Genomic DNA, 135,016 nt, shown 5'->3' with positions numbered 1-135,016 from the left:
GGAAGGGGCGCCGGCCTTGCCGCTGTGACCTGCACGGGGACCATGCCCTTTGCCCCTGCGCTCCAGGCCCTGCGGGCTGCGTGGGGGTGAGAGCTCCCCGGGAGAGGTGATCCAGGAACTGGGGATGGGAGTGAGTGGGGGAGGGTGGAGGAGGGGCAGCCAGGCGCGGTCACACCCCCATGTGGCCCCTTGGAGATCCCCGCTCTCGCCCCCACGGTTCCCGGGATGGGCAGAACCGCTCCTGCTGGCTCCGACCAATCAAAGACACGCGCGGCGGGGGCGGGAGGAGCGTTAACCCTTTGGTCCCGGGTTCCCCAAAGCCCGGCAGACCAAGCCTCCCACCGGGCCTTTGGGATGAGCCCTGAAAGTCCCCCAACACTGCGGGGCTGCAGCTGGCACCCAGCAGGCGCTTGATAAATGACCTTCTGCGAAGGGAAACCGCACTCCAGGGTGGGGAGCGAGGTGGCCGCTTCGCACCTCCCAGGCGGCAATCTCACCTCCCCAAAATGGGGCTCTTCCGGTTGCCACGGTTCCGAGCCCAGCACCCCGCCTCTCCTCCTGCCTCCCTGCACTTCTTTCCCACACACGACCCTGGGGACTCAGGCTCTGGTCCCCTGGACGATTCTGTGCTTCCTTCCCTAACTGCCACTCCACACTTGTGGCCACAGGTCTTAAAACTCAGATCGCAGCCTGAGCAAGAGCAAGACCCCGTCTCTACTAAAAAATAGAAAGAAATTAATTGGCCAACTAAAAATATATAGAAAAAATGAGCCGGGCGTGGTGGCGCATGCCTGTAGTCCCAGCTACTCGGGAGGCTGAGGCAGCAGGATCTCTTGAGCCCAGGAGTTTGAGGTTGGTGTCACCTATGGTGATGCCACTGCACGATAGCCTGGGCAACAGAGGGAGACCCTGCCTCAAAACAAAACAAAACAAACAAACTCAGATCCTGACCCTCCACTGCTCTAAAATTTCCCATGGCTCCCTATGTCCTGAGCTTAAGTCCTCAGTTTGGCCCCCAAGCCCTGCACATTTGTCTCCCTTCCTTACTGGTGCCGTCCCCCAGCCCCACTCTGCTTTGGCCCCACAGGGCTGCTCCTTGTTCCTTATACACTTTGCCTTTGAACTTGCCTGGAGCTCCCTTCCTCCAACCCTTCCCAGCCAGTCACTTCCTCAGAGAGGCCTTCCCAGATCTGTCCTCTTCCTTCCCAATCTCCAATGGCTGTTGGCATCCTCTGAAATCACCTTGTTTGTTTATTTATTCATCTGGCCTGTCATGTGTCCTCTGTCTGTCCGTCTGCCCAGATGTGTAAAGGTTAAGGGCTCAGAGTCTAGAGCCAGGCTGAGCTACTTTGCGGTCTAGGACCCTGGGCAAGTGACACTCCCTCTGAGCCTTAGGGGCCTCCTCACCAAAATGGAGGTCACAACCGCACCCAATCGCAGGGCTGTTGTTGAGGGTGAAGAGAGCGGTTTAGAAGAGCCAGGGCATACAGTGAGAGCTCAATCAATGTTAGTGCAGGTACTAGTGGCCCACCACTGTATCCCCGAGAAGGAGTTAGGAGGGCACTCTCAGGTCAGGCTGCATTGCCACCACCCCAAGCCCAGCACCACCCTGAGCCCCCCACCCACGCCTACTCCCACCCCCACCCAGGCAAAGCCAGGTCCCTTCCCAGGTGCAGGGCACCCCTGTGCTCTGCGCTCCTGCCGCAGCCTGCAAAAGCCCGCCCGCCTGAAGCATGCCTGGGCTGGCGCACCTGCCCGGCCGGTTCTCTTGCCAGGGCTCTTGCCCACAGGGGCCGCCCTGCCAGGTGCCCACTCTCGCTGAGCCAGCTCTGCCCCTCCAAGAGGGGAAAATGCCTCCCGTGGTCCCCTCAGACCCCCAAACTCATTCAAAGAGTTAGGGGCCTACCGCAGGGCTTACCATTCATTCCCACCCTTTCCACCCTACTTTGCACAGTCCTGGGACTTAAACCATGGCCCTGGGGAGGTGTGAATTGACGGTCCCACGCCCAGACGGCAGAGCAGTCAGGGTTGGGGGCATCTCAAACTGGAGGCCTGGGGGCCAACTCCAGCGCACTCCCACAGGGCTTGTTTGTTCAGTTCTATGAGTTTCTGCTTCCAGCAGCTGCATGAGCTGCACAGAAACAGGCAGTGCAGCCAGTCCATTTGTGTCTTGTGTGAGTACGCGATAACGATTCTGAAACTAGTTCCTGCCAGAGCTGAACAAATAAATACATATGTTGTAGATCTGCGCGGCCAAGGCTCACACTGTCGGAGAACGAAGTTACAAATAAGGAGTGTGGCGCTGAACTGGGGTTATCAGTGTGAACTCATGTTTATTTTAATAGATAAGAAAATAAATATGGATATGTGTATACACACGAGTTAGCATGCACACACTGGGCTGTGTTTTCTGAGGGCCCGGAAGCAATGACACCCCAATAATGATGATTACCCCGAGCAACTGGATCTTGGTCTCTATGTACCATTTTCCTATAGGGGCCAAGCTCGGTGGCTCATGCCTGTAATCCTAGCACTTTGGGAGGCCAAGGTACGAGGATCACTTGAAGCCAGGGGTTGGAGACCAGCCTGGGCAATGTAAGGAGACCCCATCTCTACAAAAAAAATTAAAAATTAGCCAAGCATGGTGGTACGTGTCTGTGATCCCAGCTACTTGGGAGGCTGAGGCAGGAGGATCACTTGAGCCCAGGAGTTCGAGGCTGCAGTGAGCTATGATCATGCCACTGCACTCCAGCCTCTATTTTATTTTTCAAATTGTGGTGCTGTTCCCATAATATAAAATTAACCACTTTCAAGGGACAATTCAGTGGCATTCAGTACATCTACAATGCGTGCAATCACCATTTAGTTCTAAAATATTTTCATCACTCCCCAAAATCCCCCATACCCATTAAGCAGCTGTTTCCCATTTCCCCTCACCTGGCCCCAGGTGACCACCAATCTGTGCCCTGTCTCTGCAGATTCACCTATGCTGGACATCTCATATAAAGGGAATCATACACCATGTGACATTTTGTGTCTGGTTTCTCTCACTCCGAGTCATGTTTCTGACATTCTTCTATGTTCTAGCATGATTCAGGACTTCACTTTTGTTTGTTTGTTCGTTTTTGAAACAGGGTCTCACTCTGTCACCAGGGCTGGAGTACAGTGGTGTCATCATAGCTCACAGCAAGCCCAAACTCCTGGGCTCCAGCGATTTTTCTGCCTTGGCCTCCTGAATAGCTGGGACTACAGGTGCTGGGTACCACACCCAGCTAATTTTTTCTATTTTTGGTAGAGATGGGGTCTTGCTCTTGCTCAGGCTGGTCTCGAACTCCAGACCTCAAGTGATCCTCCTGCCTTGGCCTCCCAGAGTGCTAGGATTACATCATTACAGGCCAGGACTTCATTTTTTATTTTAATGGCTGAATAATATTTGATGGTACTTGTATACTTTTTATTAGACGTTCTAAAAGACTCTGGGAAGAGAATTTGAGTTGGGAAGAGAAGGCAGCATGGTGGCAGAGGAACACCTTGTCTCAAGGTTCTGGGTGGCACTGGGGCAGGGCCGCACCTCTCTCCTACCACCTGTTCACCCCCAGGCCTTGCGAATTCTCCAGGGAAAATCTGACTTCACCCACCTGCGAGTCGCATGAAGTATAGCTTGGGTGAAACCCAGGCCAAGGAAGAGAGGTGGCTCCAAACACTGTGGAGGTGGCTGGTGGCCAAGCCCTCCCTTGGGAGGTAGAGAGGGCAGAGACCTAATCACTCCCCACAAGCAGCCCCTCTTGGTGCCCCTTGGCACCCCTTACCTCCCAGCCCTAGATTTGGAACCCTGCAATCGACACTTCCTCTCTCATTTTCTCTCTCTCTCTCTCTCTCTCTCTCTGTCACTCTCTGGACCCTTCATACTTAGACATTCATTTCAGAGGCTAGGTGGGGAGAGAAAGAGAAAGAACACCCAGGCTGAGGGATTTGACCAGCATGTGCAAAGCTCTGGAGGCTGGAAAGAATATATATGTTGAAGAAACTGAAGTCAGTTTAGTTGGCCTTGAACTTGGCTTAGGTTAAGGAAGGAGCAAGGCACAGGAGGGGAGGTTGGGGGTGGGACAAGGGCCATATCTGGTGGGGCCTCGAATGCCAGGCCTCTGGGGTCTGCCCACCTCTTCACTGTGTGGCCATGAACTTGACCTCTCTGATCTCATTCTCCCCACCTGCAAAATAAAGACATGAAAGTCCCCTTCTTTTCTCACAGTGATTTTCTGGCTGGGAATGAAATCATTGGTGTAAAAAGCTCAGCATATTGCCTGGCCCAGAGCTAACCACTTGATAAATGTCAAACATTGTTACTTTTTAAACAGCTTTATTGAGATGTAATTCACATACCATAAAGTTCACACATTCAAAGTACACAATTCTGTGGTTTTCAGTGTATTCACAGAATTGTACAACCATCACCATGATCTAATTTTAGGCCATTTTCATTACCCTCTAATTAAACCCCATACTCACTAGCAATCAATCGTGTTCTCCCCACCCTGAGCCCCTGGAACCACTAATCTGCTTCCGTTTCTATGGATGGATTTGCCTATTCTGGAAATTTCTTAAAAATGGGATTGTACAATATGTGACTTTTGTAACCAGCTTCTTGCACTAAGCACAATGTTTTTGAGGTCCATCCATGTTGTAGCATAAATCAGGACTTCATTCCTTTTTTATGGCTGAATAATATTCCATGGTATGGATGGATACAGCACATTTTGTTTACCCATTTCACCTGCTAATAGACATTTGGGTTCTTTCTACTTTTTGACTAGCTTGGATAATGGTGCTACAGACAGCTGTGTGCACGTGTTGTGTGGATGTGTGTTTTCATTTCTATTGGGTACACACCTAGGCATGGCATTTTTGGCTCACATAATAACTCAATGTTTAACATTTTGAGGAATTGTTTTCCAAAGCAACTATAATATTTTACCTTCCCACCAGCAATGTATAAGGATTACAATTTCTCCACATCTTCAGCAACACTTTTTATTTTTAGACTTTTTTTTTTTTTTTTTTTGGGAGACAGAGTCTCACTGTGTCACCCAGACTGGAGTGCAGTGGCATGATTACTGCTCACTGTAATCTGGAACTCCATCGCAGCCTCCCAAGTAGCTGAGACTACAGGTACACGCCACCACACCCAGCTAATTGTTTTATTTTTCTGTGTTGCCCAGGCTGGTCTTGAACTCTTGGCCTCAAGCAATCCTCCCGCCTTGGTCTCCCAAAGCTCTGAGATTAAAGGCATGAGCCGCCTCACCCATTCTCCTTCCATGTTTTGAAATGTCTTTACTTGCTCCTCACACTTGATCTACATACAGTTTGGCTGGAAATAGGGCTCTGGGTTGAGAATTCCTTTCTGGCAGGGTTTCAGTCCATGCACCCATTGTCTCTTTCCTTCTAGTGTCCTTGAACTTGCTGTTTGTTCTGCCAGGAAGGTATTGCCTTCCTCTCTTTCTCTGGCTAATCCCTACCCATCTTTTACATCCCATGATAGACGTTTCTAGTGTAGACCACTATTCATTGAATGCAAAAGTACCCTTGCAGTGACGTGACTGCGTTGACTAATTCTGGCCACTGAAATGAGAGTGGAGATGACATATACATCACTCTGTATGTCTGTCACTTTTGTGCAAAGATGTCAAAAAACAACATAAAAGCAACATAGATTTGGGGGAGGGGGAAGAAAAATAAAAGCAATTATGTTGCTTTGAGTCAACAGGATTTTACTAAGGCATCATGGCCTTTGCACTGTCGCTAAAGTGGGGGGGAAATGAGATAGGTTTCTGAGACTCCCCTGTGCTGCCATGTGGCAACTGAGACAGTGAGGTCTAGATGCAGCCCCAAGACGGAAGGAGCCTCATCAGCCTGGGCTCCTGCATGACTGTGTGGAACCAAGTCCCTGCCAGTGCGTGCAGGAAATACATTTGATTAAACCTCTGAGCTTTGAACTTGTTACTGCAGCAAACCTTGACCTATTCTGACTAATACAGAGCATGACTTAAATGTGGCTTCGGAAGGCAAGTCCTCCCGGATCACAGCCCACAAACTGGATTACTACCCGTTATTGTAAGCTTCTATTTACATACACGATCATTACTGCCATTGTAACTGTGTAAATATTCACGTAACAAGTTCATCATCTATCTCCTGCAAGCCATTCCCAAAACCCCAAGAAGTGGCAAAAGTATGTGGATTGGTTCATTGCTGTGGCTCCCACCAAACATAGTATCTACCATATAGTAGGTGTTTGGGATACAGTTTTTGATTGAAAGAGGAGTTTTGCATGTATCAGTCAAAAAGGCAGTGATAAGCAGAGCTCATTTCTAGAGCTTTCTTTCACACAACCCAGGGTGTAATGCATGCATGAGAAACAAGACAGGCTGGCCCCAAGGAAGCACAGGAAGTTTGACAAGGAAAGTGATCTATCGTGAGAAAGCGCCCAGCCACATATTTACGTGCCTTGAAGACCGTGCAATTTCTTCCAGCAACTGCTTAGCCTGGGCGGGACTGATTCCAGGGCATGGGAGCTGGGCGGAGATGCACGGAAACATTTTGGGAATTGCTGAGAGGGCCACGATAAATTTTATGTGCAGACACCATAATACAGTCACCAAGAGAAAACCCCAACTTACTGAATTCTGTAATGTCTCATGTCTTGACCAGGCCGATCTTATATTTCCCACGCTGTCCAAAACAGTAGCCTCTGGCCACGTGGGGCTTTTCAGTGCTTAAAACATGCCCAGTCTGAATTAATAGGTGCCCTCAGCCCGATCCACTGGCGCGCGCCTGCAGTTGTAGCTACTCGGGAGGGAGGTGGAAGCAGGAGTACCGCGTGAGCCCAGGAGTTCAAGTCCAAGTGCAATTTTGAGTTGGTGCCCCAATGTCACCGGACTAATTTGTTTTTTCAACTTTATCAAGGCATACATGACATGCAACAAGCTGCACATACTAAAATGTTCCAGTTTGTGTCCATCTTTGACAATGCTTCGTAAAGTCAGCCTTTTTTATTTTAGTGGCATCTGACGACGACGTTATTTTGCATTGCCCTGATGGTTAATGACGTTGAGAGTCTTTTCTGGTGTTTGCTTGGCATCCGTTTTTCTTCTGTGGTGAACAGTCTGTTCAAACCTTTTGCCTATGTTTTTTTCAGATGGTTTTCCCTATTCTTTTTCTTTTTTTGAGACAGGGTCTCACTCTGTCACCTGGCTAGAGTACAGTGGCATCAAAACTCACAGCAACCTCAAACTTCTGGGCTCAAGTGATCCTCTTGCCTCAGCCTCAGAAGTAGCTGGGACTACAGGTGTGCACCACCACGCCCAGTTAGGTTTTCTACTTTTTGTAGAGACAGGGTCTCACTCTTGCTCAAGCTGGTCTCAAACTCCTGGCTTCTAGCAATCCTCCCGCCTTGGCCACCCAAAGTGCCCAGTTTTATGAGTTTTTAATGAGTGGCAGAACCGGGCATGGTGGCTCACGCCTATAATCCTAGCACTCTGGGAGGCCAAGGCGGGATGATTGCTTGAGGCCAGGAGTTCGACACCTGCCTGGGCAAGCAACATAGCAAGCAAGACTGTGTCCCCATCTCACACACACAAAAAAGCTCTATCCAACTGTTTTGTACATTTGAGGGACCAGAGGTGGCAGCCAGGAGGACAGAGATTGTGATGATGGGTGGGATTAAAGAATGACAGCAAACGACGACAGTAATGATTAACACGGACACAGTGGCTGCTATGTGCTCAGCACTGTTCCAAGCTATTTGCATATTCTTTTCATCCTTTTCCCAAGCACTAGAAGGGGGGCTCTATTACTACCCCATTTGGCAGATGAAGAAACTAAGGCTAAAGGGGTGAGGTCACTTGTCCAAGCCACCTGGCCACAGAGTATGCCTGGGTGGTCACGACTGTGATGCTGCTTTGGGGTACAAGGACAATTAGTGGGGAGACTGTTAGGTGGCGGAGGCTGGAGCTGCCAGGCTGGCCTCCTTGGATCAAGGGCAGGGAAGGAAAAGCTGGCGTGGTGAAATGCAGGATGAGTTCGGGACCGAGCCTGCAGGCCCAGGGGGATGTCCCAGGGAGGAACACCGGTGACAGCTGGACACTGGGCTGGGGACAGAGACCCAGGTAGGATGCTGATTTTGCAGATGAACTCATGGGCAAGGAGGATGGAAGGGGAGGGATCCAGGCCCGTCCCTGGAAGGAGGAACTGGCTGTGTCCATGGAATGTGTGTGTGTGTATGTGTGGGGGGGTCAGCCATGAGATCAAACTGAAGGGTGCCACTTGTGGCCTCCATATCCCTGCTGTCCCTGGTCCCATCTCAACAGTCCCTGAGCCCTGAAACTGGCCTGTGCGTCTCCAGCTCTTGTCCTCTTGTGCGCTGCCCCTCTGGCATCTCCTTTGGCACCTTTTCTTCTTTCATGTGGCCACAGCTGAACTTCCTGGCCCAGCGTCCTCTCCTGTCCCTTGAGCTGTCCTGAGGATCTTCCTGTGCCTCTCACTCGCCACATCCTCAATTCTCCATCCATTCCACCAGTTGTCAAACCTACTGTGGTGTCGAGCACTTCCTGTGTGCTAGCCCACGTGCGGAGCGTTGAGGACACAGCAGTGACCTGGATAGACATAGATCCCCCCACTGTGTGTCCAACCCACAACGTGGTGGGGACACGGGTAATAAACATACACATCTTATGTATAAGATCAGGGCCAGGAACAGTGAGTGGCTCACATTTGTAATCCCAGCCCTTTGGGAGGCTAAGGTGGGAGGATCTCTTGAAGCCAGGAGTTCGAGGCTGCAATGAGGTATAATTGCACCAGCCTGGGCAACAGAGCAAGACTCTGTCTTTAAAAAGATAAATAAATAAAATGTCAGAAAGAGGTGAGGGGAACCATGCGGAGAAGAGCCATCTAGGCATCAGAAGCAGCAAGCGCTAAGGTCCTGCGGTAGGAGTACAGCTGTTGAGTTTGACAAAGGAGGCAGGTGTTGTGGAAGGGGAGAGGAGAAGGGGAAGAAAGAATGTCAGGGAGGCGACTGTACTCTTGTGCTTTCTCCTTCATGGCCCCACCCTTGTCCAAATCCTCATCTGACTTCCTTCAATGGGCTGAGGACAGAGCCCTTGGGCTGGCCACTAGAGGCCACTCTCTCCGTGGCTCACAGGGTCACTACTTTATCATCTCATGGTTGGCTTTAGGTTAAGCCATAACTGTCCTTCAAATGCCACTCTAAGGACTTTACACAGATGAAGCCAGCAGCTCATTCTCCAACATCGTTATGAGTTAGATGCACTTAAAATTTTTTCCTGTAGTCCCAGTTACTCAAAAGGCCGAGGCAGGAGAATCGCTTGAGCCCAGGACTCGAGGATGCAGTGGGCTATGACCAGGCCGCCGCACTCCAGTCTGGGCGACAGAGTGAGACGCTGTTTCTAAAAAAAATTTTTTTTTAACCCAACTAAAGGGAACCAGAAAGTATAGACTGTTTTCTGTTGTTGTTTTGGATTCTTTCCCTGGGTATACTTCTTATCAAGTGTCGCCTATGTTGTTGCCTGGATTACAGCTCTGTTTTGCACATGAGGAAACTGAGGCACAGAGAGGCGTGGCTTGCCCCAATTATGCCAATCAGGCCCCAGGTCAAGGCGGGTTCTAGGGTAGGCAGCCCGCAGAGGGCCGACGTGGTGGCCGGGCGGGCGCGGGCAGGTGCATACTCACACCTGGGCACCTGCCAGGCAGGCGGTCCTCCCCAGGACCTTGGTGGGGGCGGTCCCGGGGGGCGGGGCTTCCCGGCTCTGGAGCTCCCGATAAGGACCTGCAGGGGCCGGCGCACGCCTGGCGGTGCGATAAGGCGGGCGTGGGGGCCCGCGAGTAGGCGGCGGGGGTGGAGATCCCAGCGCTGCGACCCGGGGATCCCGGCGGGGGCCCTGGCTCGGGGCGGGGCCTGGGCGGGGCGTCCGCGCGGGCCACGCCCCCTTCTCCATCCGGGGGCCTGGGCCGCTAAGATGGCGGCGGCGGCGGCGCCGGCGATGGCGGCTCGCGCGGGGCCCGGGATTCCGGGTCCGGGGACCGAGTAGCGCCCTCCTCGGCCCCCGCGCGTCCTGCTCGCGGGGCGCCTTGGGGCGCGGCGGGCGCAGCCCCGACCCGGGCCCTCGGTCCGCCCTCCCGGAGCGCCCATGAACTCGGTGTCGCCCGCCGCCGCGCAGTACCGGAGCGGGAGCCCGGAGGACGCGCGCCGGCCCGAGGCCCGCAGGCCGCGGGGCCCCCGAGGCCCGGACCCCAACGGCCTCGGGCCCTCCGGAGCCAGCGGCCCGGCTCTTGGCTCGCCCGGCGTCGCCCCCGGTGAGCCTGACGAAGTGGACAAGTTCAAAGCCAAGTTCCTGACAGCCTGGAACAACGTCAAGTATGGTGAGGAGGGGGCTTGGAAGTCCTGGGCACGGGGAGGCTCCGAGGAAAACCAGACTCTGTTCCTGCTGACTTTTCCACCGAATGTTCCCTTCCCGTGAGTCACCTGCCCGGCCCAGGGTGGACCTGGGGCAGGTCGAATGGGGAGTGTTTTCAAGCCCCGCCCATCCCCCCTGTGACCTTGGGCAAGATCCTTTGCTTCCAGGCGCCTCCATTTTCCCCCCTCTCTGTAAAATGGGTACAATAATTAGAACTGCCTCAGTTTATGTTGAGTGGATGGTAGACACGCGTGCGGCGCTTGCCAGGGGCCCCACCTCCCTGCTCAGAGGGATAGTCACATATGCCCCAGGGCCACCCCTGAGATAGGAACCAGGATCCTGCCCATTTCACAGATGGGTGAATGGAAGCGCTGTTGCTGTCAAGCAAGTGCTTCATCCCGCTGGGCACGTCTCCTCAGGTTGGGCAGTTAAAAGCCGGACGAGCTTTAGCAAGATCTCCAGCATCCACCTCTGTGGCCGCCGCTACCGGTTCGAGGGCGAGGGTGAGCTGGGGGACAGGACCAGGGTTGGGGGAGGCCCCCTGGGGGTGTGTCGCTCGTGGCAGCTAGGTGACAGTCTGCTCTTGTAGGTGACATCCAGCGTTTCCAGCGGGACTTCGTGTCCCGACTGTGGTTCACGTACCGCAGGGACTTCCCGCCCCTCCCTGGGGGCTGTCTGACCTCAGACTGCGGCTGGGGGTGCATGTTACGCAGCGGGCAGATGATGCTGGCGCAGGGCTTGCTGCTGCATTTCCTGCCCCGAGGTGAGTGGTGCTGGGGGGAAGGGGTGCACTAGGAGTACAGGGCCAACCACACGTCAGCAGTGTTAGAATTATTTGCAAATGGAATTCAAAGTCACATTGGAATTGTGTGTCATTGGAATTGTGTGTCGAGTAATTTGGGGGGGAGAGTGAGAGTTTATAAAATAAGAGTGTCAGGACTGTGCAAATTGTAGTTAACCGTGGGGTTCTGGAACATTAGAGTTGTGTACAATGCATGCATAAATGGGAACTGTCCTGTACACTAGCACCGTCTGACTTTGTACTCCCTCCCTACCAGACTGGACCTGGACCGAGGGCCTGGGTTCCCCTGAGCTGTCAGGCTCGGCGTCTCCCAGCCGGTACCATGGGCCTGCCCGCTGGATGCCCCCACGCCGGGCCCAGGGCAGCCCTGAACTGGAGCAAGAACGCCGGCACCGGCAGATTGTGTCCTGGTTCGCTGACCACCCCCGGGCTCCCTTCGGCCTCCACCAGCTAGTGGAGCTTGGGCAGAGCTCAGGCAAGAAGGCGGGTGACTGGTATGGGCCATCGCTGGTGGCGCACATCCTCAGGTGAGGACCGCTGCAGGGAGCACGGGAGCTGCTGGGTACCCCCAGGAACTCAGGCCTTCCTCCCGCCCCCAGGAAAGCTGTGGAGAGCTGCTCCGAGGTCACCCACCTGGTGGTGTATGTTTCTCAGGACTGCACAGGTAAGCGGCTGGGAACCAAGCTCATGAGGGTCACACTCCGCCTCGTAAGGTCCCGTTCACTCTTACTCTACTAACAGTTCTAGCGTGTCTGAAAGTCTGGTCTCTTCTGCTTCATAGGGCTGTTGTGTTGATTAAATGAGTCAATACAAGTAGGCCAGGCATGGTGGCTCATGCCTGTAATCCCAGCACTGTGGGAGGCCGAGAAGATCGCTTGAGGTTAGGAGTTTGAGACCAGCCTGAGCAAGAGCGAGACCCCGTCTCTACTAAAAATAGAAAAATTAGCCGGGCACGGTGGCGCATGCCTGTAGTCCCGGCTTCTCGGGAGGCTGAGGCAGGAGGATCACTTCAGCCCAGGAGTTGGGGGTTGCTGTGAGCTAGGCTGATGCCACGGCACTCTAGCCTGGGCAACAGAGTGAGACTATGTCTTAAAAAAATAAATAAATAAAAAATAATACAAGTAAAACCCTTACAGCAGTGCTTTCCACATAGTAAGTGCTGACTGAATACAAGCTATTATTATTATTCCTAACTACCCCCAAATTAGTTTAGAAAAGATCTTAATTGATGGGAGTCTCCATGGGTTAATATCAGGAAATCTACAAAACCTGTAAATTTTTATGCACAATTATAGGTGTTTGGGGACGAGGTTCCTTATTCAGAGAACCGTGTCTCCAAAAAGGGTTGATGCCGCTTCTCTGGGAGCGGAAAACGGGCCCAGTTGAAAAACACAGTGCTCATATGAGGAATTTTAGAGACACCAGAAAGACCTTTGCTGACAGTGACAGTGTTGCTTGACAAGAGTTTGCAAGGGCAAGGTTGGGCCCCTGGGGTTGGAGGGCCACACTCTGGGTCTTGCAGGGTAGGCGAGAAGGTGACTTGCCACTGCCCTGTGTCTCCAGTGTACAAGGCAGATGTGGCGCGCCTGGTGGCCAGGCCAGACCCCACAGCCGAGTGGAAGTCTGTGGTCATCCTGGTGCCTGTGAGACTGGGCGGCGAGACTCTCAACCCCGTGTACGTGCCCTGCGTGAAGGTAGGTTCAGCCACATTCCCGGCGCCTCCACCTGGGAGCCCTCCAGGCTTTTTTAGCTTGGCTTAGGGCCGCTGTTCATGCTTCCTTCCTCCCATCACCATTTTAGCCAATAGTAGTTAGGGAGCACCTACTATGTGTCACTCCCTGTCCCAGCTGCCGGGGAGTCAGAGGTGAACAGAGCAGGCAGAAGTTCTGAATGTGCCCAGTAGAAGCGGACTGATGGGCGTTCTGATGGGGGCTGCTAGGCTGTGCGTCTGTAACCGAGCTGGCGTTACAGCTTGGACTGGAAAGGGAAAAAGCTATCAGGATGAAGAGCAGATGGGGGTGGCAGCAGAGCTTAGGAAAGCCCCACTCACGCCAAGATGCAAATGAGGAGCCAGAGAAGTGCTGAGGCTGGAAAGACCCCGATGTGTCTGCACTCAGATAAAGGCCTAAGTTCTCCCACAAGGCTGTGTGCCATTTTTGTCCTTGCCACCTCTTAGACGTCATCTCCTCCTCACTCTCTCTGCTTCAGCCAAGTGGGCCTCCTCCCTGCATTGAGAACACTCCTGCCTCGGGGCCTTTGCACCTGCCGTTCCCACTGCTTGGAACACTCTGTCACCAGAGATGCATGTGGCTCTTTTAGGTCTTCTTTTTGAAACTGACACTAATCCAAAGAAATTCTTCAGATCGCCTCTCAACGGGGGCCTCCTTGATTTGCCTATATAAAATCGCAGAGCCCCTTTCCTTCCTTTATTCTTTTCCATAATGTCATCTCCTTCTGTCACATGAGATAGATAACCCATTTACTCATCTCGTTCCTCGCTCTTTCTCCTGCTAGAATGTCTGCTCCATGAGGGCAGGAATTTTGCCATCTTCATCACTGCCGCCCCCCGGGTCTGAGTTCCTGCATAGCGGGTTACTGGGTTTGCTGGGTTGCCCGAGAGCGCCTGCCTCACTTCCGCCCACTCTGTCCTTGCAGGAGCTCCTGCGTTCGGAGCTGTGCCTGGGCATCATGGGTGGGAAACCGAGGCACTCGCTGTACTTCATTGGCTACCAAGGTAGGTCCCGCCTCACCCCTCCCCAACTCCTCCTCCCTCCCTGCCCCCACTCACGCCTGCCCCCCCTGCAGATGACTTCCTGCTCTACCTGGACCCCCACTACTGCCAGCCCACTGTGGACGTCAGCCAGGCTGACTTCCCCCTAGAGGTGAGCTGGGATGCCAGGGGGGCTGCGGGCGTGGGGAGAGGGAGCCAGGGCCTCTGAGCCGCCCTCGCCTGTCTGCCCCAGTCCTTCCACTGCACCTCGCCCCGCAAGATGGCCTTCGCCAAGATGGACCCGAGCTGTACTGTGGGCTTCTATGCTGGAGGCAGGAAGGAGTTTGAGACTCTCTGCTCAGAGCTGACCAGGGTGAGCAAGAGGAACAGAGGAGGGGGACAAGGGCAAGGGTGGGGGTGAAAGAGGAACACAGGCCTGGAGTCCAGTAGGCGTGGGGGTGCTCCTTCCAGGCTGTGTGTCATGATCTAGAAAATGACTTGAATAATAGCCACTTCCAAGAACATGAGGGAACGCCAAGGCTGACTGTTCAGTCAAGGTTATCTTGGACACAAGCTTCCAAAAGCCTTTCTCTAACTGGTTGGACCAAAAAAGGGGCATGTAACTGAAAACTTGGGGACATTGGTGCCTTGGGAATAGCTGCATCCAGGGGCTCAAGTAGTGGGACCCGTCTGTCTCTTGGCTCTGCTCTCCAATCAGGGCTTTATCCTTGTGGTGGCAAGAGATGGCCTCCGGCACCTCTGGGCACCCACCCTTCCAGTTCATTGAAAAAAGGACTCCAATTTTACAGTAACTATAGCAAAAATCCCAGGGCTGTCATTCATTGGTTGGCTTGGGTCACATGCTTACCACTGAGCCAATCACAGTGACCTGGGGATGGAAGGTGATTGGCTGGCCTGCCTGGGAGAGGTAGGTGCTAAGTATACCTAGCAGGATGATTAACGCAGCATGCTCCCTGTGTTTGGGCCTCCTCCCACCAGGTCCTCAGCTCCTCCTCAGCCACAGAGCGGTACCCCATGTTCACCCTGGCCGAAGGCCACGCTCAGGACCACAGCCTGGATGACCTCTGCTCTCAGCTCTCCCAGCCGACCCTGCGGCTCCCTCGCTCGGGGCGGCTCCTCAAGGCCAAACGCCCGAGCTCCGAGGACTTTGTGTTTTTATAAAAGGAGGGGATGGGGGAAAGATGCATCACTATTTATTTTTTTATTTATGTCATGGTGGGTGTGGGCACTCAAACTCTGGCAGTGGTGGGATTTCCTCTTCTCGGCCCCCAACAAGCCCAGCTGCAACCAGTCGTCTAGGAGACCACCGGGCTGGGGCCATTCAGCCAGGGACAGCGCCTGTGCCCCTGCCTCCCAGCAGCCAGGCCCTCCTGGCAGGGCAGAGAGGGAGGGCGGACCCCTGGCACCCACTCAGGGCCTGACTCAAGTACTGTAGTTTGCACTGGACCGCCCGGGCCCCTGGCTGGTCCAAAGCCCCTGTCGTAGGGGAACTGTGGCTACCGGGGGCTAATAAAGCTGTTTGACTTGAACGTGACTGTGGCTGGACTCAGCATTCTGAGGGGACATGGGGTCCAGGAGGTGTCTCAAGGTGAGGTTTCCAAGTTGCTTGGGTAAGTTTGTGAAGTAGGCCTCAGTTTCCACATCTGTAGGATGGGCTGACTGGCTTGCCCAAGGTAGACGTGAGGTTCTACATGGCAGACGGTCTTCATCGCTAGGAAGGGGATCCGTCCCGGGGCTTGATTTGCAAGGAGGAGCCGGGGGCCCTGGTGCTCAGGAGCCACCCTTGGGCCTCTGCTGCTTCCTCTGCTGCCGGCCCAGCTGGCGGAAGTGCAGCCGTCTGGGGTTGAGCCCGAAGGCCTGCAGTCTCTGGCGGCTGAACTCGCGCCCACTGAGCGTCACCGTGGGGCCCAGCAGCCGTGCCTTCTTGCCCCTCTTCCGCCTTTGGGGGGCTGGCTTCTGGGTGGGTGACACGGGGGCCTCCTCTTCCTGTGCTGGGGGGCTCTCGGGCCGGGGCCGCTTCCCGCAGGCCCCATCAGACACCGGCAGCTGCTCCCGAGGGACAGCCTTGTCTCTCTGTGGCTTCCCTGTGGCCTCTGTGGGCGTCTCTGTCCTAGAGGGAAAAAGTTAGAGCTCAGCCCAGGCTGGTTATGATTAGGGTCCACAGATGAGGAAGGAGGGGCACAGCCACCTGCCTGGGATTCAAACGCGGGTGTAATGCCAAAGCCAGGGTATTTATTTTGGTTTTTTGTTTGTTTTTGCTAATTTTGTTTATTTGGGGGGGTGTTCTTGAGACGGATCTTGGGGTCTCACTCTGTTGCACAGGCTGGAGTGCAGTGGCGCCATCATAGCTCACTGTAACCTCCAACTCCTCAGCTCAAGCGATCCTCCCGCCTCAGCACCAGTAGTTGGGACTACAGGCACATGCCACCATGCCCAGGTACTTTTTCTATTTTTTGTAGAGATAGGGTCTGGCTGTGTTGCCCAGGCTGGTCTCGAACTCCTGGGCTCAAGTGATCCTCCCTGCCTCAGCCTCCCGAAGTGCTGGGATTACAGACATGACCCACTGCGCCCGGCCCAAAGCCAAGACTTCTCTACCGAATCTTAAGGCTGGATTGTGGTGCTGATAATTCTGGTATTTGTGCCTGAACCTACACTCTGCTACTCATGTAAATTAACTCAATTTAGCTTTAAATCAGCTCGTAAGCTTCTGTCACCCTTGCCTTACAGCCTGGGAAACAACAGTCGTAATAACAGCAGAGGCCCAGAGGGTGTTTACTGTGCCTTAATCTCTACCGGAACTAACTCAGCCTCCACAGCCTGGTGAGCAAGAACCATCTTTCCCTCCATCTTATCTTATAGGTGAGCAACAGGCCCAGAGAGGGGCAGGGACTTGCGCAAGGTCACACAGCTATGGCCCAGGTCTCAGAGAGAGGACGCTCTCTCAAGGTCCTATGACAAAGTCACATAACCAGAGGCTGCCAGAGCAAGACTGAACCCCAGCCTGGCGGGCTCCCCCTCCCCCACCAGCGATGCTCACTCTGGGCAGAGGGACTTGAAGATCTGCTGCTTTTTCCAGGAGTTCTGGGCCTTCTGGCTGTACGCCCTCTTGTCCTGCAGCTCCTCCTGCTCCGACCTGCAGGCACCGAGGACACGCCCGTCACCAGGTGCTCCGGGAGGTGCCCGCCCCGTCTCCCGGGGCAGCCAGCCCCGCCCCGTCACCTGTACATGCAGGTCTTCTTCAGGGAGCACCACCGGTTCAGTTCCTTGTCGTCCGCAGCGAGAATCTACATGGGGAGTTGGGAAAGGAGGGTGACTCCCGGGCAGCCGGCCACCGAGCCTAAGTCACCTCGTGGGTCAAAACGGGGTAATGCCAGGACCACCCAGCAGGGCTGTCACCATGGCCAGCGAAAAGTGATTTCTGCGGAGGCCCCTCTGTGTTTTCTGCAGGGGTCGCCAGATGAGGAAACTGAGGCTCAGAGAAGAGATGCTTGTCCGAGGTCATGCGGAGGGAAGTCAGCTGACTTCAGCTTCCGGGTGGAGCCCCGAGGCCCTCGTGTCCTCACCTGTACGCGGCCGTCCCCCAAAGCCTCAGAACCGAGCAGGGTCTCTGCCAGCCACCGTGTTTGTTAAACCAAGCTAAGGCTCACCTTCCCAGGCTCTTACGAGGTGGGCAGCCCCACAGAACCTACTGGAAGGTTGTCAGGAGGACTAAGTGACTGAATGCGATTGGTATTAGCCCAATAAACGTCAGCTGTTTTACTGACTGTTAAAATAGTCACCCTCAGCTGTCATCGCTGAGAGACAGTGGCTGCTCCTGACCTGCCAGGCACCATTCAAAGAGCCACACACGTTTGATTTTGTTTCTGCTTCATGGCCATGAGGTGGGAAATATTGTTTTTTTTGTTTGTTTTAAGAGACAGAGTCTCGCACTGTTGCCCAGGCTGGAGTGCAGTGGCGTGATGACAGCTCACTGCAGCCTAGAACTCCTAGGCTCGTGCCATCCTCCTGCCTCAGCCTCCCGAGTAGCTGCTCTCTGCCTCCTCTTGCATGGAGGGTGCCGCCCAGTGTCCCCTGCCCCCCAGGGCCCCACCTCCTCAGTGGTGAGCCCAAAGTCGCAGGGCACCACAGTGCGGTACTTGAAGCGACAGGGCAGGTCGTCAATGATGTCCTCGTAGTCCAGCCGGTAATACTCATCCAGGTACTCCTCGAACGTCTTGTCCCCTGCACAGGACAGAGCCAGGCTGCTAGGGAGTGCCAGGCCCTGTGAGGACGCCGGGTCACCCACAGCCACCCACCCAGGCCTCACCTGGGTCAAACACCGGCTTTTCCTGCCCCACGGCCGTGGCGAAGGGCGACTTGCGCTTCTTCTTGCCCAGGGAGGGGGCCTCGCGCTTCTTCTTCCGCTGCTGGCTGGGGTCATAGTCAGCGTCCATCTGCCAGGACACGCGGGTCAGATATGGCCAGCCTTCTCGCAGGGCCCCTGGGACCCTCTGAGGTCCCCTGGGATCCCCCAACCCATGGTCCCTACATTGAAGTCGGGGTCCTCGCAGTGCGGCTCCTGCCGGCTCCAGGCTCCATCTTGGTCTGGCCCGTCCCACGTGTCCCAGTTCCAGTCATCTGGTTCCAGAGAGGACAGACAGGCGGGTCAGGGTGGGACCCTGGGCTACAGGCCCAGCCCCCACCTACAGCCCGGTGCCTGGCCGGGCTCACCTTCAAGCCCTTCCTCTTCCTCGAACTGCGGCTTCTCCTCCTCCGCGGCGCCGTAGTACTCGTCCCCGAAGCATTTCTGTGGTCACAGCTGGGAGCTCAGCCCCATGACACCAACTGCACCCCCCCACCCCGTTTTCCATAGGGACAGGGTCTTTCTCTGTCGCCCAGGCTGCAGAGCAGTGGCCCGATCATAGCTCACTGCAGCCTCCAACTCCTGGGCTCAAGCGATCCTCCTGCCTCAGCCTCCCAAGTAGCTGGAACTACAGGCAGCACCACCATGCCTGGCTAATTTTTAAATTTTTTGTACAGATAGGGTTTTGCTATATTATCCAAGCTGGTCTTGAACTCTGGCCTCACGAGATCCTCCCAACTCAGCCTCCCAAAGCACTGGAATTACAGGCGTGAAGCTACCATGCTTGGCTCCAACTAAACTTTCAGATGGAAATCGGCTACATCCCAATCTTTCCTTAGGACAATCCTAAGGTAGATGCTATAAATGGATCCGCTACACAGAAAGAAAGGGGCTCAGAGAGGTCAAGCCACTTCTCTGAGGCCACACAGTCCAGAAATGGCCCGATTCCAGAGCCACGTCTCTGAGGGCTCAGCATCGTGGCTGGGCCAGGGCGAGGGGACGCACCTGCATGAGCTGGTCGTGCCGGGCAGGGTCAAAGTCGTCCTCGAGGTCCCCCTCCTCGAAGCCCAGCGTGTCGTTGCCCGTGACCTTGCGCAGCTTCTCCAGCTTGGCCAAGATCTCCTTCCCCTTCAGGTTCTTCAGCTGCTTCAGCTCCTCCCGCTTCTTCGCTTTCTCCTGCGGGGCGGGCGGCGCGAGGGCGGGTGTGGGCCTTCCTGGCGGGCTGGGGGACCCTCCCTAGCCAGCCCCCCACACTCACCCTCTTCTTCCGCTCCCGGGTCAGCTCCCTCTTCTCCTTCCTGCGCTCGTCCTTGCGGCGCACGGAGGACGCGATGCTGCGCGGGTAGGTCTTGACCTGGGGCAGCAGAGAAGCCGGGAGGGCGCTGAGATGGCGTGGCCCTCCCCACCAGCCTGCACCGGCCCGTCCCCCCGGCCCCGCCACCCACCGAGGCCGAGTCGGGCTCCTCGAAGCGGAAGTTGTACTTGTGCTCAAAGTCCTCCTGCTTCTTCAGGAACAGCTCCCCCTCGTCCGAGGAGTCGTCCACAGCCAGCTGGACGCGGGCGCCCCTGGGGCACGAGACCGGGTGAGGCTGGGGGCAGCCCAGCTAGGTCAGGCGCCCACTCCTGCGTGCCTGGCCACCAGACGCGAGAACTCATCCCATCCTCCAACGAACGCTTTATGGCAGGTGTGTGCTGCCATTCTCCCCATTTTACAGATAGAGAAACTGAGGCATGAAGTCTAACAGCAGGGCCAGGATTTGAACCGGTGCCATCTGGCTCCAGAGCTCACACTCTGTGGCTCTAGGTCACAGGAGACTAACTCTGCTAACGTCTGGGCGAAGAACACAAACACACGAGGCCTTCTGCCTCTGGGCCAGCGCTGGCCGAGAATGGCTGGCCGAGAATGTCGTAAGAAGGGGACATGAGATCCGGGCCCTTGGGGGACATGGTGGCTCACCCTTTCTCCTCCTCCTCTTCCTCCTCCTCGTCCTCCTCCTCGTCATCTCCCTCCTCCTCGTAGCGTTTGTTGAGGATATAATCCCGCAGGAATCGCTCCCCCTCCTCCAGCTCTGGGTCGTTCCAGTATTCCTTGAGATGGGTCTAGGGGGTTGAGGGGGTGACAGGACCCAGGTCACGGGCTGGCGGATGGGGAAGGAGGGCGAGCGGGGACACCAAGTGGACACAGCAGCCTCTGAAGCAGATATGTTATCCCCATTTTAGAGATGTAGAAACTGAGGATGGAGGCGAAGAGGTAGGTTAGTCTGGGAGCAACGACACAGGACAGGACAACTCACCAGTTCCTCCAAGGACTCAGGGTTCTGAAGCTCTTTGTGGCCCTTCAGCCACTCCATGTAGTCGGCTTCCTCCTGCGCCTGGGGGAGGGCCAGCGCTGAGGGTCTGTGGGACCCCCAGCCACCTGCCACCCCCCGCCCCACCAGTCCGGCCAGGCCCCAGCACCCACCTTCTCCTCCCTGGTTTTAGCACGTTTCTGCAGCAGCCCGGAGCCACCCTCCCCAGCGCTGTCCTCATCCTCACTGTCCTCCACGAAGGCCCGGAAGCTGCCCACGCCAGGAAATGAGACTCAGGACAGGCAGGCTGGCCACCGCCCGCTGCCCCCAGATCAACCCTGTTTACTGAGTGCTCCTCCCAACAAGCTCAGACCAATGCTAGGACATTATTAGCTCCATTTAACAGATGAGAAAACTGAGGCATGGAGAAAGCAAGTGACAGAGCCCAGCCTTACCCTTCCTTAAGCTGTTTCTGTTCTTCCACGTAACTCTGAGACGAGGTTTGCTGCAGAAGAGAGAGTGACGTAGGCCTAAGGCCAGCCCGGGGCCCCTCAGCCCCCCACCCAGCCTCCACCCCACCCACCTGGAATCTCTGATCAGAAGTCTCCGAGTCGGAGTTCTCCTCGTCAACATATTTGCTGTGCAGGGAAGGAAGGAATCCTTAGAACACACTGTCCCTGGCTCGCCTGTCCCCATGGGGCTGGGGGATTGTGGGGTCACTGAGGCCCCTGCTTTGAAGGGTTCCCTCAGCTGGGTACGGCGGCTCATGCCTGTAATCCCAGCACTTTGGGAGGCTGAGGCAGGAGGATCATTTGAGGCCAGGAGTGTGAGGTTACCGTGAGCTATGATCATGCCACCGTATGCCAGCCTGGGTGGGCACAGGGGTACACAATAAATAAATAAGGGGTCCCTCAATTCTGTGGAGTCACTGGTTTTTTTCTGCCTCTGCCCCCCAAGCCCCTTGTGCCGGGAAGGCTGGGGGCCGGAGGGTGGGGCGGGCTTTCTCCGTACCCTTCCTTCTCCAGGATGACCTTCCTCTCGTAGTCCTTCAAGTACATGGGCCGCGCTCTCTTCCGGGTCTCCGAGGCTGCTGGCTCCTCCTCGCTCTCTGATGAGGACGCTGTAAGGCCACCGGAAGATACTTGCCATCACCCTCTCGCCTCGCCAGAGATTCTCACGGGCCGGGCCCAGGTCAGACAGAGGTTTCAAACGCCCAATCCGCCAATTCCCAGTGTTCTAACAGGTACCACACTTGCCACCACCCGGTGGCTTGCGATCATTCAGCGAGCAATTCCTGCTCTGAATGGTGCCAAGCACATGGTCCTTTTTTTACTTTTTTGAGACAGGTCTCCTTCTGTCACCCAGGCTGGAACACAGTGGCACAATCACAGCTGACTGCAGCCTCCAACTCCTAGGCTCCAGTGATCCTCCCGTCTCAGCCTCCTAAGTAGGTGGGACTACAGCACCCAGCCACACAGTCCTTATTAACCCCCCCACCAAGTAATAACCTAAGATGCTCCACTAAGCACTTGTCATTGTCACGACAACTCATAAGGCACGAGGGAGGTGAGGCGCAGGGAGGAGTAGCCCCAGACCTGTTCTCTGATAGAAGGTGGCATCTTTCTGATAAATTCGGGGATCCTTCTTCTTCAACAAGGAGAGTGTCCTGTAAAAGTCACGCTCTTGCTGGGGGTCAAATTCCTAGGGCAGGAAAAGGAGTGGGGACAGATTTTAGAAGGGGAGACAGTAAGAGCCCTGGTGGGTGCTGGGGACCAGGGCAGGTGTCTGAAGGGGTGTGGCGATCAGCAACCCCCCTGCAGGAAGGCAGGTGGTCAGACAGCAGGAGGAGGAAGAGCTGTCTTCCTGGGGGTGGGCAGGGGCGGGCCACAGGTTGGTACCGGATATGGCAGAGGAAAGAAGGGGGCAAGACAAGGGACTGTCAAGGGACAGGTGGGTGGGGAGGGCACGTGGAAGACAGTGGGGCAGGGCAGAACATCAGGGCAGATGTGGAAAGAAGTTGGGCGCCCCACGTGGCACAAGGAGGAGTACACGGAAAAGCGGTTAGACTCTCGGGAATGAGGGAGGAGTGGGAGCTCCTGGGGGCTGAGGGTCGCCCCACACAGCAGATGGGCACGTGGATCCGTGGCAGAGGAGGGAACGTAGGGGTTTGGGGCCATCCCTGGGGATCTGGAGGGCGCTGTCAGTCACTCAAGGGATTGGGGGGGCGGGGATCGGACGCTCCCTTGGGGCGCCCGGGGGGTGGGAGTTAGCCGCCCCGGTACATCAGGTCGGGGTGCAGTGGGGGACTTGGACGCCTAGGCACGTCCGGGCCGGGGACAGGGAAGCGCACCACGCGCTCGTCGCTTGAGTCAGACTCGGAGCTGGAGTCGTCGCCGCTGTCCCGGTCCCCGTAGCGATCCTTCACTGTAGGGCACAGACGGGACCCCCCCCAGCCACAGCAGGTCAGCCTGAGGGACCAGATCAACCCCCACTTCCCGACGGCCCTACCCGTGCCGGCGCCCCCGCGCATGCGCCCCGCACTCACGGCGCTGCAGCTCCTCGCGCTCCCGGTAGCGGCCGTACCGCGCGGCGAACGCCGAGTTCACCCGCAGCGGCGACGCAGCGCGCGGCTCCGGCATGGCGGCTCTGCGGCCCACTGCGCAGGCGCGTGGAGGGTGCCCTTGAAATGGGAGGGGCTGAGCCGGGTGCCGCCCACCCCGGGCTTTTAAAGGGGGCAGGGCCAACGCTAGCCCCGCCTCTGACTTTTCCGGGATCCCGTTCGCTTTGCGAAAGCAGTGTCCCCGCCCACGCGTCACGCCCCTGCGGGGAAGGCCGCGGCCACCGCCCACCCGCCCCACCCCTGCAGCTCCTGGCACCCAGCTGACATCTGGGGGCCCTTTCTCCACTCGCGGTTTCCTGCCTCCCTTCCGTTCCGACGGCGCAAACCGCTGCCCCACCCAGCTCACTCACCCTGGCGCCCTGGGAATAGCCACTCTCTCCCCTCCCCCACAGCATCCACGATCCGCGGCCCGCGTGCTCATTCCCACCAACATCCATCCTGGAGGAGCCACTTCCCATCCCAGACTCAAAAATCGGCAGCCACCGCGCTCTGATCAGGCACAAGTCTTAATTTAATGGGTAAAAACATTAAATTATCACACGCAACAACTTTTCCACAAAGCATAATAAATAGAATCTATTTCTTTTAAAACGCTGTACAAGAGACTGGAGAAAAAGCTTCCAACAAAATATGAATGAACTCATGCTACCCTCTTATGGATTTGGAACCACTCCCCCCACCCCCATGCCCGAAGCAGTGCGCACACTTCATTCAGGTCACTCTGAGCACAGCCCCAGGTCGCCAGGTTCCAGGAGCTCTGGAGACAATGACCTTAATATGGGGCTAAGGCTTTAAAAGCTCTGCCCATGGGCCCTGTCTGTGGCCCCAGCAGGCTGGGGCGCATAGGAAACCGAACCGTTTAGGCAGCTGTTGCCTGCAGGAGCCCTTCTCTGTCCAACACACCGAAAGGGGTGAGAAAAACAAACGAGAAACGTCCCCCAAACACACGCACCCCAGAAATCAACACCAATAAAGCCACAAACGGGTGCTCCTCCCCCCTCCGGGAAGAGGAGTGAAAAGAGAAAGTGTTTCTTCTCTCCTCTTCTGATTTTTAACCCAGCAGGGTTCTCTTGCTGGAAAGGGTGGCCCCAGGTCACAGCGGAGCCACCATGTGCCCCTGCAGGATGTCCATGAGGCCCTGAGCCCCCCTCTGCCGCGCCAGCTCCAGGGGTGTCAGCCCCCTGGCGTCCCTGTGATGGAGATCAGATTCAGCTGCCAAAAAGCCGACCACAGCGGCGTGGCCCTCCCGCACCGCGAGATGGATGGGGAGTGCCCCAGTGCCATCGGGTGCGTTGACATCGGCGCCATGCTCCACTAGGACCTTCAGGGTGTCCAAGAATCCAGTACGGGCTGCGTCATGGACTGGACTGGTACCAGAGATGTCCTGGACGTTGGGGCTGGCACCTTGCTTCAGCAGCTCCAGGGCGATGGTGGTGCTGCCAAACATCATGACCTGTGTGGGGGACAGAGGGTCAGGAGGTCCCCAAGGGAAGAGATTTTAAAAAAGGGGGGCTCACTGGAGAGAGAAGAGAAAGGCATCTTCCAGGCACAGTGGCCGCTGGAGAAAGGGTCCTCTTAGAGACTCGAGAAGCCCCAGGGGAAATAAGTCCACAGAAAGCTGTTTGAGATCCCAGAGAACAAGTTCTGAGAATAGGGACCCTAAGAAGCTAGTCACCCCTTTAAGAATAAGATGGGACCCCATCCCAGAGAGTAGCCCCCATGAAAACATTCCAGGAACCTAAGACCCTCATACGAAACCCCGTCCAGGAAATGGGGCCCCCACAGACTGAGAACTACCCCCAAAGAACTCAGCAGCCCCTCAAGGGCAAGATGATTCCCAGGGAATTTGAAACTCCCCTCTGCCTCCTGTATAATGGGGATGTTTGCGCGGGGTACCTGAGCCACACTCAAGACATGGGGTTCCCCTGTAAAATGCCCCCCCAGGGAATAGGGGCCTCATGGAATGTGACAGCATTGCGCCACTGTGGCCCCCACAACATACTAAGAATCCCTACAACCCTAGGAGTGAAGAAACCCCTCCCCCAAATAACTGGATACCTCTCAGAGAACCCCCTAGAAAATGGGGGCCCCAAGGGAGACACGAATCCTTCTTTCCAGAGATTGGATCTCCCCATAGAAGCCGCAAGAAACCTGAGCCGTCCCCATGGAAACGGGATCCAAAAACGCTAAATCCCACCTACCGAATAAGAAGCTCCCCAGGGAAAGTGAATCCCCCACGTGAGAACAAGGAATCGTCCGGAGAAGATGGAAAGCTCTCCCCTCCCCCCACCTCACCTCACCCACCACCCACCTACAAAGGGGGCCCTTGGGGAACATCAGCCCAGAGAAAGGACTGGCCCCCAGGGGGTCACCACCGGAGCCAGGAGACGACAGGGAAGGGGGTCGGGGTCTCGACACTCGCACCGCTCCCCCGCCCCCTCCTGGCCGCGGGCCGGCGGGGCCTCACCTGCAGCGCGGTCTTGCCGAAGCGGTTCAGGGCGTCGGGGTGCACCAGCTCGCGGTGCAGAAGGCGGCGCACCTCCTGCACGTCGCCCCGGGCCGCAGCCCCGCTCAGCCGGTCGCCGGCGCGGACCTCCTCCAGCAGCATGTCGACACCGGCGGCCTGCGAAGCCCCCAGCCCCACCCCGGCCCGGTCAGTGCGGAGGAGACGGCGGGCGCAGGCCCCAGCAGCCCTCCCGGGGCGCGGCCGCGGCGCGTCCGGCCTGCGCTACACTCCCGGCCCGCTCGCCGAGTCCGGGGCTCCGGCGCGACCCCCGCCCTCCCAGCCGGCTCCTCCCCCTGTCAGCCGGCGGCCGGCTAGCTACTGGGAGCCGCGGCCCAGCCCTCGGCCGCCAGCGGGGCCCACCCCGGCGCCCGCCCCTTGGGGGCCGGGTCTCCCCCCAACTCACCCTCCCTCCTCCTCGGCGGGCGGAGTCTGCTCTGAGCCTGCGCCGCAGCGGCCGCCGAGCCAGCCGCCAGGGGGCGGAGCCGGCGCGCCCGCGGCCCCGCCCCGAACGCCGCCGATTTGTTTTCTTACAAACTCGCTACAACGTAGCGGAGCCGCGTTGCCCGGCGCCCGACCCTGCGGCGCCCCGCCCACGCGGCAACCGCAGCCAATGGCCGCGCGTCGCTGGGGAGGTTTGCGCTCGGGCGTGGGCGGTATCGCTCCTGATTGGCCAGGACGAGGCGACCGGTGGACCGCCGGCAATGGCGGGGTTTTTGGTTTTCAAACGCGCTGGGCGGGCGGGAAAGAGGGCCGGTTTAACTGACCTGAGGGACAAAGGTCGGGAGCGGAGTAGCGCGGGCTGCTCCGGGACCGGGGCGCCCCCGGGGGGGTGGGAGGCAGGGCTGGAGCCGCCCGGGCCGGGGTTCCACCGTTGCGCCCCGCGGTGAGCATTCGGCAGCCCTCACCCCGCGCGGCGCCGCGTTTCATCCCTGCACCCTCCGTGCGCGGGGCCGACCTGGGCGCCGGGAGCGCACGTGCAACCACTGGGGAATTGTAGGTAGCGTTAAGCACCAGGAAGGAAAGAAAAAGGGGGAAACAGGATGGGTGAGGAAGGAATCACTCTTCCCGGCTCCCACCGAGCCAGCCCTGGCGAGCAGGAAGGTGGACCCTGCAGCCGCCACGTGGGCCAGAGGTGGCTCCAGAGGCCTCGCTCGAACATTGCCTGAGCACCTCGTGGAGGTGCCCAACTGGAGAGCCGGCCAGGCGGCCCCTGCTGCAGGACACCTGCAGTCAGGCGTGGGGGACAATAATTAACGCTATGGAGCTGATAAAACAGGCTAAGTGAAAGGCCCTTGGGAAAGGAAAGCCATTGAAATAGGAGGGTCAGACAGGGCCTCTCTGAGGAGGTGACATTTGACTGGGGACCTGAAAGGAGGGAACCTTGTGGATATCTGGGGAAAAGCAGGCCAGGTGGAAACTGGTGACTGCTTGCCTGGTGTGGTACAGAAGGGGAGGATGAGAGGAGGGGAGAAAAGGTGGAGGGGGGGGTCATTGTGCAGATCAGCCCCGAGGCCTGCACGAGAACTTGGCTTTAACAAAGTGGGAACCACGGAAGGGTTCTGAGCCATGATCCAGCTTAGAAGTTAACAGGAGCCCCGTGTCTGCTAAAGGGGGGAACAGGGGACCAGGGTGGAGGTGGCAGCCCTGGCCCAGGTGAGTGATGGCTGGGGCTGAGGAATGGATGCGAATGGCCACTCCCATCCCAGCACTGCAGGGATGTCCCTGGCAGCCCCAGTCCCCAGCCAAGAAGCACATACACGGCAGGTAATTCATCTTTTTAATGACATCCTAAAACTCAGAGGAGTGGGCCAGCAGGGCCCTCTGGGCTCAGCAGCTGTGAAGGAGGAGGGACCCCTGACACCCCTTAAGGCAGGTCACTGTAAGAAGGCACTCACGAGGGGGCCTTCAAGCCCCTCTTGGATTTCTTCATATAAAATCAGGGGGGAGGGAGGCAGAGAGACCATCCCTCCCAGGCTACAGATAAAGGAAGAGTCGAGAAGGGGCAGGTGCTGGGGGTGAGAAACTGCTAAGTCAGGGACCTGCCCTCGCACACACACACACACACCCCCACCTTCTCTCCCTCGCCACAATCTGCAGCGGGGCCTTGGTGGAAGGAAGCCCCACGTTCAAGCCCCCGCCTCTTCTCGCTTCTAGCTGGTTCGAAGTTGATAATCTGCAGGCAAATGATGAGCAGGCAGCATCTCAGAAGTGAGGGGTGGGGAAAGAGGGACAGCCCCCCCAAATCCACTCCCCGCCACCGCAGGGCTCATGACCGCCACCGCAGGGCTCATGACCGACCTTGGGAGCATACAGGTGCTGAAACCATAGCAACAAGCCCGTTTCCAGGCAGCAGATGGCGGTGCTGTGTGTTCAGACCCTTGTCCAAACCTCACGGCCACCCGAGAGTTGGTGACTGCCCTTGTTTTATTTTTTTTAATTTTTCAATTTCAAATAATTGTTTTCAGAGACAGGGTCTTGCTCTGTCACCCGGGCTGGAGCGCAGTGGCTCAATCATAGCTCACTGCAGCCTCACACAGCCGGGCTCAAGCTATCCTCCAGCTTCAGCCTCCCAAGTGGCTGGGACTACAGGCACATGCCACCACGCCTGGCTAATTTTTCTATTTTTTATAGAGGCTGGGTCTCACTTTTGCTCAGGCTGCTCTCAAGCTCCCAACCTCAAGCCATCCTCCCACCTCAGCCTTCCAAAGTGTTATGATTACAGTCATGAGCCACTGCACCCTGCTCCGTACCCCCATTTTGAAGATGTGCAAACCAAGGCTCATGGTGGCATGACGAAGAGGGCCAGGCCTGTTGAGTTTCCTGAGCCAGAATGTGGTCAGAGCCCCAAGTCCCCACCCGCTTCCGTCTCCTTGACCCTGTCATCGCAGGGAGCTGGCTTACCGCCACTCTGGGTGATGTAACGAACCCAGGGCAGGGCCTGGTAACCGCTTTTCTCAATGATCTTCATGTACCGGACCTGGGAGGGAATGAGAAGAGGTGGTCCAGGCTTGCGGGACTGAGGTGACCAGGGTCAGGGAGAAAGAGGTGGCGTTGGCCAAGGGAATATATGCGGCACAACTTAGGAGAGTAAGACGGCACAGGCTGGGAGTAATGGAGTGACATGGCGTGAGTGGGGGAGGGGAGGTGGTCCAGGACAGTGGGGAAAGAGATCGCATAGTATAAGAAATGAGATGTGACACAGTTTGGGGAGGACAAGGTGGCACAGACAAGGGAATGGTGAATGGCTTGCAGGTGGGAGAGGGAGAGAAAGTGAACGAGCTGCTGGGGAATGGGGGGGCACAGGCCAGAGGGGGAGGGGACCGACCCCGGCTGCAAGCAGAAAGAGGCGACATTGAAGGGAGACTTCAGAGTGGTGGTGACACGGGCCAGGGAACAGAGGTGACTTGAGCCAAGGGACAAGAGAGAGGGGAACCTGCAGTGAGTGGCCAAGGAGAGGAGACTTTGCCCACTTCCCTCACCTGGATCCCGGAGACAGTGAAGTAGGGGATCTCAAATTTGACCCCGATGGGGGGCCGGCCCTCCTCCTCCTCCTTCTCCACGCTGGGGAGGCCAAAGTGGGCTCGCATCAGGTACTCCTTGCCCCCCTGAAGGCACAAGGGGGCATCAGACACACCACAGGGGCCCCTACCCACCCCAAACCATCCTCACAGCAGCCCCCAGAGCAAGCTCTGCTCTCAGCCCATTTCACAGACAAGAAAGTAAAGGCTCTTGGCTTAGACTCACAGCAGAAGCTTTTGACCACAAAACCCAATCAGTGGTGGTGCCAGGGTCTATCATTCCCTGTTTCTCAGGCCCCAATAACCCCCCCCCCCAGCCCCACCAGATGACAGGGACAAACTAAATCCTCCAGCGGCCCAAGGACATGGATAACATGATCGTGCCTATTTCACAGATGGCCAAACTGAGCCTCCCAAGCCCATGCAGCTCAGAAAGGCAAGGGTGAGGAATCTGAACCCAGGGTTGGTTTCCTTAAGACCCTAAGCAGGGAGGCACTTTTTTAAAATTTTTTTTTTTTTTTTGAGATAGTCTTCCTCTGTCACCTAGGCTACAGTGCCATGGTGTCAGCCTAGCTCACAGCAACCTCATACTCCTGGGCTCAAGCCATCCTCCTGCTTCAGCCTCCTGAGTAGCTGGGACTACAGGCGTGCGCCACCATGCCCGGCTATTATTTTCTATGTATTTTTTAGTTGTCCAGCTAATTTCTTTCTATTTTTTTTTTAGTAGAGATGGGGTCTTGCTCTTGCTCTTGCTCATGCTGGTCTCAAACTCCTGAGCTCAAGCGATCCTCCCGCCTCGGCCTCCCAGAGTGCTAGGATTATAGGCGTGAGCCACCGCACCCGGCCAAGGGGGGAGGCACTTAACCCACTTCCCATCATGAAGCCCCACTTTGCCCATCTGTGACATAGACTGGCCTGGCTCCCACCTTTGTCACTCCCAAAGAATAACCGTGTGCACGAGTGTGGAGGTCTCTGACTTATTCTCCAACTTGGCCCCATGCAGCCTGGGCAGCGCCCACACCACTCCAGCCCCCACTCCCAGGTCGCCCCCTGTCTCCACTGCTCACCGGGAAGGATTTAATACTCCAAATAACGACATTCTTCTCCGGCATGTACTTGGCGCTGCCCACGCTGGTCTTGAAGCGCGGGGAGTCTGCATCGCTGGGGACAGGCACAGATATCTCCACACCATTGGCCACTGACTGCTTCTTAAACTGTCCCTTGGCCTGGCAAGGGAGAGAGCAAGAGACATGAAGAGTTTGCTCATGTTGGCTCACACCTGCAGTCCCAGCACTTTGGGGAGGCCGAGGCAGGAGGATCGCTTGAGCCCAGGAACTTGAGGTTAAACTGAGTTATGATGATGCCACTACACTCTCACTCTATTTACAAGAGTGAGACCCTCATAAATAAATAACCAAGCAAATATAACTTAATTAATACAGCGGCCACGGAAAGCCTCTGTGAGGTGTCAGAACTCCTATATTTTAAGTATCCAGATGTATAAACAATTATTTTTTGTTTTATTTATTTATTGAGACAGGGTCTCGCTCTGTCACCCAGGCTGGAGTGCAGTGGCATCATCATAGCTCACTGCAGCCTCAAATTTCTGGGCTCAAGCCTGAAGCTGTGATCCTCCTGCCTCAGCCTCCCAGGTAGCTGGGACTACAGGCATGCGCCACCATGCCTGACTAAAATCATGCATTGTTAATAAGTGTCCCCCCCTGGGCCCACCTTGACCATGATTTCCACACGGCTGTGCGAGAACTTCTCAATGACAGACTCAATCCAGATCAGCGGTTTGACCTGCAGACAGAGGAAGGAGGGACTTTTAGAGATTTGGGGGTCAGCCCTGAGCCCCCACCCCATGCCGCCGGCACGGGGCTTGCCCCTGCCTCACCTGTGTGCTCAGGCGGTAGGACATGAGCTCGAAGTCGCCATCGGGAGGGATAAAGGAGATGGTGCGGTCGTTGTCAAAGCGCGAGAGCCGCACGCACTGGTGGAATTTCACGTCCTCCAGCTCCACCGACTTGTTCTTGCTGCCTGCAACTCAGAGCCCAGAGTGCGGAGTGACCCTGGGCGCCAGGAAGAGGGCCCTATCCCCACCTTCCCTGCCCACCACTACCATGACCCCTATTTTACAGATGAGGAAACTGAGGCCCAGAGAGGACCGACAACAGCTGGCAGGGGCAGGGCTCGGATCCGAACCCAGGGAGCCTGGCTCTTGCTGTCGGGCTTTTAAACGTTATTCTGTCTCCTTCTCCCACTAGGATGCCAGCTCCATAAGGGCAGGGACTTGCGTTTTTCCTCGCTGCTGTGTCCTCAGAGCCCAAATCTGCGCCTGGCACCCAGCCGGCGCTCAATCATGAACAGGCAGCTGCAGTACTGGCCTCGGCCAGCAGAGGGCACGCGAGGGCTTATTTGAAAACCTGCTGCAATTCTCTGGGTCCCCAGAGGGGGCGTGGTCTCCGGAAGTCTCCCCCCAACCCCCCGCCCTCGGGGGGCTCCAGGGAGGAGGGGGCCCCCCAAACGCTTACGGCCAGTGAGCTCGAAGAGCACGCGGTCGTTGAGGCCCAGCCGCAGCTCGGGCATTCCGGAGAGAAAGACCTTGAGCTTGATGGTGCCCACGATCTCGCTCAGCAGCACGCTGCCATTGGCGTTGACCTGTGCGGGTGGGTGCACACGCGAGGTGACAGGCGACATGCACAGCGCCGCCCCAGGGTGGGGTGCGGGCATGGGGGCTCACCAGCAGGTTGACGGACTCTATGACGTCGATGAAGACCTCGTTCTTCTTGTACTTAATGCCCTCGGAGCGCCAGGACACGGCGTTGGTGACCGTGGGTGGCACCCGCGACTTGCCCGTCTCCAGCTTGTTGCCCTGCTGCGTGATGTACCTGGCAGGAGGGCAGCGGGGGACGGGCGGCTGGACCCGGGAGGGCCACCTGGGCCACCTCCCCGGCCCTCCTTGAGCTCTTCCCACCCCCCACCCCCCCACCCCCTCCCCCCACCCCCCTCCCCCCGCGCAGCCCGTGGCTGCCCCTCGGGCCCACTCACTCCTGCAGGATCTTGCTGTCGGTGGTCTGGGGGAAGCCGAAGTCCATGAGCTCGTCCAGCAGCTCGTAGACGATGACGAAGTTGTCGCGGATGCTCTCTTCCTCCAGCTCCTTGAAGTACTCGCAGAACACCTGGGGTGGCGGGGCCGGGGGAGACAGACACTCACATGAGGTGCCGGTCAGCGTGGCTGTGGCCACGGGCTGGGTCTCTGCTCATTCAGCCAGCCCCTCCAACAAGCAGTTATTGAGCACCTGCTGTATGCCTGTGCTGGGACAGTCACCGGGAACAAAGCAGACAGGGTCCCTGGCCTGATGGGACAGTCTAAAGGGGTGAATGGTTAGGTAACGGGACCATCTAATCCAATATGTTGGGTGTAGTAACAAACACAAGAGAGACGGAGAGGTCTGGGGAGACTTGTGGAAGGGGGCATTGAAAGAGCTTTTAATCTTTTGTGTGTGTGGAGGGAGCACGGGTCCCCGTGTATTTGGTGATGTTGACAGACCCACCTTAGACTGAGCTCGGTAAGTGCATAAAATACAACACACAGCATGGCCAAGAAATCCCATTATATGGAAACAGCCCAGTTCATGGATGTCCTGAATTCTGTCCACTGGCCATCGGCCGTCTGGGGACCCCAGGTTAAGAGCCCCTGGGAATGAGTAGGCGTAACCTCAGCAGAGAGACTGTCACTCATTCAACACTCCCCCCCCCACCCAGCTCACCTCTCAGCTTGTCATTAAAGCCTCAGCTCCAATGTCCCATCTTGGAAGGAACCCGAGGGAATAGCACACAAGTCCCTAGTTGTCACAAGGTGCTGTTTAGTCTCCTTAATGCCATTTGGAGACAGAGTGAATCAATAAATATTTCTCGATTGTTAAAAATGATTTACTGAGCACCTTCTCAATCATCAACAGTGGCATATAATAAGTGATCAATGCATTAGCATTATGTGATTGTTATAATATTTGTGATATGCTAACACTAGGAAACGTTTATTGAGCACTTGCTGTATACCGAGCACTGTTCTAGGTGCTTTATGGGTATTGGTTGGATTCATTTGCACGACAACCGTGAGGCGGGGCTTGTTACAACCCAGTTTAAAGGCAAAAGGAGGAGTGACTTGCTCAAGGTCACACAGCCAGGAGGCAGGGGAGCTGGGACGGAGTCACTAGCCCTCGGGGTCAGTGGAGCCACGTCTCTCTCAGAGACCTCTTTGGTCCCCGCCGTGTAGGGACAGATGGTGTCCTAGGCAGCTAATGAGATACAGAGTGACGGGGCTTTGATGGGGGAAGGGCAGGGAAGGCTTTCCCAGCAGAGATGGCTCCTGAGAGAGGTGGCCCAGGCAGGTGGACGCACAGGGCGGCCGGGCAACGGAAGGCCAGCACCTACCTCCACCGTCTTGTACAGGAAGGAGTACACCAGCGAGGCGTTGGCGTTCTTCAGCGTGGTGGCCACCACTGGGGGCAGCGAGGTTAAGGAAAAGGTGCCATTTGGGGGGACGTAAATAGAGTACAGACCCTGAACCTCCATCCTGTCCCCTGCCACCAACCCCGTCTCTACCCGCCTCTCCAGCCTGAGCCGTTCCAGATGTGCTGTGCAAATTCTGTGCTCAGCCCACCCTCTCTGGGCCTGAGCTACCACCATCGTGGACCTCCAGGGCCCCTGCCTGGGTGGATACAGTAGAGGTTGCTGTGTTTGATCCACAGGAAGTGGACTTTGCCGTAGCTCAGCAGGGGGGCCAGGGCGCCTTCCTCCTCCCGCTGCACGAGCAGAGGCATGAAGTGATCGATCTCGCTCATGGGCACGTCCCCCTTGTAGTTGCGGCTGATCAAGGGCTGAGGGTGGGTAGACAAGATCCGGTCACTGCCAGCATCCGGGAACCCACCACCCTGGGGCACCGGAGTGCCCAGTTCTGAGCCCTACTTCCCAGCTGAGCAGCTTGGCTAAGGCCCTGCCACTCCGTGCCTCAGTTTCCTCCCCTGTGAAATGGGTGAGTAATAGCAACAGCCCATGTACCTAGACCCTGTTGTTGCTCCAGCCTTCATAAGCACTAAACTGGTGCTGCTGGGATTATTTAAACAAAAAAAAAAAAAAGAAGAAAAATAAGAAGAAAAATGAAAGAAAATAAAAATTATATATATATATATATATATATATTTTTTTTTAGAGACGGGATCTCGCTCTGTCACCCAGGCTGTAGTGTAGTGGAGTCATCATAGCTCACAGCAGCCTCAAACTCCTGGGCTCAAGCGATCCTCCTGCCTCAGCCTCCCGAGTAGCTGGGACTACAGGCACCAGCCACCATGCCCGGCTAATTTTTTAAATGTATTTTTTTAGCCTGACTCTAGCTATGTTGCCCAGGCTGGTCTCCAACTCCTGGCCTCAAGTGATCCTCCCATGTCAGCCTCCCAAAGTGCTCGAACTAGAGGCGTGAGCCACCCTGCCCAGCAGGTCCTCAAACATCTTGGCTTTCACTATTATTATTAGCAGAAATATTGTTTCCACCACCAGTTATTATCGCTATTAAAGGACAAGACGAATGAAGGGGCTTCAGGGAGACAGCCGGGAGAGGAATTAGGGCCTCCTGGCCCGGTTCCCTTCCCTGGACTTTAACAGTGTGGATACTTACCGTGATGGAAATAATTTTAATTTACTGAATTCCTAATGCTTGCAGCAGAGCTATGGTGCTAAGTGGTTCGCACCCATCGGGTTGTATTCATGCTCATTGGGTGGGGATCTCTGTTATTCCCATTTTTACATACGGGGAAACTGAGGCTGGCAGGGGTGAAGCCCCCTGCCCCAGGCACACAGCTGGGAGGTGAGATTCCACTCCGGGCGCCGAAGGATTGGCGGGGGGCGTGTTCCCGAGCCCCTTCTGGGGCCTCCCAGGCCCGGGCGGACCGGCCGCCCTGGATCCCCCGGAGCGCGGCCTCACCTGTCGGTCCCCCAACCGCGCACGCCCCGCCTCACCTTGCCCTTCACGTCGAGAATGAAGACGGCCGAGGCGGACATGGTGTCGGCCGGCGGGCCTAGGAGGAGGAGAGGGAGCGCCGGGAGGCGACGGTGGCGCCGCTTCCTTCTTCCTGCGGAAGCGCCCGCGCCCAGGTGAGCGGCCAGGTGTGTGCGTCTTAAAGGGGAGGCCGCCAGGTGAGCAGCGCTGTCTGCCGACGCGAAGACGGCGGCGGGGGCGGTGGGCGGGCTGGGAGGGGCGCGACTTCGGATAGGACGGTTGACCTGCCTCTTTCTCAGGAGTGCTGAAGCGTGGAGACACCAGACCAATCAGCTATTCATTCATTCACTCATTCATTCATTCATTCATCCATCCATTCATCCACCCATCCATTCATCCATCCCTCCCTCTCTCCCTCCATCCATTCATCTATCCCTCCCTCCATCCATCCTTCCATCCCCCTATCCATCCACCCATCCATCCTTCCATCCATCCATCCCTCTATCCATCCCTCTATCCATCCATCCATCCCTCTATCCATCCCTCCATCCATCCATCCATCCATCCATCCCTCCATCCATCCATCCCTCCCTCTATCCATCCATCCATCCCTCTATCCATCCATCCATCCATCCCTCCCTCTATCCATCCATCCATCCCTCTATCCATCCCTCCATCCATCCATCCATCCATCCCTCTATCCATCCATCCATCCCTCCCTCCATCCATCCATCCATCCCTCTATCCATCCATCCATCCCTCTATCCATCCATCCATCCCTCTATCCATCCATCCATCCCTCCATCCATCCATCCATCCATCCCTCTATCCATCCATCCATCCATCCCTCTATCCATCCCTCCATCCATCCCTCCCTCTATCCATCCATCCCTCCATCCATCCATCCCTCCATCCATCCATCCCTCCATCCATCCATCCCTCCATCCATCCATCCCTCTATCCATCCATCCATCCCTCTATCCATCCCTCCATCCATCCCTCCATCCCTCCATCCCTCCATCCATCCCTCCATCCCTCCATCCATCCATCCATGTATCCACATTCATCTTGTTCCTTTTCTGTTTCTCTCCCACACTCCTGTCACTCTCAATAGGGAAGGGACAGTCTCCTCTTCATGTTTATGTTCCCAGTGCCCAGTACTGAGTGCTCAGTATTTGCCTAATTCATTGATTCATTGATGCAAAAAATTTTACTAACTAATTTATTCTTTCACTCACATATTCTTTCATTAAGTGACAAGGCCTGTGGGTGGCACTCTGAGCAAGACACATGTAGTGCCTTTCATTACTATTCCTAATGTTACTCTTATTCCTTCATTCCAAAAACATTTATTAAGCTCCCACTATAACCTATATGTCTCTAGTGTTGAGAAGAAAAATGGTTGTTGTTATTATTATTATAACTAATAACACCTACTGTGTGCTAAGCCAGATATATGGCTGTTCCATTGTGGTTATGATGATTTATTCACTGAGTGAATATTTGCTGCCCCCTCCGAGGCACTATTACTGGTGAAGTTAAATAAAAGCATTTTTTTTTTTGAGACACAGGGTCACTCTCTGTCCCCCAGGCTCTAGTGCAGCGGTGTGATCATAGCTCACTGCAGCCTCCAACTCCTGGGCTCAAAAAATTCCCCTGGGCTGAGCACAGTGGCTCACCCCTGTAATCCTAGCACTCTGGGAGGCCGAGGCAGGAGGATCACTTGGAGCTCAGGATTTCAAGACCAGCCTGAGCAAGAGCGAGACCCCGTCTCTGCTAAAAATAGGAAAAATTAGCCAGGCGTCATGTCATGTGCCTGTAGTCCCAGCTACTCTGGAGGCTGAGGCAGGAGGATCCCTTGAGCCCAGGAGTTTGAGATTGCAGTGAGCTACAATGACACCACTACACTCTACCTGGGGCAACACGGTGAGACTGTGTCTCAAAAAAAATAAAATTAGGCAGATGTGGTGGCGGGAAACTATGGTCCCAGCAAATGGGGGTGGGGGCTAAGGCAGGAGGATCACTTGATCCCAGGAGTTCAAGACCAGCCTGGGCAACATAGTGACACCCCATCTCTTAAACAAAAAATAAGGGCCGGGCGTGGTGGCTCACGCCTGTAATCCTAGCACTCTGGGAGCCCGAGGCAGGTGGATTGCTCAAGGTCAGGAGTTCAAAAACAGCCTGAGCAAGAGCCAGAACCCGTCTCTACTAAAAATAGAAAGAAATGAATTGGCCAACTAAAAATATATAGAAAAAATGAGCCGGGCATGGTGGCGCATGCCTGTAGTCCCAGCTACTCGGGAGGCTGAGGCAGGAGGATCGTTTGAGCCCAGGAGTTTTAGGTTGCCGTGAGCTAGGCTGACGCCACGGCACTCTAGCCCCAGCAACAGAGTGAGACTCTGTCTCAAACAAAAAAGAAAATGAGTTACTGGATGCAACCGTGTTGGGACAGAGCCTGAGTCCTGGATGTAGCTGACAGTTAACCATGTTGGTCAGGATGACGATGGTGATGATAATTTCATGTGGCAGTTCAGAACACGGGTGCTGGGTTTGACTACTGACTCCACCACAGTCTGGCTGTGATTCCTGAGCTAGTGAATGCATCTCGCGTGCCTCAGTCTCCCCTTCTGTAAAATGGGCATAACAGAGGTGGTGGCCCCTCCCGAGGTTGCCTGACACAATGTCTCAGTCCTACACTGTACACACTCTGCTCACTGCTCCCACACCAGCTACTGCGGACCCGGGATTCAACCCGGTGACTTTCTGTGGTCTTTTTTTTTTTTTTAGACAGAGTCTCACTCTGTTGCCCTGGCTAGAGTACTGTGGCGTCAGCCCAGCTCACAGCAACCTCAACCTTCTGGGCTCAGACGATCCTCCTGCCTCAGCCTCCTGAGCAGCTGGGACTACAGGCATGTGGCACCATGCCCAGCTAATTATATATATATATATATTTTTTTTTTTTTTTTTGAGACAGAGTCTCGGTTTTTTGCCTAGGTTAGAGTGAGTGCCGTGGCGTCAGCCTAACTCACAGCAACCTCAACCTTCTGGGCTCAACCGATCCTCCTGCCTCAGCCTCCCAAGTAGCTGGGACTACAGGCATGCGCCACCATGCCCGGCTAATTTTTTCTATATATATTAGTTGGCCAATTAATTTCTTTCTATTTATAGTAGAGACGGGGTCTCGCTCTTGGTCAGGCTGGTTTCGGACTCCTGACCTCAAGCAATCCTCCTGCCTTGGCCTCCCAGAGTGCTAGGATTACAGACGTGAGAATTTCTGTGGTCTTAACTGCAAGGCAGTTTGGGGGAGGATGGAGGAAGAAGAGGGAAACTACACCTTGGCCTAGTCCCAACCCAGCTTGCTCTACTGAGCGAGGAAGGGGGTCTACGGCAGGACCTCCAGGAGGCGACACTCATCCTGTCCGGGCCTCATCTCTCCTTCTGCCAGCTCAGCCCCAGGCAGAGCTCCATGAGCCCCTGGGGATGGAGACTCGCGGGAGGGAGGGAGCACAGCGTCTACCAGAACCACCCTCCGCTCTGCGCATCCACGATAAGACAGCAGCAGTGCACGCGTGTCCGAACTTACCATCTGCCACAGTTCTCCATGTCATCTTACAACACAAAATAGACGCACAGATAGGCGAAGACATTTGCTCCAGCCCACACAGCCTGGAGGCAGTTGTGCCAGAGTTTGAATCTCAGTCTTGCGATTCTACAGTCTGTTCTCAGCTTGCCCCTAACTGCTTTGCTGGATTTAGAAATGCAAGGATTACTATCGATATTATAACAGTAACACTGGTTCAAGCTTACGTGGGGCTCGGGATATGTAGGCATGGCACTAAATGTCTCCCAGGCAGGAATCCCCAAGACAAGACAACCTTAGGCCAGGCACAGTGTCTCACACCTGTAACCCCAGCACTTTTGGAGGCCGAGGTGGGAGGGTCACTTGAGGCCAGGAGTTCAAGACCAGCCTGCGCAACATAGCAAGACCTTATTTCTACAAACTTTAAAAAAGATTAGCCAGGTGTGATGGTGATGCCTGTAGTCCCAGCTACTCAGGAGGCTGAGACAGGAGGATCACTTAAGCCCAGGAGTTTGAGGCTGCAGTGAGCTATGATTGGGACACTGTGCTCTAGCCTGGGTGACAGAGCAAGATGTGGCCTCTTAAAAAAACAAACAAGGCCAGGCGTGGTGGCTCACGTCTGTAATCCTAGCACTTTGGGAGGCTGAGGCGGGCGGATTGCTCAAGGTCAGGAGTTTGAAACCAGCCTGAGCGAGACCCCATCTCTACCAAAAATAGAAATTAATTGACCAACTAAAAAATATATATACAAAAAATTAGCCGGGCATGGTGGCACATGCCTGTAGTCCCAGCTACTCGGGAGGATCGCTTAAGCCCAGGAGATTGAGGTTGCTGTGAACGAGGCTGACATGGCACTCACTCTAGCCTGGGGCAACAAAGTGAGACTCTGTCTCAAAAAAAAAACAAAAAAACAAACAAGCCGGGATCTGTGGCTCACACCTGTAATCCTAGCACTCTAGGAGGCCAAGCTGGGAGGATCCCTTGAGGTCAGGAGTTTGAAACCAGCCTGAACAAGAGCCAGACCCTGTCTCTACTAAAAAATAGAAAGAAATTAGCTGGACAACTAAAAATATATAGAAAAAATGAGCCAGGCATGGTGGCGCATGCCTGTAGTCCCAGCTACTCGGGAGGCTAAGGCAGGAGGATCACTGGAGCCCAGGAGTTTGAGGTTGCTGTGAGCTAGGCTGATGCCACGGCACTCTAGCCCATGCAACAGAATGAGACTCTGTCTCAAAAAACAAACAAACAAACAAAAAAACCACTGTTAGGGAAAGCTATTTTCTTCACTTGTCAGCTAGGGAAACTGAGGCTCCGAGAGGGTAATGCGACATGCACAAAGGCATCCAGCCAGAAGCAGAGGCAATTCACGCCCTGCAAAGTGCAAGATTTTATGCTGCCTCTGACCAAAGGGGGGGGGAGGTCCCCCATGCTCCTGCCAGCCCCCTGCTCAGAAAGTGACGCCAGGGGGTGCAGGCCCCGCCAGGCAGCCCTGGACCTCTCAAGATCCCCTCCTCTGGGGCCCTGAGCTGTTTTCAGGCAGAAAATAGAACCCAAAAGCCTGGGCCTGGTGCCCTGGAATCTGAAACTCAAGGCCTGTTTAGCTGAAAAATTCATGAGCCCAAAAGCTTCAGTGGAGTCAGAGAACAGTGCAGCTCTGTGTGTCCGGGCTCTGCCCAGCCTGCCACGCCTCGGCTACAACCTCCCCTGTCCCCCAGAGGCGGTGGCCCTGTCCCAGTTCCTTCTGGATTCCTGCAGCCTCCTCCCAGCCAACTCCAGGTTTTAGGACTCATCTTCATTTTATTTATTTATTCATTCATTCATTCATTTACAGAGACAGGGTCCCATTCTGTCACCCAGGCTAGAGTGCAGTGGCGCAATCAAAGCATACGGCGGCCTCAAACCCCTGGCCTCATGCGATTCTCCCGCCTCAGCCTCCCAACGTGCTGGGATTACAGACGTGAGCCACCACGCCCCGGCTAAACCCCAACTACAATCCTTTGTCCGCTGCAGGAAAGGGATCTCCCTAACACTCCAGTCACTGTGGCTCTCATGCGCTCTCACATCTGCCATGGCTCCCTACTACCCTCGAACCACCCCCACCTGGCCCAGCCAGACACCTGCTGATCTCTGCCACAGCGCGCCACTTGAACCTGCTGCCCCGACACACCAACTTCCCCTATTCTAGCTCCTCTGTCTCTGTCTCTTTTCTGGCGCCTGATCTCTCTCCCTGCAGAATGCCCGACGCCTTCTGCTCTGTCCACCTCCTTCTCACTCAGCTCCCAGATCTCCTGGCCCGGAAGCCCCCTCTGACCTCCCTCACTCCCACCCTATGTCTGTGGAAGACCCCTCCTCTAGGTTTTCCTGGTGGCCTGTGCTTCCGTGTTACAGCTATATTGCACCATAATTAAAAATCCATTTAAGTTTTATTTTATTTATTTATTTTTTGAGACAGAGTCTCACTCTCTTGCCCAGGCTAGAGTGCCGTGGCGTCAGCCTAGCTCACAGCAACCTCAAACTCCTGGGCTCAAGCGATCCTCCTGCCTCAGCCTCCCGAGTAGCTGGGACTACAGGCATGCGCCACCATGCCCGGCTAATTTTTTCTATATATTTTTAGTTGCCCAATTAATGTCTTTCTATTTTTTTAGTAGAGATGGGGTCTTGCTGAGGCTGGTTTCAAACTCCTGACCTCGAGTAATCCTCCCGCCTCGGCCTCCCAGAGTGCTAGGATTACAGGCGTGAGCCACCGCGCCCGACCCGATTTAAATTTTTAAATTGTGATAAAAATAGTTAACATAAAATTTTCCATTTTAACCATTTTTTTTTTTTTGAGACAGGTTCTCACTCTGTTGCCAGGGCTGGAGTGCAGTGATTCAATTGTAGCTCACTGCAGCCTCGAACTCCTGGGCTCCAGTAATCCTCTCATCTCAGCCTCCTGAGTAGCTGGAACCACAGGCTCACACCACCACACCCGGCTAATCTTTTTTCTTTTTATATTTTGTAGAAATGAGGTCTTGCTATGTTGCTCAGGCTGGTCTCAAACTCCTGGCCTCAAGTGATTCTCCCACCTAAGCCTCCCAAGGAACTGGGATTACAGGCATGAACCACTATGCCAGGCCTATACTTGCTATTTTTACTCACCAATATAACCAGCAAACATAGCTGGGCTACCCTGGAAGTAGGAGTATTGCTGGGGGGCTGGAGTGTCTGTGTGGGCTGTGAAGTGACACTTCCTGGGTTCAAGTTCTTGCACAGCCCCATACTTACTATGTGACAATAGGTAAATTGCTTAATCTTTGTGTGTCACTTTCTCCAACTGGAAAATTTTTATAAAGATTCAATATAAAGTACTTAATGCCTTGCCAGACACTGACTAAGCTCATTATAAACATTCACTCTTGTGAGAACCTGCAGGGCCACCTCCTTCTTTTTAAAATGATTTATAAAATTTCCATTTAAAAATGTAACGTAGGCTGGGTGAGGTGGCTCATGCCTGTAATCCTAGCACTATGGGAGGCCAAGGCAGGAGGATCGCTTGAGGTAAGCAGTTTAAGACCAGCCTGAGCAAGAGTGAGACCCAGCCTCTACTAAAAATAGAAAAACTTAGCCGGGCATCGTGGCACACACCTGTAGTCCCAGCTACTCGGGAGGCTGAGGCAGCAGGTGGCTTAAGCCCAGGAGTCTGAGGTTGCTGTGAGCTAGGCTGATGCCATGGCACTCACTCTAGCCTGGGTAACAGAGCGAGACTCTGTCTCAAAAAATTTAAAAAAAAATAGTAAAATAAAAATGTAACATATATTTTAAAAAGGCAGAAGTCAAGTATTCACAAGCTGAACCAAACTGTGTAACCACAACCTTGTTTCCTGTTCCTGAGAAGCCACACCTGTGGTCCTAGCAGTTACTACTGTGCCTAAAGGCAACCATTTATCTATGTTCTGTTACCCTGGGTTGATTAGTTATGTTTGTCCTAAAACTTTATGAAACAGCATCTGACCTCTTTCACTCAACATAATGTTTTTTTTGGGAAGAGATCCATCCATATTATTGTGGATTTCAATAGTTCATTCCTTATTGCAGAAGAAAACTCAATGGCTTGCTGAATCATTCATAATTTGCTTAATCACCTGTTGATGGGCATTTGGGTTGCTTGCAGTTTGGGGCCATTATGAATAAAACTATTACAAAGTTGCTATGAAGAATCATATAAGAGTCTCTATGGAATTTTTCCTTTTCTTTGTTTATGCCTTTCTTTGGTAAATACCTAGGAGTGGAATGTCTAGGTCAGTAACTTTACAAAAGACTGTTTGATGTTTTTCCAAATGGTTTTGCCATTTTACATTCCCAAACACAGTGTAGGAGGGCCCTGCTTGTGCCAGATCCTCGCCAACGTTTAGTATGGTCAGTCTTTTTAATCTTAGCTATTTGGGTGCGTGTGCGGTGGTATCTCATGGAAGTTTTAATTTGCATTTCCCTAATGACGTCATGCTTCCTATCCGCTGCGCGGTAAATTCCCTCCAGCGACCGCATCCTCCGGTTGTATCCACGGTTGTACCCACTCCCCTGTCGACGGACGCGTATGTTGCTGCCCATTTTCCACAATAACTATCAAGGCTGCAGGTAACACCCCTTGGTGCGTGCACGCGCCATGCACCCACACCTTGATGGCTTCTCCAGGGTCAATGCCACAGAGGAAAGAATTGCACAGGGTGAACACGGTTTGGATTTACTCTTTCTGCCGGAGGACATTCTGTCCCGAAGCATTTGCTCACTCCATTTGAGGTCACCCAAACTCCAAAATTCTTGCCGATCTGGTGAATGGGAAACGGCATCTTTTTGTCTGTTCAGTGGCACGGGGTCAGTGCTCAGTATTTATTTGATGAACAAATGAATGGGTGGGTGAATGAATGAATGACCAGGCGCCCTCTCCGCGCCCGCAGCGCGCACCAAGAGGGTCTCCGGAGGGCCAAGACTGGAAACAAAGGTTTGCGCCCCGCCCCTCCCCGGGCCAGGCCCCGCCCCCGCCCCGCCCCCGCCCGCTCGGGGCTCCCATTGGCGGCGGCGCGCGGGGGCGGGCCCGGCGGGCGGGGCGGGGCCTGGCCCGGGGCGGGGCCTGGCCCGGGGCGGGGCCTGGCCCGGGGCGGGGCCTGGCCCGGGGCGGGGCCTGGCCCGGGGCGGGGCGCTGCAGCCCGCGGAGCCTCCCGCCCGCCCGGGCTGGGGTCGCGCCGGCTCGGACTCCCCTCCCCGCCCGCCGCGGCCATGGAGGACGAGCGGAAGGACGGAGCCTACGGTAGGAGCCGCCTCCCGCCGGGGCAGCCTCTGCGGAGCTGGGGGCGAAGGCGGATGGCGAGCGCGGGGGACGTCCGAGACCTCACGCGCCCGCGCCGCCGCGGGGCCCCTCCGCCCTCCGGGCCCCGCACCCCGCGCTGCACGAGCCGCGCGCCCTCTGCCCCAACCAGGTCGCCCCGCGTCCCCTCCGGGGAGCCCCAGCTCCCCGTCTGGCTGATGGGCCGGGGCGCAGGGCGCATGCTCCGCCTGGGGAGGTCCCGTTATCTGGGCGGCTCGGATGGCGGGCGGGGGAGGGGAGGCGCGGCGACAGGCGTTCGGAAAAGGGACAGGGCCCCGACCTCCCCAAATTCCCCTCTTCTTCCAAACCCCTTCGTCCACTTCTTCCTCCTGCCCACATCCCTCCTCTCTGCCCCAGAAGTAGCCGTTCCGGGCTTTGGGCCAGATGGGGAAACTGAGGCAAGCCTGGGCAGACCGAATACCTGGGTGGGAGCCCACCGGGTCTGGTTGTCTGCTTTGAAAGGGCGGAAACAAGGGCGTCTCTGGTGAGGGGACAGGAAGGAAGCCGGAAACAATTGAGAAACTTTCCCCACCCTGTGCAAGGGGCTGGGGGCACCAGCCTCCGGTTTCGCAGCCTCGCGGAGCTGGACCCGCATCCCATCCCGCGAACCTGCGGGGGCGGCCTTAGCCGCGTGCCCTACGGTGTGGCTCTCCCCCGCGTTCCCACGGCGGGGGACGTCGCGGTCCTCTCCCTTTATTCTGGGTTACTGGGACCCAACTTGGCCCAAGCCCCATGTGGCACTGCCCTGGGGCTAAGGGGCCTTGTCACTCCCGCCTTGTGCGACGTGAACTTCCTGGAAACTGTGAGACCTAAGGGCCTTGGGGAGGGGGCGGAAACTGCTGGCAAATAATCCAAACAAGCAGGCTAGAGCTCCAGCCGCCTCCCTCCAGGGACCTTGGTCTCAGGAGAGACTGTAGGGAGAGATAGGTGGGAGATGCAGGGACTGCCCCTGCCCAGCCCAGCCGAGAGGGAGGCACTGGGACCGGGCCACCTCCCAGCCACACCTCTCCCTGCTTCAAACTGCCAGCCCAGACCTCTAGAGGGGCCCTGGTCTTGGTTTTGGCTCAAGCCCCAGCCCCTGGGGCTGCTGTGCCCTATGTCCCTTGAGTGTGACTGGCTGTCTCAGCCTGCGGCGTCTTTGGTTTCCCTGAGATCCAGCTGGCGTGAAGGTGGGAGGCAGAGTGGACAATGGCTTATTCACCCAGCCTTGAATTTGGCCAAAGGATGGGAGGGAGCCGTGGTTGGGACCAAGCAGACCCTCCCAGGCCAGGCCAGGCCAGGCCCACGCAGGAGACGGGGGACCTCCGCCTGGCAGGTCTTGTGCTGGGCTCTGGGGCACATTCAACCAACAAGTATTTACCGAGCACCAGAGAGCCAGGGGTCCAGACGCTGGCGACAGAGCAGCTAGCAAAGGAGAAAAAAAAAAAAATCTGTGACCGCAGGGAGGGGACAAGGGACTACATATGTAACTTTAGGTTGTTTTAAGTTGTGAAGCAAAACACAAGACACTGCGTCACTGTGTGTGGAATAAACATCAGGGGTTACTTTAGGTCACCAAGGGCTGGAGGTCGAGCCGTGGGAAGATTTGGGGGAAGTGTGTTCCCGCAGAAAGGACAGCAAACACACCACAGAGTTCTTTAATTAGTTTTCACAGGGGCCGCCTGGGCGTGACTGATCTCGGTAGGGGTCTTGTTTAGCTTGTAGGTGGTTCATTCTCACTAGGACCCGAATCCTGGGGGCTTTGGGCTGTCCCAAGCAGTCCCCGCCAGACAAGGGGACCGTTCCCTTAGCAAAACATGCAGGAGTGGCCCCTGTACCCTCCCATCCTGCCCCGATGGCTTTGTGTCCGTTATTGTGAATTCAAGGGGTGACAGCAGATAGACCCTGAAGCCCCGGCTGGTTGTGGCACTCATGAGCTGTGTGGCCTTGAGTGAGACGGAGGTCTCTCTGGTGCCGTGTGTCCTGCCTGTAGGGCTGGGCGGGCCAGAGTCACTGGTGGGAAGTGTTCTGCAGGGCGCCTGGCAAGCTCTGTGCTCAGGAGACCTCTGAGGCTGGTCACACTGGGGACATGGGGTTCCCAGGAGCTGAAGGAGAAGTAGCCTTCTCCCACGGAGACAGAGACTGGGGCCGGACCAGGCTGGGCAGGAAGCTCCTTCCTCATCACAGATCCTGTCTAGAGGAAGGAAGGCAGCAGCTCCAAAGGAAATGGGGCAATGGCTCTGGGCCCCGGCGGATGTCAGCAAGGGGCACTGCCAGCCTTCCCGTCCACCTTTGGCAAGAGCAGTGCAGAAAAGGATTCTAGAACCTAAAACAATAGACTCTGACCAGGGAGGGGAAAAAATTGGGGGAAAAACTAGTGGTACTTGTTTAAAAAGAAAATTCCCTGGGCCCATTCACTAGAATCCATTTAAGCCTGTAGTGGGACCCTGGAATCTGATATTGATTGATTGATTGATTGGAGACAGAGCAAGACTTTGTCACTCAGGCTACAGTGCAGTGGCAGTATTGAAGCTCACTGTCACCTCAAACTCCTGGGCTCAAGCGATCCTCCTGCCTCAGCCTCACAAGTAGCTGGGACTACAGGTGTGTACCCCCACACCTGGTTAGTTTTTTCTGTTTTTAGTAGAGACGGGGTCTTGTTCTTTCTCAGAGTGGCCTCAAACTCTTGACCTCAAGTGATCCTCCCGCCTGGGCCTCCCAGAGTGCTAGGATTATAGGTGTGAGGCACCATGCCGAGCCAACTTTTTTTTTGAAGCAGGAAATACATACATAAAAGGGAACAGATCCTAAAAGTATGAGGCTAAACAAGTTTTCACAAGGTAAACATGTCAGGTAACCAGCACCCAGATTAGAAAAAAGGAATATTATCAATAGCTTGTCATGCTCAAGGAGCACCTAGCAGTATTATTATTATTTTATTAGTATATAAATTTTTAATTGAGGTGTAATTTACATGCCAAAAACCACACAGATTTTAGGAACACAGTTAGATGAGTTTTGTTAAATATATAGACCCATGAGAACACTAACCCCCCAAAAAGATATAGAACCACAATCCACAAACTACAGCCTACAGGTGGCATGTTCCCTGTGGCTTGTTTTTGCTTGTTTGTTTCTTAATCTTTTTTTTTTATATTGTGGTAAAAAGCATTTGACATAAAACTGACCATCTTAACTATTTTTATTTTATTATTATTTTTTTTAGAGACAAGGTCTCGCTCTGTCATCCAGGTTGGAATGCAGTGGTGTAATTATAGCTCACTGCAGCCTCGAATTCCTGGCCTTAAATGATCCTCCTGCCTCAGTCTCCTCCTGAGTAGCTGGGACTACAGGTTCGCACCACCATGCTCGACTGGTTTTTAATTTTTTTTTTTAAAGATAGGGTCTCACCATGTTGCCCAGGCCCATCTTAAACTCCTGGGCTCAAGAGATCCTCCAGTCTTAGCCTCCCCAGTAGCTGGGACTACAGGCACGAGCCAACTCACCCAGCTTCATCTAAACTATTTTTAAATATATAGTTCTATAACGTTACTTATATTTAGATTGTTGTGTGGTGGCCTGTTTTTGTAACTGGGCTAAGAATGGCTCTTATATTTTTAAATGGTTGTAAAAAAAGGAAAAAAAAAAAAAAGAAAATGAACACACGACAGAGGTATGTGAACAACAAAGCTAAAAATCTTTAATATCTGGCTTTTTATACCAAAAAAACTCACAGAACCCCAGTAGAGAATTTTCCCCAGAGATTTCTCTTGTGCCTTTGCCAGGCAACCCCTAAAGAGAGTGTTATTTCTTTTTATTTATTTCTTTTTGCTTTTCAGAGACAGAATCTCACCATGTTGACCAGGCTGGTTGAACTCTTGGGCTCAAGTGATCCTCCATTCTCAGCTTCTGTAGTAGCTGAGACTACAGGCACATGCCACCACACTCAGCCTTGAGCATTATTTTTATTTTACTTTTTTTCCTCTTTTTTTATTTTAATACTTTTTTTCATTAATTTTAAATTTTTTTCTTTTTTTTTCTAAACAAACATCTTCGTGTCCATCTATCGAGCATTATTTTTAAATATGATTTTAAACTCTTATATAGCTCTCTCTCTCCGTCTCTTTTTCTCTCTCTGTAAAAAAAATAATAAAAATAAAACAACTCTTACTAAATAAAATTAATAAATTCTCCGTCTTGGGGCAGCGGGACTAAAAACTAACAGTGGGTCCTTAATTGCATGGAAGATTTTAGCTTTCCATGTAAAAGAACCTTCTAGAAACCCTTAGCCAGTTGTGCTTAACGCAGAGGTAATGCAGCCAAAAAGTCTCTTTCCAGAGCTTAGACTACTAATTTATGTGTTTGTGTGTGGCATTTGCATCTTTTTAAAGCTCCTCTGGTTGGTTTGATGAAAAAAAAAAAAAAAAAAAAAACAGTACCATTCCCACAGTGGAATACTATGTATCCTTGTAAAAAGATAACATAGGGCCAGGCATAGTGGCTCACTCCTGTAATCCTAGCACTCTGGGAGGCCTAGACGGGAGGATCATTTGAGCTCAGGAGTTCAAGACCAGCCTGAGCAAGAGCGAGAACTCATCTCTACTAAAAATAGAAAGAAATCAGCTGGGACAACTAAAAATATATAGAAAAAAAAAATTAGCCTGGCATGGTGGCGCACGGCTGTAGTCCCAGCTACTTGGGAGGCTGAGGCAGGAGGATCGCCTGATACCAGGAGTCTGAGGTTGCTGTGAGCTAGGCTGACACCATGGCACTCTAGCCTGGGCAAAAGAGTGAGACTCTTGTCTCTAAATAAATAAATAAATAAAATAAAATAGGTCTATCCTTCCTTATTGGTGGGAAACAATGTTCAATTATGTTATTCTGTGAAATTGCAAAGTAGGAAACACTGTGTAACAAAATGAGGTTAAGGGATAAGTAGTTACAAATTTGCTAGACTAAGCGCATTGTAGACAGTGTCTGGAAGGAGAAAACAGAAACAGAAACAGGAAGTGGCCCCAGAGAGAGGAAGTGGGGTCTGTAGGGCAGGGGTGAGAGGGAGAGTGATTTATCTTAGTCTAAAGGATTATTCAGGCTGGGCACAGTGGCTCACACCTGTAATCCCAGCACTTTTGGAGGCCAAAGCAGGAGGATCACTTGAGGCCAGAAATACAAGACCACCCTGGGCAACATAGCTTATATTTTTAGACTCCCATCTCTAAAATAATAAAAATAAAAAAATGAGCCAGGCATGGTGGCGCATGCCCGTAGTCCCAGCTACTCCGGGGGCTGAGGCGGGAGGATCACTTGAGCCCTGGGATTAGAGGCTGCAGTGAGCTGTGATGGCGCCACCACACTCCTGCCTGGGAAACAGAGCATGACCCATTCCTGAAAGGAAAAGAAATGTCAGGTAGGAGATCTAGTAAAAAATTTAAAGCAGGGAAGGAATGCAGGGGCGGGATCTACAGGGCTTGGATGTGGTTTTTGTGGTATTTTTTAAATAGGCACTTAAGGAACAACTGGATGTAGGTTTAAAATTTAAACGCAGGGGGTGAGATAAGACCATCTTGCAAAGTGACCAGGGAAGGAAGGAAGGGTCCTGTGCATAGTGTTTCAGTTAAAGGGCATGTGCAAAGGCCCTGGGGCAGGAACATGTGTGATATGGTTCAGCAGCAAGGAGGCCCCTGTGGCTGCAGAAGGTGAGGGCAGCGTGGGAGTGGGTAGAGTGTGCAGGGCCTTATGTGCCACAGACAGGACTTGGGCTTTTGTTCTGAGAGAGACGTGAGCCATTGAGGTTTCTGAGCAGAGGAGGAACTCGGCCTGCCTCAGGTGGCTCCCTCTGGCCTCTATGGGATCCGATGGAAGAAGCCAGGAGATCAGGACAGGGGCATGAATCGCCTGGCACCCAAGTGCTAAATAAATTCACATGTCCACACAAAAGCTGCCCATGGCTTAGCCGAGCGTGTTGGCGAGTGCAGGTAGTCCCAGCCACTCGGGAGGCTGAGGCAGGAGGATCGCGTGAGCCCAGGAGTTTGAGGTTGCTGGGAGCTATGATGATGCCACTGCTCTCCAGCCTAGGTGACAGAGCAAGACTCTGTCTCAAAAAGAAAAAAAAAAAAAGAGAAGATCAAAAGGACTTGTCTGGGCAGCTGGAATACTCATTCCCGAGGCGCAGACTTCTGGGGAGGCGGAGGGCAGCCAGCCCTGGCTGCGTGGGTGAGGCCTTGGGCCGCTGCAGCCCTTGGGGACTTGGCCAGTGTCCGGAAGCTGTGGGGGCTGGGTGGCATTTGATGTCCTGGCACCAGCATTGTGACTGGGCAGCCTGTGCCGGCTCCCTTATCTCCCATGCCCACTGCGGCTGGGTGTGCCAGCCATCGTGGCCAGCAAGGCTGGGACCCGGAGGCCACCTGCCCCAAGCCCCTAGGCCCCTGCTGGGACCTCATCTAACAGCCCCGTTCCCCACCATCGCTGCATCCTTGGCCCTGCCTCTGCCAGAGAAAACGCCTGTGTTTCCAGAAGGGCATTGGTTTGCAGCTCTGTTCCTCTCCGGCCGTGTACCCTGAGCGAGCAGCCTCAGTTTGCTCCTCTGCCAAATGGGATCATACTAACGGTTGAAGCTAACCAAAGCCATGCGAAGTGGTTTTTTGCACATCAAGTCAGGAAAAACACCTACAAAGGAAATGCAAATAGTTTCATTCTCCAGACGGAAAACAGCAGCTGAGGGAGGGAACAGCTTTGTCCAACATCACCCAAGAAGGACGTGAGCCCCCTCCTTGGTCTCAGTCCCCCACTCCCAAGCTGTGACTCTGTTGGTACAATTACATTCCCTCTCAGGGCCTCAGTTTCCCCCAATATTGTGGGACATAAAGACATGACTTCTCCTTCCTCCCCCACTCTGCCATCGCAGCCTCAAAGCAGCCACTGACAATATGAAAATGAATGAGCGGGCCATGTGCCAATAAAACTTTATTCGTGGACACTGACATTCGCATCTCACATCATTGCCAACATCACAGAGTATTCTTATTCTTTGGATATTTTTCAACCGTTTAAAACCGTAAACACCGTTCTCAGCTCTGAGCCATCTGAAAAACAGGTGGTGGCCTGGATGTGCGCCAGGGGTAGTGGTTTGTCAACCCCTGTTCAGGACAGTTAAGACGCTGTGGTTGGCAGAATAATGCCACCACCCCCCAGAAAAATGTCCATGTCATCACTCCTGAGACTTGGGAATACGTTAGCTTACTGTGGCAAAAATGGGACTTTGCAGATATGAACATGTTAAGGATTCTGAGATGGGAGATTATTCTGGATAATTCTGTGGGCCCTTATAAATGGAAGGGACAGGCAGGGGAGTCAGAGAAGGACACGGAACAATGGAAGCAGGAGTGGGCTTGATGTGATTGCTGGCTCTAAAGTTGGAAGAAGTGGCTACAAGCCAAGGAATGCGGGTGGCCTCCAGAAACCGAAATAGGCAAGGAAACACATTCTGCCCTAGAAATTTCCAGAAGGAACACAGCCCTGCCAACACCTCGACTGTAGCCTAGTGAGATGCATTTTGGACTTCCGACTCTAGAACCGTAAGATGATAAATTCGTGTCGTTTTAAGCCACCAAGTCACTGGTATTTTGTTACAGTGGCCACAGGACACTAATACAGTTGCCCCTTGAACAGTGTGGACCCTGGCAGCACCAACCACAAAGCTGAAAATCCACTTTTTTTTTTTTTTTTTTGAGACAGAGTCTCGCTTTGTTGCCCAGGCTAGAGTGAGTGCCGTGGCATTAGCCTAGCTCACAGCAACCTCAAACTCCTGGGCTCAAGCGATCCTCCTGCCTCAGCCTCCCGAGTAGCTGGGACTACAGGCATGCACACCATGCCCGGCTAATTTTTTCTATATATATTAGATGGCCAATTAATTTCTTTCTATTTATAGTAGAGACGGGGTCTCGCTCTTGCTCAGGCTGGTTTCGAACTCCTGACCTCGAGCAATCCGCCCGCCTTGGCCTCCCAGAGAGCTAGGATTACAGGCGTGAGCCACCACGCCCGGTGAAAATCCACTTTTTTTTTTTTTTTTGAGACAGAGTGTCACTCTGTTGCCCTGGCTGGAGGGCAAGTGGCATTGATAAGGAAAACCCCCATCTATTACTCGGCGCATCAGCAAAACCCTGAACCTGTTACTTGGTGCATCAACGTAATACTAAGCTATTACCTGACACAACAAGTAACCTATTACCTGGTGGGCATTAGCCACCTGGTACCCCACCTGTCGGACCACCCCAACTTAATAAAAGTGGGAAACATTGGGTAGACAGGGCTCATAATTTGGTGGGGGGATCATCATCCTAGCTCACTGCAGCCTCCAACTCCTAGGCTCAAGCGATCCTCCTGCCTCAGCCTCCTTAGTAGTGCCCAAGCATGCCTGGCTAATTTTTTTTTTCTTTCTGTTTTTAGTTGCCCGGTTAATTTCTTTCTATTTTTAGGGGTGTTGCTCTTGCTTGGGCTGGTCTCAAACTCCTGAGCTAAAGGGACCCTCCTGCCTCAGCCTCCCAGAGTGCTAGGATTACAGGCATGAGCCACCTCGCCCAGCCTACATATAATTTTTGACTCCCCCAGAACTTAACTACTGATAACCTACTGTTGACCAAAAGGCTTACTAGTAGCATAAAGTTGATTAACACGTTAATGTGTACGCTATGTGTATTGTTTGCTGTATTCTTACTGTAAACTAGAGAAAAGAAAATGATATTTAAAAAGTTGTAAGCAAGAGAAAATACATTTATTATTCATTCAGTGGAAGTAGATCATCATAAAAGTCCTCATCCTAGCCCCGCACGGTGACTCACGCCTGTAATCCCAGCACTCTTGGGAGGCCAAGATGGGAGGACAGACTAAAGGCAGGAGTTCAAGACTAGCCTGGGAAATATGGCAACACCCTGTCTCTACAAAAAATTTAAAAATTAGTCGGGAGTGTTGGCACGCCCCTGTAGTCCCAGCTACTCAGGAGGCTGAGGCGAGAGGATCAACTGAGCCAGGAGTTTGAGGTTGTAGTGAGCTATGATGATGCCACTGCACTTCTGTTTGGCGTGACAAAGCAAGGCCCTGCCTTTTAAAAAAGAAAGAAAGAAAGATGCGTGTGCCCAGCAATGGCAAAGGGTCAATAAACAGTACTCAACTGTTCTCATTGTTATCTTGCAACCCTGTTGCAAAGATTCAGCAAGGTCCCCTTCTGCAGGCTTAGATCTGGCTCAATTATCAGAAACCATTAGTAGTTGCTGTTCCCCTCTCTGCGTCCCCACCCAGCTAATGTTAATGAGAGCTAATGGAACCCATCAGATAATACCAATGTTCCTTCTTCCCCGAGAGCCCACAAGGCCAGGCCTTGAGCCAAACCTATGCCCAGCGCCCCTCTCTGCGCTTGTAATTCCATCTCGCCTAGGGGTAACTCAAGTTCACCCAGCAAGGTCATGGCCCGGGTGTCCCATTCATGACACCCAACCTGCAGGGTGAACAATGGCTTCCTGAGACAGCTGAGACTTCCCCTTGTCCCCTCCCCTCCCCAGCCTGGCCGTGGCATGCTGCTCAAACACTGTCAGTGGCTCCCACCCACCCATCAAACCTGTTTTGGAGATGGTGGTCCATCCTGGGTGATGGTGAACTACTTCCCCTCCCTGAGCCTCAGTTTCCTGTGCTGTACAATGGGTTGATGATACAGACTCCAGGATGATGGAGAGGGTCTGAGTTCTCTTCACTCAGCACTGGCTGTTTTGTTTTTTTTTTGGAGACAGAGTCTTGCTTTGTTGCCCAGGCTAGAGTGAGTGCCGTGGCGTCAGCCTAGCTCACAGCAACCTCAAACTCCTGGGCTCAAGGGATCCTCCTGCCTCAGCCTCCCGAGTAGCTGGGACTACAGGCACGTGCCACCATGCCCGGCTAATTTATATATATATATATATATTAGTTGGCCAATTAATTTCTTTCTATTTTTTATAGTAGAGACGGGGTCTTGCTCAGGCTGGTTTTGAACTCCTGACCCTGAGCAATCCGCCCGCCTCGGCCTCCCAGAGTGCTAGGATTACAAGCGTGAGCCACCACGCCCGGCCTAGCACTGGCTGTTTTTACATGGCTACTCCCACTCTGCCAGTCTCTCTGCTGTTCCAGTTGATTCCAGAAGCTTCCGGTACTCCCTTAGCTCTTCTCCCACTTGCCTTACTGGTCTGAATACCTATCAGATCGCAGAAATATTCTCCTGTGTTGTCCCCTCATAATTTTTATTTTTTTATTTTTTGAGACAAAGTCTCACTCTGTCACCCCTGCTAGAGCACAGTGGTGTCATCCTAACTCACTGCAGCCTTGAACTCCTGGGCTCAAGCATCCTCTTGCCTCAGCCTCCCGAATAGCCGGGAGTACAGGCATGTGCTGCCATGCCCGGCTTCTTCCCTTCATACCCGTAATAGTTTTCAGTTGATGTATATCTGCATGACTAACACATGTGGAATTTATTTGGCTATGGGTTGGGGGAGTTAAGTTTATTTTCTTCAAAATGCACCATGAGGGCCACTGAATGAAGGGTCTGTCTTTTCCAGAGAGACTGAACATTCCACATTTATCAGGTATTACATTCTTTTAAGTATAAAATTCATAAATTAAGTTTTTGAAGATGTGCACATGGAAAATTCTAAGCTGCACTTTTTGGAGACAGAGTCTCACTCTATTGCCCTGACTAGAGTGCCGTGGCATCAGCCCAGCTCACAGCAACCTCAAACTCCTGGGCTCAGGCGATCCTCCTGCCTCAGCCTCCTGGGTAGCTGGGACTGCAGGCATGTACCACCATGCCCGGCTAATTATTTCTTTTTTTAGTATAGACGGGGGTCTCACTCTTGCTCAGGCTGGTCTCAAACTCCTAAGCTCAATCTGCCCGCCTCGGCCTCCCAGAGTGCTAGGATTACAGGTGTGAGCCACTGCGCCCGGCCTGAGCTGCACTTTTATTTTCAGTGTTTCCTCTATATACACAGATTATGTACTGTGGTTATTCATTCAACAAACACTTACTGAGTCCCTCTTTTGTGCCAGGCACTGGGCTGGGTGCTGGGGACATAGGCATGGATGGATAATTAGCAACTGATATGTAAATGTATAACATGTCAGATGGTGATAAGAAACAAAATTTAAGGCCATGGCTCACTTCGGCCACACATGTACTAAAATTAGGACAAAAAAGAGGAGATAAGAATGGCCCCGGGCAAGGCTGACATGAAAATTTGTGAAGCGTTCCATATTAAAATAAAAAAAAAAAAATTTAAATTAAGGCCAGATACAGTGGCTCACACCTGTATTCCCAGTACTTTGGGAGGGGAAGGTGGGAGGATGACTTGAGGCCATGAGTTCAAAACAGGCCTGGGCAACATAGTAAGACCCGTCTCTATAAAAAGTTAAAAAAAAATTTTTTTAAGGAATAAAAAGGTAATGGGGAGGCCAGGTGAGGTGGCTCACGCCTGTAATCCTAGCATTCTGGGAGGCTGAAGCAGTAGGATCACTTTAAGTCAGGAGTTTGAGACCAACCTGAGCGAGAGTGAGACCCTGTCTCTACCAAAAATAGAAGAAATTAGCCAGGCGTGGTGGTGGCACATGCTTGTAGTCCCAGCTACTCAGGAGGATCCCTCGAGCCCAGGAGTTTGAGGTTACAGTGAGCTATGGTGACACCACTGCACTCTACCTGGGGCAACAGGGTGAGATTCTGTCTCAAAATAAATAAGTAATGAAAAGGTAAAGGGGAGCCAGGCACAGTGGTGCATGCCTATAGGCCCAGCTACTCAGGAGGATTTTTGAGCCCAGGAGTGTGAGTCCAGACTGGACAACATAGCAAGACCCTACTCCCCCCAAAATAACAAAGTAATGGGATAAAGAGGAAATGGGTGCTATTTTAGATAAGGTGGTCAGAGAAAGCCTCTTTGAGAAAGTGATATTTCAGGAGAGGCCCAAAGGAGCTGGGGCCACGTGAATGTCTGAGAACAGAGCTTTCTAAGCAAAACAGCTAGTGCAAAGGCCCTGTGGTGGGATGGTGCTGGTAAGTTTGTGGTAGCCAGGGGCCCGGTGAGGCTGGAACAGAACAAGCCCAGGGGAGACAAGGAGGAGATGAGGGCTGGGAGGTGACAGGGCAGATCTCGCAGGGCCTTGTGGGCCATGGGGAAGAGTTGGGCTTTTTCCTGGGAGTGAGATGGGAGCCATAGAGGAATGTGGGCAGGGGAAGGAGTTGCCCTGACTTAGGTTTGCACAGGCTTCTCTGGCTTCTTTGGGGAGTAGAGAAGGCGCCTGCGCTGGTCCAGACAGATGACAGGGCTGTGTGACAGGGTGGGGGCTGGGCAGGGGTGAGAAGAGGTGGATTCTGGGTAGATCAAAGGCACAGCAGATGGGAAGCAGGGGGCATCCCAGGTTCCTGGCCTGAGCACCTGGGAGGACAGAGCTGTTGTTACTGAATCATGGGGACATTAGGGCGCTTGGATGTGGCCACACTGAGTATGAGGTGGGGGAAGGCAAGTGTCTTGCGGCTGTGGGTGTGCAGCTAAGGGCCATGGCCCTTGTGAGAGCGGTCAGTGTAGAGCTGGTGGCTGAAGTCCTGAGTGTGCACAAGTGTCCCCGGGGGACCCCGTGTCGCCGGGAAGAGAAGTGGCTCGTGGCCTGGGCCGCGACCCACTCTCTCTGTCCACTGCTGGGACTGGGTCTGGGTGGGGTGGAACCAGCTGCCTTTGGGCTGGCAGGAACCACAGGGCTTCTTTGAGAGTCCTGGTCACCCAAGGGCGTGGCTTGGAGCCTCAGGCCTCGCCTGTTTGCTGAAGCCTGTGGCCCAGGTGGGGCCCTCTTGGCTGGAGGTCACTCGGGGAGAGGGAATTTCTCTAGAGACAAGCTCAGTTAGTGACCAGAACCCCGCCTGGGGAGCGCCGGATTCTGAGGCAGCAGGTGCAATTATTGAACGCCACCTGTATATGACCACGATGATTGTATAACCCCCATGCTGGCTGTATACCCCCCACCCCACGCTGACTGTGATGCCGTGTTAGCCATATAGCAGGCTGTGCTGTAAGGTATACAGCTGGCCTAAAGTCGAGGGATGCAGTAAGAGCAGGTAGAGTTTGCAAGGGAGTATACAGTTGGCATGTGGGCGGGTGGTTATTGTGTGGGTGTAGAGGAGACATACGGGGAGTTCAGCCAGCTGCGTGTGCTGTGTGGTTGTATACTCCCATGGTATACCTCCACAGTGGCAGTACACTGATGCCAGCTGTATACCCTCACCCCTACTGAACACACCCATGCGGATTAAACACCCATATGGCAACTGTATACTTCCCTGTTGGCTGTGCCTCCACACTGCATGCTCCATACTGGCGGCACCCCCACCCCTACCATGCACCCCTATATCGACCGAACACCCCGACACTGGCCATACATTCCACCCACAGCCAACTGTTAGCTGCAGTGCTAACTGTATACTCCCTGGTATCCTGTGTTAGACCTTTGCTTTTAGACCTTAGCTCCAATTCACAGTCGGGGAAACTGAGGATCAGGGAAGAGAAGGCATTGGGGAGTGTCCTCCAATTCAGAGGGGACAGAAGGAACCTTTGAAACCAGGGCCCCTCAGTTGGATGTGGGCTCCTCAAGGGCAGGGACCCAGTGAGTTTCTCACTGTACCTGGGCCCCAGCCCCAGCCCCAGCCCTGCACCCGCTGCGAGCTAAGTAAATGCAAATGCCTTGTCCTACAAAGCAAAGTCTTCAGGATCCCCGAGATTGAGAGCAAAGTACCGAGACTGCAGCTCTGGGTGCTGAAGAGGCTACAAACGTACCAGGCTGGGGCAGTTCCATGCAGGGGGGCTGCGAGCCCCATTTTTTTTTAAGTTTTCATAAGCGTGAAGATGTGGATTTTTTGATGGACTCTCCCGCTATTGAAATGTTGGCAATTATTATTTTTTCAAATGCAAGAGACCAAAATAAAACACATCCACCACTCTGGCTCGGGTCTGGGAGTTTTGAGCCCAAATATTCCACAGTTGGTTGTTTGTGCTCCTCCTTCTGCCGTTTTTTTTTTTTTTTCCCCTCTCTGTGCCTCGGTTTCCCCACCTGCAGAATGGGGCGCTAGAGGCACCTTTGCAGGGTTGGGAGGAGTTCTAGGCGGTGTGGCCTGCGCCCGGTGGGTGGCCCAGAGGAAGCCGCTGGAGGGTTCCCGGGGTGGGGGCGGGGCGGGCTAAATCGGGGTGGCCGGTGAGTGGCGCGAGCAGCTGCCGCCCCGCCCGGCGCCCTCCCCTGTCCCTCGGTCCTGGGCTGCAGCCCAGCTCCCCAGCTCGGGCCGGTCTGACCGGTTTGGGCCGCCCGCTGGGCTCTGGGCTGGGAGGAGCCGTCGCCAGCCCGGCGGTCCGTGGATCCCTGGGGACACCGGCGCGTCCAGACCTGGGGACCAGACGCGGGCCCGAGCGCGCGCGGGGATGGGGGCCGAGCGGCAGCATTACTACTGGAAGCTCGGTAGGTGCGGCGGCGCGGGCTGGCCGCGCGAGGACCCGGGGCGCGGGGAGCTGGGGCGGGTGGCGCTCGGCCCTGCACGCCCCGCCGTCACCACCTGCCCCTCTCCCCAGGTCTCCCGGTCTCCCGGGGCCCCTCTCAGACCCCCTCTCACCCGAACGATCTGCCCCCGTCTCCCCTGCCCGGCACCCCGGGGACCCTCCTCCGCGACCCCCAGGCGCCACCTCGGACCTGCCCCCACCTCCCCCGTCCCCGGTGGCCGCCATCCGCGCGCGCTTCCCCGCGGGTGGCCGCCAGGTGATTAACCTGTTCCCAATTAAGGACTCCGGTCTCTCTCCTGTCCCAGCCTGCACCATCTGGGGGCTTGAGCGTGGTCACCTGCGGGTGTCTGAATTTTACTCTGGCCACCACAAAGACACCTCTAGGGGTTCGGAGAAAAGGGGGATGGGGGTCTCCCTGATTCAGCTTTTCTGCCCAACTAAAATCTGATGAACTTTCAGGAACGCCACAGAAGTATGACCCCACCTTCAAAGGACCCATTTACAACAGGTAAGGGCGCAGGGCGTTTTTTCGTGGCGGGGAGAGGGGGGGGTCTCCCTGCTAATACTGCCCCGACCCCTGTTTCTTCACACACACACCTGTGTCCTCCAAAAGACAGCCTGGTGATAAACATTTGCAACTTGACAATCAAAAAATTCCCAAAACTAATTTGCTTAATATACCGAGAGTTCTTGCAAATGAGTTTTTATTTTTTTTTATTTTTATTTTTTTTATTTTTTATTTTTTTTCTGAGACAGAGTCTTGCTTGTTGCCCAGGCTAGAGTGAATGCCGTGGCATCAGCCTAGCTCACAGCAACCTCAAACTCCTGGGCTCAAGCAATCCTCCTGCCTCAGCCTCCCAGAGTGCTAGGATTACAGGCGTGAGCATCTCGCCCGGCTCGCAAATGAGTTTTTAAAATGGGCAGAAGACTGGAACAGATCTTTGTAGAACAAGAAATTCTGCAGACAATGAAGTTATGAAAAGATGTTATTCAACCTTTATAAAAAGTAAAGGAATGTGATTTAAAACAATAGCCATGGCAGCTCAGGCCTGTAATCCTAGCACTCTGGCAGGCCGAGGCGGGGAGGATCGCTCAAGGTCTGGAGTTCGAGACCAGCCTGAGCAAGAGCGAGACCCCGTCTCTACTAAAAAATAGAAAGAAATTTAATTGGCCAACTGAAAATATATAGAAAAAAATTAGCCAGGCATGGTGGCACATGCCTGTAGTCCCAGCTACTAGGGAGGCTGAGGCAGGAGGATCGCTTGAGCCCAGGAGTTTGAGGTTGCTGTGAGCTAGGCTGACACCCTGGCACTCTAGCCTGGGAAATAGAGTGAGACTCTGTCTCAAAAAATATATATAAATAAAACTTTAAAAAAATAAATAAATAAAATAGCCAAATAGAATGTCCCCATCGCAGCTTAGCAAAGATTTTAAAAGATTGATAGATTCTGCTCTGAAACTTATCTTTTGAGGGAGGGAATTTAGAAATGTGAAATTTATTTAATGTGCATCTACTTGTTCCAAAAATTTTAATTCTAGGAAAAATATTCCCCAATAAACCTTGTACACATGGACAAAAATGTATGCTCTTGCTGCCATTTTTAAAAATGGCCGGCCGGGTATGGTGGCTCATGCCTGTAATCCTAGCACTCAGGGAGGCTGATGCGGGTGGATTGCTTGGATTGCTCAAGGTCAGGAGTTCGAGACCAGCCTGAGCAAGAGCGAGACCCCCACCTCTACTATAAATAGAAAGAAATTAATTGGCCAATTAGTATATATAGAAAAAAATTAGCCGGGCATGGTGGTGCATGCTTGTAGTCCCAGCTACTCGGGAGGGAGGCTGAGGCAGGGGGATCGCTTGAGCCCAGGAGTTTGAGGTTGCTGTGAGCTAGGCTGACGCCACGGCACTCACTGTAGCCTGGGCAACAAAGTGAGACTCTGTCTCAAAAAAAAAATAAAAATAAATAAAAAATAAAAATGGCAAAAAATTTGGGACAGCGCTGACACCTATAATCTTAGCATTTTGGGAGGCTGAGGCAAGAGGATTGCTTGAGGCCAGGAGTTTGAGACCAGCCTGGACTACATAGCAAGACCCTGTCTCTACCAAAAAATAAATTAAAATGACAAAACCTAATAATCTGAATGTCTCTCCATTGGAGATATTGGACAGAGCACTCCCAGAGGCTAAGGTGGGAGGATCGCTTCAGGTCAGGAGTTTGAAACCAGCCTGAGCAAAAGGAAGACGCCATCTCTACTAAAAATAGAAGAATTAGCCAGGCATGGTGGTGCCCACCTGTAGTCCCAGCTACTCGGGAGGCTGAGGCAGGAGGATTACTAGGACCCAGGAGTTTGAGGTTGCTGTGAGCTAGGCTGATGCCATGACACTCTAGCCCGGGCAACAGAGTGAGACTCTGTCTCAAAAAAAAAAAAAAAAAGGAAGAAACAGAACAATGGGTGTATCATAATAATTCAATTAACTAAAGAACATTCTTTTGGAAAACATTTGTATCTAATAAATAACAAAAAGTTATTAACAGTGGTCATTTATGGAGAGAGTAATTAAGGGGAGTGACTTGTTTCCTTATTGTATACACTCCTGCATGGTTTTCATTTTTACCATGTTCATATTTAATCTTATGATAAGAAAAATAGTTTGAATTTTTTAAAAATGTTGATACATGGCTGGGTGTGGTGGTATGTGCCTGTCGTCCCAGCCACTCGGGAGGCTGAGGCAGGAGGATCCCTTGAGCCCAGGAGTTTGACATTCAGTGATTACACCACTGCACCCCAGCTTGAGTGATAGAGCAAGACCCTGTCTCTTAAAAAAAAAAAAACAGGCGTGTTGACTCATGCCTGTAATCCCAGCAATTTGGGAGGTAGGATTGCCTGAAGCCAAGAGTTTTGAGACCAGCTTGAGCAAGATTTCGAGGTCCCTATTTCTACAAAAAATAAAGAAAACTTAGCCAAGTGTGGGTGATGGCACACACCTGTAGTCTCAGCTACTTGGGAGGCTGAGGCAGGAGGATCGCTGATGCCCAGGAGTTGGAGGCTGCAGCGAGCTATGATTGCACCTCTGCACTCCAGCCTGGGTGACAGAGCAAGACCCTGTCTCTAAAAAGAGGAAAAAGCCCAAACTACTCAGGAAAAGGTGTGCAAATAACACAAGGATGCTAATATGTTTGGAAGGCAGGATGGGCTGTGGCACCCACAGCAGCAAGGCTGTTACCCTGACGCTGCCTCTCTGCTCCCCAGGGGCTGCACGGACGTCATCTGCTGTGTGTTCCTCCTCCTGGCCATCGTGGGCTATGTGGCTGTGGGCATCATAGGTGAGTGGCATTGGGGTTCCAGGGCAGGAGGTGGCACCACGGCGTCTGCTGCAGGGTGCTGAGGAGTGTCAGTGCCTGAGCACCTCTGGGTCCCTCCACAGCCTGGACCCACGGGGATCCTCGAAAAGTGATCTACCCCACCGACAGTCGAGGGGAGTTCTGCGGGCAGAGGGGCACGAAAAATGCGTGAGTCCAACTCCTTGGGGCCCTGGTGGGGCTGGAGAAGGTTCCAGGCTTTCCTCGTCTCCATCCATCCAAGAGTCCAATCCACAAGTAGTTATAAACTTCCCACCACCCACCAGCCACTCTCCTAGTTCTTGGGGACACAGCACTGAGTGAGACATCAAGCATCCTGTCCTCTGGCAGCTCACATTTTAAGAGAGACACACAGAGGAGACAGATCTGATGTTAGGAGGTGATGAGCTGACTCGGTTCAATCTGGGTCGTGTCACTGCCTGGCTGTGTGACATAGGGCAAGTGTCTCAACCTCTCTGGGCCTCGTTTTCCCTCTCCTCTAAAATGAGGATCAATCACCTATAATGGTGAGGTTCACGCCTATAATGCCAGCCCTTTGGAAGGCTGAGGTGGGAGGATTACTTGGAGCCAGGAGTTCAAGACCAGCCTGGGAAACATTGGGAGAGACCCCATCTCAACAAAAACATTAAAAATTTTAAAAATTTTTATGGAGTGGCTGATGCTACAGTTATTATTATGGGTCTGTTGTTGTCTTCATTAAGGTATTTTATATAGGGTGGTTTAAGGAGTTTTGACAATTTCCGTCTTCCCTTCCCCAACCCCAGGAACAAACCCTACCTGTTTTATTTCAACATTGTGAAGTGTGCCAGCCCCCTGGTCCTGCTGGAATTCCAGTGTCCCACCCCGCAGGTGACATGTCCCCCTCTCCCCTTTGTGTGTCTTTCCCCCCGTGAGTGCGGGCTGGGACCTCTGTCCTGACCCACCCGTGCCCTCCCCTCCCAGATCTGCGTGGAGAAATGCCCCGACCGCTACCTCACCTACCTGAACGCCCGCAACTCCCGGGACTTTGAGTATTTTAAGCAGTTCTGTGTTCCCGGCTTCCAGAACAATAAGGTGAGCGGTAGGCAGCCCGGGGAGCCCAGCCAGGGGGCGTGGGTGGGTGCCGGCCTGGGCGACTCACCTCCCGCCTCCGTCTCGGCAGGGTGTGGCCGAGGTGCTTCGCGATGGCGACTGCCCCGCTGTCCTCACCCCCAGCCAGCCCTGTGAGTCGGGGGTCCCGTGAGGCTTGGGTATGGGGACAAGGGAGGGTCTGCAGGGGCTCAGCCTGACTGATGCGACCCCCTGCTCCATGCAGTGGCCCAGCGATGCTTCCCGGCCATCCACGCCCACAAGGGGGTCCTTATGGTGGGCAACGAGACGACGTATGAGGACGGGCACGGCGCTCGGAAGAACGTCACGGAGCTGGTGGAGGGGGCCAAGTAAGGAGCTCCACCCTGTCCCGCCACTTTCCCGGGTGGGACAGGGCGTCCTGGGGGCTGGTCTGATCAGGGAGGGGGTCTGACCTGGGCCTCGCCCCCCATCCCCCAGGAAAGCCAATTGGGTCCTGGAGGCGCGACAGCTGGCCATGCGGATATTTGAAGATTACACTGTCTCTTGGTACTGGATTGTCATGTAAGTGGGAGGAAAAGGGGCTCCCCCCTGGCCGTCCCCGCTGAAGCTGGTGGGGTAGAGTCTGCCCCATGCCTGTTTTGTCCCCCAGAGGCCTGGTCATCGCCATGGTGATGAGCCTCCTGTTCATCATCCTGCTCCGCTTCCTGGCTGGCATTATGGTCTGGGTGATGATCATCATGGTGATTCTGGTGCTGGGCTACGGTGAGTCCCCACCTCCCTGTGACCTCTCCTTCCTGGGGTCAGCAAACTGCCCAGCCCTTCCAGAATTTTCTCCTAAGGCATCAGATATTTTCTTTCTTCTCCTTGGCGTATTTGGGAAGATGTTTGTCTCAGTGTTTATAAGATCAGAGGCTTGGAAACAGCTTCAGTGCTCATCAGCGGGGGATGAGTTAAGTCAAGCTCTCTGGAACCTTCTAAATCAGGATGTAGATCTGTACGTTATTGACAGCAAAAAGCATTCTCAGGAATGCTATTGAGGCCCAGTGTGGTGGCTCATGCTTGGAATCCCAGCACTTTGGGAGGCCAAGGTGGGAGGATCCCTTGGGGCCAGGAATTCAAGACTAACCTGGGTAACATAGCAAGACCCCATCTCCACAAAAAGGAAAAGTTAGCCATGCATGGTGGCACGTGCCTGTAGTCCCAAGCTACTTGGGAGGCTGAAGCAGGTGGATCGCTTGAGCCCAGGAGTTTAAGGTTGCAGTGAGCTATGATTATACCATTGCATTCTGTTTACACCAAGACTCTGTCTCTCAAAAAAAAAAAAGAAAGAAAGAAAGGCTACTTAGCACAGTGGTTAAGGATGCCTGCTCTGGCACCAGAGTGCTGGGAGTTTAAATACTGGCTCTGCAATTTCTTGCTTCAAGACTGTGGGAAAGTGACTCAATCTTACTGTGCCTCAATTTTTTCCTATATAAATGGGGATAATTATTATTTGCAAGTTGGCTAGCTTAATGACAAGGAGATAGTGTGAGGATAAAATCAGGGTAGGGGCCTCTTTAGCTTTGGCCTGTAGCATTCAGAGACACAAAGCTCAAAAAACAGTGCTTCCTGTCTTGATCATTCATTTAAACTTTCCAGGAAGGAAAATACTTGGCAAACGAATCTGAGGATGTAGGTATCAAAATATGTACGTAAATATCAGTTTCTAACTGGGTGCTGGCATTTTAGGTAACTTAATTATTTTTTTTACTTTATATTTTCCAGGTTTTTTTTTTTTTATAAGCTAAAAGGAAAGTTCTTAAGGCTATTCCATGGCATGTTCACACCCAAGCTGGCCCTGTGAATCATTCTTGCAGGGTGGAAGGGAGGCTTCAGACCACAGGGCATCCTGACACCTACTCATTCATTCATTCATTCATCAAACATGTTTTGAGAGCCATCTGGGTTCTGGGCAGTTTTCCAGGCCCTGGGCTTATAGCAATAAACAAAACAAGATAGAGCCTTGCTCCTGTGAGCTTTTATTCCTGGGGGCGGAAGGAAATTAGTAAGAAACAAGTAAACCATGAAAACCTCTAGGATGTCAAAACAAGGAAGGGAGATAAGTTGGAGCATGGCTGGATGCGATTCTAAGTGGGAGGAAGGGGTTCTGGAAGGTCTCATGAGAAGGTGAGATTGACCTGAGGATGTAAGGGGATCTAGCCATGGGGAGAGAATCTACCAGGCAGCAGGAACTGCACGTACAAGGCCTTGTGGGATCACGCAAAGGCAGCCCCTGTTTTTTGGAGACAGGGTCTTGCTATGTTGCCCAGGCTGGAGTGCAGTAGTGTGACCATTGGTCACTGCAGCCTCAAACTCCTGGGCTCAAGCCATCCTCTTGCCTCAGCCTCTGGAGTAGCTGGAACTATAGGTGCACACCACCACGCCTGCTTTTTTTTTTTCTTTTCTTTCTTTCATTTTTTGTAAAGACGAGGTCTTGCTATGTTGCTCAGGCTGGTCTCAAACGCCTGGCCTCCTGTGATACTCTTGCCTTGGCCTCCCAAAGTGCTAGGATTACAGGCATGAGTCAGCATGCCCTGCCCAGCCTCAGCCTTGCTTTTTCCTTCCATTATGTATGGGCAGTTGTACCTGCTTCGCAAGGTGAGGGGAGGCAATGGTGGGCTAAGCTGTGGTCCTCTGTGCAGGAATCATCCACTGCTACATGGAGTACTCCCGACTGCGTGGTGAGGCCGGCTCTGACGTCTCCCTCGTGGACCTTGGCTTTCAGACGGATCTCCGGGTGTACCTGCACTTACGACAGACCTGGATGGCCTTCAGTGAGTCACAGCCCCCCAGTCCTGCCCCCCATGAGGCCTTGGAGGGAGCAGGGAGCCCAGGCAGCTCACCCTCCACCCTTTTCAGTGATCATTCTGAGTATCCTCGAAGTTATTATCATCTTGCTGCTCATCTTTCTCCGGAAGAGAATTCTCATTGCTATTGCACTTATCAAAGAAGCCAGCAGGTACGGGCCAGGGGATGAGGGGGCCAGGCTGGGGTCATCCTAGGGCTGTTTGGGCCCTGATGCCTATGTCTCTTCTCCTCCCTAGGGCTATCGGATACGTCATGTGTTCCATGTTGTACCCACTGGTCACCTTCTTCCTGCTGTGCCTCTGCATTGCCTACTGGGCCTGCATTGCTGTGTATCCACCGCTAGCCTGCAGTCTCTGACTCTGAGGATGGCTAGAGGCCAGGTTTGCCCAGAAGTGACCTCCAGCTTGGGGCAGGGCTAGAATCCAATGAGGCAATGGATCCTTTGGGGTCTCTGGGGTCCCCAATGCTAGACCTTGGGTTCCTTAACAAGCATCCAGCTTCCTGTCCACTTCCAACGAAACCGTCTATAAGATCTTTGATGATGTCGCCTGCCCACTTAATGGGAAAACCTGCAACCCTGAGGTAGGTGTCCCCCAGGGGTAGGGAAGGCCAGTATTTGCCCCAGCAGGCCCCAGATGATTTGAAACCTCTCATCTGCACTTGGAAATCATTCAACAAACATTGGCCACCTGCTGTGTGCCCTATTGGGGGGGGCACAGTGGGGAAGAAACCCCATCACTGTATCCAGCAACTTCCCAGGGTTTCCTCTTTTCAGCTCGACCTGTCTCCTACCCTGGGTGCTGAACCACCTGTCTCCCCACACCGTGACTTCATTGCCTGCTTCCATACTCTTTTCTTGATTTCCCTGATGGCTGGTTCTTGTGTCCAGAACCCCTTCCTTTTCATAAGCTCCTATCCTGAACCCCCAATACCTTCGTTTAACTGATGCCCTGAGTCTTGTCTACCCCATGGTCCACCACCCCGGTCCCTGATGCTCAGAGGCCATTCTGAACTTCTGGTCCCTGTGCGTTGACTTGGCTCTACGTCTCTCCTGTCACAGACCTTCCCCTCCGCCAATGAATCCCGCCTGTGTCCCAAGGCCCGCTGCCAGTTTGCCTTCTACGGCGGCGAGTCGGGCTACCACCGGGCGCTGCTGGGCTTCCAGATCTTCAATGTCTTCATGTTCTTCTGGCTGGCCAACTTCGTGCTGGCGCTGGGCCAGGTCACGCTGGCCGGGGCCTTCGCCTCCTACTACTGGGCCCTGCGCAAGCCCGACGACCTGCCGGCCTTCCCGCTCTTCTCTGCCTTCAGCCGGGCGCTCAGGTGGGCTGCAGTTGGGGGCGGGATAGGGCACGGAGGAGTCCTGGCCCGACCACTGACCACCCCCTTGGCCGGCAGGTACCACACAGGCTCCCTGGCGTTCGGCGCCCTCATCCTGGCCATCGTGCAGATCATCAGAGTGATTCTCGAGTACCTGGATCAGCGCCTAAAAGGTACGGCCCACCCACGGCTGGCATTGGCTCCTGCTGGGGGGTGTGGCTGAGTGGCAAACGGGGATTGGTTCTTGCTTGGGGTGGGTGGGGCCAAGATGGTAGGGCGGGGATTGATTTCCGCATACCGGGGTGCACGGGGTGGAGTTCGGGGGCTTGTAATTGCGGTGATTGGTTGCTGTGCTGGAGGAGCAGCTGAGAGGGCCCACTAGGTGGAAGTCTTACTGTGGAGGGGGCGGGTCCCAGAGGCCTGGCCCACCATTGGTTCCTGCTAGAGAGAGCCGGGCTGGGGTTTGTTCGCACTGAAGAGGGCGGGAATAAGACTGGTTTCTCTTCTGTCTGTGGCGGGGCTGTGGGGCTGGGATTGGTTGTACTTTGGGGGTGGGGCCAAGGAAGTGACAAGGATTGGTTTATGTCTGGGAGGCGGGCCCATGGCAGTCCTGATTGCTTCCTGTCGTGGGGGCGGGGCTGAGTCTGGGTTGGTTCCTACTTGGAGGCGGGACAGGGAACCCCAAGGGTCCTGGTTCGAGCCTCCTTTCCCTGTCTGTTTGGCGACATGGGGGTCCCTACGAGGCTAAGTCAGGTCTCCCCTCAACTCTGCGTCCCTTCCCTTCTCTTCCAGCTGCAGAGAACAACTTTGCCAAGTTCCTCATGACCTGTCTGAAATGCTGCTTCTGGTGCTTGGAGAAATTCATCAAATTCCTTAACAGGAATGCCTACATCATGGTGAGTGGGCCTGGGACCCCGAACCTACCCACCCGCTCCCGCTGGGTGGGAAGAGCCCCCATCCCCACCCAGGGGACCTGATCCCTCCCTCCCGCCCCCTTCCAGATTGCCATCTATGGCACCAACTTCTGCACCTCGGCCAAGAACGCCTTCTTCCTGCTCATGAGAAATATTATCAGGTTAGGGAAGACAACGTCCTCCCACCGCCTTGCTCCTCCCCGCGTCCTTGATCCGGCACTCACACCTGCCCCTTACTGTCCCCTGCAGAGTGGCCGTCCTGGACAAAGTTACCGACTTCCTCTTCCTGTTGGGCAAACTTCTGATCGTGGGTAGTGTGGGTGAGTGGCGCCCACCCAGCCTGTCGGGGCTCGGTGATGAGTGTCGTTTTCTTGGGAGGCTGTTTCCTTTAGCCAGAACCCTCCACCATCTCTGTTTCCTCTCTTCCTTTCCAGGGATCCTGGCTTTCTTCTTCTTCACACACCGCATCAGGATTGTGCAGGATACAGCACCCCCTCTCAATTACTACTGGGTCCCTATACTGGTACGGACCTCTGGGGACAGACAGGGGCCTGGGGAGAAAGGAGGTGTTGGCACTTGCTTGGTCTTCTTTGACTGGACAGATGTGGATGGGGGTCAGAGGTGGGGGAATTGCTTATTTAGTCCACAAATATTTATTGAGCAGCTCTTGTGTTCCAGGCACTGAAGTGGGGGGCTTCCCTCTAGAAGTTTTTAAGGGTGAACAAACATTCATCAATGGTGATATTGGTGAACGTATGGCTTCAAACTGGGATGTGCAGCTGGTACATCCATACTGTACGGGGAACTGTCAGAGCCTGTGTTGGAGGATCTGGGCAGCTCTGGGGAGTCCAGATGGCATCAGCGTGCAAGTGATGTTGGATCTTAGATCTGAAGATATAGGCATTATCCAAGAAGAGGGGACAGCTAGTATGGCGGCCCTAAGGTGGGACTGTGCCAGAAACAGTAAAGGACACCAGTGGAGCTGATGTGGAGGTTAATGTTAAGGAGGTAACAGGACTATGGATGGGTTGGGTCTCTATCCCAAGAGGCAGTCTTTGGAGCCCAGTGACCTAGATTCTTATCTTAGTCTCTTAGCTTCTCTGTTTGCTAGTTCTAAGATAAGTAACTTTGGGCAAGTTATTTAATCTCTCTAATAGTCAACAAATGTTTATCAAGCAGCTACCATGGCTCTTGGAGTCTCCAAATTGCTAGGGATATAGCTGTAAATGGGACAGACACAGTCTAGTGGGGGTGTGGGCATTAAACCTACAAATCTCTAAACGTACATGATGTTGCTGCTAGATGAAGGCCTCAGGAGGCGTGTGCAGTGCTACGAGGACACAAAATAGGGTCTAGATGTCACAGGTGGCTTCCTGGAAGGAGGTGGGACCTGAGGACTTGCTGTTTGAGCTGAATGCAGAAGGACAGTGGGGGTAAACTAGACTTGAGTCAGGATAGCAGTGTGTGCAAAGGCCCTGGGGTTGAAGAAAGCACGGGGTGTTGTGTGGATGGTGGCCCCCCATCAGCAGTAGTGAGGAGTTAGGATATGCTTATTCCAAAGGAGGCTTCTCAGCAGGGGAGGGACATAATCCCAGCGTGGAAGGGACCTGGTGGGTGGGGGCTGCTCTGGGCAGGAACTAAGGCAGGAACAGTGCATCTTCTCTCTCCCAGACGGTCATCATTGGCTCCTACCTGATTGCCCATGGCTTCTTCAGTGTCTACGGCATGTGTGTGGACACACTGTTCCTCTGCTTCTGTGAGTGACCCCTCACCCCAACCCTTGCCAGGCCCTGAGTCCCTTCACCCCACTGGGCATAACATCTTCCACCAACTGGGCCACACGGTCACCTGCCCAGTGCCCCCAGCTTCCCTGGGGACTAACTGTCCCTTGTCCTAGGGCCCCAGCATGCCTTCTTAGCTTCCCCGCTGTGCTCAGAGCAGCTCCACCTTCTGGCCCACTGGCCCGGCTGCAGCTGGAACACTCTGCCCTTGGGCCCTCGGCTTCGGAGTTTCTGGCTTTGTTTGGGGGGGACCTGTGGCTGCCACTAACTCTGGTCTCTCGTCTGTTTTTTTTGTTTTGTTTCTTCTTTTCTCTTCCTCTCCTCCATGCCTGCTGGCTTCCCTGTTCCTCCCCTGCCTCCTTCTTCCCCCCCCTTCCCGACCACCCCCATTTTCCCCCTGCCGGTTCCTGGGGGGAGCCCAGGTGAGGACCTGGAAAGGAATGACGGCTCTCAGGAGCGACCCTACTTCATGTCGCCCGAGCTGAGAGACATCCTGTTGAAGGGGAGTGCGGAGGAGGGGAAGCGGGAGGAAGTCGAGGAGTAGAGAGTGAGGGGGGCTGGCTCGGCGGCCAGGTGTCCTCCCTGTAGACTGGGGGTGCATGCAGGGGGGACCTTCCTTGCCCGGGAGCGTGGGCCTCATGTGTGTGTCCCTCGGAGGCCGCTACAGTCCGGGCCTCTCTGGTCCTAGTGTGTCTTGCTTCCTAACCCTCTGAGGCTTCTCTGTGGCCCTCGTCTACCCACCCCGTCCCTGGAGGCCCCTGCCCGCGGGCTCCCCTCACGCCTCCCGCTCTGGGGCCCTCTCTCCGCAGTGGAGGACCTGGAGAGGAACGACGGCTCGGCCGAGCGGCCTTACTTCATGTCTTCCACTCTGAAGAAGCTCTTGAACAAGACCAACAAGAAGCCCGCGAAGTCCTAGAGGCCCCGCGCCCCCCACTTCTCGGGGAGCCTCACGCCGGGTGCTGTGCGGCTGGGTCAGTCCCCGCAGGCCCTGGGGCTTTCCCAAGTCCTGCCACTGCCGCTCTGCCCCCTTCCTCGTCAAGCAGTCACCACCAGTGTCCGGGGACCTGCAGGATGCGGGGCACCTCCTCCCTATCTGTGCCAAGGGGCACGCAGAGTTTCCGCGATGGCCCCCCAAGACCGCAAAGTCTCTCCGGCCCCTCCCTGGCTGGGGGGGGAGAAATCCGGCGGGGTCTCTTGATGTCTGGGTGGCAATGTGGCCGGACCTCCGCAAGCTCCCTCACGCTCCCTGTCCCTCTCTCAACGACAACGGGACAGACAACAGGAAGGACGGTGTTTGTGTCTGAGTGAACTCCAGCTCCAAACCCTCCCGGTCACCGGTCACCGCTGCTCCTGCCAGGACAGAGCCCCTCCTCCATGGCTGAACAGTTGACTCAAGGGCCGCCAGAGGCATTTCTTTCTTCTTCTTCTTTTTTTTTAACCTGGACGTGCATTAAAGGGTCTATTAGCTTTTTTTCCATCTGTCTCAACAGCTGAGATGGGGCTGCCAAGGAGTGCCTTCCTTTGTCCCCTCCCCTGCCGGGTGTGGCTGGGGTGGGCGTGTGCCTGCCCAGGTGGGGGTGGCTCCTGGCTGGGGGTGGGTGTTGACCGGAGGAGAGGGAGGGAGGGAGACCATTAGGGGACAGCGGGGAGCAGGCCTGGGTGGCCAGGCTGGAGCCGGCTGGAGGACATTGCTAATAAGCCAGCGCTTAATGGAAACCGTCTGGCCGCCTGGCACGGCTGGGCTGAATTTCTCCCCCTTCCTCTGCCGGTTATTGACACAGCTCTCTTTGTAAGAGAGAAAAGAAACTGAATCCACCCGAGGGATGGTTTCAGGGGGAGCGGTGGAGGGCAAACCAGGCCCCTCTGCCCACATACCTCACCTTGAGCACCCTTTTGCCAAACTTCTCGAACTCAGGGGACCTGGTTTCCCAGTTCCCCCTTTGCCATATTCCAAGTCCCCCTCACCCCCGACTTCACGTCTCTCTGCTCATTAGCACTGTCCCAGGATCCCGGAGAGGGGGAGCCCCCAGCCTGGGGTCTCTCGTGTCCTGTGCCTGCGCCAGCCCCGCCTGCCGTCCTGTCCACACACCCCTGCGTGTAACTGCATTCCAACCACGAATAAAGTGCCTATTGTACAGGTCCAGGCCTGGCGTGTTTGTAGCAGGGAGTGGGCGCCTGGTAGGGGGAACCCCAGCTTCCAGTGCTCTGGGAGTCTCTGAGCTGGGGCGATTCTCCCAAGGGGAAGAAGGAGGGGGCAGGAAGCCCGTGGTCTGCTGGACGCCGTCTCCATCTGAATTCAACCACTCAAGCGGCTCAGGTTCCTCCTGAAGATTCCTGCTGAACAAATGGCCCTGAGTAGGCTCTGATGCCTGGAGTCTGGAAGGCAGCGGTGGCCTTGCCACTTCCTTGGTCACACCCCAAGCAACTGAAGCCCCACTGTCTAGCCCAGCAGCTTGGGGGCTGCCCTGCGCCCTGGAGGATCAGGGCTGCCCCCTGGTGCCAGCTGTCTGCAACTACCTCTCCCTTGCCACCCTGGCCTCTTTTTTGGCCATGGCAATGATGTCTGTAATCCCAACACTTTGACAGGCGGAGAAGGGAAGATGGCCTGAGGCCAGGAGTTTGAGACCAACCTGGGCAACATAGTGAGACCCCCGTTTCTACAAAAAAAATTTTTTTAATTAGCCATACTTGGTGGCCCGTGCCTATAGTTCCAGCTACTTGGGGGAGGCTGAGGCAGGAAGATCGCCTGAGCTTAGGAGTCAGAGGCTGCAGTGAGCTATAAATGCACCGCTGCACTCTAACCTGGGTGAGATCATGTCTCAAAATGGAAAAAAGAGAAACACCATTTCTTGAATACTTTCTCCCTGTCACACACAATTCCCCACTTCTGTTGACTCTCCTTGTTTAACTAAGGATGAAATGAAGCGGGGGGGGGGGGGGAGGTTTGGTGACATGTCTAAAGAGGCCCAGAAGGCATTTGGACACAAGCCTCCTCAGCCTCTACCCTGTCCTGGCACTGACTGCTTTGTGGATGTTCTTGTTCCTCTGGGTCCTTTGAATCTGGTGTTTTTCTTAACCCCAGCTTCTGTTAACCCCTCCCACCTCATAACTAGCTCCAAAACCCACTCGCTTCTCTCCACATTTTCAGTTCCCAGTCCTCATTGTCACTCAGCTGGACCAGTGCAGTCCTGTCTCCTGTCTCCCTCCAGATATACACTGTTCCCCCCACAAGGGCAGGCAGGCACCTGTGAACACTGGCGTGTGAGGACATAACCCTTTCTCTGCTCAAGAACCCTCCATGGCTCCCACCTTACTCAGGGCAGAAGCCAAAGTCCTCCTGCAGCCCACCAGCACCCATCTTCCACATTACCTCCACACCCTCATCTCTCCCTCTGCCTCTGTTACACGCTCCACTCACTCCAGCCACCCAGACCCCAGGACTTGTGCCTGAAATACTCTCCACTCATCTCGTTGTGTGGCTAGCTTCTCATCCTTCCTCTCTCAGCTTGGGGATCACCTCCTCCAGGAAGCCCTCCCTGCTTATCTAAAGTTGCCGCTCTAGGTGACCACTGTCACCCTGTTTATTTTCTTCCTAGCACTTCCCACAGCCTGTAATTATATAACGGCTGGGCACAGTGGCTCATGCCTGTCATCCCTGTGCTCTGGGAGGCTGAGGCAGGAGGACCGCTTGAGGCCAGGGGTTAGAGGTTGCAGTGAGCTATGATGACGCCACTGCACTCTACCTGGGGCGACAGATCAAAACTCTGTCCCAAACAACAACAACAAAAGGTGTTCAGATTTTGGATATGATTTGAAGACGGAGCCAACGTGACTGATTCCATGCAGAACGTGGGAGGAAGCGAAGACCCCAGGCAATGTGGGCTGGGAGAGGTTAAAGCCAAGCGAGGGCGCAATGTCAGACAACGTCCTGCAGAGGGCGCCTCTCGCCTGATCCTGCCCTGAGCACTGGAGCCCGAGTTAAGCCTTGGAGTCATTCTGCCCCAGTAAGTCATTGATGAAAGGCTGCCACCAAGGAACATAAACTCACGGGCACTTCTGATTCTCTGAGTGCGTAGGCAAAGTTGCACTGGCAACGTGGCCCGGAGCCCAAGGAAAGTCCGCTGTAGAAGAGTTGCAGGTACTCGCTGTTGGCAGCAAAAGCACAAAAAGCCCTGGCAAGGGTGCAAAGAAACAGTAAAAAAGGATCTGCAGGGATCTTGGCAGACAGTGTCCACTCTGTGTAGGTTTATTTTGGACCTGCTGAATATATCTCCCAGTGAAATTATCAAATAGATGGCTTGGTTGTGTGTGTCTGCACTTCGGGGGAGAATTCCAGGCTGTAGGCATACAATCAGGATTGTTCAGCTTTTAAAAAACTTTCTTTTTTCATGCCTGTAGTCCCAGCACTCTGGGAGGCCGAGGCGGGTGGATTGCTCGAGGTCAGGAGTTCGAAACCAGCCTGAGCAAGAGCCAGACCTCGTCTCTACTATAAATAGAAAGAAATTAATTGGCCAACTAATATATATAGGAAAAAAAAATTAGCTGGGCATGGTGGCACATGCCTGTAGTCCCAGTTACTCGGGAGGCTGAGGCAGGAGGATTGCTTGAGCCCAGGAGTTTGAGGTTGCTGTGAGCTAGGCTGACGCCATGGCACTCACTCTAGCCTGGGCAACAAAACGAGACTCTCTCAAAACAAAACAAAACAAAACAAAAAAAACAACTTTCTTTTGTAGAGACAGGGTCTCACTCTGTCACCCAGGCTCGAGTGCAGTGGTGTCATCATAGCTCACTGCAGCCTGAAATTTCTGGACTCCAGCAATCCCCCTGGTTTAACCGCCCTAGTAGCTGGAACTACAGGTGTACACCACCACACTTGACTGATTTAAAATTTTTTAAATTTCTCACTGTATTGCTCAGGCTGGTCTTGAACTCCTGGCCTGAACTGATCCTCCCACCTCGGCCTCCCAATGTTCTGGGATTACAGGAACAATTGCACTCCACTTGCATTTTTTTTTTTTTTTTTTAAATGATGATTTTGGCTCACGCCTGTAAACCTAGCACTCTGGGAGGCCAACGTGGGCGGATTGCTCAAAGTTAAGAGTTCAAAACTAGCTTGAGCGAGACCCCATGTCTACCATAAAAAAAATAGAAAGAAATTAATTGGCCAACTAATATATATACATACATATATATATATATATATATATATATATATATATATATATAAAATTAGCGGGGCATGGTGGCGCATGCCTGTAGTCCCAGCTACTCAGGAGGCTGAGGCAGGAGGATTGCTTGAGCCCAGGAGTTTGAGGTTGCTGTGAGCTAGGCTGACGCCATGGCGCTCACTCTAGCCTGGGCAACAAAGCGAGACTCTGTCTCAAAAAAAAAAAAATAAAGATGACTTAAAGGAAAGGGGGAATTCTCTTTGGGGTCAGCTATCTGTGACATTGTACTGATTCAGGCACAGTGGGTGGTAGATGATCACTCTAAAACAAGCACTGTTTATATAATGAATACACGGGCATGAACAAGAACTGTGTTCCCTGGTCCCAGAGTTGACCCTCTAGCCAGGAACAAAATAAAAAACAACTAAACATATAATAGGACCAGGCTCAGTGCCTCATGACTATAATCCCAGCACTTTGGAAGGCTGAGGTGGGAGGATTACTTGAGGCCAGGAGTTCAGGACCAGCCTGGGCAACATAGCAAGACCCCATCTCTATAAAAAATAAAATAAATTAGCTGAGTGTGGTGGCGCACACCTGTAATCCCAGCTACTTAGGAGGCTGAGGCAGGAGGCTCGCTTCAGCCCAGGAGTTTGAGGTTGCTGTGAGCTAGGCTGATGCCACGGCACTCTAGCCCGTGCAACAGAGTGAGACTCTTTCTCAAAAAACAAAAATAAAAATAAATATATCATAGGTGGCCATAAACACTTTCAAGAAAAACAAAGCAGGGTAACTGGTAGTGTACTTTAAGACATGGGCTGAGGAGTTGATACTTGAGCAGAGATTTGAGAGAAGTGAGGGAACAGTGTTTCAGGAAGAGGGAACAGCCAGTGCAAAGCCCTTCCAGTGAGAGGGTCCTTGAATGAGTGAATGAATGAATGGTGTTGGGTGAAAGGACACGCAAGTTGTAAATCCTGGGTGGACAGCCTGCCCACCCAGCTGCCCAGCAGAGACATGATGTTTCCTCAGATGATCAGAGGTAAGTCCCAGGGCTGCTTCTCCCCTGGCCTGTCTTGGTGAGATGCCATCTCTGAACTAGTCATTGGGCTGTGGGAGACGTGGGGTTCTGACTCGCCTGACCCGCAGAGGCTGCCGGTGAGATGGCCTCATCTGGGAGGCAGGAGCAGAGTGGGACAGGGGCGGTTCCCCAAAGGCAGCTCTCTTAGAACAGAGGGGGAGCAGAGGCCCACCAGGCGAAAAGCCACAAATAGGTGCCGTGAGAGGGAGAGCAGCAGGAACTAGAGGGCCCCAGGGACGGCCTCATAAGGAAAAGGGGAATTCAATCAAGGTGGTCATGGTCCCCCATGTGGCCCAAATGATGGCATCACTGTGTATGGCTCTGTGAATGTTTTCCCGCATCCTGGGGCTCAAATGATGTTGCCACAGTTTGACTTAGCTTTCATTTCATATTTTTGATTTTTATATTTGAGACACGTTCTCATTCTGTCACCTGGCCAAGAGTGCAATGGCACAGTCATAGCTCACTGCAGCCTCGAACTCCTGGGCTCAAGTGATCCTCCCACCTCAGCCTCCTGAGTAGCTTGGACTACAGGCACACACCACCACACCTGGACATCTTTTTTTTTTTTTTTCCTTTTTTTTTTTCTTTTTAACTTAAAGAATTGTGGAGGCCAGGTGAGGTGGCTCACACCTGTAATCCTAGCGCTTTGGGAGGCCAAGGCAGAAGGATCGCTTGAGGCTAGTTGTTTGAGATCACGGATGACAGGGGGTGCCGCTGAGGCAAAGAGGTGAGACAATGGTGGCACATAGGGGATCGGTGACCAGAGTAGTGGAAAGGCAAGGACAGTGGTGGGAAGTTGGGTCAGGGTAGCAGCACAGGGACAAGAGAGGGCAGATCATATCTGGGGTCTTCCATCTTTTTTTGGTGACCAGAGAAACAGCAGAGACACAGAGCATGAAGGGCTAACAACCTCACACCCAGCAGCTCCTGGTGGGTAGGGTTAGGGGTGGGCCCAGACAAGACTGCACATTGAAGGGAGTTCTGATTGGATGGGGCAGTGGTCTAATAGGCAATAATCATAACCACGACTGCTTTTCAAGCTCTTACTCCATGCTGGGCACTCAGGCAACGCTCTCAGTCCTGGGCTCCTCCATGGAGATTTTGGGTTGATTCAACTCCAAGGCTCCTCATCATGCTCCTACCTGCCCTTTACTGGAAATGCCACAACCTTGGGCCTTCCTGAGAAGGGCCTCTTGGACTTGGAGATGGAAAACTAGAAATTATCCTTGTTTTGCCACTTGGTAGCGCTGTTAGCTTAGGCAACTCACCCAGCCACTGAGCCTGTTCCCTCTGGTGTCAAATAGACATTGTTGGTCTCTGAGCTAAGGCTTCCAATAAAGTTAATATGTTTAAAAGCCAGTTTAGGCTCTATCACCCACCACTACCATCACAACGACTCTGAACAGTCTAAACTTAAATCAGTTTTGTCTGTATACGTGCCCATTCATTTTACCACACTTTTCTTCAATCTCAAGCTCTATTTGTGAGACGGTTCTCTGCGGCAAAGAAAGTGAAAAATAAAACAAACAAAAAAACCCATCGAAGCCTGATATAGAATAAAACACCTATTTTTGTGAAAAACAGCAATAAAAATACGGTTATGCGTCCTGATAACACAAAAAAACTTTACCCTTCCTGCCAAGAGGGAGGGGAACTGGGTGTCTGAAGGAAGGAGATCGATTTCATTCTCTCATATTGTTTTGCACATATGACACTTTACAACACGTGAAAATATTACCTATTAAAAATCCTAAATAAAATGTAAATAAAATAGAAGAGCAATGGGTGCAGCACGCACCTATTTCTGTAATCGTATTTTACAGCTTACCTTCTTTATAAAAGCTATCAGTTTGGGCGTATTTGTTATGCAAAAATAATTGTGCGAAGTGCTTTATAAAAAGAATAAATCATCACTATTACGTAGATAGGGAAACGGAGGCTCAGGGAGGTGCATTGTCATTGATCACACAGGACTCAAACCCAGGTAGGCACTGGATCCTTGTATCCTTTTCTGTGTTGCACCGTCCCTACATTTTTGCAAGGAAGAACCGTTATTAAGCTGTAAGTCTTGAACTTTCCCCCATTTTTAAGAACTCCTTGCTTCTTGCTCCAAATCCCTGCAACGCGGGCAACTGTCAAGCTGCAGAACTATGCCCGTTGAGCGCCAACGTGACCCTGGAAGAGAGCGGGGCTTAGCACAGACTGTACAACGGGGACCCCTCAAGGTGCCTGAGAGGATTCAACGATACTACGCTCCTAAGGAGAAGGAACTCGGTCACTGGTGCCTTTACTTAGGACCCCCGGAGCTGTTTGTGGCCGAGCGCCATGAGTCGCAGTCCCGGCTCTCCCGTGAGTCCTCTGGATGAGATCTCTTCCTTGCCTGGCTCTCAGTTTATCCATCTGTTAAAGGGGAGAGTTGGTTGGTGGATCCCGACCAGGTCGCCGCTACACTAAGTAAGGTCTGCAGGACCAAACAAGCGCGACGCTCACTGGAGCGGGCTCACGGGGCAGCAACAAGGAGCTGGGACTCGCACACACCTCTAGCCTTCTTCACCTTCCGCGGGAGATGCGAGCACTGCGCTGACCTCCGCTGGAGGCCGAAAGTCCCAGAACGCGCTTCGGTCCCTAAGAAACACTCACACGCCGGACTCTCAGAGCACTTCCGCCCAAGTACTCAGAGCGACGGTCGTAAGATGGCTGCCGCGCATGCGTGCACTCGCGCAGCCTCACAGAGGCCCCGCCCCTCACCTTTGCCCCGCGTCACGTGGTAAGGGCAGCTCAAAAACCGCCATTGCCAAACCAGCGCAGCAACTTTATCACGTGATGCAGAACTACTTATGTTGCCAAGGAGCAAAAGCCCTTGTCATGTGGAACAGGAGGCCTCGGAATTCGCCACTGTCACATGACGGAGCTAAGCTCTCGAAAGGGGAGGAAAAGAGACCGGCGCCATGTGACCAGCCCACGCAACCCCACGCTCCTGTTCACGTGACTAAGACCCGCCCCCTAATATCTTTTCACCCCGCCCTCCCATTCGGGCTGGGCCTGCGTCGAGCCGCAACGCGGCGGCGAGGGGGCGGGGCTCCGGCAGGTCACGTGCCCCCGCACCTCCCCGGCGCGCGCCCGCCCGCTCGCTCGCCCCCGGTCCCGGCTCCTCCTCCTCCTCTTCTCGCCATTGCAGTTGGACTCAGCAGCCCGACGCGCACCGCGTGGCTTTTGGGGGGAGACACCCCGGCGGGCTGTGGCAGGAGGGCGGCGGCGGCTGCGGTCGGGAAAGGGGACGCCGACAAGGTAAGCGTCAATGTGGCGGCCGGGCCCGCTCCCGCCTCTGCCCCTCCCCCCCGCTCTCCTTCTCGGCTTGGTCCCCGCTGAGGGGTCGCGGTGACGAGGCTGAAGGCGCCCCGCACCCTCTGCCGTCGCCGGGTCCTGCAGCCCCTGCGCCTGCTTCATTCCTCTCTCGCCGGCCTGGCTCCCGCCCTCGGCCGTTACTCTCCCCCATTGTGCCGAGGAAACAAAATGGCGGCGGCGGCGGCGGCGGCGAGGGCCCGGTGCGCGCGCATCCGCTCCCCCTTCGCGGCCCCTCGGCCCGCGGCGGCGCCACGCGCGGGGGGTGCGCGCGCACCGGGTCCCCGACCGCCGCCTACCCCGGGCCGGGCTTTGTCTGTGGCGGCGCCTGGGCTACGCGCGCACGTGCTTGGAGCACACACCCCCTCGGGCCCCGAGCATCCTGGCGAGGGCTTATCTCCTCCTCGCCCTCTCATCCTCTTTGTCCCAGTCCTGCCCCGGGTTCCAGGACGGTCCCCTGTTCCCGAGGCGGGAAATGTCGCCTCCTTTGTCCTCACAGGGCGCGGAGAGGTGGACCCCCTCCTTGTAAACCCTTTGCCTACGCGGATTGCAGAGGAAGCCTTTGTGGGTTCTCCAGGTTCCCAAATGTCTGGTCAGCCAGGCCTCCCTTAGATCAGGATTCAAACTTGGGAGGGTTTAAGGTTTCCTTTTCTTTAGTTCAGGTGTTTTCATTGACGTTGAGTGTTTTCCAGATTACTTAAGATTTGTATCTTCCCTCCAAACGGCGATCTAAAACGGTGCGATGTTTGGGTGCACTGTAATCTGCCAGGATTGCTACGCAAACGTGGGTGCTTAAAATGTCTTTCTACCTGTGTTCTCAAGTAGTTGAGTGAGGTTCTTGTGGCTACTTACGGGGTTCTGCCCCAGTGAGTCCTATGCCTGGATGCATTATTTGGGGTTTACGGTGCTCTGCATGCTGTCCTTCAGCTCAGTGTCCAAACTGGGGGAGAGTAAGCGATCTCTACTCAATATTTACAAAATTTTAAGTTGCTACGTGATGGATCAGCGAAGAAGCATCGATTTTAGTGTTAAATCTTCCTTTTCTGGACTTAGATATTTCAGTCATTCTGAATCTGCTTTGAAAATGTTACTGTTTAAAAAATTTGGGGTCCATGGGAGAGAACATGAAGTGCCTTCCCAAGTTAGGATTCAAATTTGGAACTTTAAGCTCTGTTTTCCTCAGGTATTTGTGTTTGGGAATCTCCAAGGATTGCTCACAGTGCTGCCACTATGCTTTGTGTGCGATGCTTTGTGTGTGGTCTCGTGGGATGTAGCTACTGCAGCCGCTCAGACGGTGAATGAAGTGTGGGAACCAGGGCCTCATTCACAGCTGGAAAGGAGGGAGAAAGGCCCAGGACACTGGGAGGTGCTACTGTTCCTGTCCAGTAGTGGTGGGTCTCTGTCTCTTGCCTGTGTGGGTAGCTCTTGGTCCTAGGATTGTGAATGGAATCTGTACAGGCCCTACTGCTGCCTGGAGTATTCTTTAGTTCAGGTTGATGGCTGGCCATGATTGCCAGACTTGGTCCTGCCAGCACTGGGCACTGATTTATCAGTCTCCCAATCTTCCTGGAGCTTGGACAGCCTCTTTCTGTAACTGAGAGGTGCCTAATTGTTTGCAGTTTTTCTTTGTTTTTCCTGATGGAGACTTGTCTGGTGCCTGCAGGCAAAATTTCTTTTAGTTTCTTTTAGTATTCTTAATAGTTTTAGAGGCTCATATTCCTGAGTGAGAAATCTAAAGCTGTTATTTTTCTCAAGCTCTTACTGTCAAATACCACATTGACAGCAGCTGCTCATTTTGATCACAAAAATACGGTGCTCCCTGGTTAAGGCCTGCAGGTTGGGACAGGTGGAGCCATTGATGGGGAAAAAGCCTTCTATGAGACAGCCTCTTTGGGTAAAACAGTAGACAGAACATCTTATATGTCTTTAGGCTTTAGCAAGATGTGGGATTAGAAGTGTTCTTACTTTTGAAAAGGGCTTTAGAAATTTTCTTCGGGTTGGAGAGGCTTCTTTCCCCACCTCTTTCATGCTCCTTCGCAGTTTCTTATGATCACCTTTCATGGCCCCAGAGGAGTGACAGCTTTCCTCATTTATATATCTTGGATTTGCCATCCTGCTACATTTTGTCAGCAAGTTAATTGACATTGTGCCATTTTGAAAGATGTGTAAATGTTAACATTTAGTGTTAGCATCTCTGGCCCAAGAAATTGTGACCTATTTAATAACCTTTGCAGGAAATGGGATTTTCTGGGTTCTGTTTATTGGATTTTTTTTTCTTTTTCCCTTAACAGTCCTAGGAGAGGAAGATTTGATTTTTTTTCCATTGGAAGGGTTTGGAGTTAGCGGTAGCTAGTGGTTTGACTGGAGTCTACACACAGTGAATTTGTGAAGAGGGTTGGGGCCATGAAGGATTGAAGGTGGAATTCAGTTTACTGCTGCAGCATTTGGCAGTTTTATCTGAAACATGTAGGTGACCTCCCTGCATTATTATATAGGGCAAGTTGGTGCTGAAAAGACAGTGAAAGCAGGATAGCCAGGTGGGTGTTAGGAAGCCTCATCAGTTTAGTGATTTATTTATTTATAGTTTTTGAGACAGAGTCTTGCTCTGTTTCCCTGTGTAGAGTGTAGTGGCATCATCATAACTCACTGCAGCCTTCAACTCCTGGGCCCAAGTGATCCTCCTGCTTCAGCCTCCCAAGTAGTTGGAACAGGTACATGCCACCACACCTGGCTCATTTTTCTATTTTTTTTGTAGAGATGGGGTTTCACTTTTGGTCAGTCTGGTCTCAAACTCTGTGGCCTCAAGCTATCCTCCTGCTTTGGCCTCTCAGAGTGCTAGGTTTATCCAAGTGAGCCAACTCCCCTAGCCTGATTAAAAAAAAATTTTAATGATATTTATGATCTGTTAAATACCTTTGAGATTTTTTTTTCCCAGACAGCACTTCACAGGTGATCCCATTATAAATAGCAATTGGAAATTCCAATGCTTAACATCTGCTATTTTAAGATGTCTTGTGAAAGCCATGTCCAGTTGAAATTTAATTAAAAGTGTAGCTACTAGTTTTAAAAGGAAAATGTGTTAATTATCTAAGGACCATTTTTTGTGGACCATATATAATCACCAAGGAACATTTAGTGACAAAATTGAATGTGTGTCCTTTTACTAAAGTGTTTGCTCCAAATTATTAAATACTAAATAATTTGTTCCAAATTATTTTTATAATCTTAGGTGATTAGTGAGAAGTGATTATACTGGCACTTTGAAGTTCATGATAGATTTTCTTCAACATGCCAAACCACTGTCCATATTTTCATTCATTAGGATTCGGGTTCAAGCTCTCAAGGGTAAGGTTTGTTTTTTTTTCTTTTGAGACAGAGTCTCACTCTGTTGCCCGTGCTAGAGTGCCATGGCATCAGCTTAACTCACAGCAACCTCAGACTCCTGGGCTCAGGCGATCCTCCTGCTCACTCTCCTGAGTAGCTGGGACTACAGGAATGCACCACCATGCCTGGCTAATTTTTTTCTATATATTTTTAGTTGGCCAATTAATTTCTTTCTATATTTAGTAGAGATGGGGTCTCCCTCTTGATCAGGCTGGTTTGAAACTCCTGACCTTGAGCAATACTCCTGCCTCAGCCTCCCAAAGTGTTAGGATTATAGGCATGAGCCACCGCACCCAGCCTGGGTAAGGGTCTTATTTGGAGATGAATCAATCTTCCAAGCCACTTCCAAGTCTTACTTGGAGACGAATCAATCTCGCCTTTAAAGTACTTTCTCTTATGATGATTGAGAGTGTTTTTAAAGAATGAAATGTTGCAGGTTAGGTTTGCTTCTCAATGGTACATGTAGATTTTTTGCAGGTTAATAATTGCTGTGTGTTCAAAATTAAGGGGAAAAAAACCTCAAGTATCACCAATATGGAAATAAGTAGCCCAGCCCCTTGGCTCATAGCTTAATAAATATTTGTCCTGTGGGTGACCTGTGCAGAATCCTTACAGGAAGGAGTAAATGGCTGGCCAGCAAGCATGGAGGTCTGTGGGCTGCTTGCTGGCGACCACTGCTTTGCAGTCTGTGCAAACTGATAGAAGAGGAGAAGGGGGGAATTGAATCACTTCTGAAGTTGATGGAGTTTGTTTTTTACTTAATTTTTAATTTTTTTGAGACAGAGTCTCACTTCTTTGCCCAGGCTAGAGTGAGTGCCGTGGTGTCAGCCTAGCTCACAGCAACCTCAAACTCCTGGGCTCAAGCGATCCTCCTGCCTCAGCCTCACGAGTAGCTGGGACTACAGGCATGCGCCACCATGCCCGGCTAATTTTTTTTTCTATATATATTTTTAGTTGGTCGATTAATTTCTTTCTATTTTTGGTAGAGACGGGGTCTCACTCAGGCTGGTTTCAAACTCCTGACCTTGAGCGATCCACCTGCCTCGGGCCTCCCAGAGTGCTAGGATTATAGGAATGAGCCACCGCACCCGGCCTTGAGTTTGTTTTTTAAAACCCAAGGCTTAGGTGGACTTGGTGGTTCACGCCTGTAATCCTAGCACTCTGGGAGGCCAAGGCGAGAGAATCGCTCAAGGTCAGGAGTTCAAAACCAGCCTGAGTAAAAGTGAGACCCTGTCTCTGCTAAAAGTAGAAACAAATTAATTGGCCAACTAAAAACATATACAAAAAATGAGCCGGGCATGGTGGCGCATGCCTGTAGTCCCAGTTACTCGGGAGGCTGAGGCAGAAAGATTGCTTGAGCCCAGGAGTTTGAGGTTGCTGTGAGCTAAGTTGATGCCCTGGCACTCTAGCGTGGGCAACAGAGTGAGACTCTGTCTCAAAAAAAAAGTTAAATAAAACTCAAGGCTTTAGCTCTGGAAAACATTTTTGACAGTTTCTTACTGAACTAAACTGGCAGCTATCATAAGGCCTAGCAGTTATATTCTTTAGCATTTATCCCAAAGAAATGACAATTTATGTTCACACAAAAACTCATCCACACATATTCATAGCAGCTTTATTGATTAGAGCCAAGGACTAGAAACAACCTAGATGTTCTTCAGCCAGTGAATGGCTAATTAAACAAACTGGTACATCCGTCTGTGGGAATACTACTTAGCAAAAAAAAGAACCTTCTAATGTTGCATATGCATCTTGGATGAAACTTGAGGCTATTGTGCTGAGTGAAACAGGCCAAATCTGGAAGGTTACATACTCTGCTATTCCATTTCCAGGGCATTCTGGAAATGACAAAACGGTAGAAATGGTGAATGGATTAGCAGCAGCCGGGGATTAGGGATGGGGGAGGTTAGAAGGTGGACGTGACTCCACTAGGGCGGCAGGGAGGATCCCTGTGCCTTGGCAGCCCTGTCGCTCTGTGCTTTGTATCAATGTCAGTATTGTGGTTAGGATTTTATGCTACAGTTTTGCAAAATGTTACCATTGGGGAAAGCTGGGTAGAGAGAAGGATCTGTTATTTCTTACAACTACATGTGAAGCTGCAATTATTTCAGAGTAAAAATGTTTCACTTAAAAAAGGGTCCCCTTTACTACTGTAATAATTCATATGTCTGTCTGTTACTATATAACATCCTTTGAGAGATGGTCTTTTTTTCTTTAAGTAGGAAAAATTGCTGTTTGAAGTGAACACATTAAATTGCACACGAGGTTTTGGGAAGGGTTACCTCTGCCTCCAGCCAGGTGTGGGAACGTTTTCTAGGCTTGCTTTTCTTACCCCAACCTTGCTGTCTAAAGAGCATGCTGGAAAGGTTTGTTAATTCCCACCTGGAGTCATATTCAACATTTTTCTGTGATAACTGTGTTCTCTCACAGGCAGATATTAAAGTGTTTCTATTGGTTCATCCAAGAGCATTAAATCTTTTTTTTTTTTTAAAGACTTGAAATCTCACTATGTTGCCCAGGCTGGTCTTGAACTCCTGGGCTCAAACAAACCTCCATCCTTTAGTCTCCTGAGTAGCAGCTTAATTTTATTTATTTATGTATTTATGTATTTATTTTTGAGACAGAGTTTCACTCTGCTGCCCGGGCTAGAATGCCGTGGCGTCAGCCTAGCTCACAGCAACCTCAAACTCCTGGGCTCAAGCGGTCCTCCTCCGGCCTCAGCCTCCCCAGTAGCTGGGACTACAGGCATGTGCCACCATGCCCGGCTAATTTTTTCTATATATTTTTAGTTGACCAATTTCTTTCTTTCTTTTTTTTTTTTTGAGACAGAATCTCACTCTGTTGCCCATGCTAGAGTGAGTGCCATGGCATCAGCCTAGCTCACAGCAACCTCAAACTCCTGAGCTCAAGCAATCCTACTGCCTCAGGCTCCTGAATAGGTGGGACTACAGGCATGTGCCACCATGCCTTGCTAACTTTTTTTTTCTATATATATTAGTTGGCCAATTAATTTGTTTCTACTTTTAGTAAAGATGGGGTCTCACTCTTGCTCAGGCTGGTTTCGAACTCCTGACCTTGAGCGATCCTCCCGCCTCAGCCTCTTAGAGTGCTAGGATTACAGGCATGAGCCACCGCGCCCGGCCCGTAGTTTTTTTAATATTTTTCATTTGTAGTATTATAGTCCTTAAACTTTTCCTACATTGTCACTTACAATCCTTCCTATCTGCAGCTGTGAGGCAGGTGGTATTTGCACCACTTTTGACCTACCCCTGAAAAGGTAAGTGGTTTGCTGGAAGTTCCATAGTTACATAGTGACTCTCCAGGCTGGAGAGTCAAAGAACTAATCCCTGGCTTCAGGCTTCTGTCTCTTGGACTTGTGGGCGCTTCACAGTACAAGCAGGCCTGGCATATCCTGGGTCTCCAGAAACACTTTGGGGAGCAAAGTGTATTTGCAGCTTATATATTTTATCCAGGAAATATCTTTTTAATTAGTTATTATATACCATCTCCATTTTTCATAAGAAAAGTGGTTTCTTTTGAGACAGAGTCTCACTTTGTTGCCCAGGCTAGAGTGAGTGCCGTGACGTCAGCCTAGCTCACAGCAACCTCAATTTCCTGGGCTCAAGTAATCCTCCTGTCTCAGCCTCCTGAGTAGCTGGGACTACAGGCATGTGCCACCACGCCCGGCTAATTTTTTTTCTATACATATATTAGTTGGCCAATTAATTTCTTTCTATTTATAGTAGAGACAGGGTCTCGCTCTTGCTCAGGCTGGTCTCAAACTCCTGACCTCGAGCAATCCGCCCGCCTGGGCCTCCCAGAGTGCTAGGATTACAGGCATGAGCCACTGGGCCCAGCCAAGAAAGGTGTTAATGCCACAAATATACTTAGAAGTAATATAAATAAAAATGGAAGAGTCAGTAAAGATTGAAAATATTTGTTAAAATCTTAATTCCTAACTTCGGCATCTCTCTTTGTGGACCTGTAAAAGCATTGTTGCAGACCAAACCAGGAATAATTGCACCTGACTTATCTTTGGGTTGGGGTTTTAAATTAATAGAGATAACCAGATTTAATTTTATTTTAGTTTGCATATGTATGTATTTATTTGGAGATTGGGTCTCAATCTGTCACCCAGGCTGGAGTGTAGGATCATGATCATAGCTCACTGCAGCCTTGAACTCCTGGGCTCAAGCGAGCCTTCGGCCTCAGGCTCCTGAGTAGCTAGGACTATGGGCTCACGCCACCATGGCTGACTAATTTTTCTTAGTTTTTGTAGAGACAGTCTCACTATTGCCCAGGCTGGTCTCAAACTCCTGGCCTCAGGCAGTCCTCCTGCCTTGGCCTCCCAGAGTGCTAGGATTACAGGCATGAGTCACCACACACATCTGATAACCAGATTGTAGATTTGTATCACCTGGCTAGTTTGCTCTGTTTAAATTATTTTCGTTGTGTCCTTGATAATGTGGCTATGTAAAAGTTTAAGGAGTCACCAAGAGACTGGTATATGTGGATTGTTTCAATTCACAGCCCAGGATAGGCAGGCTGCAGAGGACAGGAAACCAGGAGCTGGGTTGAGTCTGAAAGTGCAGAGCCTAATTGGGTCTCAAAGATAAACATCCAGTCAGGACCATTCCCCAGAGTGGATGGGAAGGAAGGCTGTAAGATTTTATGGAATACCCCTGAAGACAGGTGGGGCCATACCTTTTAGGGTGTTGCCGATATGTCTGTTAGTTCCACGAACATTTGTTGATCCATGCATGCTAAACTCGGGAATGTTTCTTTTCCAACAGCAAGTGCCACGAACCTCATATTGTAATTAGTAAGAGGTCAGAAAAATGGCCATCTCGCCGCAAGCATAATGTTCTGTGGTTAAGGTTCTGTAGCTGCCTGCTGTGGGTGGGCTGGTTGCAGGAACAAAAGAAAGAAACCTGATCCCTGCGTGTTAGGACATCCCAGACCACACAGAGGTCATGTTTAAAATCCTGATACTTTACTTACCACTTGTTCCTGCCTTGGGTTTCTTTCCAGGGAGTCGAGCTTTGCTGGTGCCCAGGTTTGAATCATGACGTGGCTTCAGGAGCAGCTTTGTTCAGCGTTTCACAGCTTTCGTTTAAAGTTAGATTGGTAGGGGCCGCGGAGTGTTGGGTGTGGGTGGGTGCTGTGGGCTTCTCGCCAGCAGTTCCTCAGTGAAAATCCTCTCAGAGGTTTCTGCTCACTCTGAAAATGCCTGCGTCAGTCAGCGAGATGGATTCTCTGAGGCTTGCTTGGATGACGGATCTGGGCTCACGTAGAGATAAATGAGGTCGGGTTTGTTGCCCTGCAAAGGAGTTTTTAAAATTTTAAAAATTCCAGTTTTTAAACATTTGTTAAAACATTTGTTTTAATCCAGATAATTAGTACTCTTACTTGCTTTGTCTGCATGAATCAGGAGACACTGCCATCATCCCTGGTCTAAGGAAGGAGGGCCCCAGGGTGAATGGACAGCAACACACAGGCCAAGCATGGTGGTCAGCGCCAGGCAAACTCCATCAAGGTCCTTGGGGGGAGGGTGGTCCCCTTGTGGGCCTGCCTCTCAGAGCAGAGGAAGATGAAGCGAGCACACTCACTGTAGCAAAAGGATGCCTAGGGTTCTTGTTTTTAACAGTGAAGACAGCAGATGGACACCTACATGCAGGACATACATTTATGTGAAGACAGGTGTCTTGGGGGCGTGTGCATTTTGGACGGGGTGATTTTTAGAGAGGCAGCGTCTCGCTCTGTCATCCAGGCAGGAGTACAGTGGCAAGATCGTAGCTCACTGCAACGTCAAACTTTTGGGCTCAGGTGATCCTCCTGTCTCAGCCTCCCAACTAGCTGGGACTACAGGCATGAGCTGCTGCGGGTGGCTAGGGGTCATGTATTTTTTAAATTTATTCTAGTTTTTATCTTTTAAGTTGATAATTATTTATGTTTAGATGTACAACATGTTTTGATATGTTGTGTGCACTGTGGAATGACTAAATCCAGCCACCTTGCTTTCTTTTCTGTATGCATTTGCTTGGTATAGCTTTGCTCATCCTTCCATTTTTAACTTTTGAGAATCTCTTTGTTTTAGATGTGTCTTTTGCGTACAACATATTGCTGGTTTTATTTGTGATAGCTTCTAAAATATTTTTCTTAATAAGTGAATAAAACACATTTACATTTATTGGTATATTTGATCTCAGTTCCGTTGTATTATTTTATGCTTTGTTTACTATGTTTCTATTCCACATTTTATATTCCATATTGTGTGGAATATGTTATCCAGAACTTGGCACTTGTCCGTGAGGCCGAATCAGAATAACAAGGACAAATGTTTTGTGGAGGAGGAGAAAGACATTTACTTTGCTGGCAAAGGAGGAAAAATGGCAGAGCTTCTCCTCAGGGCAATATTTTGACCCAGTGATAATCTTGTTCCCGGGTGGTTTTCTACTTCTAACCCCCTCTAATCTGTCAGTTGGTGTTTTTATTAGAAATTCTCAGCATTAACTGGGGGTGAACTTGAGTTCTTTAACAATTTTCAGAGTGTAAAGTTGGAATATAAACATTTCTTTTATTTATTTATTTATTTATTTATTTTTTTCGGTGATACTAACAGTGGTAACGGAATATAAACATTTCTAATGTGGCAAATAAGGTGTTTTTTTTTTTTTTTTTAAGTATCTATGGCAGGGGTCCTCAAACTTTTTAAACAGGGGGCCAGTTCACTGTCCCTCAGACCATTGGAGGGCCGGACTATAGTTTAAAAAAAACTGAACAAATTCCTATGCACGCTGTACATATATTATTTTGAAGTAAAAAAACAGACGGGCAAAAACACCGCATGTGGCCCGTGGGCCATAGTTTGCGGATGCCTGATCTATGGACTTAGGAATTTGAATAAATTTAATGTGCTGTATCAGTTTTAGTTATATTTTTGTAGCATCTCATGAAAATGTTCAAACATTCAAAAAAGGTGGCACAGGCCGGGCGCGGTGGCTCACTCCTGTAATCCTAGTACCTCTGGGAGGCTGAGGCGGGCGGATTGTTTGAGGTCAAGAGTTCGAAACCAGCCTGAGCAAGAGCGAGACCTCGTCTCTACTATAAATAGAAAGAAATTAATTGGCCAACTAATATATAGAGAAAAAATTAGCCGGGCATGGTGGCGCATGCCTGTAGTCCCAGTTACTCGGGAGGCTGAGGCAACAGGATTGCTTGAGCCCAGGAGTTTTGAGATTGCTGTGAGCTAGGCTGACGCCACAGCACTCACTCTAGCTTGGGCAACAAAGTGAGACTCTGTCTCAAAAAAAAAAAAGTGGCACAATTTTATAGTGACACCTATCTGTAAACACATCCTAAGAGTGTGTCCTTGATATTTGACTATTGTGTTTCATACATTTCTCCATACACCTCTTGTTCTGTTCCATTCTTCTGTCACTTTATTTTTATGATGCATTTCAAACTAGCAGAAAGTTGCAGCAGTCTTCCCTCTATATAATAAGTAGACTTAAGTATTTATAGTTTTTTTTTTCTTTTGAAGCAATGTACAGATCTTGAGTATATTGTTCAGTGAGTTTTTTGTTTGTTTTTGAGAGAGGGTCTCACTCTGTTGCCCTGGGTAGAATACAGTGGCTTCATACATAGCTCACTGCAACCTCAAACTCATGAGCTCAAGTGACCCTCCTGCCTCTGCCTCCCAGGTAGCTGGGACCATAGGCACAGGCCACGATGCCTGGCTGAGTTTTTGTATTTTTGGTAGAGACAGGGTCTTGCTCTTGCTCAGGCTGTTCTTGAACTCCTGACCTCAAGTGATCCACCCTCCTGGCCTCCCAGAGTGCTAGGATTACAGGTGTGAGCCACCGCGCCTGTTCATAAGTTTTGACCAGTGCATATACCCAATCTCTACCAAGAGGTAGTCTGTGACTATCACCCCAGAAAGCTCCCATGGGTCCCTTCTCACATGATCTTTGCTACCAAAGGCAATCACTGTTGGCATTTTTTCCCCATTTTTGATTAGTTTTGCCTTTTCTAGAACTTCATTAGGTGGAAGCATTATTCTTTTTGATTCTTGGTTGTCCCAAATGTAGCCAGTGGGAGCCCACACAAGTGAGTTCTCATGTCCTCTGGACAAGCCCATGTCGGTCTCCAGCTCTTCTTTGCTTTCTTATGCCACAGTAGGACCTTGATAACCCCGTATGTTTCTTGTTATAAGTAAGGAATAAACCACTTCTCCAAGGAGCTCCTTCCCTCCCCCTCCCTCCACATAAAAAGAGGTTTACTTAGATGTTAGAATCATGCAGTGACTGAACAGACATAAAGCGGCCTGGGCTTCAGGGCCGAGCTGCAGAGCTACTACTACAGAGCTCTCCCTGTGCTTCCACGAACAAGGAGCTCCTTTTTAACAGGTTTTAGACAATATGCATCTTAGAAAACCCTTAATGAAAAGCTCTTAGCCACCTGGAACCTTGGTTTCATGTCTCTACGTTTGACATTTGTAGTGGACGCATAATTTGGGGTGGAGCAGTGGTAAGCATGTACCGAAGCGTGGGCTCCTGGCACCATGTTGGACTTGCAGGGGAGGAAGGGGGTTGTCCTTCAGGGTGTGCTAGATGGCTAGCTCCGGCGGAACGAGAGACTTGGCTGACTTGTCCATCGTCGTCCCAGCATCTAGCCCGGCACCCGGCACAGGAGAGGTACATGCTAAATACTTGTTGAATAAATAAATAGGGTTTTAAACATCAGCCCACATGATCAGATTGGTGAGATTCCAGCACAGATACGGCCAGCAGTGGTGGCTGTGGGGCACAGGATGCACAGAGGACAGTCAGCAGTAGCTGACTCCTCCTTGTTTAGCTCCAGAGCTGTTTCATGTCAGAAAACAGGCTGTGATTGGTTTTTTTCAGCTTTGGTTTAATTTTTACATTACCCACTATGGCTGTACTTTTGTAAAAGTGCTTAAGTTTACTGTGGATTTAAGAAAAAACAAACAGAATTTTTCATACTTGTACAAATGAATCCCAGTATATCCATCACCCAGCTTCAACCGCTGTCACCCTTCCCTACCCCATTCCTGGAGCATTTTAGAGCAATATCAGGAATATCATTTCAGCCATAAATTTGTCTTAAATATGTATGGAACAGGTTAAAATATTCTTTTCAAACACAACCACAGTATCGTTCTCTTCACTGAGTGAATGATGGTTCCTTCCCTCATAAGGCATGCGATGACTCACTCAGCCTGCACAGCAGCCTGGGGGTGTGCGTCCTGTCGGCAGTAGAAGCTGCTACCATTTTTGAGCATCTGTGGGATTTGTGCTCGTTTAATTTTCACAGTCTCCCTGCAGAAGGTATAGGGGCCACTTCCATGTTGCAGGTATAACTAGGAAGCTCCATGGAAACTTTAATAAAATGTCACGTGGCTAGTGGCTGGGCAGGCAGGATTTCAGGCCTAGGTCTGTTTAGAAGTTCCCACTTGGTGAGATCCAGGGACTGGTCTTCCCATGCGATCCCGTGCCCCTTCACATCCTCCCTTGTCCCCACGCCCATCACGGAGCTTTTGACTGTGCCATGTCTTTTTTTTTTTTTTTTTTTTGAGACAGAGTCTCACTTTGTTGCCCAGGATACAGTGAGTGCTGTGGTGTCAGCCTAGCTCACAGCAGTCTCAATCTCCTGGGCTCAAGCGATCCTCCTGCCTCAGCCTCCCGAGTGGCTGGGACTACAGGCATGTGCCACTATGCCTGGCTAATTTTTTCTATATATATTTTAAGTTGGCCAATTAATTTCTTTCTATTTTTAGTAGAGATGGAGTCTCGCTCTTGCTCAGCCTGGTTTCGAACTCCTGACCTCGAGCCATCTGTCCGCCTTGGCCTCCCAGAGTGGTAGGATTACAGGCGTGAGCCACCACGCCGGTCTGTGCCATGTCTTATTGCCTGGCTCTGCAAGACTGTCACCTCAAACTTTAAAACCCAAGGGTTGAATGGTAAAGTTTGGAACCTTTAAATTTGCAATTGGAATTGTTAAGTAATCCTGAAGCATTGTGGGAAATTCTTATTTTGCCCAATCCTGTCAGTTTATCCTTGGAGCTCTTACCTTTCCAGGCTTGAGCCTGCTGTGCTGGCTGGTGACTAGTTAGATGGAAGGGTAGATTCATCTGTTGCATATTTCCCTGTTGGGGTTTGTTGTTGTTGTTGTTTACTCATTTGGAAGATTTCAGTATGGACCAGACTGTTGGCATGGAGTGGGAATTGAGTAGGTTGTAGTTGGCATGTTATTTGGAGACCAAAATGGTAATTATGGCTCCGTTTGTCCTGAAGCCTTCTGTTGTGCACTTTGATTGTCTCGGCCTCTGCAAAGCTGGACCCAGCGTGGTTGTCGTCGTCTGCCTGCCTGACATTTCAGATGTACTCACTTTGCGGAAGGATCGCCTTCCTGCCTTCCGGAGGCTTTTGGGTCCTTCCCTCATGCCTGTCTCCATGACGCCCAAGGACTGGAGCTGCTTCTCTCTCGCTTCCTTCCCTGCACACCAAGATTTTTTTTTTTTTCTTTTTAAGATAGCTGTAGAAGATGAATACACCAAGATTTTGATGAATGTTTTCTACCTGTAGCTTTTTTTGGAGGCTTGTTAATATTTTTATGTTTTATATTTGTAAAAATTGTCACACTTTCTGTCAAGGAAGGATGAAGGAAGATAGAAAAGAAAGTAAGACCATCTGAGGGAGTGTGGGTCTGATGGCAGACCTGGCTTCTAGAAACCAGCTGTTTTCATTTGAAGGGAATTTTATAATTAGCAGTTTAATGCCTTGGCCTAGCAGTGGTTACTTGGAAGTAAAGATGTGTCCTGCTGTGTTAACAGGTGCCTTCGTGAGGCAGCTGTGCATTGTTCTTGCTGCTGAAATTAGTCTGTCTCTGAATTATTTGGATCTCTGAATTATTTGGAACTAAAAAGATTTTCTGATCTTATAGATAGTTGAAGTATTGATAACACCAAGGAAATCTGTCACAGTTTGAAAAGATAAACAAAGTTTGATTTCCAGACACTACAGAAAAAGAAGTAAAAATGGTAAGTTTTTTTTTTTTTTAAATCACCAGATACTGTTCTTCATTCCTGTATAAAGATGTTTGTAGCATTTCCCCAGAAGTGTTGGATTCTGTTACCATTTTCATTAGACTTTCTGAGTTACAAAGTAATGCAATAATGTAAGGTATTGGCATAATTCAGATCCTGTGGAAACATACAAAATAAGTGCCCCATTGCTTGCTCCCTGTGTCCAGAGAACAGTAGTTAAGCTGGCTTGTCCTTGTTGGTCCTTCAGTTGTGTTTGTACAGTCTTATTTTTATATGAAACATACAGCATAATTCGGAGTTATTGCAGCTTATAAGCTCAGCGCTGGGTTGCCTCTCTCTTTACATCATTTTTAACTTAGTTTTCACACTTCCAGCGTCCGATGCGAATTTTTGTGAATGATGATCGCCATGTGATGGCGAAGCATTCTTCCGTTTATCCAACGCAAGAGGAGCTGGAGGCAGTCCAGAACATGGTGTCCCACACTGAGCGGGCGCTCAAAGCCGTGTCTGACTGGATAGACGAGCAGGAAAAAGGCAGTGGCGAGCACACCGAGTCCGACAGCATGGACGCACCGCCTGAGGATGAGAGCAAAGAAGGGGCTGGGTAAGTGTGAGGTTTTGTCGCGGTGCTTTCCGTCTAGGGAGGCTTGCCAGTGCCAGGGTCAGCATCTCTCTAAGAAACTCCAGCCTTTCACGGGCCTCTGGGTTCTGGCCAGAACGAATTCCTCTCTGAGCCATGCTTTGGTCTGTCCCTCAGGGAACAGAAGACAGAGCACATGACCAGAACCCTGCGGGGCGTGATGCGGGTGGGCCTCGTGGCAAAGGGTCTTCTGCTCAAGGGGGACTTGGATCTGGAGCTAGTACTGCTGTGTAAAGAGAAGCCCACAACTGCCCTCTTGGACAAGGTGGCTGACAACCTGGCCATCCAGCTCGCTGTAAGTGTGACCGCTGCCGATGGGTGGGGTGGGGGCATGGGGGGTGTGCTTGTCAATCAAGGACATGGGGCAGAGGAAGAGAGCCCCAATCTGCCATGCACCAGGAAACACACACAAACTCCCCCTTGGACTTGAGTGCTCATACCTTCTCATAGGGCACAGGCAGGCTACCACAGAGCTGCTGGGGTTCTGTGGAAAGTGGCCGACAAACTGTGGTGCTACCCAGTGCTCTGCCGGCCAGTAGGGACCCAGTGCCCACCGTGCACCAGACTGTAGGAGGCCGAGGTCATCATTGGGTATGAACTTTATATCCAAACTTTGTTGGGTGGGTGATTAGATAGATAGTGCAGTCATTAGGTTTGCCTCCCTGATCAAACCTGGATAAAAACAAAATCTGTTTTTAGGCTGGGTGTAGAGGCTCACGCCTGTAATCCCAGCACTTTGCGAGGCTGAGGTGGGAGGATTGGTTGAGCCTAGGAGTTCGAAACTGCAGTGAGCTATGATGATACCACTGCACTCCAGCCTGTCACACCAAGGTCATTTCTTTTTAAATAATACATATATACCTACCTGCCTACCCATTTGTTTCATTACCAAAGTAATGCATAAATAGTGGCCTCTCAGCCAGGCTTCGTGGCTCACACTTGTAATCCTAGCACACTGGGAGGCTGAGGCCAGAGGATTGCTCGAGGTCAGGAGTTCAAGACCAGCCTGAGCAAGAGTGAGACCCCATCTCTACTGAAAAAAATAGAAATTATCTGGACAACTAAAAATATATATATATAAAAAAATAATTAGCTGGGCATGGTGGCGTGTGCCTATAGTCCCAGCTACTTGGGAGGCTGAAGCAGGAGGATTGCTTGAGCCCAGGAGTTTGAGGTTGCTAGGTTGATGCCACGGCACTCTAGCCTGCGCAACAGAGTGAGACTCTGTCTCAAAAAAAAAAAAAAATAGTGGCCTCTGGCATTTATTGAGCATATACTATGCCAGCCAGGCCCTAGGCCAGGCATGCTCTTCACCTGTGTTATTTCTTACTCATCTAAGTAGTACCTAGGTGTGATTGAGTTGCAGGGCAGCTGGGTCATTGACCCTGGGACCCACAGGTGGGGCATTGGGAGGTGTCAGAACCTCTGCCAGGCGCTGCCTCGTCAGTACGCAGTCACCTGGATTTAACTACAGGACAAGCAAAAGAAGAAAGACATTCCTTAGAAAGAAAAACCTGATTCACTTTCATATGTAAACAGGGATTTGGTCACATGTGACTGACAATTTTGAGGTTCAGGGCAAAGATCAGAAAGTGGAGGTAATGTATGTTAGCTACTTTACTTACAAGGAACTATTTAAGGCGAATCCTTAAAATTTTCCATTTTTACCAAAAATGATTAAATTAATTTATCCTTATCTGTGATAAGTATATTAAGTGAAACAAGTTGGTGTAAATGTTTCTAAAGGAAAAACAACTTGTGTAAAGAATCATTCCTTAAAGATAAAAAGAATGGGCATATAATTTTTCATTAATGGTTTGTGACGTGTTTTTTTTTTTTTTTTTGCCTCCATCGTCGTCACCCCCCTCCCCCCAAGGAACGTTGGGCAGTGTCTGGAAACAATGGGGGTCACTGTTACTAGTACCTAGTGGGTGGGGGCCAGGGGTGCTACTAAACACCCTATAGTGGGTACAGAGGGTATGGTGGTGTGCATTGTACTCCCAACCACTCGGGAGGCTGAGGAAGGAGGATCTCTTGAAAGATTTAAGGCTGTTGTTCACCATGATGGCACCTATGAATAGCCACTGCACTCCAGCCTGGGCAACATAGTGAGACCCCATCTCCAGCAAAACCCAAAACACCCTGTAATGCACAGAGCAGCCCCTACCCACCCCAAACTGAAAATTATCCAACCCAGAAAGTCAGTTATGCTGATGTTAAAAAATTCTCATTTAGACATTCCAACACATTTGTCCTCCCCCCATGATATTTATTTTGTTTCCTTTAACAAAATAATAAAAGCTTGAATTTTCTTTGCCAAGTCACACTGTCGCAGGCTTCCTTGTAGACATGCATTTGCAGCAAGTGTGTGCTCTACGTGCGTCATAGGACGGTTTTTGCTGCACACGGTTTCCATTCCACCCTGTCCGGCCACTCATACTGGCATGGAAATGGCAGTGGCTGGGTGCCCACTCTGCAGTGGACACTGCTTCCTGTGCAGTGTCCATCGAAGCTTTATGAAGCTTGTGGCGTAGGTCGTGCTGTTAAGTTCATTTTACAAATTAGAAACCTCAATCTTAATGAGTTTGATTTATCCAAAATTATCTACTAAGTGGCAAAAGGGCGAGATTCATCTCCTCTTGGATCCTAAACTCTTCCCCATTATCTCTCTCTCTTTTTTTTTTTAATTATTTTTAAAGCCAGTCAAATTTAGCAGTGAGAGGGGGTTGAATACCAACTTTAGTGGCACTAATGTTAATAAGTTCTGATGACCCACTACCATCAGACCAGCCCCCATTATATCTTAAAGCTCCCATGGACGTCACTTCTCACTGCAGTTAGTCATCCCCTCTCTGGAGTACCCAGATCACGGCCTATAACCTGGCCAACTAGAAGGGAAATCATGGTGGCTCAAAGGAAGGCACTCCTGGGATATGACACCTAAAAAATTGGCCTTTCTGCTGCAGGATTTGGTGGACCAGATAGAATTGATTGCCTTAAGATAGTATTTTTGTTTGTTTGTTTTTGAGACAAGAGTCTCGCTTTGTTGCCCAGGCTAGAGTGAGTGCCATGGCATAAGCCTAGCTCACAGCAACCTCAAACTTCTGGGCTCAAGCAATCCTCCTGCCTCAGCCTTCTGAGTAGCTGGGACTACAGGCATGCGCCACCATGCCTGGCTAATTTTTTCTCTATATATTAGTTGGCCAATTAATTTCTTTCTATTTTTAGTAGAGACAGGGTCTCGCTCTTGCTCAGGCTGGTTTCAAACTCCTGACCTTGAGCAATCTGCCCACCTCAGCCTCCCAGAGTGCTAGGATTACAGGCGTGAGCCACCGTGCCCGGCCCCTTAAGATAGTGTTTTGAAAGTTTCGTTTTCTATTTTAGGCTGTAACAGAAGACAAGTACGAAATACTGCAATCTGTCGATGATGCTGCAATTGTGATAAAAAACACAAAAGAGCCTCCGTTATCTCTGACCATCCACCTGACATCCCCTGTTGTCAGAGAAGAAATGGAAAAAGTATTAGCTGGAGGTAGGGAGGCCGAGACAGGCCTGCAGGACTTTGAAAAGGTGGTGTTCCCTCACTATTCAAATGTGCTATTCAGTTTTAGATTGCTTTGGTAAAAGGCTAGTGGTGTAGATTTGACCACCTTTACTCTGAGATCACATCTCCCGTTGGCTTTGATTGAGTACTTGGGAGTTTGACAAAACAGTTGCACTAAAAGTGAGTAGCACTTTTCATAGGGGACTGCACCATTTTTATCTTAATCCTTGAATGTTTTCAGACCTAAGTGTGGAACTTGTTTTTCTGTTGAGCCATTCTCTGGCCTTGCAAAAGTGTGTCCCTGGCAATTTTATGGTTTTTAAATGATTGACGACAACCAGACGGTTTCTGCATGAGCATCACATTGGAGTTGTACAAACAGCTTGTGCTGCAGCAAAACTGAGGGCCTCGTGTTTCTTGTTTCATTGGTGCTTTTAATCGGCTAGAGTGACAGAAACACGAAGAGCTGATACAGAGTTTTGGATAAAGTTTTAAACAATTGTACGAGTTTTTTCCAAACCACATCTTTGGACCTAAGACGCTGATAATGCGTTCACCATTCATAGTCCACCCGGGCCCCTCACGTGCCTCTTTTCAGGCCTTATCCAAATCCCTGATACACAGATAGCAGAGAAGACGAGCGCTCCAGTTGGGCTGCAGCAGAGGCTGGCTTAGTGCCCTTGTTGCTATTCTGTTCATTACCTTCGGTTCTGACTCATATCTGATTCCGACTACCAAAGCCCTTCTAGTTTATCAATTTAGGGACTCTGGACCTTTGACCAACAGGACTCTCTCTGTCACGGGCTGGGGCTAGGGCAGTCCCACCTGGTGGGCGGAGGTGGTCCCCTTTGCCGCAGATGCCTCGGGATGGCTGTTGTGGGAAGCAGAGAGGGAGTTCATTTCCACTCCCCCCGCCTTTTTTTTATTTTTTCCTATCAAAAATTTTAGCATAGCTTATTTATTGGGAGAACATGGGGAGGAGGCTCGGGAACAGTCTATTAGAAGATAGGATCCACCTATCTTTCCCCCTCCCCCATGAGATTATCCCGTTCAGAATAACTTCCCACTTTTTTGTTTTGTTTTGTTTTTTTCTGGAGGGGGCCTCCGATTTTTGTGATTTCCTCTCAGGGCAGAGTTCAATGCACTCTAGTTTCTCCTTCCCTGGTCAAGGGCGGAGATGAATTCAGCTTCTGGGAAACTCAGCTGCCCTTTAGGTCGCTGCCACATCCCCTTTCCACCTGACAGAAACCCCTTGGTCAAACTGTGCCTTGTCTTCTTATTCCATCCATGAATAGAAACGCTATCAGTCAACGATCCCCCGGACGTTCTGGACAGGCAGAAATGCCTTGCTGCCTTGGCGTCCCTCCGACACGCCAAGTGGTTCCAGGTTTGCATTTTGTTCTTCTATTTGTCTTTTGGTAGAGCATTCCTAAGTTGTAACTTGGCTAACTTTTACCATAACAATTCTTAAACATTGACGGTAGCTGTGCTGAACTTAGCGCCTGCAGACCTGCAGCTGCTAAAGGAGTGCACATCCACAAATTGACACCCCCAAAGGAGGCTGTGACTGAGTCGGTGGGCTGCTGCTGCTTTGTGTTAAGAGTAACATTCTTTTTGTGTACGCAGTGGAATCGCTGCTGGCCACACACTTGGTGGTCATGACCATTGGCCGCTTACCCTTGGCAAAGCAGCATCGTGAGACTTGTGTTTTTCATGTTGGCCTGTGATCGGGGAGGTGCCTTAGCCTAAAGAGCCTGTGCTTTTTTTCCCCTAGGCCAGAGCCAATGGGCTGAAGTCGTGTGTCATTGTCATCCGGGTCCTGAGGGACCTATGCACCCGTGTGCCCACCTGGGGTCCCCTCCGAGGCTGGGTAAGCCGCCTTGTCACTATGGCCACCAGAGGATCTGAGTGCAAAGACCGTCTCCCATATGCCAGGAATATTTGATGGTGACTAGACAGGAGCAGCCCTTTGAGGTGTGGCCAACCTGTACCCTTCAGAGCTGCTTATCAAGCAGCGGCTGCTGCGTTCCACATCGTTGGTGGGGTATCAGGTATCAGGGTGGGTCAGGCCCTGTGTAGAGGACACGCAGGCAGTGATCCCCTCCCTGAAGAAGTGTTTGTAGATGCTGCCAGCAACCTAGGGCCCACGGGCAAGTTCTGATTTTATTCCAGTGTACAGTTATTCATGGTTTTGTATTTGTAAACATTTACATTTTAAATATAAATACCTATATCCCAGCCTCAGCTTTGCCCCTGGGCCCAGACAGCCTAAAAGATTTCATGTCTGGCCCTTAAGGAAAGGTTGGCTGGCTGTTGCTCCAAGTGCCCTGGCTTTGGTTTAGCCCCCAGGCTTTGGCTTTGTCAAGACTGGATGATTGTGAGTCCTGGGCGCCCCCCTAGACACACACAGCGACAGCTCCCCAGTGTTGGCCAACCCCATCTCTCAGACTGTGGCTCACTGTCTCCTTTCTCTTCCAGCCTCTCGAGCTACTGTGTGAGAAATCCATCGGCACAGCCAACAGACCCATGGGGGCCGGCGAGGCCCTGCGGAGAGTGCTGGAGTGCCTGGCGTCGGGCATCGTGATGCCAGGTTGGGGCCTTGTGCTTTGCAAGTGGCAGGGCAAGGACAGGGATCAAGGCCCCGAGGCCGCTTCCTCGCTGGTCCAGTGACTGGGTTAGGGCAGCAGCAGTTCTGTGTCCACCCCCTGTAGGGCTGAAGCATGTGGCTACCCTCTTGCACCATCATATCCAGCCCTGTGCCGGGTCCGCAGCCGTGATTCGGAGGGCGGATCCGGGGGCAGTGGTGACCCACTCCCACGTGACTTTCTTGCTCTGAGACACATGTGGATTATTTCTGTCAAGGGCTGGACGCTGAGTGGGTCACCGAGCTCGGCGTGTTTTCCAGAGCTGGGTGTGGATGGGGCGTGGGGGGTAACGCACCTGGTTCCCTCAGCCAGCACAACTCTTCCGAGATGCTAAAAGATAATCCTCTGCATATCTTCCTTGTTTCCTGCCTTCAGATGGTTCTGGCATTTATGACCCTTGTGAAAAAGAAGCCACTGATGCTATTGGGCATCTAGACAGACAGCAACGGGAAGATATCACACAGAGTGCGCAGGTATAGTCATCGCCATTGCCAACGTGAGCCCTTACCCAGTCTACTCACTGGCTTCCAGTTCCATTACTGGGTATTCTCAGAGCAGCCCCTGGACTTGCAGGCTCAGGTTGGGGATTGAGGTGAAGGGATTGTGTCTGATACAGGGTGCCCCAATCTGGGCTTCTTCTTTCCCCTGGCGCCATGTGTTGTTGTCGTCTGCCCCCTTGGCCTGCTCGAGTGCTGTTTTCAGACACCGAGTTCAGCGGGCAGATGTGTTTGTCGTGTGGACTGCTCTGGGGGTTCTCCCTCTGCAGGCCCACCACGTGGCTCCGTGTGGCAACCAGTCCCCAGGTTGGGGTCTCCTGTATTCCTCTCAAAGGGGGGTGGTCACAGGCTGGCCTGCCCCTACAGCAAGGCTGGGCCCGAGCAGCCAGGCCCTCCCCTGGCTGTTGGGGGACCCCTTGCTGTTGTAGGGGAGACCATTAGCAGCCCTTCAGCTCCTGCCCCTCCTCAGAAGGCGTTAGTGAGCACACGGACTTGGCCTTGAGTGCAGGGCAGCTGAGTCAGACTCCTTTTCCCCTTCTCCAGCACGCATTGCGACTCGCCGCATTTGGCCAGCTCTACAAAGTCCTGGGTATGGACCCTCTGCCTTCCAAGATGCCCAAGAAACCAAAGAATGAAAACCCAGTGGACTACACTGGTAAGCCCGTGGTGGTGTGCGGTGGCTGGGGCGCTTGGTGGGGCAGCCACCTGCATCCTCAGCGCCTCTGCCTGCTCTCCCTGCAGTTCAGATCCCACCCAGCACCACCTACGCCATCACGCCCATGAAACGCCCGATGGAGGAGGATGGGGAGGAGAAGTCTCCCAGCAAGAAGAAGAAGAAGATTCAAAAGAAAGGTACAGACGTTTGTCAGCAGTACTTCTTTTACCCCCAGCCTGGCTACCAATGAGGTTCATCCTGAAGTGGTGTGATCCATGCTTGCTTTTGCTTTATTTTTCTTGGACACAATTCTCAAGTCCGGTCAGCAATTGTGAAATGTAATATGGGTGCGTAAGATGAGTGATACGGTGGTACCTCAGCTGGTAGTCACAGGGATGCTCAGGCCAGGTCATGGTGCACGCAGCCACGTAGCCCCCTGCGTCACACCACAGAGGCAGTCACCTAGTGTTCAGAATCGACTAAGCGTTCTCGGGCAGAGACCTCCTGAAGTGCTTATCCAGAACCATCTGCTACCCTCTTCAGAGGAGAAGGCGGAGCCTCCCCAGGCTATGAATGCGCTGATGCGGCTGAACCAGCTGAAGCCGGGCCTGCAGTACAAACTGGTCTCGCAGACCGGGCCTGTCCACGCGCCCATCTTCACCATGTCAGTGGAGGTCGATGGCAACTCATTTGAGGCCTCCGGGCCCTCCAAAAAGACCGCCAAGCTGCACGTGGCCGTTAAGGTAAGTGTGGCAGTGGCAGTGTCTCCTGAACGTCAGAAGCATCGTCTTCATCTTGGGTTCCTTCCGAGCCATCGCCCCTCAGGGAAGCCCTCAGTGTGGAGCCCGTGGGTTTGGGCAGGGCGTGCAGACCCTGGAAACACAAGTGGTTAGCCAGCCATGTGGGCGCCTGCTAAGTCACATGTGGCAAGAAAAATGCCTTCCTCACTGAGGCTGACGAGCTGAGGGTGTCCAGTTGGGGCCTCATGGGGAGCTAAGGGAATCACTGTCCTCCAGGGCGCTGGATTCCGCCCTGGGCGCTGGTGGATTTGGTACTCGGGGAGGCCTGTTTGTTGGGGAGAACCCACGCAGGTGACTCCACGCTGAGCCCTCCCTCACCGAGCCTGGGGATCCTGTGTCCGCAGGTGTTACAGGACATGGGCTTGCCGACTGGCGCGGAGGGCAGGGACTCGAGCAAGGGGGAGGATTCAGCAGAGGAGACGGAGTCGAAGCCTGCTGTGGTGGCCCCTACCCCTGTGGTGGAAGCTGTCTCAACCCCCAGCGCTGCCTTTTCATCGGATGCCACTGCCGAGGTGAGCCCATGGTGGTCGCTGGGAGCAACTGCTATAGGACAGGGTCGCAGGCCTGTGCCCATGAGCAAGGCAGTTACCAGGCGTTTGGTTTTCCACACGCGAGTAGACATTCCAGGCCAGGAGCCTGCAGAGGGAGCCAGGGTTTCACCCCCAAGCCGTGGCAGAGGGTCTTGCTGCTATCTGCAGCGTGGGGAAGGGGGTCGCATTGCTGGGAGGCTCACAGGCCAGTGAGCAGCAACTCTGGCCAGGGCTGGCTGGGAACACAGGGTTGGAAAGCCCTAGCTGAGGTGGCTGGTTTTCTTTGCCCTTTCCCCTGAGAACGTGAAACAGCAGGGGCCGATCCTGACAAAGCATGGCAAGAACCCTGTCATGGAGCTGAACGAGAAGCGGCGAGGCCTCAAGTACGAGCTCATCTCGGAGACCGGGGGCAGCCACGACAAGCGCTTCGTCATGGAGGTGAGCGAGCGCTGCACGCTGCCCCGAGCTTGTTGGGAGGGGCTCTTGCTTGGGACACTGGCCCAGCGAAGGGTGCCTGATCCCTGACATGTGTCCATCCTTTCCAGGTGGAGGTGGATGGCCAGAAATTCCAAGGTGCTGGTTCCAACAAAAAGGTGGCGAAGGCATACGCTGCCCTCGCGGCACTAGAAAAGCTTTTCCCTGACACCCCTCTTACCCTCGATGCTAACAAAAAGAAGAGAACCCCCGTTCCTGTCAGAGGTGGACCGAAATTTGCTGCTAAGGTGAGCAACTAGTTACCTGAGAATCTTCTGGGCTGGGCACCAGTTCTCCTGCAGTCATAGCGTGAGTGGAAGGTGACTTGTCTCTGCTCTCTCCCATCCAGCCACATAACCCCGGCTTTGGCATGGGCGGCCCCATGCACAATGAAGTGCCCCCACCCCCCAACCTTCGAGGGCGGGGACGAGGAGGCAACATCCGAGGGCGAGGCCGAGGCCGAGGATTTGGTGGCGCCAACCACGGAGGCTACATGAATGCTGGTGAGGGCCCTTGTCCTGCACTGTCCTTGTGCATCCTGCTTGCATGCTCCCTCAAGCCCCTGAGACCCCTGGGATTGGGCTGACTCCCGGTAACCCTGTCTGTCACCTTCCAGGCGCTGGATATGGAAGCTACGGGTATGGAGGCAACTCAGCGACAGCGGGCTACAGTAAGTGTGTGTTTCTCTCTGTCTGACTTGGGAAGCAGCCGCAGCTTAGCTCCTGGGCCCAGTTAGCGCAGGGCGGCCAGCAACGGCCTCGTGGAGGCTTCAGAGTGTGTCGTGAACCTTTTTGTGGTGATTAGGTCAGAAAGCCCTCGAGCCCCCATCCCACAGAGTGGGACTGCTTCTTTAAGTGTTAGCACACGAGCTCGTGTGACTGCACGGTTCCTGGAAAGTCAGAATTTTAAATTTCTCTGCTTTAAGCCATGCGAAGCACCAATCTTGTGAATACGCTTTTCGTGATAGTGCACAGCTCTTGTCTTGAGAAGGAGCCTTCATTGGGGGGTTACAGGAGCAGAGAAATCTAAAACATGAATTTCAAATGTGGCGCTCTGTGCCCTTTTTCAAAAGAATTCTAATTTCTTCTCTCTGCTCTGTCTCCCCCTTTTGTAGGTGACTTTTTCACAGACTGCTACGGCTATCATGATTTTGGGTCTTCCTAGAGCGTCTAAAAGTATTGCACACAAAATCAACTTTTTACTCCAATTTCCTCCAACTCCAAAACCCAAAGTGTCCGTGCTGTGTCCCTGTGTGTGCTTCACTGGGTTTCTCAACCGTGGCTTTTCACCGCAGCTTGTCTGAAACTCTTAGCCTGCAGAATTTAAGACAATGGCAGTTTTTATTGTGATTTGCCTTTGAACTTGGTCATATTGAAGTTCACAATAAGTGGAAAACAATTTTTTCAGAGAATGTATTTTTGTGCAGAATTGCACAGAATTCTAGAGCCAGCGTTGTTCAGCATCAAGGCAAAAGCCCACCTTTGCTTTTTATGGAAAGCATTACTTTATTTAAAGAGATAGACAATGATGCATTTTAATCTACCTTTGTCTTAATTTACAGCAGGTTTTGTATGAATTTTTAACCTTTTAACAAATTCCCAAATCTGGTTGATGCCTTTGACAGTAATGAAAACGGTTTCATCACATCTGAATCCAGAGCAACTGGCTTTTTTTCCTTTTTTCTTCTGAGCATGTAAATCGTAGGGATTGTGGGGAATTGTGTATTGCGCTGAGTTAACTTCTCCCGCCTTCTGTAAATGCTCTGGTGGGTGCTTGTTTGGGGATGCGATATTTTGTGGCTGGTTTAGCTAGAGAGTGAACTCTCAAAGGTATCAAAACTGTGCTTCCATAATAAGTGCAAGAAACAGACAGGCTTAAAAGGGTAGGTAACGTGAAATTTTGCAAGTCTTAATTACAACTGCAAATGCGTGGGATTCTGGATTTTTTTTTTTTTTTTTTTTAATGGAGCTTTAAAACTAAGGAGACAGCCACACATGTCCCTGCTTCTCCAGCCAGTTGTGGCCTCGGCAGGGCCTATATGCCACGGAGTGCACAGCTACCACAGACTCCAGAGGCCTGGAAGCTTCTGCCTGTGCGTAAAGGTACACAGGGTCATCCCGGTGCTTTACTGGGGCCCTGGTTTTTGGCGGGAGCCCTCTTTGGAAACTGGTTTTGGCTCTGGTCAGCACTACTTTTTGCAGCAAAGCCTGCCTCTGTGTCGACTTGCAAGATTTGGCGTTACTCAGGCAAAAACCGGTCAAAATGATTACTACATGATTTGTTCCCAGAGTTTTGAAACATTCAGTGAAACTTTTTAAAACTTTGATTGCATGATGTATTTTTTTTTTAGAAAGTTATTGTTTGAGAATAATGTCTTTTTATACCAGGAAATAGTTCTCCTGAATGACATTGAAAACTTCCCCTCCCCTTTATTTTTTTTTAATCAATACATGTTAAAGTAACAAGGCCTCGGTACTTGCGTCTTCATTCATTCCCGGCTTCAGGCGGGGCGAGGTGGTGTGCTCAGTGCAGGACACTGGGGAAGCGGGGGCTGGGGGGCTGGGGGCTGGGGGGGACTTTCTGAGGGAGATTCTGAAGACCCTGTCCTCCCAGCCTCCTCACTGAGCCTCCACACATTTGCTTTCTCGCATTGTGGGACATGTCCTTCTCCTTGGTGTGTTGGCTTTGTGATGGGGCGGCGGGGTGGGGAGAAGGCCTGCCTGCACGACACAGTTTGCAGACCGGTTCTGCAGACTACTGTGCAGCCAGCCCATGGCGCACTTCTCTAGTGGGCGGAGGCACGTGAGGACTCCCAAGATGGCCCCATCTTGCAGACTCGGGACCCTTGCTGCTCAGGCTGGGAGGGAAGGACAAGCTCAGTGGGGGTCTCCCCTCGCCCTCCCACCCACCCTGGGCCTAGCTGGGCAGACACCCCAGCTTGCCTGGGCAGAGGCAGTCACATGCTCAGGCCTACCTCCTCTGGGAGCCCAAGAGCCCTGCTGCCCTATTGTATGCTGGGCATTGCTGCGCCAGGCTGGAGCCCACACTCGCTGCTGTGACCCCTGGCTTGGGGTTTCCTTGTGCGGCGTTCCCTTAGCCAGTGACACCTGTCAGTCCATCTGAGTCCCTGGTGGGGCTGCCTATTAACCTAGTGACCAGAAGCAGAGGCCTTGCCGTCACATTCTCAACTTCGGGCCTGAGAATGTGGCGGCCACACTGCACGCTCATCTGTCCCGCTGCTTAGTCCCTCCTGTGCCCAGCAGCTGTGCCGGGAATAAGGAAGGGGCCTTGGACCCCTAAGGCCATAGCTTGAGGTCCCACTTGGATGTCCTGATCCCAGCCTTGGCCAGTCTCCCTCCCCATGAGGCTGGGGCTTGTCCTGCTCCTCAGTCATGTGTTTGCACAGATAACACCAGAAAGGTGCCCCGGTAGCATTGGCAAAGTCCCTGTTTCTCTTCTAAGAGCCAGCTTGGACTAATTGGTCTTCTGAGAATGCTTGACAGTCTTAGGGGCCTTGTCAGAGAGCATCTCCTGGGGTCCCCAGGCCTGTGCCTTCTGAACCTGTTCCCAGCACAGCGGGGAGGAAGGGGGTAGCCCGCTGCTTTTCTGGGGCTTTGCTTTTTCTGTCACCGTTGGGGACATCTGGGTAGCCAGCAGCTAGCCGTGAATGTCGTCCTGCGCTCGGAGCCCATCTCATTGTAATGTTGACATCCGCTGCAAAAGCTGCTGTGGTGCACTGCTTGGCAAAGACCCATTGTTGTCATCAGCTGATGGGTGAGTGGAGCTGAAGGCTGGGCTGCCCAAGCAGGGCTGCCATAACGTAACGACGGGGCCACCGCTCCTCTCTCCTCCCTCCTCCTCGCTGCCTCCTTGCAGCAGGCTTGCAGGTCAGCCTTCAGGGCCCATGGCTGTGACCTCCCTCCCTTCCCCTCCCCTCCTCATGCTCTTCCCGATGCTACGCCTGACCCGCTGCCTCCCTATTTAGGTCAGTTCTACAGCAACGGAGGGCATTCTGGGAATGCTGGCGGCGGTGGAGGCGGGGGCGGTGGCGGATCTTCTGGCTACGGTTCCTACTACCAAGGTGACAACTACAACTCACCGGTGCCCCCAAAACACGCCGGGAAGAAACAGCTGCACGGGGGCCAGCAGAAGCCCTCCTACGGCTCGGGCTACCAGTCCCACCAGGGCCAGCAACAGTCGTACAACCAGAGCCAGTATAGCAACTACGGCCCCCCGCAGGGCAAGCAGAAAGGCTATAACCACGGACAAGGCAACTACTCCTCGTACTCCAATTCCTACAGCTCGCCCGGGGGCGGGGGCGGATCCGACTACAACTATGAGAGCAAATTCAGTGAGTTGTCTTCCAGCGCCCTCAGCCTGGCCAGGGTGTGGGCCCAGCGGTGCAGCCCATGGAGTGGCAGAAGTGTGGCACTGTTGGGGAACAAGAGGCAGACAGGGTGTCAGCTGCGGGCGGGTGTTAGGAAGAGCCAGGAGGCAGGACCCCCAGCACCTTCTCCAAAGGCGAGCGCGGCTGAGGCCTCTGTGCTAAGGTGTGGGCTGGAGGCTGTCAGGTGACCTGGTACCTGCTGTAGAGACAGTGTTGCAGCCAGTCCCCGAAAGAGCCTGACCGTCGCCGCCTCCGCTGCTCCCTGTGCCTCACACACGGAAGCAGTAGGCTACGGCTACAGCGGCGGCTGGGGAGGCACAGGAGGTGGGCGCTGACTCCCCCGATGGACCGTGTTCGGCAGCGGGCTGGAGGCTGCGCAGAACCTCTGCTGGGGCGTGGGTGCAGGAGGGGTGCCGTGTGCTCGGCGATGCCGGGTGAGAGCAGAGGCGGCCGCTGTTGGTCTTGGGCTGGCAAGCTTGGGTGGAGGAGCAGGTGGGAAGGCAAGACAGCTGGCTTCGGAGCTCGGTGACCATCCAGGCCTATGGCAAGGTGACCTTGTAGGGCTGTGGCAGGCCCCTGGCACATCTCTGTTGGGCTGACGTAGGCCGCGTTTGAGCAGACAGGGAACTCTGCACAGTGTCTGGGCCAAGGGCCTGCCACACCCAAGGGTGCACCATGAGGCCCCTGGCCGCCCCAGCCGTGTCTTTCCCGAGGCCCCTTAACCACCCTGTCTTCTCTCCCTCAGACTACAGTGGTAGTGGAGGCCGAAGCGGCGGGAACAGCTACGGCTCAGGCGGGGCATCCTACAACCCGGGGTCACACGGGGGCTACGGCGGAGGTTCTGGGGGCGGCTCCTCATACCAAGGCAAACAAGGTGGGCCTGGAGCCGCAGGTGGCACAGCACAGGGGGCCCGACAGATGCTTTGAGGTGGGGTGTGGACCTGGTGGGAGCAGAGAGCAGCGTGGGCAGGGCCACAGTGGCAGTTGTACCTTGGCTTCCACTTGGGGACCTGTGAGAACACTGGCTCAGGCACTCCGCCAGCTGCTCAGACTTTTCAGAAGAAGCCAGAGGCGTACAGTGTCCCCAGTCTTAAACACTGGCACTTGCTTGAAATGTAGATGACACTGAGGCAAACAGGGCTGTGCTCTGTGGTTCGGGCCAGCAGCTCAGCACCTTGATGAGGCAGTCCCAAGCCACAGTTTCTCCCAGAAGCTAGGATCACAACTAGCTGTGATCCCACCTCTCACGGTGTTGGTGACAGACTTGATGATGTGTGACAGACACTTAGCAAAGTTAGAGCAGACACAAGTCTGCCCACCTGTGTTCTCACCGTCTGTGGCTCGGGTTTGGACTGAGGTCCTGAGCCCTGGTGGCCGGGCAGGTCCGAGTCTCGGCTCTAACCGCCCCTCTCTCTCCTAGGAGGCTACTCGTCACAGTCGAACTACAACTCCCCAGGGTCCGGCCAGAACTACAGTGGCCCTCCCAGCTCCTACCAGTCGTCACAGGGCGGCTACGGCAGAAACGCAGACCACAGCATGAACTACCAGTACAGATAAGCCCCCGCGGGGCGGAGATTTGTACCTTCTGCACTTACTCCCCATTGGAAGATCCAGTTTTATGCATCACAGTTAACATGTCAACCGGCCCTTCCAGGCCCTGCCCCCACCCCGTCCACGTTGCTGTGTTGTGAGGTGCAGCGGGTCACCTCCGTGGCCTGTCCTGTGACCCATTATTTAGCCGTGTTTGGGACTCCGTGTCTTCAATGGTTTGTTAGTTGCCATGACAACTTTGTCTGGGTAGAGTTTTGCGTTCTGCAGTTCAGTATCCCTCTGTCTATTTACAATTAATTGGTGTTCGTGTTAACTCAGTTTGTCTTTAAATAGTTACGGAAGGGATACGTCATCTGTTCATGCTTTTGTGAAGTGAGTTAAACGAGCTTTCTGTATTTTAATGCTTTAGTGTTTCAGTTTTATAAGTGAAGATTTTATTTTAAAAACCAGTGGGAAAGAGTGGGGGTTTTTTTGTATGTCTGGGTCATTCAGGCAGTACATCTGAATTAAGATGAATGTAGACAAATAAAAGAAAAAGAAAACCGCGCCTGTCTTAGGCCTGGGTGTCTGACCCACCAGCGGTGGATGGGCAGGTTCCCCCCGCTCTGTTCCCTCTCTCGGGAAAGCAGGGTGGGCTGGCAGGATAGTCCCCAGTCACCAGGGAGGGTCCACCTCCAGGCCTCTAGACACCTTTCCTCTGTGCTTGGCAAAGACGAGCTGCCTGGTCACCTGGGATATTGTGGACACAGTGTCCCAACAGGCTCTGTACCGCCTGTCGTCTGTGCGGTTGTGTACAGTGGCCCGCGCTGGTCTTTGAGGTCCGATCACAGAACTCAGGCAAGCTTTGTTTTCTGCTCCCTGATTCTGGCGTAGTTTTTAAGTGCAATTTCTCATCATCATGGAGTGAAATGTCCCTGTAGAATCCATACCTCAACCCAATTTGACAAGGGCAGGTGCGACCTGGGTAAACCCCAGCTGCGGATCATCTGTGCCCGTGTGGAGCTTTGTGTCTGTGCCGCAGCCTGGACCCCGGCGCCGCGCCACCAGGGGCTCACAGAGAGGGCAGCTGAGGCTCTTTGCAGTTGCCAGAACGTATTCCAGCAGATGTCCCCTAGAGCGGTGATTCTCAGCCTGGGTCAGTGTTGCCTCGCAGGGGAAGGTTTGCAATGTTTGGAGGACATTTGTCACCCCTAGGCAGTGCTCCAGCATCTCGTGTGTGTGTGTGTAGAGGCCAAGGACACTGCTAAAGATCTGCCCTGCACAGAGCAGTGCACACACCGTGGAACCATGCGTGACAAAATGTGGCGCACACAGGTGGAGAAACTGTACCCTGCCGTGGCTCCTTCTCGGCTCTCACCCTGCCTAGGGAGGGAGGGGGCACGGTTTACAGGGGCAGTAATAGGATTGCCTTTACCCAGGCGCTGCTTCGGCCTGTCTGGGAAGAGCCTTGCACAGCAGGCCTGCAACCTCACCTTTGCGGGGACGCAGCACCTCTTGCCAGTTGCCTGCAGTGCTCGGAAGCCACCTCTCCACCCATAGACCAGGCGCTGTCGTGGGCCCTTGGCTGTAGACGGCCCCTTGGCCTCCCGTGCTTGGGTAACCGTGGCTGCTGGCAGAAGCGAGGACCCTGCTCACAGTCGGATGAAGCAGAAGGTCAAGCGGATAAATATCTTTCAGAGGATAAACGTCTGCCTTTTTGGAGGGTGGAAGAAAGGGCCTCTGCACTAGAGAAGGAAACACTGGAGGAATTCTGTCTGCCAGAGCAGAGGAGGTCCCAGATACCAAGTGGCTCAGCCCAGCGACAGTTGGGAAAAAGGTGGCCCATGATGCAGAAATTGGAGTCATCCTGAGCTGCTCTGGGATTTCACCAGCCCAGCAGTGGAGGGATAAGAGGACAGACCTGAGGGACGATCCTACCCTGACTGATGGGAAGTATTCACGTCCCCTCTGCTCCCCCAGATGTGACCAGGGATGGGACAAGAAGAAATGCCTACGAGCATCAGACCTTGCGTTTGAGGTGAGAGGATACAGGCTGCACCAGCCGGACATGGAGGAGGAACAGACCCCAGCCCCACCTGCCAAGTCCCTCCGAACTCGAGGCAGGCACCCGTGTTCAGCTTCGATCACCACCGCCACATCGAATCCTAACCCAGGACAGGGGAAGGGACCCCCTCCCCGCTCAGAATCTGTGGCCCGTCAGGCACCCTCCCAAGGGGACATCTTGTGAGCATCCTTGGTGCCCTAACTCCACTCGCTGGGGCCGATGGTGCCGTGATAGAGTTGGCCAGTGGCAGTGTCCCAGCCCTTGCAAACTGCCACACCAGGAAGCTGGGTTCAGAAGATGTGGCTGTCACTTGAGCACTGCTGAAGGCCTTCTAGGCCAGTTCCCTTCAAAACCCTGGAAGCTGACCTGGGGGAGGTCCCCCTCAGCCCAGCAGCAGGTGGGCAGCCGCTGGCTTATGATGAAGAGGCGCCTTGGCCAGCATGCTTCGGGTGGATGGTGTCCTGCATCATTTGGCCACCAGGGGTGGACACTGGGTGCATCAGCAGGAAGGCCAGGGTGCCCACACTTGCCTGACAAGTTGTTCAGGACGGGGTACTTGGTGGCTAGGCCGTGGGGTCAGTGACCAGGGACTGGGCGCACAGGCCAAGAGGGCTCTGGACGTGTGTGGTGGGCTGGGATGAGGGAGGGAAGGGCAGGACCTTGTAGGGGATCTGGACAGATTCCAGGGGCAAGTATTGGGAATTGGTGACCTGGGACCAAGGGTGGCCCCTGAGCCACGAGGGTCACACATGCAGCATTTCCACTGCCCTGCATTTAGCAGTTGCTGGGGCCTGGTTATCATTTTGGGCTGGGACCTGGTCGGACCTGGGGGTCACCCACTAGCTGCCTGATGGCCCCCTTCCCCTGGCAGGGAAATTCTGCTGTGATCACTGACCCTCCTGATGCAGTCGGGGGCCCTGCCCTGAAGGACTACTGTGTGTCCCTGGTCCCTGCAGCACGGTGTGGGCCCCGCCCTGGCCGAGCACTGCACAAAACTGAGGCCTCTGCACGCGATGTTGGGCAGCGACACAGCCAGCCTTCCTGCAGGCCACATGCTCGCTCTAACCCTTCCCGGAATAAACAAGACTTCGTGTGTGTGCATCGTTTCTTTTCTCGGCATGTGTTTATGGGGTGGTAATTGTGTGTTAGGTTCTGCGCTGGGTGCTGAGAGTGTGAAGGTGAACTGGGTCCCTGTTCATGGGGGAGCTCTGTCCCAGCGGAGCAGGAAGTGTCCAGGAAGACTTCCATCTCTCAAGGGGGACAGTGCGTGAGTGGGAGCCTGGTGTGTTGGGAGGGTGGCAGGTATGCCGGGAAAGGGTGCCCGCATGAGGGGAAGTTCAGCTGGGTGTGAGATGGACTTCAACAAGCTGAAGTTGGGGGAGGGGTGCAGGAGAAGCATTTTGGACTAAAAAGGAGGGAGCGGCGAGATCCTGCCCAGAGGCCAGCATGGGAATGAGCGGCATCAAATGCAGGGCCAGGCAGAGGGCTGGGGGCCAGTGTTCTGAGGGCAGTGGGGAGCCGTGGAAGGATTCTGAGCTGGGAAGACCCCAGGCCAATTTATGCCTAACAACAGTTCTTGGGGCTGTTGGGCAGAGGTGTGCTGGGGGTGAGAAGGGGGCGGGAGACCAGCAGAGAGGCCTGAGGTCTGGGACACTGGAGTTGAGCTTTGACTGATTTTAGGTGCAGGGTGCACGGGACTAGGTAAGGGAACAGCTCCAGCACGGAGAGGGTTCAAAACTGCATGGCCCATATTGAGCCTCAGAGGGACATCCCCTTGTATGGAAGGGGGGGTCCCAGGACTGTCCAGGGAGTCGCTGTGGAGGTCATCCCCTGAGATCACAAGCCCTAGTAAGCGCTGGCGCCTGTGCTCCGGGGCCGTGGCAGCCTGGCTGTGGAGGTGGGAGGGGGGAGCAGACCGCAGAGGGTCAGCCCCACACCAAAGTCGGACAAGCTGCAGCAAGCAGCCTTCAGGCTCCAGGACCCCTGTGTCCAACCCCAACACCGATTTGTAGTGATCAGAAATTCAGGTCCTGCCTGTGTGGGTCCCCGGACCTCAGGACCCACTCCCTAAGCTCTCCTATTCCGTGGTTTAGAGCTCCCCTGGACAGCCATAGAAGGTCCCAGAAAAGGCAAGTTGGGAGTCTAGTAGTTCCCAATCCTGGCCCCACATGTGCAGTAAAGCCTTTGTGAAACTTCCCAGGCAGCCCGTGTTTACCACCCCTTTTGTTCAAAATTAACACGTCGCCTCCTAGTAGGATTTCGCAGACTCCGCCCTAACGCGTCCCGCTCTCTGAATGCCTCGCTCTTGGTCTTTGAGCGCCGTCGGCAATTTCTCCTAATAGGACGTAGTCACAGGGCCTGCCCCTGCTTGGTCGCCCAATGCGTGGAGCGCTCGAAGGCTACAGGGACATCCGGCAGCCACGCCCCCAGGGCGCTGCGTCCTGGGTCTCCAGGCAACGCTACAGCGCTGTCCGCCGTGCTGAACCCGTGCCCCAGTTGCCGCCTCCAGCAGCCGGCCCACGACGTCCCCAGGGGAGCCGACCCAACATCCTCAAGTAGGTGCCACTGAGCCTCCGCTGCGCCCTATCCCCGGTTCGGGTTACCTCTGGGTGAATGATAGAACTCACCTCCTTGGACGCTCTGCTAAGCAGGCCCCACCCTGGTACCAGGTCGCGCTGCAGACACGAAGCCTTGTGCTTCTTCCCTGCAGTGAGGGCTGGGAAAGTGTCTGGCGATGGCACCCTCTGCAAGAGGTAGCCTTGGCCTTAACAGATACCGTATTCCCTAGACACGGCAGGCCAGGGTGGTCAGGTGTTAGGTAGCCAAAGAAGCAGAGGCTGTAGCAGTTTCAGAACAGCAAGTTCAGGCAACCATTAATCCAACCAGCCAGCCATCCAATCATGTGATCGCATTCCGAAGTCCAGAGGATTCCCTGCAACATAACTGAGGGTTCAGGTAATCAAGAGTTGTGAACAGGTGAGAGGTGGATGAGAAGGGTGCCCTGTAAAGGACAAAGATTCTCAGATCTGGTGAGGTAATAAAATGCTATTTTTGGAACTTAAACTACTGAAAGTCAACATTGGTTGCATATTGGAATCACCTACATTTCTGTTTTTGTTTTTGTAAAAATGGGGTCTCACTATGTTGCCCAGGCCGATCTCAAACTCCTGGCCCCAAGTGATCCTCCTACCTCAGCCTCCCAAAGCACCGGGATTATAGGTATGAGCCACCACACCTGGGTTATAGTTGACTCTTGAGCAGAATGGGTCCACTTGGCTCATGCCTGTGATCCTAGCACTTGGGAGGCCAAAGTGGGAGGATTGCTTGAGCTCAGGAGTTCAAGACCAGCCTGAGCAAGAGCAAGAACTGATCTCTACTAAAAATAGAAAGAAATTAGCCAGACAGCTAAGAATAGAATAAATTAGCCAGGTGTGGTGGTGCGGGCCTGTATTCCTAACTACTTGGGAAACTGAGGCAGGAGGATCACTTAAGCTCAGAAGGTGGAGGTTGCTGTGAGCTAGGCTGATGCCATGGCACTCTAGCCCTGGCAACAGAGTGAGACTCTGTCTCAAAATAAATAATTACAACTCAAGTGAAAATCAACAGAGCAGTCCATAGGTGATTCTAGTGCACTCATATTTTGGGATAATAGGCAGCTGTTGAAAAAACAAAAAGACCATGCACTGAGATGATGTTCCCCGGTGAGCCCGTTTATCCAGGCCTACCCCTAAAGGCCTGGGAAGCAGAGAAGCAGAAGAAAGAGGCTGACATATGCAATTTCTCAGGAAGAAACATTTCATTGGGATTTACAAACAGAACCCATGTCCAGGGCTCACACATTGCAGGGAAGCAGTGTGCAGCCCAACTGAAGTCACCCCTCAAGGAAAGGCAAGAGTGCTGTGTGCATCTGCCTAAGGGCAGGATTTATGGTCAAGGTTGTTCCCATCTAATGACAGGATTTATGTAACAGTAGATAAAGTAGAAATCTTAGAGGCATTCCCAGAACAGGGGTCAATCAGAAGTCAGCATGCTGGCAGGATGCAGTGGCTCATGCCTGTAATCCCAGCACTTTGGAAGGCCAAGGAGACAGGATCACTTGAGTCCCCCAGGAGTTTGAGACTAGCCTGGGCAATATGGTGAGACCCCTTCTCCCATCCAAGTATTTACCAGGCCTGACCCTGCTTAGCTTCCGAGATCAGACAAGATTGGGCATTTAGCATGATATGACCATAGAGAAGACCTCTCCTCTACCAAAAACTAAAAACAAGCAAGCAAACAAAAAAAACCCACCATGATGGATTAGTATCAGAGATGGAAGATGCGTTCGCCTTCACTTATGGGATGGTCTCCAAGGTGCAGACAGAAAGGTAGGTGCAGCCCACCAGGGTAACTAGAGGCCTCCTTTTGTGTAAAAGGGCTACATATATGGTTTTAGCTTTGTATTCGCTTCTGTTTGCATGAAGAAATACTGGAAGGACACAAGAATCTAATAAAACATGCTACCAGAAAGTCTGAGGTAGCAACTGGGTGGATGGGGAAGAGCGAGTTTGTCTTTCACACACTTTCTGAATATGCTGCACACGTTAAAATGTGAAATAGTAAAAATACAGAAAACTGCAAAAAACATAAAAGTGCAGTAAAGTTCAGTGAAGACTGTTATCACAATCCCCAAAGACAACCATTTTGTATTAATGGTCCACCTGAAAAATGTATTTACAAAATTTGAAACAGTAAATTAAGAAAAGAAGTGATTGGTAGTTCAGTCATACTGAATTTTTCTTTTATTTATTTATTTATTTATTTATTTTTGACATAGGGTCTTGCTCTGCCACCCAGGCTAGAGTACAGTGGCATCATCATAGCTCACTGCAACCTCCAACTCCTGAGCTCAAGTGATCCGCCCACTTCAACCTCCCCAAGTGCTGGGACTACAGGTGTGAGCCACCGCACCCAGCCTCCATGTTGAATTTGACTGCCAAATCACCTAAGCTGAGTATTGAAATTTGTCAAAAATGATTCACACATGGGAAAAGATGCTCAGCCCCAGTTGGAATCATGGCAATGCAAATTAAAAACCCAATGAGACACCGTTTCACACAGAATTGACTGGCAAAATTTAAGAGTTCTGAAAATACCAAGAGTTGGCAAAGATGTGATACAAAAGGAGCTTTTTAAAGCTGCTTTGCGGGTGTCAGTTGGTGCAATCACATTGAAAAAAGGTGGCCCTGCTTTGTACAATTGAATATACACCAGGTCTAGGGGCCAGCAATTCCATTACTAGGAATTTTGCAAAGGGGTGCAAGGAGGTCCATGCACAAATGGTCACAGCAGTGTTGTTTATGGTAACCAGAAAACCAAACAAAATAAAACAAAATCCACAAATCTATGAATCCATTGACTGGAGAATGTATAAATAAGCAGTGGTTGGTTTAACTGTCTACCTATTTGTTAGATAGGGCGTCGCTGTTGCCCAGGCTGGAGTGCAGTGGCCTGATCATAGCTCACTACAACCTCAAACTCCTGGGCTCAATCCATCACTGCCTCAGCCTCCCCAGGTGCTGGGATTACAAGTGTGAGCCACCACATCCAGCCAGGAGTGGTTTTTTTTTTTTTTTTCCTTCAATGAAACCTCATGTGTCACCTGAAAGAAGTATTCTGGACATTAGCGTAGGCTGTCAAAATTTCCTGAGGTGCAGCAACAGCAGTGAAACATATTAGCCATCCATGGGGAATTCAGAAAGGATGAATGTTGCAGAAGACAGCCACAGCAAGTGCAAAGGCCCTGAGGTGGGCCTCCTTGAAGGGGCATTTTCCAGGTGGGTGCTCACAGTGGATGCTCCACCAGCCTGGGAAACTGGCATCATTAGACTTCTTACAGGAGAGGGAGCTTGCGGTTCCTAGACGGCTAGTCTTTGCCCAGAGCAGCCCCGTTTAAAACAGTTATACTCTGGTTTCTCTTCAGGTCGCATAAATCTTTGGCCTTTTAGAACCGTTGTTATCTGAGAGGCAATGTTCTGGGTCAGTGGCGCTCTCTGCTGGCGAGGAACGATATCTACTCCATTTCCAAGGAGAACGGTTACTGTATGTTATATAATATTAGCTATTGTTGTTATATATGGAACACAAACAGCGCTCGATAAATTCGTGACCGCGCCTCCTTTACCCCTGTGTGCCATGGAGCCTGGCGCTAGTGGGGGATGCATATACAGGTGGACACTGAATAAATAGGTGAACGAATAAATGTCAGGTTTTGGGTCTTACCCTCCCCTTCTGTAAATCTGTAAATAAAAGCATTCATTCTTTTATTAAATAAACTAATGTTTATTGAGCACTTACCGTCTGCTAGGTCCCTTTCTAAGCTCTTGGGACAAAGCAATGATCAAGATAAGACTAAAAGCCGGGCGCGGTGGCTCACGCCTGTAATCCTAGCACTCTGGGAGGCTGAGGCGGGCGGATTGCTCGAGGTCAGGAGTTCGAAACCAGCCTGAGCAAGACCCCGTCTCTACTATAAAGAGAAAGAAATTAATTGGCCAACTAATATATATATATAAATTAGCCGGGCATGGTGGCACATGCCTGTAGTCCCAGCTACTCGGGAGGCTGAGGCAGAAGGATTGCTTGAGCCCAGGAGTTTGAGGTTGCTGTGAGCTAGGCTGACGCCACGGCACTCACTCTAGCCTGGTCAACAAGCGAGACTCTGTCTAAAAAAAAAAAAAAAAAAAAAAAGACTAAAGCCTGTGCCAGGCACTGTAGAGATCACCGTTCTCATTCAATCTTTACAGCGTCCTTACACGGAGATGATGCAATTCTCTACGTTTTGCGCAGGATCAAGTCGCTGCTCAGAGAGGCTTTGATTGTACGGCACAAAGTGCCAGGAAGGGGATTTATACACAGAACAATTTTGATTCTTCCATTTAGGGCGCTGATAAGCCGGGCCGACGTCCGTTGTCATGGTTCCCTGACGCTCTCCCAGGGCCTCACGCCGGGACGCGCGTCACGTGACCGAGGCCAATATGGCACCGCCCACGCGGTTCCGCAGCTCACGTGGTTCCGGCAGTCAAGATGGCGGCGGCGGCCTCTCCGGCTTCCCTGGATTCGGCTCCGCGGATCATGCGGCTGGTGGCCGAGTGCAGCCGCTCCAGGGCCCGGGCGGGCGAGCTGCGGCTGCCGCACGGGCCGGTGGCCACCCCAGTGTTCATGCCAGTGGGCACGCAGGCCACTATGAAGGGCATCACGGCCGAGCAGCTGGACGCTCTGGGCTGCCGCATCTGCCTGGGCAACACCTACCATCTGGGTCTGAGGCCGGTGGGTGGGGTCTACCCGCGCGGGGCGGTGGCGGAGCGTGGGGAGGCAGGGGGCGTCCTCCGGGCCCCGGCACGCCTCCCACAGTCAATCAACAAACCGTATTGCGCACCCCTGGTGGTCCAGGCCCTGCGCTGGGCGTTAGAGAGCAGCGGGGACACGGGTCTTTCAGCCCCATCCTCCAACACGAGCCCCCAGGGTCGTGCTCGCCCCTAAACTGATATTTTCTCCCCCCAACGCAGGGCCCGGAGCTGATCCAGAAAGCCCACGGTCTCCACGGCTTCATGAATTGGCCCCATAATCTGCTGACGGTGAGGTGGGGTCAGGGCCGGGATCCGAGGACGCTTCTCTGGAGTGAGGGGTCCCCCGTCGCCACCCCGTGACAGCCCTGCGGTGGGGTTTCCCCCAGGACAGCGGCGGCTTCCAGATGGTGTCCTTGGTGTCTCTGTCCGAGGTGACAGAGGAAGGCGTCCGCTTCCGCTCCCCCTACGACGGTGATGAGACCCTTTTGAGCCCGGAGAAGTCGGTGCAGATCCAGAACGCACTGGGTAAGTAGACCCCTGGGAGCCGCCCCTTCTCCTGTCTATTGGGAGGGGAGGGGTGGTGGGCCCCGATCGTTAGGTGCTGTGTGGTTTGGGATCAGTCACTCCTTTTCCTTAGCTTTAGCTGAGCCAGCTCAGTGGGGGATACCTGACCTTGTGAATGCTTTTAGGCCCCTCTGTATTGAGATTCTCTGGCCTCCACGCCTAGCTTTGGGGCTGGGATTCTCCTTGTATTACACCATCCTTGGAGCGTACAGTACACAAGGGATACAGGCGTTGGTGAAAATGTCACAATTAGGAAAAAAGTGCAGGTAGAGGGTATTGTATGTTTCCATTGGTATGAAAAAAAAAATCCAAAACACATATATGATTTGTTTTTATTTGCATAAAACATGTTAGAAAAGAAACCTGGCCAGGTGTGGTGGCTCATGCATGCTTATAATCCTAGCACTCTGGGAAGCTGAGGAGGGAGGATGGCTTGAGGCCAGGAGTTTGAGACCAGCCTGAACAAGAGAGACCCCGTGTCTACAAAAAAATAGAAAGATTAGCTAGGCATGGTGGCATGTGCCTGTAGTCTCAGCTAGGCACCTCCCACTTAGGAGGCTGAGGCAGAGGGATGGCTTGAACTCAGGAGTTTGAGGTTGCAATGTAGCATAGGGTGTTTGAGTCCCTGCTTTGGATTCTTTAGGTATCTACCTAGAAGTGGAATCCCATGGTATATACGCTTCACTTTTACTGGATTCACACTTGAGAATCTTCATACTAAATTGTATTTGTTTTCTAGCCCTTTTTGTTGGTAAGAAACTAAATTGGATTTTTTTTTTTTTTTTTTAGACAGAGTCTCACTTTGTTGCCCAGGCTAGAGTGAGTGCCATGGCGTCAGCCTAGCTCACAGCAACCTCAATCTCCGGGGCTCAGCGATCCTACTGCCTCAGCCTCCCGAGTAGCTGGGACTACAGGCACAAGCCACCATGCCCGGCTGATTTTTATTATATATATTAGTTGGCCAATTAATTTCTTTCTATTTTTATGGTAGAGACGGGGTCTCGCTCAGGCTGGTTTTGAACTCCTGACCTTGAGCAATCCGCCCGCCTCGGCCTCCCAGAGTGCTAGGATTATAAGCGTGAGCCACCGCGCCCGGCCCTAAATTGGATTTTAAGAGAGATTTTAATCATCTCAAGTTTTGCTGCCAAATGAATGTACCGTAGCATATGAAAAAGCACTCCCTTTGTTTTTTTTAATGGATTTTATTTTTTTGAGCAGGTTTAGCTTCACAGCAAAACTGAGTGGAAAGTGCAGGGAGTCTCATGTGCCCTCTGTCCCATACATACAGCCCCCTCCACTGACTTCATCCCCGCTGGAGTGGTGCACTTATTATAGTCGATGAACCTATACCGATATACCATTGTCACCCAATGTGCCTACATTACATTTGAGGTCACTCTTGGTTTTGTACATTCAAGGGGTTTGGACAAATGTATTACGACACAGTCCACCATTGTAGTATTATATAGTTTCGTTGCCTGAAGTTTTGTTTCTTTTAATGTAAAAAAACAAAAAATGGAGAATGAATTCCCATTTCCCCTTTTTGAAATAAGGGTTTTATGCATTTCTTGACCAGTCAGTGCCAAATCATCAGATTTTCCACTATAGTAAAAGGGTTTTTCTCATCTATATTGTTTGTTTGTATGAAGGTCTCTGCATTTGACTTGTTGGATGCCTGAGGCCTTTGTGACAAGGGCTGTTCTGGCCTGTGTGGGGCTGGTTGTGTCTCTGTGTTGTCACTTTATCTTTTTCTCAGTTCCTTGCATTTTTGGGCAGCTGCTAGTTCCATTTGGTCCATAGTTCAACACTAGGGTTCATTGTCAGTGTCCTACATTCTATGGGTTTGGACAAATTTATAGAATGACGTGTATCCACCATCATAGTATCTTGCAGAGGAGTAGAAATCCTGTGTTCTGCCAAAGGCTTTGATCTAGAAAAGTCTCTGGGTGTTGGAATCGTGGGAAAGGAACATTTTGTTCAGGGCTATGCCAGCTTTATTTAAGCTCAGCCGTATTAACGATGTGTGGCTTCCCTGTCTTGTGATGGGGCAGTGAGGAGTCACTTTGCATATTTGGGGATTTTATTCTACGTGACAGGACAGGATTCGAGCTGGGGAGGGCCAAGGTCCCATGCACATTTTGAGCAGCTCCCTCGGGGCTGCCGTGTAAACAGATTGGGAGTCAGCAAGACTCTGGTGGTGGGGGCGTTGGAGGGGTCCAACTTGTCCCCAGCAACAGGGAGGGGCGTCCCAGTGATAGAGCTCCTGTCTCATCCTAAGGCTCGGATATCATCATGCAGCTGGATGATGTCGTCAGCAGCACTGTGACGGGCCCACGTGTGGAGGAGGCCATGTACAGGTGTGTGCATGCCTGTGTCGGGCCAGGGTGTCCCGGTCCTGCAGCCTGGTGACCGGGGCCCTCTTGCAGGTCAATCCGCTGGCTGGACCGCTGCATCGCAGCCCATCGGCGGCCAGACAAGCAGAACCTCTTCGCCATCATCCAGGGTGGACTGGACGCGGATCTCCGGGCCACCTGCCTAGAAGGTGTCATGTTATAATCCCACTCTGCCCTCACACTTCTCCTTCCTCCCTTCCCCTTCCACGAAGTCATTTTTTTTGGGAGACAGAGTCTTACTGTGTCGCCAGGGTAGAGTGCTGTGGTGTCAGCCTAGCTCACAGCAACCTCAGACTCCTGGGCTCAAGTGATCCTCCTGCCTCAGCCTCCCGAGTAGCTGGGACTACAGGTACATGCCACCATGCCTGGCTGATTTTTCCTATTTTTAGTAGAGATGGAATCTCATTTCCCCCAGGCTGGTCTGGAACTCATGAGCTCAAGGGATCCCGGGCCCTGGTCTCCCAGAATGCTGGGATTACAGGTGTGAGCCACCACTCTTTTTTTTTTTTTTTTTTTTTGAGACAGAGTCTCACTTTGTTGCCCAGGCTAGAGTCAGTGCCATGGCATCAGCCTAGTTCATAGCAACCTCAATCTCCTGGGCTCAAGCAATCCTCCTGCCTCAGCCTCCTGAGTAGCCGGGACTATAGGCATGCGCCATCATGCCCAGCTAATTTTTCTATATATATTAGTTGGCCAATTAATTTCTTTCTATTTATAGTAGATACGGGGTCTCGATCAGGCTGGTTTCAAACTCCTGAACTTGAGCAATCCGCCTGCCTCGGCTCCCAGAGTGCTAGGATTACAGGCGTGAGCCACGGCACCTGGTGTCCTGTAAATTTTTTTTTTAAGTTTTTGTAGAGTGCTGTTGCCCAGTCTGGTTTGAAACTCCTGGCCTCCAGTGATCCTCCTGCCTTGGGTCCCCAAAGCCTTGGCAGCAGCCACTCAGCCTGGCAAGCTTCACATATTTTGTTGCAGAAATGTTATGGTATTTGATGACTGGCTATTACTCAACATATGGGATGTTCACTGTTCTCAAATCTGGAAAATTCTGCCCCACATGTGGCCCCAAAGCTTTCAGCTAAAGGAGCGCCTCTGCTCAGGGTAGGAGAGGGTCTTGCGTAAGGCAGGCGCTCGCGAATGGAAGCTGAGACCACCAGCCAGCCCCTCCTCCCAGACAGACCATCTGCCTGTGTCTGTCTCTCTGTCTCTCCCTAAGGGACAGTGGAGGGCCTGGCAGGGTCCTTCCCTGGGAGGAGTACAAGACAGGTTTCCTTTTGTCTGGTCACCCCTCACCTCACCGGGTGCCCTCAGAGATGACCAAGAGGGACGTGCCTGGCTTCGCCATCGGTGGCCTGAGTGGCGGGGAGAGCAAGGCCCAGTTCTGGAAGATGGTGGCTCTGAGCACCTCCCAGCTGCCCAAGGACAAGCCCCGATACCTGATGGGGGTCGGGTACGTTAAGAGGGAGACAGAGGCTCGCCTACGGGGAGAGGATTCCTGGGGACATCCTGCCCTGCTTGGGGAGGAGACTAAGGAGCACGTGGCTGTCCCCTGGGGGCAGTCCTGAGGAAATGTGGCCCAGTCCAGGGGAGTCAGTGTTGGGAGGGGCCTGGGAAGCCGGGGCCGCGGCTAGAGGCTCTCTGCTCCCCCCACCAGCTATGCCACGGATCTGGTGGTCTGCGTGGCTCTTGGATGTGACATGTTTGACTGTGTCTTCCCCACTCGGACTGCGGTGAGGCCCTGGGCAGGGGCTGAGAGGGCGATGGGGTTGGGGTTGGGGGGTTAAGGTAAGGGTGGGGCTCGGGAGGATGGAGACCTGGGTGACCCACCTCCCCCCCCCCCCCAGCGCTTTGGCTCCGCCCTGGTGCCCACCGGGAACCTGCAGTTGAAGAAGAAGCTGTTCGAGAAGGACTTCAGCCCCATAGACCCCGAGTGTACCTGCCCGACCTGCCAGAAGTAGGCAGGATGGTGGTGGGAGGGCTGAGGAGGAGAGAGGGTGTGGATGGGGCCAGGGCGGGCTCTGCTGAGCTGTTCCCCCACCCCCACCCCCCGTCCGCAGGCACAGCCGGGCGTTCCTGCATGCACTGCTGCACAGCGACAACACGGCCGCCCTGCACCACCTCACTGTGCACAACATCGCCTACCAGGTGGGCCAGTGCCCCGGGATAGGGAAGGGCAGTCAGGGGCCTCCTCCCGGGTGCCAGTTGCTGACGCCGACACCCCTCCCTGCAGCTGCAGCTGATGAGCGCCATGCGCGCCAGCATCGTGGAGAAGCGCTTCCCTGAGTTCGTGCGCAACTTCATGGGCACCATGTACGGGGACCCCACCCTCTGTCCCACCTGGGCCACCGAAGCCCTGGCTTCCGTAGGAATCACACTGGACTGACCTGGCGCTGGGGAAGGGAGCAAGGGGCTGGAGCATACCAAACGGTTTTTGTTTCTTTTGGAATTTTTTTTTTATTCTAACTTAAAGAGTGTGTCTGTGTCTTCTTGCAGAGGTGGTTTGTCTTGGTCCCTTACCTGGTCTCAGTGTCACTGCGTGAGGGTGCCTCCCCTTCCCACTGATAATAACAAGCAAGCATGGTGGCAGCTGGGGACTAGAAACCACTGGGCACAGCCCAGCATGTAGGGTTTGCCCCCAGAGTGGAAGCTGCATCCCTTTTCCTGGGCCCAGGTCCTCCTGCCACCTTAGTGGTGGCCACTGTTGTCATCCCCATTTTTGCAGGTGAAGAGACAGGCCTGGGGAGGGGAAGTAGCTTGCTCAAGATCATTACCATCAAGGAAGTGGTAGCTTGGCTTTAGTGCTCACGCTTTGACCTCGACTCTGCAGATACTTGGCCCAATCTCACTCTCAGCAAACACAGTGTTGACAATAGGTGTGATCTAGCGGGTGCCCACACTGTGCCTGGCACTATTCTAAGTGGCAGTCATATGTATTTAATTCTTGCAACTTTGTGATGTATGTATAGTTATGTTCCCACTTTACAGAGGACACTGAGGTTCAGAAGAATGAAGTCACTTGGTCATTATCACTGTCTTAGTCCTTTTGGGCTACTGTAACAAAATATCATAAACTGGGTGGCTTATAAATAATAGAAATTGGTCTGGTGTGGTTTAATCCCAGCACTCTGGGAGACTGAGGCAGGAGGATTGCTTAAGGCTAGGAGTTCAAGACCAGCTTGGGCAACATAGACCTCAGCTCTACAAAAATATTAAGAAAAACAATCAGCCAGGCGGAGTGGCTCGGGTCTATAGTCCCAACTACTCACAAGGCTGAGGCAGGGGGATGGCTTGAGCCCAGGAGTTCAAGGCTGCAGTGAGCTATGATGATGCTACTACAATGCAGCCTGGGCAACAGAGCACAACCCCCTTTCTACAAAAAGTAAAATAAAATAAGCAGAAGTTTATTTCTCACAGTTCTGGAGCCTGGGAGAGTCAGATCTAAGTGCTAGCAGATTCAGTGTCTGGCTGGGACCTGCGTCTTAGATGGCCATGTTTTCTCTAATCTCAGATGGTGTAAGGGGCAAGTCAGCTCTCTGGAGTCTCTTTTATAAGAGCCTGAATCCCATTTATGGGGGCTCTGCTCTTATGACCTAAATCACCTCCCAATTGCTCCCACCTCCAAAGAACATCATATTGGAAAATAGGTTTCAACATATGATGCTTGGGGGTCACAAGTAGTCAGGCCACAGCAATCATCCAGTAAATAAACAGGCCCAAGATCTAACCCAGATAATTTTTTCTATTAATGTGAACACTTTGAGAGGCTGAGGCGGGAGGATCTTCTAAGCTCATAAATTGTAGATTAGCCTGGGTCACACAGTGAGGCCCCGTCTCTAGAAAAAGTACAAAAAATTAGCTGAGTGTAGTGGCGCCGGGTTGTAGTCCCACCTACTCAGGAGGCTGAGGCAGGAGGATCGAGGTTGCAGTGATCTACGATCGCGCCACTGCACTCCAGTCTGGAGGACAGAGGGAAATGCTGTCTCTTAAAGTAAGGAAAGAAAATCCATGGTGCACTAAAGATGAAGAAGCGGCACGTGAGCAGAAAGGGTTAAGCATTTGCAAGGCGTGGAGCAGGGCATTAGAGGCCTCGCTCCCCTCTGCAAAGTGCATTGCGCCCTTGCTCCCAGAGGTGGTTTGCAGGCTGTGAGCAAAGATGGATTTTGGGACTTGTAGTTTTCTCCAGAGCCCGGAAACTCAGAAGTGACGATCACCGGGTGCTACCACAAGGTGTCGCCCTTCGGCGAGTTCTGTGGGTCTTTTCCTGCATTTCGGAAGACTGTTGAAGACATCCTACAATCACAAGGAAGAACGGGACTTTCTTGGATTGACAGATACAGTTCTCAATCAGAGTCAAGATTCTGATGTTAAAACCCGCCCTCTTTTGCCTTGTTGGCTGAAGGAACGAAGTGATATTTATATAAGCCAATGGGAAATTCTTAGGGAACTAGGTAGTGTCAAGTGACTAATCAATGTCTAAGGATTGATTCTTAACACCATTGGCCAACTTTCGACTGGCGGGTCTTCTAGCCAATAAGACAGTCAAACTCGGCCAATGGGCGGAGCCAATGTGCCTTTTCCCGAAACACCGCCTACCGGCGTTGACAAATCGATGTCCACAGCTATTGGTTCTTGCACAACAGTGACAGTTCTTTCGTCCAATGAGCCCGTGAGACGGTCCCCAGCGGGAAGGCTTACTCAGCCGTAGGCCCGTGCTTCGCTTTGATTGGCTCATGCTTCTGAGTGGCTGCGCCGGCGGCCAATTGGAGGCAGCGCGAGGGCTTTGGGCGCAGCCCCGGGCCCGGGGCGGGAGGTCGCTTGGGTCGGGTGTCGCCTGAGAACCGGATGAGGCGGCGACCGTGAGGCCGAGCCGGGAGCGGGCGTCGCGCCGAGGCCCGGGCGGGCGGGGAGCAACGGCCGTAGACGCCGCGGGGCCGGGTCGTTGAGGGTCGGGAGCGGGCGGGGAGCGCGGGGCGCTCGGGCCGGGGGCCGCCGGCGCCATGGGCAACCGCGGGATGGAAGAGCTGATCCCGCTGGTCAACAAGCTGCAGGACGCCTTCAGCTCCATCGGCCAGAGCTGCCACCTGGACCTGCCGCAGATCGCCGTGGTGGGCGGCCAGAGCGCCGGCAAGAGCTCGGTGCTGGAGAACTTCGTGGGCCGGTGAGCGAGCGCGCCGGGACCGCGGGCGGGCGGGCGGGCGGGCGGCGGCCTAGGGCGCGGAGGGCGGACCGGGAATGGCGCGCCCTGCGCCGCCGGCGTAACTGCGGCGCTTGCGTGCCCGCGACGGGGACGGGGACAGGGAGGCGGGTCCTGCGGATCGCCCCGGGCGGAGGTCTCCCTGCAGGGGCTGGGGAGCCGGTGCCGACCCCAGGCGCGGTCTCAGGGGCCGGGAGCTGTGGGACAGGAGGTGCAGTGGACCCTTGCCGTCTGTCTGGTCCTAGCTTTTTTGCATCAACTGTGCCATCTGGTCGCCTGTGGGTCAGGGGTAGATTCACCTTCTCCTCTGTCTGGCTGTCTGTCGGGGTGAATCCTGCTACCTAAGTATCTGTCGGGACGACCCCTGCAGTCTTGCTGGCTGTTCATTTATCTGGAGCAGCCTCCGCCGTCTGGTTGGCTGTGTCTGTGCTGGGCAGGTACCCCCCGCCCCACCACGACCATTTGGCTTTCCATCTGTCCAGTCCCACCTGGCGGCCCCCTGCTGTCTGGCTAGCTGTCTAGGCTGACCTCTGCTGTCTGGCCGCCCATCCATGCCTCTCGCAGACTTCAGCACTTAGCAGTCTCACTGTGGGGGTGGCCCCAACTGGCCTCCGCTGTCTGAGTGGCTGGCTGGACCCTGGGGGACCCTATATTGTCCCGTCTCGCAGGCCGAGTCTTCAGCTTGGTCCGTGGTGAAAGCTGGTTCCTCTCTTCCAGGTGAATCCTGCTGTCTCTCTGTCTGTCCCACCTGGTGTCTATCTCCTAGTCTTTCCGTCACTGCCTTTGACTGTCTGGCCCAACCCTCTGGCAGGGAGTGAGGAGAAGGGAGCTGAAGGATAAAGCTTGAGCCCCCCCTCCACTTTCCCTCTCAATTGGAAGTAGAACCCTGGGGAGAACTTTCTCTAGGATTCTTTCCTGGTCCTTGTCAGGGTGCTCCAGGGAACACAGGGGCCAGCCCCCCAGCTACAGCCTGCAAGTCACAGGCCTTCCTTGCAGCCTGGGAAGGGGCTTCTCGCCCAATCAGGCCTCAGTGGCAAGGGCTGGGATGTAGCTTTCCCTGGGCAGCCCTGAGAAGCCTCAGTGTGCCCATCTGTCTAGTGGGCAAATTCCACTCCCTGGGCTGTTTCCAGCATTCAGGAAGCAATTGAATGAGAACAGTCTTCCCCTCCCCCCTTGCCTTTCCATCTCTCAGATGGGCGGCCACTTCCCCATTCCAGGAAGTACTCCATTTGTGAAGGTGTGGCTGCCACATGATAACCTCCTCCTTGTCATCATTGTTGTTGTTATTGCTGGTATCAGTGCTAAGGGTTATGTTCATCCAGCTGGCTCCAGGCTGAGTTCTTTCTTGGTTGGGCATCTTGAATCCCTCGGTAAACAGTAGGGTGGAGGTTCTGTTATCATCCCTATCTTGGAGATGAGCTGGAAGGAGGAAGGACTGGCTGTTCACTCAAGGCCACCAGCCTGGCACAGGGCAGAGCCCGGCTCGATGCCCAGCCCTGCCCCTGCTGTCCAGAGCTCTGGGGCTTTGCTCTTAAGGGATGTGAATTTCCTTCTTTGCTGCTTGGTTGCGGTCTGTCTCCTGTGGCAGAAAGGTGTGGACTTGGGTCAGCCGGGGCTGGCCTGTCTCAGGCTGGGCTGGGAGCCCCTCTGAGTGGCAATCTTCCTTCCTGCCCGGCCTTCTGGTGGGGGCATCTGTAAAGCTCTGTTTTATTTGCTTTGTGATCTTACACAGGTTGGTGTCTCCAAGCCTCAGTTTCCCCTCCTAAAAATGGGGCAGTGATCCCTCAGCAAGACTGTTGCAAGGATGCAGTGACATGGTACCATTGAAATGCTTGCTTAGGCTGGGCTCGGTGGCTCACGCCTGTCATCCTAGCACTCTGGGAGGCGGAGGCAGGAGGATCGCTCAAGGTCAGGAGTTTGAAACCAGCCTGAGCAAGAGTGAGACCCCGTCTCTACTACAAACAGAAAGAAATTAATTGGCCAACTAATATATACAGAAAAAATTAGCCGGCATGGTGGCGCATGCCTGTAGTCCCAGCTACTTGGGATGCTGAGGAAGTAGGATTGCTTGAGCCCAGGAGTTTGAGGTTGCTGTGAGCTAGGCTGACGCCTCGGCACTCTAGCCCAGGCAACAGAGTGAGACTGTCTCAAAAAAAAAAAAGAAAGAAAGAAAGAAATGCTTGCTTAGCACAGCGCCTGGCACAAGTACTACCACTTAAGCGTGATGAGGGTGGCATTGCTGTGATCCTTGTTTTACAGACCGGGAAAGAAAGGCTCAGAGAGCTGAACAGAGCGCTCTTGACTGTTAGTGAGGAATTAGGGACCCTGGGTTGGGGACACAGGTCTCCCTCCCATCCCCCCCCTCCTCATTCCCTCTGCCCATCGCTTTTCCCTCCTGCGCACCCTGGCATCTGGCGGCTGCCAGCTACTACCAGGCTGGCTCCTGTGGCAACCTTCTAGAATTTGTTTGTTAAAAGCATTAATTCAATGCCTTGCTTGGAATCCCACTCGATACTTGCTTGTGAATTTGGCCAAACTGAGCCAAGAACATGTTTCCTCCCTGGCCTTGGAAATGTGTGTCGTGAGCATCTTGGCTGACTGCCAGGTGTGAGCGGGAGAGTGTGTCAAGGGCCTGTGTCCAGGCCAGGCACCTGGGCGTCTGCACAGGCCGCTTGGTGTCATTGTCATTATCCCCTCCTTGTGGATTTTCTAAGAATGTGGTCCGAATGGGAATGGCCCAGTTAACTCAGCCCTGTGTACAGTTCTGTGTGTGTGTGTATTGGGGGGGGGGATTGCAGATTGCTGGCCCTGGGGGCTGCTTGCCTTCTGAGTCTTTTGTTTCACCTGCATGGCATTCAGAAATTTGCTTTTTTTTTTTTTTTTTTTTGAGACAGAGTCTTGCTTTGTTGCCCAGGCTAGAGTGAGTGCCGTGGCGTCAGCCTAGCTCACAGCAACCTCAAACTCCTGGGCTCAAGCAATCCTGCTGCCTCAGCCTCCCGAGTAGCTGGGACTTCAGGCATGTGCCACCATGCCCAGCTAATTTTTTTTTCTATATATATTAGTTGGGCAATTAATTTCTTTCTATTTTTAGTAGAGACGGGGGCTTGCTCAGGCTGGTTTCGAACTCCTGACGTCGAGCAATCCGCCTGCCTCAGCCTCCCAGCGTGCTAAGATTACAGGCGTGAGCCACCGCACCCGGCCTAGAAATTGTTTTTAATGAGCTGCCAATATTTAAAGATTAGATTTCACATCAAAATCCAGATTTCCGCGGGGCTCGAGTGCACCCAGATCTTTAGAGTTTAGTGGTGGAGCATGCAGACTCTGAGCCCAAAGCCTGACTCCATTGTGGTTGACTGTGTGACTTTGGCTCTCTGGGCCTCAGATTCCTTTCCTGTAAGGTGCGGGTGATCACTGGACGTCCCCCTGCCGGGGACTGGATGAGCAAACACGTGCTGAGTGCATGGGCCCCACACCGGTGCCACCGCTGTTAGAAGCATCATCTGGCCTTGCAGGGCCTACATCTGTCCTGGCACCAACTGCTTGGATTTCAGAAGCAGCCACCACTGTCCCCTGAGACTAGGAGTGGCCACTTGAGCTGCCACAGTCGCCACCACTCCCTAGCACCCGCCCAGGCCCAGTTGACATTTGCCTGGAGCCTCATGCCCCCGGGAACCTTTGAGTTTGAGGTCCCTGGTTTATCTGCCCTGTCCCAGCAGATAGACTTGGAGCCCTAAGGAGAAGGGCATGGCTCCCTCTTGACACTTGTCATTCAACCTCAGTGGCTGGCACAAGGGAGGAGCTTGGGGGAGGAGCTTGGAAATTCCCTGCCCCGCCCCCATCCTGAGAAGGGCAGAAGAGGCTGGTGGGGGGCCCAGCTCACACTGCACCTGCCGCCCTGAGTCCCGTGAGGTTCCCCTGACTAAGGTTCAATTTCCTGAGCTAGGAAACCTGGCTGTTAACACAGCAGATAGGATCTCTTTCAACTCACGGGGCTGATAAAGTCACCTGGTGCCTTGTCGTGGCATGCTTGTGAGATCTTGGGCCAGGGACTTCATTCCTCCTGTTCAAGATGGGAATTATACCAGCACTTCTTTCTTAGGGTTCACTAGGGATTTAGTGAGCCCCTTTGCGGTGCTGGGGACAGTGTGACGCACAGCAGAAGCACTCAGAACCTCGGGTCTTGTTCGTCCGTTCATTGAAAACTCTTTTTCTTTTTTTTTTTTTTTTTTTTTTTTTGAGACAGAGTCTCACTTTGTTGTCCAGGCTAGAGTGAGTGCCGTGGCGTCAGCCTAGCTCACAGCAACCTCAAACTCCTGGGCTCAAGTGATCCTCCTGCCTCAGCCTCCCGAGTAGCTGGGACTACAGGCATGCGCCACCATGCCCGGCTAATTTTTTTTTTTTATATATATATCAGTTAGCCAATTAATTTCTTTCTATATATAGTAGAGACGGGGTCTCGCTCTTGCTCAGGCTGATTTTGAACTCCTGACCTTGAGCAATCCGCCCGCCTCAGCCTCCCAAGAGCTAGGATTACAGGCGTGAGCCACAGCGCCCGGCCTGAAAACTCTTTTTCTTGTGTGACTAGGGACATAGCCCTGAGCAAGTTACCAGAACCCCTGCCCTGGGGGAGCTGGCCTTTACGCAGGGGCAGATAAAGGAGACACATGGCAGAAGGTGACATGTGAGATGGGAAAAATGGTTAAAGGAATATGATAAATCAGGGAGAGCTCTCTGTGGGGAAAACTACATTTTGTTTGTGGGTTTTTTTGTTTTGTTTTGTTTTGAGACTGGGTCTAGCTCTGCTGCCCAGGCTGGAGGGCAGTGGCGTTATCATAGCTCACTGCAGCCTCCAACTCCTGGGCTCCAGCGATCCTCCTGCCTCAGCCTCTGAGTAGCTGGGACTACAGGCATGCACCACCATGCCAGGCTAATTTTTCCATTTTTTTGTAGAAACAGAAGTCTCACTCTTGCTCAGGCTGGTCTGGAACCAGGGAGATGCAGGTAATCCTGAGAGCCACTGCCTGCTCCTTGGTGGGCACCAGACCAATGCATGTCAGATGACTTTTGGCTCATGTCCTTGCTAGACTCAGGGTCACGTGATCTGCCCCCTGGGCTGGTTTGTCCCTTACCAGATCTTAGGAATTTAGAGCCACTTGGAAACGATGGCTTCTGTTTGCACTTGGGCAGAAGCAAATGGCATCTCGGAAATGCCATGGAAGGTTCTGCCCAGGCGGTCTGTAGTACTTAGGCCTCAGGACAGGAAGAGTCCAGAAATGTCTGTGGGAATGTGGCTGTTCCTGGTGTTGCCACACACCACACAAGTGACCTCACTTCTCTGGGCCTCAGTTTCCTCCTCTGGAAATGGCATCGTGGCGGTCTCTACCTCCTGCGAGTGGACTGAGAATCATGTGTGCAAATCCTCGTGAAAGGGGTGACATGTGTGATTTAGATGGTTAGCTCCTTTAGCCTGGATTGGAACTCTGATGATTGTTAATTTCTTTTTCCGTAAAGGAAAGGGACTCATCGCTACTTTGGTCACGTAAGTGACACTTTGTGTTGCGTGCACACATAACACACACACAATTGGAGTGTGTATCGGTGCAGGCGACGTTCTGATCCAGGGATACAGCCACGATCAGGACACATCCTGTCCCCCAGATCTCAAAAGGTTGGCTGGAGACTGTTCCTGGTTCATTTTTAAACGGAATCCTGGCTGTAAACAAATAATTTGGCCATGAGAGATATTTACACCCATTTCGCGTATGGTGCTGGGAAATTGGGAGCAAAAATGTCCAACAATAGGGGATTTGGCTGGACAGACAATGCGTCCAGACAACCGACTGTGAAATAGCTACTGAGAGGGATCTAGAAGAATATTTAATGACCCAGAAAGCTGAGTAAGACCCGTTAGGAGCCAGACTGAATGGGCCATGTGATCCCATCTTCTTTTTTTTTTTTCTTTTTTAAAGTTGTATTTGCTTAGTCAAAAGCCCAGAAAGATGTACACCACCCTAACCCCACACGTGAATTGTTTCCCCATGTGATTCTTGGTTTGTTTTTGCTCATTTGGGGATTATGTTTGTAACCAGGAAGACAGATTTCTTCAAAGCTCAGCTCTGGACTAAGTGCTTTTGTGGGGTTATTTGCCCGTCGGTAATGGTTTTCGCTAGGTACACAGCCCTGAAATCCCCTGGTAATAAGCTGGTTTGGTTCTGGGTGAGGGCAGAGAATGGCCTCGTGGATGTTTCTAGATTCAGCTTTGCTTTCCAAGGAGGCCTGGGAGGAAGGGGCTGGCCACCGAATGGAACCCTGTCTCTCTCTCTCCCAGCGGTGGCATTTGGCTCAGAGCCACATCTGCCAAGGTTTTGCCTGATTTGAATGAAAATGCTGAAATTATAGGCTCCTCAACCGCTGGGGAAAAAATGAGAATGTCATCTAAACCTTAATTCCTGGGGTTGCCAACTACATGCTGTAATTAAGCCCTTATTGTGTCAAAGCTTTGGAAAAATTCAAGCCAATAATGAGATATTTATAGGGCATTAGCGATGATCTGAATACAGGGAAAGTGGCCCTGCCTTCTAAGCAAGATGGCACACGAGAGGCAAGACGCATGCTTCCGGGTGTGTTCTAGATTTTTCTCTTCATGTCGGGAGCTAAGTCCTGCTGGGGGCTTGGGAATTTTCCCCTGGAGAGTCACCTTTAGCTTGAACAGAGAGCTGGGTGACTATTTCAGTTTCATCTGCTGCTGGTTGCGTATGACACATTGAGAGCTGATGTTGGTGACAGTGACTCTGTGCCATGCATGGGGACTTATGTGTAAAATCTGATCACATGGCCCTAGCAGCCCAGGAGCTGGGGCAGCTTCTGCTCTTAGCATCCCTGGTTTACAGGTGGGGAAACTGAGGCCAGAGATGGGGGCACTGGCCTGAAGTCGCAGGGAGGAGTACAGGGAGCTGGAGCTTGCATTGGGCCTGTGTCCTCTAGAGCTGGACATCGGGGGACAGCAGGGATGGGAAGATGTGGGCCTGCCTGTTGGCAGTGGGGCCACCGTGGCACTTATACCAAGGATGGGGCTGAGATTACGAACACAATGACTTCGGGCATATGCGATGCTTTGAGGGTGTTAGTTGTGTGTCCCACTGGCGTGCCAGGTGCTGGGGATGTAGTGGGGACCGGGCTGGACAGAGAACAGGTGACCAGTTAAATGAGCAGGGAGGGAACAGCAGACAGAGGCGCCCGTGCGTGCCCTGCCCGCTGCGTGCACGAGGCACAGGAGAGTCAGGACACGTCAGATGCCTGCTTTTGCTAAATTTTAATTGTGCAAGGAGAGCGGGGAGACAGCACTCTAGTAAAAAGGGAAACTAACAGATGGGGAGGAGCACATCGCCCACCCGTTCTCCCGGCTGCACGCGGGAACGCCATTGTCAGTTTGAGGCATCCCCTGCCAGCCCGCGCTCGTGTTCTTGTACGTGTGGACGTGGCCGTCCCTGTAGAGAACATTAGTGTGCGGCACTGACTGTTACGCGTGGTTCTTTTTCGGCGTGTTTTCCTTCCCAAACTGGGGTCACCCATTCGTGTCATTCAGCAAATTGCTTTCCGAGCACTCGGCACATCTTTGAGGTCTTTCACTGTTGGTGTCTTCCTAACTGCGCTTGGAGCGCCCTGACTGCCCCCGAGGGGTAAGGGATGGCGGTGACGGGGTGGCATGGAGCAGTCGCTGTGCCTGTTCCAGGGACAAATGA

General features: G+C 52.6%; 8 protein-coding genes and 1 non-coding gene across 27 annotated transcripts in view; 6 read left to right on the top strand and 3 right to left on the bottom strand.

Moving 5' to 3' along the window:
- Positions 1–9,994: 9,994 nt before the first annotated feature.
- Positions 9,995–15,536, top strand: ATG4D (autophagy related 4D cysteine peptidase). Its single transcript, XM_012790639.2, has 10 exons — positions 9,995–10,434; positions 10,889–10,972; positions 11,059–11,232; positions 11,528–11,798; positions 11,871–11,935; positions 12,835–12,965; positions 13,927–14,005; positions 14,077–14,153; positions 14,235–14,354; positions 14,981–15,536. Exons 1-10 carry the CDS (start codon positions 10,203–10,205, stop codon positions 15,161–15,163), a joined length of 1,416 nt encoding a protein of 471 aa, XP_012646093.2. The 5' UTR covers positions 9,995–10,202; the 3' UTR covers positions 15,164–15,536.
- On the bottom strand, positions 15,185–23,286 carry KRI1 (KRI1 homolog). 2 transcript variants are annotated; one of them, XM_012790640.3, is made up of 19 exons: positions 23,178–23,286; positions 22,983–23,056; positions 22,228–22,333; positions 21,644–21,752; positions 21,216–21,270; positions 21,088–21,137; positions 20,806–20,902; positions 20,639–20,716; positions 20,302–20,444; positions 19,790–19,910; positions 19,603–19,698; positions 19,350–19,520; positions 18,713–18,788; positions 18,531–18,619; positions 18,309–18,435; positions 18,093–18,223; positions 17,222–17,286; positions 17,040–17,135; positions 15,185–16,112 (listed from the first exon to the last, which is right to left on the bottom strand). In XM_012790640.3, exons 1-19 carry the CDS (start codon positions 23,269–23,271, stop codon positions 15,773–15,775), a joined length of 2,118 nt encoding a protein of 705 aa, XP_012646094.2. In that variant the 5' UTR covers positions 23,272–23,286; the 3' UTR covers positions 15,185–15,772. The 2 variants fall into 2 exon arrangements, with proteins under 2 accessions (XP_012646094.2, XP_075854447.1); XM_075998332.1 differs by lacking the exon at positions 23,178–23,286 and having other exon boundaries at positions 22,983–23,162.
- A 454-nt stretch (positions 23,287–23,740) lies between these two features.
- Positions 23,741–26,266, bottom strand: CDKN2D (cyclin dependent kinase inhibitor 2D). The gene is made up of 3 exons (XM_012790638.3): positions 26,162–26,266; positions 25,720–25,875; positions 23,741–24,705 (listed from the first exon to the last, which is right to left on the bottom strand). The coding sequence occupies exons 2-3, from the start codon at positions 25,858–25,860 to the stop codon at positions 24,346–24,348; spliced, it is 501 nt and encodes a 166-aa protein (XP_012646092.1). The 5' UTR covers positions 25,861–25,875; positions 26,162–26,266; the 3' UTR covers positions 23,741–24,345.
- A 1,257-nt stretch (positions 26,267–27,523) lies between these two features.
- Positions 27,524–35,428, bottom strand: AP1M2 (adaptor related protein complex 1 subunit mu 2). Its single transcript, XM_012790637.2, has 12 exons — positions 35,298–35,428; positions 34,006–34,162; positions 33,717–33,784; positions 32,328–32,458; positions 32,020–32,167; positions 31,811–31,937; positions 31,174–31,316; positions 31,008–31,079; positions 30,344–30,502; positions 29,238–29,363; positions 28,660–28,735; positions 27,524–27,931 (listed from the first exon to the last, which is right to left on the bottom strand). The coding sequence occupies exons 1-12, from the start codon at positions 35,337–35,339 to the stop codon at positions 27,909–27,911; spliced, it is 1,272 nt and encodes a 423-aa protein (XP_012646091.1). The 5' UTR covers positions 35,340–35,428; the 3' UTR covers positions 27,524–27,908.
- Positions 35,429–44,011: 8,583 nt separating this feature from the next.
- On the top strand, positions 44,012–71,459 carry SLC44A2 (solute carrier family 44 member 2 (CTL2 blood group)). 3 transcript variants are annotated; one of them, XM_075998237.1, is made up of 22 exons: positions 44,012–44,141; positions 59,174–59,222; positions 61,967–62,040; positions 62,142–62,226; positions 62,841–62,925; positions 63,019–63,129; positions 63,218–63,278; positions 63,371–63,494; positions 63,604–63,687; positions 63,776–63,888; positions 65,808–65,939; positions 66,025–66,124; positions 66,210–66,302; positions 66,471–66,555; positions 67,034–67,296; positions 67,372–67,466; positions 68,086–68,189; positions 68,295–68,368; positions 68,457–68,527; positions 68,642–68,730; positions 69,879–69,963; positions 70,411–70,791. In XM_075998237.1, the coding sequence occupies exons 1-22, from the start codon at positions 44,111–44,113 to the stop codon at positions 70,530–70,532; spliced, it is 2,130 nt and encodes a 709-aa protein (XP_075854352.1). In that variant the 5' UTR covers positions 44,012–44,110; the 3' UTR covers positions 70,533–70,791. The 3 variants fall into 3 exon arrangements, with proteins under 3 accessions (XP_075854352.1, XP_075854351.1, XP_075854353.1); XM_075998236.1 differs by lacking the exon at positions 44,012–44,141 and adding an exon at positions 58,533–58,676; XM_075998238.1 differs by lacking the exons at positions 44,012–44,141; positions 70,411–70,791 and adding exons at positions 58,535–58,676; positions 70,798–71,459.
- LOC142864965 (U6 spliceosomal RNA) lies at positions 55,342–55,448 on the top strand. Its single transcript, XR_012915256.1, has one exon. It is a non-coding gene; the product is annotated as a U6 spliceosomal RNA (small nuclear RNA).
- Positions 71,460–79,310: 7,851 nt separating the features above from the next.
- Positions 79,311–112,904, top strand: ILF3 (interleukin enhancer binding factor 3). 5 transcript variants are annotated; one of them, XM_012790614.2, is made up of 20 exons: positions 79,311–79,525; positions 93,929–94,025; positions 94,406–94,635; positions 94,789–94,966; positions 98,056–98,203; positions 99,511–99,602; positions 99,990–100,085; positions 100,694–100,805; positions 101,236–101,333; positions 101,901–102,012; positions 102,099–102,209; positions 102,556–102,755; positions 103,157–103,324; positions 103,658–103,780; positions 103,888–104,064; positions 104,166–104,319; positions 104,433–104,486; positions 107,802–108,167; positions 108,949–109,077; positions 109,624–112,904. In XM_012790614.2, exons 2-20 carry the CDS (start codon positions 94,023–94,025, stop codon positions 109,758–109,760), a joined length of 2,688 nt encoding a protein of 895 aa, XP_012646068.1. In that variant the 5' UTR covers positions 79,311–79,525; positions 93,929–94,022; the 3' UTR covers positions 109,761–112,904. The 5 variants fall into 5 exon arrangements, with proteins under 5 accessions (XP_012646068.1, XP_012646067.1, XP_012646066.1 ...); XM_012790613.2 differs by having other exon boundaries at positions 103,655–103,780; XM_012790612.2 differs by having other exon boundaries at positions 103,643–103,780.
- A 5,916-nt stretch (positions 112,905–118,820) lies between these two features.
- QTRT1 (queuine tRNA-ribosyltransferase catalytic subunit 1) lies at positions 118,821–124,572 on the top strand. 2 transcript variants are annotated; one of them, XM_012790629.3, is made up of 10 exons: positions 118,822–119,103; positions 119,343–119,411; positions 119,510–119,648; positions 121,966–122,044; positions 122,114–122,229; positions 123,392–123,530; positions 123,735–123,810; positions 123,925–124,034; positions 124,138–124,225; positions 124,311–124,572. In XM_012790629.3, exons 1-10 carry the CDS (start codon positions 118,861–118,863, stop codon positions 124,461–124,463), a joined length of 1,212 nt encoding a protein of 403 aa, XP_012646083.1. In that variant the 5' UTR covers positions 118,822–118,860; the 3' UTR covers positions 124,464–124,572. The 2 variants fall into 2 exon arrangements, with proteins under 2 accessions (XP_012646085.1, XP_012646083.1); XM_012790631.3 differs by lacking the exon at positions 123,925–124,034 and having other exon boundaries at positions 118,821–119,103.
- A 2,340-nt stretch (positions 124,573–126,912) lies between these two features.
- The window catches only part of DNM2 (dynamin 2), a 78,391-nt gene continuing 70,287 nt past the window's right edge, over positions 126,913–135,016 (top strand). For 5 of the 11 annotated variants that reach the window (XM_012790625.2, XM_012790620.2, XM_012790626.2 and 2 more), the window contains exon 1: positions 126,913–127,238. In XM_012790625.2, coding sequence (XP_012646079.1) covers positions 127,078–127,238 — 161 coding nt within the window. In that variant the 5' untranslated portion in view covers positions 126,913–127,077. The remainder of the gene's footprint in view (positions 127,239–135,016) is intronic. The other 6 variants (XM_075998109.1, XM_012790627.2, XM_012790623.2 and 3 more) reach the window with 3 other exon arrangements.

This window comes from Microcebus murinus, chromosome 27, assembly GCF_040939455.1.
Source record: "Microcebus murinus isolate Inina chromosome 27, M.murinus_Inina_mat1.0, whole genome shotgun sequence".
In the NCBI taxonomy this organism is placed as follows: Eukaryota; Metazoa; Chordata; class Mammalia; order Primates; family Cheirogaleidae; genus Microcebus; species Microcebus murinus.
This window is presented reverse-complemented; position numbering and strand designations above follow the sequence as displayed.

Excerpts from the sequence above, each read along its gene's own strand:
- ATG4D (XM_012790639.2), top strand. The coding sequence starts at position 10,203 with ATGAACTCGGTGTCGCCCGCCGCCGCGCAGTACCGGAGCGGGAGCCCG. Across the intron at positions 10,973-11,058 it reads CTACCGGTTCGAGGGCGAGG|GTGACATCCAGCGTTTCCAG; the intron begins GTGAGCTGGGGG and ends CTGCTCTTGTAG. Across the intron at positions 11,799-11,870 it reads CTGGTGGCGCACATCCTCAG|GAAAGCTGTGGAGAGCTGCT; the intron begins GTGAGGACCGCT and ends TCCCGCCCCCAG.
- KRI1 (XM_075998332.1), bottom strand. The coding sequence starts at position 23,162 with ATGCGCGGGGGCGCCGGCACGGGTAGGGCCGTCGGGAAGTGGGGGTTG. Across the intron at positions 20,903-21,087 it reads CAGAAACAGCTTAAGGAAGG|CTTCCGGGCCTTCGTGGAGG; the intron begins GTAAGGCTGGGC and ends TGGCGTGGGCAG. Across the intron at positions 20,445-20,638 it reads CTGAGTCCTTGGAGGAACTG|ACCCATCTCAAGGAATACTG; the intron begins GTGAGTTGTCCT and ends TCAACCCCCTAG.
- CDKN2D (XM_012790638.3), bottom strand. The coding sequence starts at position 25,860 with ATGCTGCTGGAGGAGGTCCGCGCCGGCGACCGGCTGAGCGGGGCTGCG. Across the intron at positions 24,706-25,719 it reads TCGGCAAGACCGCGCTGCAG|GTCATGATGTTTGGCAGCAC; the intron begins GTGAGGCCCCGC and ends TCCCCCACACAG.
- AP1M2 (XM_012790637.2), bottom strand. The coding sequence starts at position 35,339 with ATGTCCGCCTCGGCCGTCTTCATTCTCGACGTGAAGGGCAAG. Across the intron at positions 30,503-31,007 it reads GTGTGGAAATCATGGTCAAG|GCCAAGGGACAGTTTAAGAA; the intron begins GTGGGCCCAGGG and ends CTCCCTTGCCAG. Across the intron at positions 28,736-29,237 it reads TCACTGTCTCCGGGATCCAG|GTCCGGTACATGAAGATCAT; the intron begins GTGAGGGAAGTG and ends ATTCCCTCCCAG.
- SLC44A2 (XM_075998236.1), top strand. The coding sequence starts at position 58,640 with ATGGGGGCCGAGCGGCAGCATTACTACTGGAAGCTCG. Across the intron at positions 63,130-63,217 it reads CCGGCTTCCAGAACAATAAG|GGTGTGGCCGAGGTGCTTCG; the intron begins GTGAGCGGTAGG and ends CCGTCTCGGCAG. Across the intron at positions 67,297-67,371 it reads GCCTTCAGCCGGGCGCTCAG|GTACCACACAGGCTCCCTGG; the intron begins GTGGGCTGCAGT and ends CTTGGCCGGCAG.
- ILF3 (XM_012790612.2), top strand. Across the intron at positions 102,013-102,098 it reads AAACCCAGTGGACTACACTG|TTCAGATCCCACCCAGCACC; the intron begins GTAAGCCCGTGG and ends CTCTCCCTGCAG. Across the intron at positions 102,756-103,156 it reads AGCTGCACGTGGCCGTTAAG|GTGTTACAGGACATGGGCTT; the intron begins GTAAGTGTGGCA and ends CTGTGTCCGCAG.
- QTRT1 (XM_012790629.3), top strand. The coding sequence starts at position 118,861 with ATGGCGGCGGCGGCCTCTCCGGCTTCCCTGGATTCGGCTCCGCGGATC. Across the intron at positions 119,412-119,509 it reads GGCCCCATAATCTGCTGACG|GACAGCGGCGGCTTCCAGAT; the intron begins GTGAGGTGGGGT and ends GGTTTCCCCCAG. Across the intron at positions 122,045-122,113 it reads GTGGAGGAGGCCATGTACAG|GTCAATCCGCTGGCTGGACC; the intron begins GTGTGTGCATGC and ends GCCCTCTTGCAG.